This window comes from Xiphias gladius, chromosome 3, assembly GCF_016859285.1.
Source record: "Xiphias gladius isolate SHS-SW01 ecotype Sanya breed wild chromosome 3, ASM1685928v1, whole genome shotgun sequence".
NCBI classification, from domain to species: Eukaryota; Metazoa; Chordata; class Actinopteri; order Istiophoriformes; family Xiphiidae; genus Xiphias; species Xiphias gladius.
The window spans coordinates 13,226,006-13,342,635 of NC_053402.1; the positions used below are offsets into that span (position 1 = coordinate 13,226,006).

General features: G+C 41.6%; 10 protein-coding genes across 16 annotated transcripts; 7 read left to right on the forward strand and 3 right to left on the reverse strand.

Annotated features, from left to right (window-relative positions):
* The first annotated feature begins 570 nt into the window (after nucleotides 1-570).
* On the forward strand, nucleotides 571-14,073 carry LOC120787462 (heparan sulfate glucosamine 3-O-sulfotransferase 6-like). The gene is made up of 2 exons (XM_040123135.1): nucleotides 571-1,124; nucleotides 12,848-14,073. Exons 1-2 carry the CDS (start codon nucleotides 616-618, stop codon nucleotides 13,464-13,466), a joined length of 1,128 nt encoding a protein of 375 aa, XP_039979069.1. The 5' UTR covers nucleotides 571-615; the 3' UTR covers nucleotides 13,467-14,073.
* Nucleotides 14,074-22,501: 8,428 nt separating this feature from the next.
* fahd1 (fumarylacetoacetate hydrolase domain containing 1) lies at nucleotides 22,502-25,052 on the reverse strand. Of its 2 annotated transcripts, none has more exons than XM_040123573.1 (2): nucleotides 24,927-25,052; nucleotides 22,502-24,081 (listed from the first exon to the last, which is right to left on the reverse strand). In XM_040123573.1, the coding sequence occupies exon 2, from the start codon at nucleotides 23,969-23,971 to the stop codon at nucleotides 23,309-23,311; it is 663 nt and encodes a 220-aa protein (XP_039979507.1). In that variant the 5' UTR covers nucleotides 23,972-24,081; nucleotides 24,927-25,052; the 3' UTR covers nucleotides 22,502-23,308. The 2 variants fall into 2 exon arrangements, with proteins under 2 accessions (XP_039979507.1, XP_039979506.1); XM_040123572.1 differs by lacking the exon at nucleotides 24,927-25,052 and adding an exon at nucleotides 24,186-24,338.
* LOC120788069 (hydroxyacylglutathione hydrolase, mitochondrial-like) lies at nucleotides 24,297-28,457 on the forward strand. The gene is made up of 9 exons (XM_040123571.1): nucleotides 24,297-24,465; nucleotides 24,945-25,129; nucleotides 26,102-26,166; nucleotides 26,331-26,448; nucleotides 26,744-26,852; nucleotides 27,033-27,136; nucleotides 27,326-27,427; nucleotides 27,540-27,619; nucleotides 27,731-28,457. The coding sequence occupies exons 1-9, from the start codon at nucleotides 24,399-24,401 to the stop codon at nucleotides 27,828-27,830; spliced, it is 930 nt and encodes a 309-aa protein (XP_039979505.1). The 5' UTR covers nucleotides 24,297-24,398; the 3' UTR covers nucleotides 27,831-28,457.
* Nucleotides 28,458-29,366: 909 nt separating this feature from the next.
* LOC120804981 (hydroxyacylglutathione hydrolase-like protein) lies at nucleotides 29,367-33,699 on the forward strand. 2 transcript variants are annotated; one of them, XM_040154744.1, is made up of 9 exons: nucleotides 29,370-29,730; nucleotides 29,940-30,082; nucleotides 30,371-30,435; nucleotides 30,537-30,654; nucleotides 30,805-30,913; nucleotides 31,149-31,252; nucleotides 31,467-31,568; nucleotides 32,217-32,296; nucleotides 32,862-33,699. In XM_040154744.1, exons 2-9 carry the CDS (start codon nucleotides 29,960-29,962, stop codon nucleotides 33,010-33,012), a joined length of 852 nt encoding a protein of 283 aa, XP_040010678.1. In that variant the 5' UTR covers nucleotides 29,370-29,730; nucleotides 29,940-29,959; the 3' UTR covers nucleotides 33,013-33,699. The 2 variants fall into 2 exon arrangements, with proteins under 2 accessions (XP_040010690.1, XP_040010678.1); XM_040154756.1 differs by having other exon boundaries at nucleotides 29,367-30,082.
* An 85-nt stretch (nucleotides 33,700-33,784) lies between these two features.
* On the reverse strand, nucleotides 33,785-38,089 carry narfl (nuclear prelamin A recognition factor-like). The gene is made up of 11 exons (XM_040155724.1): nucleotides 37,983-38,089; nucleotides 37,199-37,294; nucleotides 36,957-37,100; nucleotides 36,726-36,855; nucleotides 36,449-36,583; nucleotides 35,781-35,899; nucleotides 35,474-35,603; nucleotides 35,320-35,392; nucleotides 35,090-35,227; nucleotides 34,629-34,786; nucleotides 33,785-34,404 (listed from the first exon to the last, which is right to left on the reverse strand). The coding sequence occupies exons 1-11, from the start codon at nucleotides 38,046-38,048 to the stop codon at nucleotides 34,163-34,165; spliced, it is 1,431 nt and encodes a 476-aa protein (XP_040011658.1). The 5' UTR covers nucleotides 38,049-38,089; the 3' UTR covers nucleotides 33,785-34,162.
* Nucleotides 38,090-40,301: 2,212 nt separating this feature from the next.
* e4f1 (E4F transcription factor 1) lies at nucleotides 40,302-47,594 on the forward strand. The gene is made up of 14 exons (XM_040154585.1): nucleotides 40,302-40,463; nucleotides 40,718-40,839; nucleotides 40,929-41,010; nucleotides 42,047-42,228; nucleotides 42,418-42,538; nucleotides 42,638-42,790; nucleotides 43,066-43,253; nucleotides 43,473-43,709; nucleotides 43,898-44,009; nucleotides 44,164-44,381; nucleotides 44,538-44,736; nucleotides 44,858-45,021; nucleotides 45,876-45,938; nucleotides 46,211-47,594. Exons 1-14 carry the CDS (start codon nucleotides 40,367-40,369, stop codon nucleotides 46,583-46,585), a joined length of 2,313 nt encoding a protein of 770 aa, XP_040010519.1. The 5' UTR covers nucleotides 40,302-40,366; the 3' UTR covers nucleotides 46,586-47,594.
* Nucleotides 47,595-50,789: 3,195 nt separating this feature from the next.
* On the forward strand, nucleotides 50,790-77,285 carry grid2ipa (glutamate receptor, ionotropic, delta 2 (Grid2) interacting protein, a). Its single transcript, XM_040156628.1, is given in 25 exon segments — nucleotides 50,790-50,940; nucleotides 52,524-52,777; nucleotides 52,878-53,210; nucleotides 53,376-53,530; nucleotides 62,875-63,150; nucleotides 64,219-64,304; nucleotides 64,544-64,613; nucleotides 65,043-65,339; nucleotides 66,249-66,400; nucleotides 66,622-66,765; nucleotides 67,148-67,254; nucleotides 67,357-67,507; nucleotides 68,440-68,771; nucleotides 69,242-69,547; nucleotides 69,608-70,693; nucleotides 70,955-71,878; nucleotides 72,030-72,117; nucleotides 72,548-72,637; nucleotides 73,153-73,349; nucleotides 73,486-73,641; nucleotides 74,114-74,200; nucleotides 74,343-74,472; nucleotides 74,652-74,770; nucleotides 74,892-75,056; nucleotides 75,690-77,285. Coding segments are annotated over 25 exon segments (5,937 nt in total). The 3' UTR covers nucleotides 75,771-77,285.
* A 3,691-nt stretch (nucleotides 77,286-80,976) lies between these two features.
* Nucleotides 80,977-86,960, forward strand: slc5a11 (solute carrier family 5 member 11). 3 transcript variants are annotated; one of them, XM_040156690.1, is made up of 15 exons: nucleotides 80,977-81,006; nucleotides 81,232-81,336; nucleotides 81,472-81,531; nucleotides 81,648-81,752; nucleotides 81,903-82,008; nucleotides 82,155-82,235; nucleotides 82,323-82,528; nucleotides 83,213-83,348; nucleotides 83,630-83,737; nucleotides 83,832-83,982; nucleotides 84,679-84,847; nucleotides 85,426-85,641; nucleotides 86,304-86,403; nucleotides 86,442-86,478; nucleotides 86,560-86,960. In XM_040156690.1, the coding sequence occupies exons 1-15, from the start codon at nucleotides 80,992-80,994 to the stop codon at nucleotides 86,816-86,818; spliced, it is 1,854 nt and encodes a 617-aa protein (XP_040012624.1). In that variant the 5' UTR covers nucleotides 80,977-80,991; the 3' UTR covers nucleotides 86,819-86,960. The 3 variants fall into 3 exon arrangements, with proteins under 3 accessions (XP_040012624.1, XP_040012615.1, XP_040012605.1); XM_040156681.1 differs by having other exon boundaries at nucleotides 86,304-86,379; nucleotides 86,437-86,478; nucleotides 86,586-86,960; XM_040156671.1 differs by having other exon boundaries at nucleotides 86,304-86,478; nucleotides 86,586-86,960.
* A 131-nt stretch (nucleotides 86,961-87,091) lies between these two features.
* arhgap17b (Rho GTPase activating protein 17b) lies at nucleotides 87,092-110,742 on the reverse strand. 3 transcript variants are annotated; one of them, XM_040156650.1, is made up of 21 exons: nucleotides 110,338-110,742; nucleotides 105,267-105,306; nucleotides 99,471-99,575; nucleotides 98,578-98,654; nucleotides 98,167-98,278; nucleotides 97,742-97,818; nucleotides 97,367-97,469; nucleotides 96,898-96,966; nucleotides 96,724-96,805; nucleotides 95,925-96,052; nucleotides 95,202-95,313; nucleotides 95,037-95,118; nucleotides 94,779-94,859; nucleotides 94,275-94,388; nucleotides 94,067-94,158; nucleotides 93,213-93,351; nucleotides 92,095-92,391; nucleotides 91,342-91,463; nucleotides 90,850-91,263; nucleotides 89,279-89,313; nucleotides 88,509-88,613 (listed from the first exon to the last, which is right to left on the reverse strand). In XM_040156650.1, the coding sequence occupies exons 1-20, from the start codon at nucleotides 110,388-110,390 to the stop codon at nucleotides 89,306-89,308; spliced, it is 2,307 nt and encodes a 768-aa protein (XP_040012584.1). In that variant the 5' UTR covers nucleotides 110,391-110,742; the 3' UTR covers nucleotides 88,509-88,613; nucleotides 89,279-89,305. The 3 variants fall into 3 exon arrangements, with proteins under 3 accessions (XP_040012575.1, XP_040012592.1, XP_040012584.1); XM_040156641.1 differs by lacking the exon at nucleotides 89,279-89,313 and having other exon boundaries at nucleotides 87,092-88,613; XM_040156658.1 differs by lacking the exons at nucleotides 89,279-89,313; nucleotides 92,095-92,391 and having other exon boundaries at nucleotides 87,092-88,613.
* Nucleotides 110,743-113,955: 3,213 nt separating this feature from the next.
* Nucleotides 113,956-115,771, forward strand: aqp8b (aquaporin 8b). The gene is made up of 5 exons (XM_040123588.1): nucleotides 113,956-114,215; nucleotides 114,660-114,786; nucleotides 114,874-115,088; nucleotides 115,453-115,587; nucleotides 115,729-115,771. The coding sequence occupies exons 1-5, from the start codon at nucleotides 113,956-113,958 to the stop codon at nucleotides 115,769-115,771; spliced, it is 780 nt and encodes a 259-aa protein (XP_039979522.1).
* Nucleotides 115,772-116,630: the final 859 nt, after the last annotated feature.

A 116,630-nucleotide genomic window follows, 5' to 3' on the forward strand; every position in this document is an offset into this window, starting at 1 on the left:
TCAGATTAATGTAAATCTCTTTGGACACTTTAAAGTCACAGAAAAACACAAACACAAAGTTTTCAAATTGGGGTTTTAACATGCATCAAGTGGTTTCATACGATAATGCATAAATACGTCAGAAATAAAAAGATGCCAGTGGAAATGAACACATAGTTTACTACCCGAGTCCATGTTTACCCAAGTTTATGCTATAGCTTGAGGAGGGAAGGGTGGAGACTTGTAAAAAAAAAAAAAGGGCGTAGGAGAAGCAGAGGAGAAACCTTGAACGAGAGGTTAGTCTACATCAGGGCGCACAGACACACCAGCAGGCTCGAGGTCTCATCTGCCCGCAAATAAATGAGTCATGTCAAATGACTAAAACTTTCTTGACTGAGAAGGATTCATTCTGGTCAGTCTTTTCTGGGAAAAAAAAAAGGGCAGACAGGGACTATGAAGATTATTTTTGACAAACCCACTGTGCCATTCCGCTGCTGAGAGGAGCTCTCCCTGTGATGCCTCACCTTCCCTCAACAGGTTCTGCGAGATAAATGTAACGAGTCCGACCCATGTAGGCAGAAGAAGAAGCATGCTGTCACCGTTCCGGCCCTTTGGCATCGAGCAGGAGATCAACTCATGGGATGTAGTGGATGCAGAGTCGGGTTCAACTTCGGAAAGGTGCTGTCCAAAGTCTCGGTGTTTTTTACCATGGTCCTGATCTTCACCTACTTCTTCTACTGCCTCACCGCATTTTGCGATTCGGCCCCGAGAACTTTGTACCGCCAGCAAGCCCTGGTCGGGGACTATGACATTTTAGGCGACCTGCGACCACCGCAGCGTCTCCTCCCCGACGCGCCGTCTCAACGGAACCGCACAGCCTCCGGGGACTCAGGGCAAATGGACGCGCCCGGACAGCCTCCGCGGCACATATCGGAGAGCGCAAAGGAGAGCGGCCGGAGCAACGGCATCCCCGTCTCCAACACCTTCGGGACCAAGAGGTTTCCGCAGGCGATTATAATAGGCGTGAAGAAGGGAGGGACCCGCGCACTGCTGGAGTTTCTCCGCATCCACCCGGACGTGAGAGCGGTCGGCGCGGAGCCTCACTTCTTCGACAGGTTTTATGATAAAGGGCTGGAGTGGTACAGGTAGGGAAAACCAACAAAAACGCATGCATGCGGAGAAGACACCTTTTTACACACCTGTGATGAATATAAGAGCCTTTTTAGCGATATTATAGCAACGATGGAGTCTAAATATGAGCACTAATATATTCATTTGAAATACACTAATGAATGGCACAGACATGGAAACTGACTTAGTTTTTAAATCTTTACAAGAAAGCTCTGGATGGCACCTCAGCCAGTGCAGGATGGTGTATGGTGGCAGGCTGAAGGATGCAGAAGTGCTGACGCCTCCTGTCAATAGACAGGACAGCCGTACACCGGCTGGCTGGTGCATTCAGATCGGCTGTAGATCAGAAGGCTGGTGAGGTCCCTGAGGGGTCAGTTCATCATCTTGACAGTCACCTAAACACCATTTATACACTTCAACATTACATCCTGTATTAACATTATCACCATGTTCGGAAGGGTTCTGCAGAAGAAGCCAGACAAACAAAAACCAGGCTGATATGTTTTCCAAATATAAAGGACATAAACCTGATGGATACAATTAACTCATTGCAGATGTTATGGCCTTGGTTGCATGTCAGAATTTTACAGTTCTATACATGGAGGCAGATGAAATGTTCATCGGCTACTGTCGCAGTGACAGCAGCTGATTTGAGGTGGCCAGGCTGACCACAGCTATCCTCTGTGTGTGGTTAAGGCCCTAAAGAAGGATTTAGGTCCGGATGAAGCAGATCCTGATCACCTCCCGATGCTCTAAGAGCTCCCGGAGAAGGTCCCAGCCGAGCACAAACTCATCAACAGTGACAGAATACTATTAGTGGACCTGTGTGTTTAGCATTAAAGGCGCCATAAGGAGAGCGCGTGAGGTTGGAAAGCAAGATAGCAAGACGGATGCTTGAGACACGAAGGTGTATTTTAATCTTCTCTTGACTTTTTTTTCTTAACCCCCGTGGCTTTGTTTTACTGAGAACAGAGGGACACATGGAAACACTCACACCAGTGATAATTTTACCATGCTGCTAAGCTTCCTTTCTCGTTTTCTCTCTGTGCACACACACAAATGCAAACAAACATTCACCCCATGCATGTTAGAACTTTGCTCCCTTATCTAACACCTCTCTTTTTCCTTCCTCTCCTCTGCTGTCCCTCTACACCACATTTATAACCCATACTTCTTCCCACTCCTTCTGTCCCCTTTCATTCAACCACCAAATTTTTCTCACTCCTATTTTTTCTCTCATCTAGTTTCTCTTCTCCTTATTATTCCTTTAGTGTCTTAAAGTGGAAATACCTGTGGCAGACCTGGTGTTCCCAGGGCATGTTTTATGTGTGTTACTGTGTGTTTTAATTAGCCTGACTGGTGCTGTAAAGTTTTTATGCTGCTGTTTTGTTAGTCCTGTAAAACAGCAGCAATACTAACATAGCCTGTGAAATGTAGGTCAATCATTATAAGGGCTGAGAGTCATGATTATTTTCATTCTTGATCAATCTGCTGGATATTTTCTCAGTTAATTAATTAATTAATTTATATGGGTTTTTTTTTCATAAAATGTCCATTCAATTGGAGCCTAAGGTGACATATCCAACTGCTTGTTTTGTTCAATTAAACCCAAAGATATTCAGTTTACCATCATTTATGACATAGAAAAGCAACTAATCCTTAGATCTGACAAGCTGAAACCAGCAAATGTTTGGTATTTTTGCTTAAAAATGACTGAAAGATTGATCAGTTATCAAAATAGTTAAGTAGTTAAAACAAATGCATTATTAGTTAATTTTGTAGAGCAAATTTTCTGTTTTTATAGTCTGATTGATTAATCCATTAATCAAGTAATTGTTTCAGTTCTAATCATATCTACAAAAACAAAACTGAAGAAGAAGAAGGAAGAAAGAATCTATGTGCAACATGAAATTCTGTTGTGGTCCAATTTTTTCTGTAGCTACAGTCAGTGTAAAAGTCATTATGAACAAATGTCTTAGCATCTATAAGGGCTGATTTTTCAGTAACATTTATATGAAGCTGACAAATAACAAATGTCACACAAAGTGGATATGACTGCAGGGCATGTGGTTTAGTTAAATCATCTGTAATGTGTGCGATCCAACAAGCAGACTGGAATTTTGGTGATTTTTAATACTGGAGATTTTTCATAGAAGTGAATTTAGCTGAAAGCTGAGGTGGAGAAGAGTTAGAAGGATTAACACAACAATAGCGACAGTAGCAACGTGATCCTGGGTGAAATAACTGAAAGATGATTCCCCTGTTGTCACTGAATCTCAGAAATTGGGAAAATCTGTTTGCTGTCATCTGCAGCGACCCACAAAAAAGCCACTAGAGGTCATGGAGAGCAGCATTATCTGTGTGTGTGTGTATGTGTGATGTATGTGTCCTGGCGACAGAAAGAACTCATCCATGTGGAAAAAGCAAGTCCTCCCCACCTAACTGTCAGTGAACAGAGGGTTAACTCGCTGTCACATCTGGAAGCAAACGCACTCATCCACCCTTACAGACAAACACACACACACACACACACACACACACACACACACACACATGCACACACACACGCACACACACACGCACACACGCACACACACACACACACACACACACACACACACACACACACACACACACACACACACACACACACACACACAAGACTGTTGTGTAGGACAAGCTCCGCAAAGCATATCTGAGCTTCGACATTTTAGCTTGGCGAAGATCTCTGCTCCATCTATAGTTCTCAGGTCAACAGGATCACTTTTCTACATTGTGTATGGATATATATATATCTTTCATTGAATCATTATTTTAATTTTTTGGGGGATGATCCGCATACTGGAGACACTTCATAAACGTGGCAGTGTAGACGTCTTGTTCCAACAGCATTGTCTTCTGTGAGAAAGTCTTAATCCTCAGTCATGTGTGTTTTCCATTGCATTTATCTGAGTGATCCAGTCAGTCTCCTCTCTCCTTCTTCTCCACCCTGTCTGTCTCCCCATCCTGTCCTCTCGTTTGCATGTGTGCATATGAACCCATTATAGGAAAAGCCACAAATAGCGCATTCAACATGAAGCAAATATTTAATGACTCTCTGTGTTGTTTTATGGCTTGAAGGGGACTTCATGGAATGATGGGTTTCATATGGGACTTGAGAGCCACCACAGGAAACAGAAAAACCTCAGCTTTCCAAGGCACAATGATTCTAATTGTCATGGCTTTGTCACCATGATCTGGCATGGAATGAGTAATCCATAAATTATGTCTTTTTTTTTTTTTTTTTTGTATCTTCGGTTCCTTCATGACGTTAGAATGAACACATTTGAACAAGCAGTAGCTATTTTACAGTAAAAGACATGATCTCTGTGCTTGCAAAAATCGTGGTAGGAACACAGCTTTGGATTCAAGAGCCAAAATAATAAACCAGATGAAACCAAATGACTATTCTCTATAGTGTATATCTGATTTATGAAAAGATCTTTTATTCATTTCTATTTGAGGAAAAATTCCAAGTCTCATCAATATTTTGAAAGCTTGTCAATTGGTTGACCTACTATCTTGACACCAAAGGCCATGCCCAATCGGATAGCTATTAAAATAAAGTACAAATCCTTTAAGGGCAGCAGCACAAGGGCAAGCAGAAATGTCAGCATTGCTGAAAATGACATTGGTCCTTAAAAAGACATTGATTTATGTTAATCAGGCTATGAAGTAATAAAAACAGGTGACTATAAGAGAGAATTTTACTGGTCTGTTTTTAATATATATTCATCAAGTTAGTTGGACCAGTTTTGGTAGATCGGAGAGGGTATGATCTTCCAAAAAAAAGCCACGAAATGTTCTTTATCTTTTTTTTTGTCCTCCTCTTATATTCTCTCTTTTTATATCAAGATCTGACTGATTTTTTTTTCAGTTTCTGTAGGAATCGGTTACAAAACGTGGAGAAAGGACACTTTATTTTATTCATTTTTAAAAAAAAATATCATCACGATTTTTAACATCAGCATTTACAAACATCAAAATACCCTTTGACCCTTTGCATATTTCCGAGTAACTAAAACATTAAAATCAATATCGAAGCATATTTTAAAGGATATGTTTTTTGATGACTGTAATATAGTGTATAAAATTTGTTTACTGTCCTTTACAGTTTATAAAACAGACTAGATTTTTTTTTTTTTTGGCAATTAGATTACTGCAGTCTGTATTTTTTTTTTTTTTTCTATCTATTCAATTGGAAGAAAATTAAAGACATTCAAAGATATTGATCAGGCATGACAGAGTATTGATTGGACAATATTTAATCTGCATGTGTATTGAACAGAAACTATTTGTTGATGGCTTTAATAATTTGCTGTATTGGTGAATATAAATTAATCTTGATTAAATATTTAATATCCTAAAACTCAATTCAGTTCTGTTAAGTAATGATGAAACAAAATAATTTGCTTTACCTCCTAGTGAGCTGTTACGATTTGTTTATATACTACAATCTGTTAGGTGAGACTCATCCTAGTACGGCATGTATGCACATTTTTATTTCAGTATTTTCTAGGAGGCCAGATTCAAATACTTACCATGTCAGTCTGGATTTTTGACAGCTGAAACGGTGAAAGTGGACTCATGCATATGGGACAACGCTTTCCAGAAGGAGGGTGATTTTCCCGACACCTCATTCTGTGTCCAGCCCTGAGGCCATTAGTGATATAGGCTGAACAAGGCTGACTGGTGTAACAGACCAGGAAGTGGTCTCTGTAGTGTTGAGCCGTATGTTTTAATGGTGGTGGGTTTTGGCTGGAGTAGGGTTTAGGTGGTATTATAAGGTTTGAAAGGCCCACACTCACACCCCATATGGTGGGAATTATAATCATTTGAGGTGCATTGTGGTCCATTTTGGGGTGCCTATAAACTCTTGGGGAGGTTTCCAGTCATGTCGTTTTAGCTCTGTGCTGCAGTTGGCTACTGAGGAAAATGCTGTGTGAAGAAATAATGGTTTTTGTTTGAGTTGGCCAAGATGAAATGTTTCAGATGCTTGGTAGCCGTGCTCTGCTGCGCTGCCATTTCCAGAAAAGAATAACATTAAGTGGAAAACAGACGGGAGTATCCAAAGGAAAATACAATGATACTACCCTTGGTAAATTTAAAAAAAAAACAAAAACAAAAAACAATGGTTTTATCACACATAGTCAACAATTGCATGGCTTCAATTGATCGAGAGCTATAAAAGAACAAGTCTGACTCTGACTCTGACCAGAAGAGCCACAACCATAATGTTCTGTTTAGCATCAGGCCAATATCAGTACAACGACTGGGTATCAAACTTCAGTACTTTAAGGGCACAAATTGTGCACCTAGCATCAAGTATCAGAAACTTTCAAATGCTGAAAGTTGGTATTACACAGTATTTTATTTAAGTTCTTACATGACTAAGAGTTTACGTTTGTTCTAGCAGCTCTTTGGCACAGCTATGCTTTGAGCTTCACACTAACGTCAGCCTACTAACGTGCTCACAGTGACAATGCTAACATGCTGAGTTTAGCAGGCGTAATATTTATCATGTTCACTATCTTATCTTAGCGTTTTAGCACACTAACTTGTGCTAACTGAATAAAAAGCCAAGTACAGCTAAGGTTGATGAATGTTATTAGTTTTAGACAAACTGAAATTTTGACCTGGCACCAGAAAAGCATTGTTTTGTCATGGGCTTGCTATAGAAAAAAATTACCATCTCTAATCATCCCTTCCACCCCTGTAAGTGCCACTGCTTTCATACTTTCATGTGCCAAATGTTGAAGCCATTACAGAACTCCCTGGCAAAGCGTCACCGACATCCTGTAAAGACTCCTAATTATGACTGGATGCTCATATGCTAGTCACTAATTAGCCACTGACCAACACACACACACACACACACACACACACCACACACACACACACACACACACACACACACACACACACACACACACACACACACACACACACACACACACACAAACACACACACAAACACACAAACACACACACACATTCATACTCATTGAAATAGTGTAAAGCACCAATTATGTAAATGTATATGTGTAAATGTAAAAACACTGGTAAGTAAGTGTGGCACTTCAACTAACCCCCTCTAACTTCATTACTGCATCATTATTTATAGTAATAATAATCTGATAACAGTGTATTTAAAATTTGTGGGTGGCAACGGACTTTTTGCTGTCATGTGGTTTCCCAGACGGATCTAACATCCACTTCCTCTCTCTGCCTAAGGAGAGAGGTAATAAGTGGCGGCAAAAGCTCTGGAAATTTACCTCCAGGGTAACGCTAGTGTGACACACACTACATCAAGTGTGTTAGTGTGTGTTTGAATATTACTTAAGCTTTGATAGACCGACACACTATTTCCCTAGCTGTTGTGAAATATTGTTTATAACATTGTTCAGTCTGAAGCCCATCCTATGGCTACGTTTGGCATTATTCTTTTTAATTGTTTTTCATTTCATTTTTGGCTTCCGTGACACTTTAAGGCTTCATCGCTTGCTCAGGTGTCTGTTCAGACAAAGACCACATAGACAGCATGACGGCCTTCGCCCTTACTATCCCCCAGACAATGATGACTCCTCTTGTGTGTTCAGGGTCTTGGTTACTAACTCATCGACAGTGTCAGTGACATGTTGACGTGCGCTTATGGTGAACTTTAAGGCTTTGTGTAGTGCACTCAGGCTAAACTGAATACATCAGCTTTACATTTTAGCACATACATTTAGTGGCTTACTTACAGAGAGTTAGATGAGATTGGTACCAATATCATGTCTGTCTATTATATATGAAGCTACTGTCTGCAGCCGTTTAGCTTAGTTAGTTAAGATTGGAAACGGGGGGACACCTAGTCGGATTCTGTCAAAGGTTAAGAAGAGTTAACCAATAAACACTGAGTTTGAGTAATCTACCAAAACCAAAGTGTAAAAATTACACGTTTTGGTTTTGTTGGGGGTTAAGTCTTGCCATCACTGAGAGGGTGCTAGCCAACCGTCTGACACATAACCCCAAATAAAACTGTGACTTGTCACTTTTACACTTTGGTTTTGTATGGATTAAACATACGAAATATAATATGTTAGTTTGTGAGTTTACGAGGTGCTGGTAGGTGGATTTTGGTACTTTTGGACTGAGCCGGGTTATTTTTATCTCTCTGTCTCTAGTCTTTTGCTGAACTAAGCTAAGCGGCTGCTAGCTGTAGCCATATACTTACGGCGCAGCGAGTTGTATCAATCTTCTCATCTAACTCCTGTCCAGAAAACAAATAAGTGTATTTCTCGAAATGTCAAAATATTAATCTTCTCTACTTGCCGCTTGTTGAGCACACAGGTTTTCTTTTGTTGTGCTTTTGTTGTTTTTGGGTCATAGGGGAATAGCAGCATAAATTTTATCTTGGCATGGAGGCATAAATCGAGGTTCCCACACTCATCCTGTCAGCCTGACGGGCCACCCGTGACCCAGAGGCTCCTTCTGTCACACTCTGAGCATAGCAGCGCTGCTGGGAAATGTTTTCCTTCAGTTTGTTGTTCACTTCTCAATTTTTACGGCCTTGATTTCCACTGCCTCTTTAATTGGGTCTCAGCTAAGAAAGTGTTTGGTCTCAAAGATGCCTACCAAAGCAGAAGTCTCCTTCATGAAGTCAGCATTTAGCGCAGATGTTTCATTAAATGACCATAATAATCTATAGAAATTTAGATCTGTTTATGTTTGAGAAAATGACATGATAATTGGATTTTTAGAATCTTTTATTTGTCTACAATCAGTTCTACTTTCTGTGCAGAATACCTTTTGTTGGGGTGCTACAGGGGATGTAGCTGCAGAACTTCAGCAGGAGAACCCATAATCTCAGGGGCAGGAAGTCTCTTGGCCACATCCTTGTTGCCAGCGTTAGTATTTAATCTTCTGATCCAGACTGCCTAGAACATATCAGTGGTTTAATCAGTGCTGCAGCACTTCAGGGAGGAAAAGCACTACATCCTTTTAACAGCAGGGAGTTCCAGTCTAATGTGGCTAGTCAGCAAGGCTTTCCAATACTGAGCTAAATAGAAAACATCCTTGTTCCCTTTGTTAATCTCTTTGCATGTTGAGACGCAACAACAGTAGCCTGAAATGCATTTTTTCTTAAGTTGAAAAAAAAGAGGTGTGTTTGTAAAACATATATAACATAAGAATGGATTAACGTGTGATAAAATTGACAAAAAATGAATCATCCCCAAATCTGTTTACAGTTTCTCCTGACACAACTTACAAGAACAGATTTATGATGGAAAATGGCAATTATTGATTAATAATGAGACGGGTTGTGTTGTGGGAGATAGGGACCCTAGGTGAGTGGGGACAAAAGCCACAAATCATTAACTATTCATGAGTATAGAAAGATAACTTATGGTCAATTAGTGAAGTGACACTTATGTGAGGGGTGAAGGACAAATCCAAGATTTCGGATGAGAGAGGAGAGGGCAGAGAGGGAGATGGGCGCTCAGTTTCTCATCATTACACTAACACGTTTGTGCTCGCATGTGTGTATGTTTATGTGCACAAACACACTCAAGCACACACACACCTTGAACAATCCATCATATAGAGACAGACATATTGATCAGACACTGATAAACAGGGGACAGGCAGGCAGGGATAGGCCATTTGCAGCTCTTGTAATTAGATAATAATCAATTAATGGTCTTTTATTATGGGGATCATTTAATGGGGGTGGATTGAAATGGCTTAACTTTAAGTAAAGGGTCGAAACTCGAAACCTACTCAGGAACAACTCCAGATAACCCTCTTGAGACACTTCACACTTGCATTCATCGACTCTCAAATAGTTTTTTATAATTACTGAACAACAGAAGTTTCTTCATAGTTGCAGCACACATGGTACATCTTTAATTATCAACACCTTAACATACAGTTTTACCTTTTCCCCCTTAAGTGCCTTTAAGTGATTTTTTTAAAATCCTTGTTCCAGCTCTTCTCAGAAACTATTCATGTCCAGACTCCTTGTGTTTTTGTTTTTCTTTTTAACAAAAAATTCAGCTTGACATGTTTGGTGTCTTTATAGGAATAATCTGACCTTTTGGGAAACAGGCTTATTCACTTTCTTGCTGAGATTTACATGAGAAGCTCGATACCACTCTTGCGCTAACTATGAAGCTACTGCGAGCTGGTTAGCTTAGTGCACAGAGTGGAAACAGAGGGCAACAGCTAGCCTGGCACCGTCCAGCACCTTTAAAGCTCACGTAACCCTCCCTAAAACCACAATGTGTTTTCTTCTGACACTTTTTATACAGACTATACAAATTAGATGTAACGTGCTAATTAGTGAGTTTTAGAGGTGCTGGAGGTGGATTTGGACAGAGCCTGGCAAGCTGTTTCCCCTTCCTAAGCTAAGCCAACTGGCTACTGGCAGCAGATTCATATTTACTGTAGCTACAGACATGAGAATGGTATCTCCTCATTTAAGTCTCCTTCAAGATCTCCACTAGCATTAAAAGTAAAGTTCTGTGGCTTTGAAAAATGTTTGGCTGCACAAAAAGAGTTGCTAATGAGTTATTCACTGGTAGGCTACAGTTTGTTAAGGGTTTTTTGTTTTTTTTTAAAGATACTGTGATGCATATGACCACAGAGCAAGAATTCAGTCAATGAAACTGTTCTTTGACTACTGTTGCTTTCAACAACAATCAACCACTGCTTGTGTATCTTAAAAATGTTACGGGGTCATAAGCCCTTTTTTTCAACGGAAATAAGAAAACTAAATGATGCTGGCAGAGTGCACTCAAGATAATTGCCAGTCTTTCTGCATGGCAAAACAGGATGTGTTTATGTTTTTTTAACTGATTGGTTTCATTGTTTAAAATCAGTTTCTTGGTTTTGCTGTATATTTTTCATCTTAAAATCTGCCAGCTATAATTTTTTGTACCAACAATCTCATTCAAATAACTGACATAATGAAAATGAATTTCCTTCAGACGTCCATCATTCATCTGCATGTCAGAATGGCCTCTTGTCATTGACATTCTGACTTAATGCAGACTTCCAATGTGAAACAAATAAGGCACGCAGGCTCCATTACTTGTTTATTTTATGGGAAGCCACATGAAAGATCTCGGGCTCCAGTAACACAGTATAAGATGTGTTGAGTAAATGAACTACAGACAATTCATTTGCTCTTTCAAACATTGCTCATCATCTGTTTGTCATGCAAAACAATTTGTTTCTGAAATCCTAATCCTCCACAACTCCGGCTCACGCAGTCTGTCAGTGTCAAATTTAGACACACAAGCAAATGCCGGGTATGTTGAATATTATAATACCTACAATGCCTGTTTGCCAGATAGTACCGAAATAGAAGTGTAACACACAGGCTGGCTACTCTGAACTTTGAGGAGATTAGTGAGAAAAAAAACTTTCTCAAATATTACAGGACAGCAGGTGCACACGGGTTATAAAGTTAAGAAGACACTTAGAAACAAAGATAAGTGTAAATGTACAATATGAGAAGATAAATCAGTAGATTAGTGATTAATGATTTAGTTGTAGATTCATATAGACCACAGGGGATTATTGTGGAAAATTTACCTCCGCAATACAGTAACACATCATTAAACATATGCCTTTTCAATGGCGTATTCTACACAGCATCTCTCCTCATTGTAGCCATATGTTTAACACACTAGCTGAGCTCAGCAATTTGCCATCCTGGTCGCACTTCCTGCAGACTTTGGTCTGTTTGGTCTGTTTGGGTCCTTGCAGGAACCCATAGGGGAGATGAGGGTAGTGGGGGGGGCGACACTGCTCTTGCAGGAAAAGGGGGTTGGAAATCTGTAGGAAATTGCTGTTAAGTGGTTCTTGAGGCTTTGTGGTTTTGAATCATCAGGCCCATATTGAGTGGATGGTCCTGTTGCGCAGGCCTTCGGTGAGGGGCTGTCTGGGGCCCTCGTACACAAACACATTAAAGTACTTGAAGCTTTAATCACACAGACACTGGGGTGCTTTAATGTTTAATGAATATAATGTGTTTACATTATCGCTTGATCAATTGACAAGTGCGACTAAAGATTGTACTTGGTGTCTCTGCTCCCATATTTAAAAAGTTCTTCTGGTTGAGGATTGAACTTTGAATGTGACATTTTATGCCCTATTGGTGCAATTTTGCAAACTGTGTGATAGGGGATAAAGCAACTGGTACCTTTTTCAAAGCTGCACTAGTCAATTTTTTTATATTAAAAATTGATTAAATGACTGTGTAGTGTGAAAGGGGTCACCCATAGTGATGGACCCAGAGAGAATTATCACCAGCCTCTGCAGTTCCTCTCAGCTTGACAGAGTGTTTTAGTGTCATTTAGCTCCATGTTTTGATTGTTTTGATTTTACAACCCACAACTGTTTTGGTTCACTCTCACCGCTCTCATTAGCGTTGCTTCCAGATGTAGCAGGGAGTTGTACTCTGTGTCTGCTGGGTGTGAATAGGTAACTGTTTGCTAACACATTAGCCCTATGAACATTATATGATCATCGTTATATGTTAGCGTTCGAAAAAAGTAAAATAAAACTAATATGGGGAAGCACAACCAATCACGTTTTCAAACTATGAATTCCACCAGCTGGGTATTTTGGAGTGTGAAATAGTTTCCACTTTTGGCTTTGAGAGATGAATCAGAATTCTGTGTCTGACCAGTTTCTTCTTTTCATTTAGGAACCTGATGCCTCGGACGCTGGACGGCCAAATAACCATGGAGAAGACTCCCAGCTACTTCGTCACAAAGGAGGCTCCTAGCCGTGTCTGCACTATGAACTGCCAAACCAAGCTCATTGTAGTGGTTAGGGATCCTGTGACGCGGGCTGTATCTGACTACACCCAGACACTGTCCAAGAACCCAAGCCTTCCATCTTTCCAGAGCCTGGCCTTGAAAAACTCCTCCACAGGTCTGATTGACACCACGTGGAGCGCAGTGCGCATCGGCCTCTATGCCAAACATCTGGAGAACTGGCTCCAGCACTTCCCCATGTCTCATTTTCTGTTTGTTAGCGGTGAGCGGTTGGTGTCTGATCCAGCTGGGGAGATGGGACGGGTTCAAGACTTCTTGGGTCTGAAAAGGGTTGTTTCAGACAAACACTTCTACTTCAACCAGACCAAAGGTTTTCCCTGCTTGAAGAAGCCTGAGGGGAGCAGCAGACCTCGTTGCCTTGGAAAGTCTAAAGGCAGACCTCACCCCCAGATCCCCTCTGAGGTCCTACAGAGACTTAGAGACTTCTACAGGCCCTTCAACCGCCGTTTCTACCAGATGAGCGGACAAGACTTTGGCTGGGACTAACAAAGGAGGATAAAAGCCCAGATAAAAAGCAGTCACTTACTTTTTGGAGAGAATTACTGTTTAATGCTATACAGGGCTAACATTCTCAGGGACAGGGTAGAGGAATACAAAGTCCACAAACTGGGACTACTTTTGGACCATTCTGCCTCAGTGGAATCAACATGACATGGAGCACTCATGAACTGTCACTGCTTTGTTGTAGAGCAGAAGCCGACATTGGCACAGTTCTGCCAATATACAAGTTACACACATAGTTAATGGCTTAGTTATTAAACCATTAAACCATTCTATTGCTTGTATGTTAATGTACAAAAGTTAGGCGCAAACTAGGGTACCAAAGGGAAAGCAAAAAACATTGCCTTTGAATATTATTTTTGACTTGCTTTATGTTTTGTTAAATAAATAAGATGATATTTATAGTTTCTGTTGATTTGAAATACAACAGTTACATTTTGTAATTAAAGAAATGTATTTATTACATGACAAGGCAAGACATTAAAAGGGATTACATTTTCATTGACAGGACATTGGAAAAAAATGTCATACTCCATGATAAACCACTATTTCTTTTTAATTGTTAGCAGTGTTACTAAAATCAACTGCATATATATTTTATTACATTTACTGTTTCCAATGGCCATTGGAATGCTACATATCTTCATTTGATGGTGCAAAATATTTCTCTGTATATTGCAGTTAATATACCAGTGATACCTCATATGTAAATATTAAATGTGCAACAATGATCAGAGAACACACATACACACATTTGATCTGTAAGTATTTGTAGATACTTTTCCTTTCAAAACTACATCACTTTTTCAATTGTCTTGGACAGCACCAACTGTATCAGCTGTTACTCACTCACAATAAGTTGCTATTTTGATCTGTGACTACTTTGAACCATTTTAATTCCATATGTGAAGTACGCAAAGCACAGTGGTGTGTATATAACCTTCATTCTGACTCTGATTCTCTATTTTGCGAAGTAAAGTTTTATCTCACATGACATTCATACTAATGTTTCATCCTTTCATATTTCATGTGTTACTGTAATGCACTCAAAGGTCTTCATATGCAAACTGCAGAGAAGAAAGATTTAGCCCACAAAAGTGAATCCTAATCCATCAAATGGAATACATGTAGCCGGAACCTATATGCCTATTCTAATCCCTTTATCTGTGGCAGGATCAGCCACCATTCACTAAACCTCTCCACTGAGCAGAAATTTTCCACTCATAGCTTAGCAACCATAACTAGCAAGTGGGGCCTGTCAAGCTTCGGGGTGCTCCGCATGTTAAAGTGGTGCTCATGGGGCTGTAGGAAGAGAGATACTCAGCATTTTAGAGTTTGGATGGTGGTTACCCTTTTTTTAGCCTTTCCAAAACCAAAAAGACAAGAGCAAGAGAGTAAGAAATGGATGAAATGCCCGTTAGCATGTCTGCCAAATAGCTACCAACAGTATTCCAAGTCCAAGTAGCACATCATTAAATAACTAGGGTACAATAGTTTGTGAGGTAACAGGTTACGTTAAAAAAGAGCTTTCTTCTTCACTTATATAAACATTGCTCCACCCTAGCACTAGGGTTAAAAACCCTTAAAGGGTACCTTTAAGGTTACCAAAAATATCAGTTAGTGCTCATCCTAAAAAGTTTTTTCTCTTGTAACATTTAAAGTTAACACATACTCTTTCAAAACATGTTAATATAAATACGATGCTATAATACCAGAACTAGCTCTACACTGCAGTGCAAGAACAATTTATTGTTTCATTATTCGATGTCCTTTACTCATAGTGAGGATGCAAACTTTTTGCTTGGGACATGCAGCGTTAGCTTCAGTCTTTTAGCATGATATCAAGTATTTAGCCATCGTGTGAGACTTTAAGACATCTTTTACAGGGTTCTCTTCTTAAAAAGTCAGCAGGTGACGGCATTTCACCCCAACTCAAGGAGCTAATGTTAGCTTAATTAGCTAGCATTAAGACTTTGGAGAACTAGTTAGTTATTGTAAACTGCTTAGTGGCATTGTAGAATGGAATGTAATCCAGTATCGTTTTGCGGTGCTTCTCGAGCTTGCTAACATTACCAGAAGCTACGTGTTAGAGACACGAACTGAGGCTATAGTTAACTAGTGTTATGCATTCTATACTTGGCGCAGCAGCTGCCACCAAAGTCCGGAGTTCAACTTACGAAACAGACCTTGGCGTCTTGCCTATGGTGTTACAGTCAGGGACGGGCCAGCGGATTCAGCTGAACCTCTTTGAAATAAAAGCAGACAAATGGAAGCTAATTCTGAGCAGAAAAAAGGTGTTTTTACACATATTATGAATTTCTTAGGAAAAATTGTCTCACTTTATCAAAATCATATGCCAATGTAATGTGATTATGTGTAAAGCGCAAAAAAGAAAGAGCTATTTAATGTGTAGCTCCTCTTTAATTTTAGCTCCCTCTAACTTTGTTTTCTCTCCTGCCATATCTAGAGAGAAATCTCACTCTGTCTGTTTCCTTCCCCTCCTCAGTCTTTCTCACACTGCTTTTCTTCTCACTACTTCTTCTACTCACACAGTTAGGCCACATGTACAGTCTGAGGCCTGCGTGCGCTGTGGCCTTTAATTATGAGAGATGTCAGCTCACCCAAAAAAGCCCCCTCCTTCCTCTCTGGGCTCAGAATTAGCAGCAGAGCTCTTCTCTTTCATGGTACACTATCCTGTATGGAAGGGGAAAAAAGCATCTGCTCTGGTGGAACAAACATAAAAAGAACCCACTTAAGAACTGAAATATACACTGAGCTGCAGATGTTCTTATAACAATGCACGGAGATAGAGCTTACCAGTGCTTGCAATGAAAGAAATAAGCCAAACATATACAATCAAAGCAATTAAGACTGAGCTTTGTTTGTGAAAATGTCAGTGGTTTGTGAGTGCAAAAATAGTAGGCTTGCATGAGCACGCTGGTGGCTTTATTCATGCTAGTTTCTATGCACACACACCCAGTGCTTTGGCTCTCTCCATACATCTTGCCTCTTGTAATTCCAGTCAGTATTTCTGTCACATCCCCCCTCTATTTTACATGTCTGACATTAAGTTTTGGTGGGCGTCACTAAAATTTAAACATGCTTGGCTCACTTCATCCGTGCCAAATTTTATTACTCTGTATTACATACTGATAGCTGCCTTTTCGCTGTGCCAGCCCAATAGCAGGCGTTAAAGATAACTGATTACCCCCTCTGCCATCTGGGAAAGATGTTAGTACTACTATATGCAGGACCAGCCTGGTCATTTATTTTCAATAAATCAGCAGGACATTCACCATAATATAAACCTTTCACTAAACACTAGTAATGATATGAGAAATCCAGTTGAGGCGAATGAAAGAACAGGCAAGAAAAATGGAGGAATGATTGATAATAGATGCCCTAAAAGAGGGATGTGAAGATGTATGAAATTCTGCTCCACATTTCCTAAACTATAACTTAATCCAACCCTGGGATATAAGCAAACAAACCTGACAATATTGCCTCTGGTCTGTGTTTGTCTGTTTACTATGAGCTCATGGGCAGACAACCTCCACTTGTGGTTGCCACAGGAACCTATAGACACCAACAGCATTTGGTCATGTTTCTGACTCTTGAATCAATATTTTTGGTGTATGGCAATTCGCAAAAGTCAGGATTTCATTTGATTCAATAGAGTACAGGTGTGTCACAGTTCCAGGAATTCAAAATACAACTAAAAAGACATACACCGGACATCAGAGGAGAAAAATTAAAATTCATAGTAAATGGTCCGGATCTACCCCAGAATTTAATGGTTTCTTCCCTGGCCCATGCCCCATCCCTCCACCATGCTTGGTGCAAATCAGTTCAGTACTTTTTGCGTAATCCTGCTGAAAACGAAACAAACGAAAAAACCCAACTAACAGACAGAAATGGGTGATCACATAACCTCCTTGGCGGAGTTGACGAGTATCAAAGACTGCTTTTACAATATAACAAAAAGTGGAGTGACAGAAAAAGGTGATATTGCATCATGTTAGCTTAAAGTTCCCTTCCACTCAAAAATATGTTTTACTTACTGTTACTTCACTTAGATGTTTGACCTTCACTTTGTAGAACAGTATGTGCAGAGTTTGATGCCATAAGACTGTTTTCACATTTGTCTGTCCTCACCTCAAATCTGATTTTATGACGTATACTGTATGTGCAAGCATGACTTTGTGACATTACACTGTTTGGTAGCCAGTTGTGGTCCAGTATGCAAAATACACTGAGACTGGTCTTTTCAATTAAGTAGGAGACATCTTGTGTCTAGTAGTTGAACTTTCAAAATGAAAAATTTTTCAATGAGGGAGAAAGAGTAGACTTTGTATTTATTAGGCAATTGAACTTTTTTGTGGAAAACCTATATCAAACACAATTTATTATTCAAAGAAGAGTACTTTTAAATGTCTAAAAATGTCTGGAGGAGACCTTTAATAAGCACAGGACTGCATTGTTAATCAGATTTTGCACACATCAAATGAATCCTTGTATCACTGAATGATACAATGCAATATAATAAAATGTGCTGTTAAACTCCTACAATAATTGCAAACTACGCCGGTTATCCAGTGTCAGATTTAACATGTTGTGCTGTTCATAACTCTGAAAAAAAACTGTTGTTGCTAAAGACTGTGGCCATTTCCTTTTCCACTGAGCCAAAGCCTGGATGCAACAGTTTAAACTCAAAAAGAGATGTCAGACTCAATACTCATGCCAAATCCAGATGACTATATATTTTTCTCTAAGTATCCAAGAATATGCTTTGATACAATTGCTCAAAACAACTAAAGGGCAAAGACAATAAATCACAGATCCACAAAACTCCAAATCTTCCCTTCTCATGGGGACAGTGATGTCTTTAGCTCTGGCTGGCATGCAGCTTCCAAGGATTTGAGCCCACAGTTTAACACATGCCATCAATTCCTACCATTGTGGATTTGTTTGCCTGAGTGAAAATCACCCAGTGTGAATTGAGTTACGGGCCACGGTGACTATTTAAGATAAGGCGTGATGAAGGATGTATTTTCCGTGTGGTGACTATTGTTTGGGAATTATGGGCACATGTCGGACTAATCAGAAACACTCTGAGGGCTGCGCTGAAGAAAAGGGGGCTGATTTCTACACAGCAGATAAAGAGTAGGATGAGAGTGTAAAAGTGGTTTCCCTATGAGCAGCTGCAAATGAAGATGGTTCATCCTGAGGACTCCACACATTTTCCACCCGTACCGCAGTCTCCTTCGATTCAAGGAAGAAATGCTCGGGGATTTTCTCTCTTCTCTGTGGTTTAGTCCTCACATATCTTGTTAAATTGTGACTCGAGCTTTAATTGATGAAAGAGTAATTTGGGGTTGTGAGATTTTCAAATGATCATGGTAGCTCAACACAACTTGAGGAACTTTTTAGGGAAATGGGATTTAGAACTTTTACAATAGGATTTTACGACGTTGTTTTTCTGGACATGTTTCAGCACAGACTTCTGTTGCCATTTTAGTCTACAATGCACCAGCTAAGGTCTGCTTATTGGGCCTTGATTGCAAAACTTGAACAATCAAAGTTTATAGTGAGGCTTACACTTGGCTGATGAGGTACCAACTGAGACACTGCTGCCAAATGGATGGAAACCTTTCACACACAAGGACTAAAACTGTATTCATAAAATAAAAATACAACTCCTCTGGAAAGTTGTAACACTTTTGGAAGAGCATTTGTTTTTTTTTTTGGCTTAGAGAAACTCAGATGCATGCTTAAATCAAATGCTGCGTTTAGTTGTTAAGCCTACATTATGCACAATGGTTCCCTACCCACTTTGCTTTCCACCTGCATCTTCAAACAAAATGTTAACACACTACGTGCACTCAGTCTGAATGAAAGAGGCTCGCACCTGGCCTTCATGCATGGTTTCTTTTCATTTGCCAAAGACCCCATTCATTATTCTACGAGAATAAATTACAGCCCCATAGTTTGGCCTATAAAAAAAAAATTACAAATTGGTTCTTAATTTGCTGTGTGGCTTTATTAATCCCCAAACAAACACTAATTCGTTCAGTAGAAAAGACTGAATAATTAAATGCATTGTAACTGTTTGCATTCAGGAGAACAAGTCAAAACTTGCCAATGATTTTGGGACACATGAAAAGAAGACAAGGCATATCCAGTACAGACACGTGGTAGCCCCTCTGCCTTTCCAAAAATGAAATAAGATCAATTTCCTGGCCATGTGAGTGCATGTCTTTTCAATTCAATATATAACATGAATCTTCTCTGACTCAGTCCCTCCAATGGTTGCATGTGTTGGTGTTTTTTTTTTTTTTTTTTCCTATAAGAATGGCCACACCACAGCACCGCCTCGTGACATTAAGTGCAGCACGCAAAGTGAGGCATTACAAATGGTCGTTTTCTGAACAAACCTACACATTGCCAAGCTGTAAAACATTTTCACATGTTGGACCTCTTTGCAATAAATTTCATGTCAGTGGACAGTGCTTTCATCCCCCAAAAAAGTCAGTGCAAAATCTCTCCAAATTTTGGAATGCCTTTCAGTCATCGAAGGACAGAATATGGTTGGTTTAAGGATGGCATTTGTGCATTTTATAACCAGAAAGAGTCTTTGTGTGTGTGTGTGTGTGTTTCTTTAAATTAAATTACATGTTTCTCGAACTTTCTTGGGGAAAAAAAGCTACACAATTAAGCTTCCTTTCAGGATCCATATGAAACATGGATACATGTTCAAGCCTTTATTCACTTTCAGTTACTTCCCTTGGGAACCTGAGGGATTTGACCCAATTACCTCCAGCAAGATAGATTCCTCTGCACTAAACCTACTAATGGACTAATGGCTACTAACAGATATTTTAACATGTCAGTGGTAATATGTCACATATTGGCATGTTATAGTTGGTGTAAAACAAGCCTCATATTCAACCGTTCATGTATCCCATCATGTCATTGTACAATCCCTTTTGATCTATGTTTGAATGTCTGCTTTCACAAATGTGTTTTAATTTTCTTGCATCATGTCAGTCCCCAGATGCTCTAGAGGCTTACAGTAGACACCTATCAAAGAAGTGCTACCAAAGTGTATGAGCAGTTATAAAGTTCACCATGTTAACATGCTTACATTTGTTAGCTGAGAACTAAACACAAAGTACAGCTCAGGCTGATGGGAATGTCTTTTTTTTTTTCAAGTATATCATAAACCAAAGTTTTGGACAATCTGAAAATTTCAACTGAATGTCAAGGCTACATTAAAAGTCAAGGGATCACCAAGGAGACTACAATTCATCCTGGGGGCGACATGTACTAAATTTCATGGCAATCCACCCAACAGTTGTTGAGACATTTTACTCAGAATTAAAAATGTCAGCCTCATGGTGGCACTAGAGGAAAAGCCATGTGATCTCAAACGCCATTTAGATTTTTCATCTGGGAACCGAAGATTTTGTGCCGATCCATCCAATAGCTGTTGAGAGTAACATCCCTGGACCCATGCTGCTGGCATGGCTAAAAATGTACAACTATGACTTTTTTCTCAACATTAGTTAGGATGTGGTAGAAACTCTACTTTATCTACAAAGGATTCCCTCCAGCCTCCACTGTTTGGCTCAGTTACCACCTGGCTTGGTTTCATGTCATGAATGACATCATTTTGAGCCCGTGTTAGATCGGAAGATGGCGGTCCCCACGTAATCTCCTCCGCCTTGAAAGCGTCAAACATACCTTCTCAGGCTCCTGCTCGATGACAACATACCGCTTCATGTGGTGAACGTTAAACCAGAGCTCAGCTCCAGCTTTGAAGCCATTGTTAAAACCTGTGAGGGTGTAATACCTTCAGTCACATGGGGACAATGAATGGTATGATTCATATCTCATAAAAGACGACACCTGTGAGCACATACTATACTGTGTGCTGCTCTAACCCTGTTGGGAAAAACAGGCCACGACTGCATTCCCCAGATCCCAAATCTAATTGAATCTGTCATAACTGTTCTAATGACGGACACATGTAACCTGAGGTCCCCTGAGGGCTGGGGGTTTGGGTCCTGTGAGTCTTGGAGATAACGTGCCCTACAGGTGTGGAAAGACGGTGTACACAGACTCAGGTTACAGCAGACTGGCCTGGGACAGGTTGATGGAGGCTCTGATTGATCCTGAAAAACAGAGAAGCCCGTGGGAGAATTGTAATTGAACCTGGGACAGATGTTAAACAGGCCAGGCAGAATGTGGTTATGGTGAACGTACATAGCCTGAAAGTCAAAGTTACACTGGATGAACAGAATTACCACAAGTCATGTTGTTCTAGTAAATGGCAATGGCAAGGGGAGTCTTTTTTGGCGTATTAGATTGTTAAAGATGAACCACACAACATTGTGTGTGCTGGCGGGCTAAGACGGATGACTGTGTTCCTGTTATTAAAAAAAATGGTTTGTTTGTTGGCATGGTGTTTGAGTGTGACCCCATCAAACTTTCTGAGGAAAACACATTTTGGCTAATCCAACGAGCAGCATCGTGTGTTCCAAACTGAAGAGGAACCACAGGTAGCCAGTGCCAAACCGTCATTCCTCCAACCTCCCTCACTAACATGACCTTTTCCTCAACTTGAGCTCATCTGGGATAAACTCTATTTAACTTTTAAGCTCCTGTAGGATACAGCACATGAATTCAGACCGCGCTGTTTTAAAGTGACTGTAGGAAATATCCCCTAGTGTGAGATGGCTTTTATCAGAAATATACAAGCTGAAAAAATCTACGGTAATGCTTATAGTGTGAAAAGTTCAAATGCCATAGATGTTGGTTCTTTATATCATCATTATTATTATTATTATTATTATTATTATTATTATTATTACTACAACATTATTGTTCTGATCATGATCATTTTTACTCTACCTCTAAATCAATATTATCCTCATACAGTATCTTGGGTATGACCAGTGGACTCATGGTGTTACACTGTGTGATTGTATTGTCACTGAAAAGAATCATTAGTCATTTAGTGTTTCTCAAAAGCTTTTAATGTTAATTTTACTCAACTAAAGTCAGCTCCATATTCAAGTATAAATCCGTTGCTTTTTGCAAAAACATGATGTGCAGTGGCGGAATGTAACGAATTACATTTACTCAAGTACTGTACTTAAATGCAATTTTAAGGCAGTAATTTCGTACTTTTACTGAAGTTAATTTGATGCAGGACTTTCGAACTTGTAACAGAGTATTTCTATACTGTTGTAGTTGTACTTTCACCTAAGTAAAAGATCTCATTACTTCTTCCGCCATTGTATTTAACTTAGCATACACAGCATATGAGGTGGTTAAAATGACAGTGATACGACAATATCACACTGTCAGGGGCCATTCTTTCTCCAATAATAACTTTAACCTCTTTGCAGATAGTATGGTCAAACTTTTACTTAAGTTTGAATGCAGTACCTCTACGTGTACGAATTTTTTTCTTTTTACAACATATTATTGCATCTTTTATTTGAGTAAAAGTTCTAAAAATTCCTTCCACTGGCGATCTAAAACGAAGACAGCTTGTGATGCATGATTTTCATAACCCTGGCTCCAGTCAAAGATACAGTAAAATAGGTCATCGAGATCGATCAACGTGACCCAACTCTGGTCTGTCAACGCAAACGCTGGACTAGGCGGCGTGAGAGCCTTCAGAAATGTGGTCCTGATGGCACCGCACTGCCACCTGCTGATCCACACAGAGACTGGAAAATTATTTAAAAGAATTAAGATTCAAGCTCCCAGTAGAAATCCCTCTCTTCTCATGGGCCTGAGTGTTTCTTTAGTGCTCACTACTGGTCTCGTCTGTCCACTCTGAAGCTCATTGTAACTACGCCCTCGATCCCGGCCTGCAGCTCATCATGCTCCTGCACGGCGGAGACTCCTTTCGGGGTCCCGGTCAGGATGAGATCCCCCTCTTCCAGGGTGATGAAGTCGCTGATGTAGCTGATGAGGTAGGGGATGGAGAAAATCATTTGGGAGGTGCAGCCGCTCTGCCGCAGCCGGTCGTTCACCTTCAGCCACAGCTTGACGTTACCCGGGTCGGGGATGCGCTCCTTGGGGATGAACTCACTGACGGGGCAGGAGGTGTTGAAAGCTTTCGCCAGGGTCCAGGGCAGGCCCTTGGACTTGCACTCGTCCTGGATGTCCCGGGCTGTCATGTCCAAGCACAGAGCGTAGCCTGCAACATGCTCCATAGCGGAGGCCTGGGGGATGGCCGTGCCCCCTTTCCCGATCACCACCCCTAGCTCCACTTCATGGTGCAGGTTGCTGGTGTACAGGGGCACCAGGATCGGGGAGCCCTCTGTGACATATGCAGAGGGGGGCTTCAGGAACAGGACGGGCTCTGTAGGAACCGCGTTTTTCAGCTCTTTGGCGTGATCTGCATAGTTTCTCCCAACGCAAATAATCTTCCTCCCCCATTCCCAAAAGCGAGAGACGTTTCGCGCTGCCATGAGTGGAGAAACGTTGGGGTGTCAACCGCTCTGAAGCAGTCAGCACCAGCTCAACCAAACTTTGACCGGCACTCACGCTCCTCAAACCTGATTGTTGACCTACGGCGAACCTGAAGGGACACACACAGCCGACTCAAAAAATCAAACATTTATGATATCGACATTTTTTAGCAATTTAACGGGGCTAAAAGGTCAAATGAAATCCATAACGTACACCCTAATGCGTCCTTGTAGATTCGTCGTAAAAATAAATTGCGCAAACAACCGATTTATTCACGCGTTTAAGTGATTATTCACGATCTACTCCCCCAGACTTGATTGGCGAAGCCTGGGAGGTTAGAGTTGAAGACGGGGCGGAGGCGGAACTGAACCAGAGCCAAACTTTTCTGGTCAATGCCGAAGCGATAAGGCCGTGCATGCTGTTGTTATGTTATTTAAGTCCCTAGCAGGGAGTGCCTGCACTCTAATAGGAGCTGCAACAGTCTTAAAATTCGGTACGTCCGCGCCGTTTCCCTGCCCTCGGCATGCTAGCCTGCGTATATGAATGCTAAGCAGTTTACGGGTTGCTCATATGTTTATGTTTTGTCGCGTCTTCGGAGGGGAGTTGTGAGGTGGTCCCAGCTGGCTCGTCTGAGCAAACATCTCCTATCCATTGCGTAACCCCCTCCGTTACAGTCACGTCAGATCAGTGCTTTGACTGCTAGGGGACAAAATTTGACGCTAACGCATTTTTTTTTTTACAGGTAGCATTGAAGCTAACGTTGTCAGCATAGTTGATCCAGATCCAATGTTATTTTCTGTGTAAACAAACAGGGGTTTGGGGTTTTTTTGGGGGGGGGGCTTGGCCTAAAACTAAACTGTTTCTAGAAGAATAGAAGGAGTTAAAAAAATAAATAAAAACTAGCTGAGAGTGTCTCCGTGTCATTCTGACTCCGGTATTCTGCCGCACACTGACCGGTGTCCTCTCCTGTAGCACCTGTGGAAGCCCGGGCCCAAGCAGCCGCTCGCCTTCACAGCGCAGTGAGGAAGTCCTCCCTGGTGGATCAGGCAAACATGAGGATTGAACTTCTCCCAGCGCTCAGTGACAACTACATGTACCTCCTGATCGATGTGGACTCCAGGGAAGCAGCTATTGTCGACCCGGTGGAACCAATAAAGGTCCGTGCATCTGTTTATTGTATTGTATTTGCTCAAGTACATGCCATGTACCATTATACTTACTAGTTGATGTACAGATTAATATTCTACATACAAAACATGTGATCAATTTATATGATGCATTAGGGATGGGCAATACTGGCAAAACCCTCTATAATAATGTATGGAATTTGATGTTGAGATATAAATGTATTTTGTGCTGTGGAAAAACTTCAGGAAAATCTATTGATAAACTGCAAGTGGATAAAATGACCTGACAGAAATGTCTTTTTTTTGTGGTTATTACAGCAAATTAAATGCCTGAACAGTCAGTGTTCACCAACATATTGATGCAAAAATCATATAAAACTCCAGTGTTGCCCTGTTTGTTATTTTGCAACATTGCCCTGATACACTTATCATGGTTAAAATAAAAAAGAAAATTGCAATGGACAAACCTCAGCCAGCTACCAAATCAAAATGCTGCAAAAAAAAAAAATACAGCAATGTACTATTTATAATATTATAGCACTGGAAGGGGCCGTTCTATATAATATGTACTTTTACTTTTATTACCTAAAGTGCATTTTACTGATGATATTTCTGCACTTAACTAGTCTTGCATTGAAGTTTTCTGAATTGCTACATACGACCATACCTTAGAAAAGGATCTCAATACTTCTTTCACCACTGCTTCCATTTAGGGCTGCAACTGATTATTATTTTAAGTATACCGTATGTAGTTTTTTCGATTATCGTTTAGTCTGTAAAATCTCAAAAAGTAAAACCAAAAGATATTCAATTTAATGATAAAAAACAGAGAAAAAACACCAACAAATCCTCACATATGAGCAGTCGGAACCAATAAATATTCTGCATTTTTTGCGTGATCAATGACAGTTCAAAATCGATAGTGAATAATTTTCTTTAGATCCATTAACCAACTAAACATTTCAGCACTACTTCAAATAGACGCGTTTTGTCTTTCAACAGGTTGTGGAGGCTGTTAGAAAACACGGTGTAAAACTCACAACAATTCTGACCACTCATCATCACTGGTAGGCTTTATATTATATTACTATATTCATAATAGCATTCAACAAACAATTGACCTAACCGGCCTAAAATGCCAACATGTTAAGAAACCCTTATACCTGCTTGAAACTACCCCTCTGCTGAACCAAAGGGTATTAACAATGCACTCATCATTTTCTCTCCTTAGGGATCATGCTAGTGGAAATGAGAAGATGGTGAAGATAATGCCAGGGCTAAAGGTCTACGGAGGAGATGACAGAGTTGATGCTATTACAAAGAAAGTTTCTCATTCCCACAGTTTCAAAGTAAGCCCACCGAGTCATGTATCCGGGGGCGGCCTTAGCTCAGGAAGTAGAGCGGGTCGTCCACTAACCGGAAGGTTAGTGGTTTGATCCCCGGCTCCCCCAGTCCGCATGTCGAAGTGTCCTTGGGGAAGATACTGAATGTGATACTGAATGTGGCATGCATTCTAAAGCGTTTTGAGTGGTTGATAAGACTTGAAAAGCGCTATATAAGTGCAGTCATTTACCATTTATCCTACAATCCAAATACAAGCCCCACATGACTTCTGTTTTCCTCACTGGTGTCATTCGTTCCCAGCTTGGATCACTCAGTGTCAAATGCCTGTTTACACCATGTCACACAACTGGTCACATCTGCTACTATGTGACAAAAGAAAACAGCACTGAGCCACCAGCTGTTTTCACAGGTATGTCTAATCACATTAACCAAGTAGATCACATGAATTGCACATGTAAATACCGGTTGATATCTGAGGAAGTGTACTCTCTGACAAAACCCTTTAATCTGTCAACCTTGACCAATCGGTATTGATGCATCCTCTGTAACAAGTCAGCCCTCCGACATGTGTGACCTTTTTTTCATGCAGGGGACACGCTCTTTGTGGCTGGATGTGGTAAATTCTTCGAGGGCACAGCAGAGCAGATGTACAAAGCCTTGATAGAAATTCTGGGACGCCTGCCTCCTGAAACGGTAAATATATGGACTCCATCTGTAATGTCAGTGTAAAAGGTATTATTGAAAGTCTAAATGTAACACTGAAGACATGAGTCATTCTTAAAGTAATTGAGTGATTGATTGAATTGGGGTTCTGTGAATGCAATATTCTGATAAAGTATGCTCAAGCTGTACCACAGACTGACTAACCATGGTGTGTTTAAGCGCGTTTATTGCGGTCACGAGTACACTGTCAGCAATCTGAAATTTGCCCATCATGTGGAACCAGACAATGAAGTCATTCGGAAGAAGCTAGCATGGGCAAAGGTATTTGATTTACGTGTCACATCTAATTAATCATTACCTCAGTCACATGATCAACCACTGAAACTGTTCAAAGTAAAAAACTTTGCGTGTGTGTGTATTTGTATTTTTGTAGGAGAAATGCAGCAATGGAGAAGCTACTATTCCATCCACTTTGGCAGATGAATTCACATTTAACCCCTTTATGAGAGTAAAGTATGTAAAACTTGACCAAATGCTAGTTATTCCAGGCGTTTGTAGTTTGTTTAGAGCTAATTACACTTAAAGTGCTGCCTGACTGACCCCCGTTTTTGATGTTTAATTTAGAGAGAAGTCCATCCAAGGTCACGTAAAGCAGACGGACCCGATTGAAACCATGAGAAGTCTCCGGAAAGAAAAAGATGGCTTCCGGGTGCCCAAGGAGTGACGCCCCATGCACTCATTCTGACTGTTTCCGAACAACTGCTTACAACATTGTCAGTAGTATACTAAAGAAAATATGTGCAACTCTTCAAAGATATTTGAAATAGACCTGCTGCATTCACTCTCAGTCAAGGCGCACATTTTTATCTCTAAGTTCAGCCCTAATATGGCTAAAAACGTCTCTCTCATTGTTTTAATTTAATTTAGTTTGTTTGGCTGATGTTGGTGGGACAATTTTTAAGGAATATATGGCCATTAATTGAATGCTTTAAATGGAAATAAGTTTGTTAATCTGTAAATGGGAGTTTTAGAGTGTATTTAGTATAATGTTGTAATATATTGATGTACAAATTCAGCTACTGCTTTGATTGAGTGTTTAAATTCGAAACCTTTAACAAGACAGACAGGCACTTGAGTAGCAAATGTTGGAATATGTATAAAATTTCTTTACAGAGAAATTACTTTCTCAATTTAGAGATTGATATCAATGTTTTATTCTGACCTGGAATGTTTCCTCCTACTTTTTCTTCTCATATTTGCTTGAAAGCTGTTAGTTTGGTTGTTTATTATGTATGATTTGGCAGGAGTGGCTTTTAATTCTTCCTTCATTTAAAAGCATTCTGTGAGCACAGCACTGTCCACTTATTGGTGTGTCGGCATTAAATGTTAGATACCCTGAATGCTGTTTTGCATGTAAAGCACAATCTTAAAAAGAATATTGCATGATGTTCGCTGGAAAAAGCAATAAAATATGTTGTAAGTCAGTAAAACTAAAAGCATTTAAAAGGTGCTCTTAAGTATCAATAGTAAAAGTAGTCATGCTGCAGAACAGTCCCATTGAAAGAGTATATATTATATTGTTAGATGAACATGTCAGTAGCATTTTAATATGGTTGGTTGAAGGGGAGCTAATTTTAAAGGCCCTGCACAACCACACGTGTGCTTTTACTGAGTCAGGCTGATGAGACCTCTGCTCAGGTCGAAAGCTTCATGAATGAAATGAATGAAAAGGAATGATCACATCATGACCTCACCCACCCTAATAGGTCCAGTAGGACATTTAACTGCTTTGTACACTGTTGGGTAGTTAGATCGATATAAATGTATCACATTTTATATGATGATCATATGTTTTATATATTTTTTTAAAAATTGTCTGCAGAGTAACTTATAACTGGAGGTGTCAAAAATGCAGTGGAGTAAAAAAAAGTACTTTTTTTCTGATATAAAGTGAAGTAAAAGTATAGCAGAAAATAGAAATGTTCAAAATTGTATCACAACCTGAGTAAATTACTACTAGTGATAAGTAATGAGTGTTTTATTCCATGAAAGTATTTTACATCCGGATTGAAATCATCTTTATTATTTTCAAATCACAATAATAAAAAAAAAAAGTCTTTATTTTCAACCAAGTTGAACATTTTTCATATCAAATATTGAGCGCAATCTAACAAACAAAACCTTTTTTAACATAGTGATTTACACATGGCGCTTTCATTGAGAAGAGAGAATTCACATTCACTGAGAACATAATCAAATTAAAATAAATGAAGACATTTCCTTTTCAACAATAACTTACTCATTTAAAGTGAATTAACCTCGCTGTATATACAGTATATAAAATGGTTCTCAATAACAATCCACATCGATTATTTTTTACATTTTGATGTTCCATATTTATGTTTTTAGAATGAAGCATAGGAATAACTGACCACATCTTGATAAACCACAGACTGAAATCCCGCATGGTTGGAAGATTCGGGCTCGATTAAAATGTCTTGGTTTTTGACATGTTGGCTCGATGATGTCGCGATAACTTCTCACTCCGAACGCAGACATGTAGGAGAATAATTTTCAGGGCACCGCAGGCACAAACAGACTAATCGGGAACCTGTTAAACTGAGGTAACCGGGTTTTTCCATCTCTTGTGTAGACTGTTTGCTTGACCGCTGATGTTAAAGCCGCAGAAAATGCTCATGACACATCGCCAGAGCCAGGGCTAGCTAACAGCGGCATGCTCTTATGGTCAGTGGCCAGTCCACAGCTGGCGCAGATGTTGGCTGGACGACTGTCGATGCGAGCGATGTTGACTAACTTAAACCTCTCCTCCAAGTGTCGCGCACAGTGGCGCGCATGCGTGTGAGGGGGGCCATGAAGGTAAAGGTGATATCCATCCTGGAGGACAACTACATGTACCTGGTGATAGAGGAGCAGAGTGGACAGGCCATAGCTGTGGACCCTGCTGTACCACACCGGGTGAGAGATCCGATGTTATTGTTCAGGTTCAGTCTTTGTGATGCACACTGGAAACAACAAAACCCAAAAGTAATGGATTAAATAAAAAGGAGGATTATAAAGCCATCTCACAAATAAATACATAAAGTAATGACAAAATTTAGAAGCTGGGCCCAGGGAATGTTTGGCATATTGGTTTTTAAGTTAACTTTAATGATTATTCAATAATCAAAATAATTGTTGATGATTTATTCAAGTGACTATTCCTTTTCAGCTCAGTTTCACGTTTTTGTTTTTGTTTTTCTTCAGCTGCTAGAAATCGTGAAGAGAGAGGGCTTGTCTCTGACGGCTGTCCTCACCACACACCATCACTGGTAAGAAGAGTGTTTGGGGTACAGGAGGGTCCGGACAAGAACACCACAACGCCCAAACGGATTAGAGCAAATGTAACAGCTGACCTGCTCTCACCACGCAGGGACCATGCGCGGGGGAATGAGGCTCTGCTGAAGGAGGTTCCCGGGTTGAGGGTGTACGGGGGAGACGATCGGATCGGGGGTCTGACTGATAAAGTCACCAGCGCTCAGGAACTCAAGGTGCCCACAAAGTAACAGGTGTAAAATGTCCTTACCTGGACAGTGGTCCAGTTATGATGTCAACACATCAGTTCTACGAAAATACAGCTTCTCTTGTCGTCTCTCTGCCACGTTGTCATTTGATATTGTGTTTTTTTTCTCCGTTTGCAGTTTGACTCCATCAATGTGAGGTGCTTATTTACTCCCTGCCATACCTCTGGTCACATGTGCTACTTTGTGTGGGAGGATGAGTGCACTGACGCCCCTGCTGTGTTCACAGGTTTTTGCTTGTAAACATAAAGAGCTGGTGGACCAGTTGAAATCTGACACGTACATTTCTCCATGCAGCTTATACCTGTACATTACACTCACTGTGTTCTTAGGCAAATTTGCTACATAACGTCATTTTGAGCGGCTAGAGACGTGAATCCATGCGCTGTTCTTGTTGTGTGGTATGACATGGACTCACCACTGCCCCCTGTGACATTTCAGCGTTGTCTTTCTTTGGTTGTTAGGGGATACGCTTTTTATCGGTGGATGTGGGAGGTTTCTTGAGGGTACGGCAGAACAGATGTACCACAATCTCACCCAGGTGCTGGGCTCCCTACCTCAAGACACGGTCAGTGGGGGTAAAAGATATTTGTGGTGGTCATGTGCAGCCCTCACAGGATTAACTATGGCTAACGTGACCTCAAATAAGAGCTGAGTCACACTGGTGAATAAACACACACAATGGAAGGATTGAGTTCAGCCTGGCTCAAACTCAAACTCTACTGCTACGTGTGTGAGGAAGCAGTAGGCCTGACTTTAAATCACGCTTTGCTCCTCCGTAGAAGGTGTTCTGCGGACACGAGTACACCATTAAGAACCTGAAGTTTGCCATGCGGGTGGAGCCGGAGAACGAGAAGGTTAAAGAGATGCTGAGCTGGGCCAGGGTGAGCACTACAATGAAAACTGCTTAAAGAATGAAGCTTGCAATATCACCCGTTTTTTTTTTGTCAACAACAGACCAAAACTTTAACAGTGTCTTTCTCGTAATACTTTCCTGTTTCCCCAGCCTTTCTGTGGCTCTCAGCCCCAAGCCCATTGTTTCCTATTAAAGATGTAAATGTTTAAAAACAGGTCACAGTTTATACTCTCATTATTAAAACAAGGGTAAATTATTTCCTTAAAACGGTGGATGCTGTAGTTGTTAGCAAATATTACACAAAAAGTATTAAATACTGCATTTGTACGGGACTACTTTCAGCTGTTGATTAATACACATTTTTAGTTCTAGTGAGTATTTCCGGCAGCAGGATGGTGTACATGGGACTGTCTCAAAATAAACAACAGTGCCCATGTTCAACATATTATATTTTTTAAAGTTATCGGACAAAAATGGTGGCCTATGGCACAGCAACATAAGCTATTTCAGGCTCTGGGTACAGAGTTCTTAGGAAATATTCGTAATTAGTTTTCAGCCTTTTCATGGGATTTGTTGACAAGAAAAGAAAAATATGGAATATTGCCAGTGTTACTGTTGAAGCACAGATAAGAAATATTTATTATGCTATATTGCCTGACAGTCTTTGTGTCTGCAGGCCAGAGATGATGACGACAAACCCACAGTGCCATCTACCCTAATGGAGGAGTTTGAATACAACCCTTTTCTTCGCCTCTCGTGAGTTGAGATATTTACATACATTTATGTATGAAACATAGAAGGTGCCGAGTGAAAAAGAGTCTCCCGTTGCCATCTTGCTAACAACTGGGGACAAACTTAACATTTAAATTAGCCATGGCAGATGAGGAAAAAAAAAAGTTTTTCCAAAATGACTGGTTGTAGCTTTTATTTCAGAGCTGCTATTTCTATATTGATCAGCAGTCAGAATTGTTAACTGATACAAAGGGGCAGCTTTAAGACTGAAAGCTCACTAAAATTTAGGAAAGTCTCCCTGTCACAATTTAGTTCAGACTATCTTGTTTTGTTTTCCATTCAAATAACATAAGTCCCATCCTCTGTATGCTTGTTATGCTGCTTCTTCCAGCATTGCCAGTACAGGAATTATGTGTATACTTGTTTTCTCTGTGCTCTTCTTGATTGGCTAGTAAAACAGGCACGTTTTCTGGTGAGCTCATGTTTCAGGATCTTTCATTTCCGCAACCAGCAAGTTTCCTGCCACAATTTTTTTTTCTTATACTTTCTTTCACTCGTCAAGCTTTCTTATCCTCGTCCTTTACTGTAGGGAGGAAGGAGTGCAAAAGTTCACAGGGCAGACCAACCCCATAGAGGTGCTGCGGGTCCTGCGGAAGGAGAAGGACAAATTTAAGAAGCCCAAGGAGAGACTTCCTCCTCACGCCATGTTGGCTTTGGAGTGGGGGCTGCTCAGACCCTGAGATCCAGTTTCAGAGCTCCGAACACGTCACATACTCAAATGTCAAGTTGCACTAGTTTGAACGACTGAATGGAGCAAGATACAACACCGAAGTGTGTGGAGTTTGTTGCTTTAAGCCCGAATTTAAACACTATATACTGCTGGGTGCCTGGTTGACCCTCAAGGGGCATGTCTATTGTTTTAGTTATTATAAAACCATGTCTGCACAAAAGGGCCCGTGTAAAGCTGCTTTCATTGAATATTCATACAATCTAATAATTTTTGAAGGCTGGTCGCCAAGCCTATTATGCACAAACTATGTATTTATTTGGGCAGGGGGGTGATCTTAATTTCTTTGACTTACTTGTGTTAGAAGGTTTCATTTCCTTGTAAGTACTTTTGCTCTGCCTACATGTTTATTTTCTGTCTGGTAACCTTGCCACAGCTTTCTCATTTAACATTTGCCTGATTTCAGTGTGGACATACTCTGTGTATTTTCAGTCACTCTTTTGCTTACTTTTACACTTGTCTGTCTTTTAGACAGTATTTAGGACAGGTATCTGATATGTTATAACTGCACCACAAGGGCAGAAAAAGATCCAGTCTACATCACTATGAATGTAAATTGCTGCTTTTTATCCCAGAGTTTACATCGTCACTTTGCAAGAGCTCATAACTGTACATCACAGTCAAGATTATTCAATAAAACATCCGTCTGAATCCATATTGTTGAATATATTCTTTACGTTTCAAAAATTACAAAACAAATGGCTACGATTAAATAATGTGTTTATTTTTCAAAATGTATATACAGTATATTTATAATCATTAGGTTAAATACAAGGAATGTTTATATTTTGCTTTGTGTTAATTCAGCTCTCATTTTCAAAGTGTATCAGGCCACAATAATGATTTATTTACTATTTATACATTTCAAAGGACAATCAGTGGTGTATGGGAAAATGACATACACATAATTTGGCTTTGCTTAGGCATTGCACCTATTATCTGTGCCCTGGTCTTCAGTCATGCAAGGCTCACAGTTTTAAAGTGGTTTAAAGGTTGCTGGCATACATCGAACCTGCTCATATTCAACTTTGCCCACATTACCCTTCCTTTCTCTCTCAGCAGAGACAAAAACTGTCATATCTGGACGGTTCTGCAGTCACTCGTCACCACTTCATAGCGAGCCCATTGGTCATCTTCTCCACGGTGTGGTACTGTGTGTGCAGCAGCTCTTTGGCTCTCTCTTCCCCCACACTGCGGAGCCAGGACTGATACAGCTCGGCCACGCGAGTGTCGTCTTCTGGCGACAGGGGACGCTCTGCCTTGTAGAGCTCCTCAACCCTCTGGAGAAGCTCCTTTGGGTTCTGACTAGGTAAGGCCTTCACCTGTCCACCGCCATTTAGACAACCTGCATATTAACAAGAGGTTAGAGGAGAAACACGCTGGGGTTTAATTTCCTTGCAAGCCATTGTCATTACTATGCTCATTGTGCTTTTTAGTGATATGTAACAATGATGTCATGGTAGTACTAAACTGTTTAACTCCAGTGTGGCAAACATATGCTATACCAGCAGGAATTCACACATAAATGTAGGATTTTGGAAATTCTGACTTGAGCATTTTTCTCCTTACCTGATGGACAAGCCATCACTTCCACAAAGTGGTAAGGAGACTTCCCCCTCTTCAGTTTCTGCACCAAGTTCTGGATGTTGCGGAAGCCGTATGTGGAAGCAAAGCACAACAGGACTACTCCATCCTTCTCAAGAGTCACCTCCTGGAAGTCTTTATTCCTGTGGCAGAGGGGTTGAGTTGGGAAAACAGGAACATTCAGCAACGTTTATACACACGTTTTACACAAATGGGGCCAGCACACGTGCAAAGATTCTAAAAACAAGAACGATGAGGTAGGATACTGGTTGGGTGACATAACATTTTGGCATTACTTGTGAAAAACTATTGTGAGTTCATTAAACCTGTTTGAATGTATATAACGATCACTGGGACTGGATTCGTATTGAATTCTAATTTAACTGATCCAGGAAGCATAATTAACCTACACCACTCATTACCATAAGCTGCTGAGACAGACTCACCTGAGGGTCTTGTACGTGAGTTCTTTAACTTCCTCTCCAAACAACTGCTTGGCAGCATAGGTGAAGGCATGATGGAGGTAACCCCCTGAACCACTCCCAGCATGGCTCAGGAACTCATCCCCACAAACACTGCTGAACCTGGGTGAAGAATAAAATGTAATGTAAGAGTCCACTTATTCTTCTGGAAATTCATGCCATGGCTTATTTTAAAAGAGGCGAAGAGAACGTACATTGTATCTAGGGCTGCAGGCTCCAAATCATTAAGGGAAACATTTTCCTCCTCCAGCATTTTCTGAACCTCTCCTGTATGCGATGGTGAAAATTATAAAAAAAAACATTCCACAATCATACTCACAAACAACATCGTAGGAGTAGTTACTGTACCAGAGGTGATGACACAGTCCACTTCTCTAGTCTCAGCTTTGTTCAGGTAGAAGTCTGACCTTGAGGCTTCAAGTTTCTTGTCAAAACAGGGCATTACTGCCACATGGTAGATCTGCTGTGGACTCAGGCCCTAACAACACAGAAAATGAACACCTCAATGGCAACTCATTATTCACTCTCTTTTGATAATGGTACATCTACGTACATTGACAGCAGTCAATCACCAGCACTGGAGACACCAGGGTTTAACCCTCCCCATTTGCTTCGATACTAAAAACTATATTTCTAATTCATATATAAACATTACCTGTTGTTCAGCAAAATAGCCTTTAACCAGCGAACCCATCATCTGCTGCGGGGAGCGAGTGGTACTAATGTACGGAAGAATAAACTCCCCGTGGGTCTTCTCTGCATAGCAGATCCAACCTGAATAAAAACACACACACACACACACACACACACACACACACGCACACACACACACACACAAATGGAGCTTGGTCTTGCTGGTGATCTTTGGACAAACATTGAACACACAATGAATATAAGTTTTATTACACTAAAGCGACTGATGCTCCTTTTTCACCTTTTTATTTAGTATGACAGTGAGTGACATGGTCCACCACCACCAACATGAAAAAGGTTCTTCCCTCAACTTAGCTGCATACAAATTAAGTTAATGAAGATTTTTTCTACTGATGTTATATTAATCCATGGGATTTCACATTGGAGGATTGAAATAAGTGTATACAATTAAAAAAAACAAACAAACACTGAAAGCATGTAATTTCTGAAAAAAAAAAAAACCCAATTAATGAATACACCTGGTGGTCAATGAAATGAACAATGGTTCACTCTTTCTTAATTAGTAGCTGACAGGAAATGAGGGAGAGAAATGAGGATGACATGTAACACAGGTCCCCAGCATGGACACGACACTTCAACATTATACATTCAGGGTTTTTAGTGGAATACCTGGACAGGCAGATGTCAGCATGGGCAGGGCCTTGTTGTTCTGCTCCTTGCTCTGGAACCTCTCCACAAACTCTCTCTGGCTCTCCAGAAGGCTGAAGGTCCGACTAAAGCTAGTGTCAAACACGTGATGAACCCCTGCAATAATTAAGTGTTATGATGATAATAAATATTCAGGGGTGACTCTGTCTGCCTAAATCAACCCATCTTATTGTCATTTCCTGTTTTGCTTTGAGTTGTGTGATTTAAAAAGGACATCAAAAGTAATAATTGCACTCACCCATGCCTTTGAAGAAAGAAGTAAGTCTCCTGCCTGTCTCACTACTGCTGAGGTCATATTTGGCTGCGAGGGAGGCTCTGGACTGCGGTGACACCGACACCACCACAACCTTATGCTCAGTCGCATTGGCCTGACACACAAAATGTTCACTCTCATATTACAAAGGCTGCGAAAGCAATCTTGACCAGGCATATAATACACAAGGATTAAAACACATGTGTCCGCCTCTACCTTGTTGCTGCGCAGCACTTTAAAGAGCTCCTCGTGGCTCTGCTGTGTGATGAGGACACTCTCAGCTGAGGTGATACAGCCACTGCAAGCCAAACAGTCATTCAGTGTGATCTTTGCTTTCTCCAGTTTCTTCTTCCCACCGTCCTACGAACACAAAGCTAATTAATTCAAGGTAAATTACAGTGCAATACTGCAGTTTTTAACTATACACACAGGTTTTTTGTATAAGCCTCGATACCCACCTGGTTGATTTGGACGTAACTGCCATCATCTTCTATTTGAATTTTGGCCACAGATTTGCCTTGTTTCTTCTCTACTTTGACAGGTTTGACACATTCCTGAAGAACAGAGAAAACAGAGACACGCATAAACCAAACTACAAAATACTGGTGTTCAATTTTGTTAATTAACTCTATGAACAAGATAAACACAGCAATTTGTAACAACATCCAAAGGCACCTGACAGAACTGCGTAAGAACGGAGATCAGACAATAGTATAGTAAATAAAAACAAACAAACATTATTAAAAGCATCAGTGGGGGTTTTAGATAGACCAAGATCTCTAGGCAGATTCAGCAGCCGTTTTTTGTTTTTATTCACAAAGATCAAGGACGTCAGAAAATGACTAAATTCTTCATGACAGGTGAGAAAAGCAAATCCAAATGCAAATAAACATCAGTGCCACCTCATTCAGCACATGGTAGGTGATAAATCTAAATTATATTAATTGGCAAAATAACTAGTTTATAGTTACAAAGAACATTCAACCTCACAATTTAAAATAAAGTATAATTTATCTATATCCACTAAAACCCAGTTATTACCAAAAACAGGATATTTCATCCTGCTTACATCATAGCTAACATTAGCAGCAAGCTAACCGCGTACGCATGATATTTTTAACGTTCTCGGGTTTTACACCTCGTCAGTTGTCAGCCTCATCTTAGCGGTAACAATTAAACCAAGTACTTGAAATAGCACGGAACAACTATAATGTTGTAACATGTCACAACAAGTTTCACTACCTGAGAGGGGGTGATAAAATCATCCAGATCTGTCAACTGCAGCACACCGCTGAAGTGCGAAGCCATATTTGCTGCCGTAAAGTGTCTGTTGTTTACTTTTGTGTCGTGAATTGCTATCCTTCGTAAAGCTCTAGATTTTGCTGTGCTTCTCTTCATCTCTCGTCATCTCCTACAGTGTGGATTTAACTGTCTTGTCTTTCTGTATCTTACATGCTTTGCACGAACTATAGGCCTATAAGTCCAAAAGCCTACAATCTTAAAATGCTGATATGAGTCATGTTCACTTAAAATAAAGGAGAAGGGACTGTCAGCCACTGGGAAAAGGAGGAGGTCAAGACAGGTCAGAAATAAACAGTAATTAAAGGTATAACATTTTCACTATAAAATATATATAATAAAACAAACAAACAAAAAAACCCCAAAACAACCCACATTCACAGTGTTATGCATCTACACCCCATCACACAGTCACTGCTCTGGCCAAACTGGTACTACTTAATCTTCTCATGTGTAACATGAGCTTCTCCCTTGAAATTTCATCCCTCTTTTACATGTTTTATCTATTAGTTTTAAGTATTTCATATTTATTTTTAAATTGCTACAAGAAGGAATGCAGAATAAGAATTTCATTGTACAGTTTTCTGTTTCTCTGTGCAAGTGACCTTGCAAGACAAGTCAAACATTTAGGGGACATTTAAGGAGAAAATACACTGCGGGCCCCTAGTTCTCCCTCAAGCCACATCATTGCTGCCAAAATTTTGCTACTTTTGCCCTGTTTACTGATGCTGCCTTTTTATCTGTAAGGGCCTCTGTGTCAACATGGAATTACTATTGTGCAAAAATAACACAATGAAACAATGTAAAGCATTTTCATGAAGCAACATCTAGGAAGCAGGGACAAGGTGTGTTCAATCCCTTTCCTTAATAGGTGCATTAACAAAATAGGAAATCTTGCAGAAGTAGACATCTTAATGAAGATGCATCATTTACAGAAATTGTTTAAGGGGCTGTTATCATGGGTCTCTTAGAGACAGTAGTTTGACCCTAAAACAAAATTTTGTCAGACATGAAGAAACTGTGATAGCTTTGAGGATCTCCACATTATTAATCAGATTGTATCTGGGAATTTGAATATTTTCAGGAGGGGGGGGGGGCTCCTTTGTGTGTCTGGGCCTGATATATTTATCTGCATATAGATTGAATTAGACTGATTTGAATTAGAAAGGTTTTAGCACATTTGTCTTCACATGTGGCTTTCAGGCCCTTGATAATGTGGGGCCCCAAATCTGACACACACTTACTCTGGGGATAACCTAGGTGTGCTAGAATAGGTTGAATGAGAGCTCAGAAATTTCAGCATCATTCTGAGTCATTTCTTAAGAAAAAATGCCAAAACTATCTGGTTCAAGCTTCTGACGTGAATATTCGGTTTCAGTCTTTTTCTTGTTTAGTCTTTCATAATAGCAAACTGAATATCTTCGGGTTTTTGGAAAGTTTGTCGGATGAAAGAAGACATTTGAAGACATCACCTTGGACACTGGAAAAATGTTAGGGGCATTTTTCACTGATTTCTGGCTTTTTATAGACCAAGTGATTAAACGATTAATGGAGAAAAATAATTTACAGATTAATTGATAAAGAAAATCATTGTTTGTTGCAGCCCAACTGTATTATCCATTGTACATGATTACAGCTGCACATGCAGAGAGGTTTGGAGAATATATAAGCTATGTAAGCAAAATAGACGTGCATGATCACTGCCGGAAAACATTGAATACATTCTGAATAATCAGATATTAATCGCATTCAAGGGATGAACAGAAGGCATCTATATCATTTATTAGTAGAGATGCATTTCAGACGGATTATTGTTGTTTTTTTTATTTTAAAAAACGTATATGATTTATGGCTGAAATTACATCAATTAATATTTTTTTGTTTTGTTATTTATTTATTTATTTATCCATTGAACAAATAACGATAACAAAGTTTATTTATGGTTGTGTGTTTTTGCCGACAATAAAATAAAATTAATAATATAGAACTCATTGGCTTTAAAAAAAAAATGAAAAAAAATGAGCAAGACCAAACAGTACATGTTCAAAAGAGAGTGTCTCTGTTATTCACGCTATAATATCTAAGTGGTAATGGTATTATGTTACAAAAGTAAAACAAAACCAATTCCTGCTGGCGTTGAAAACATTTTTTCATTTATAAATATCCAAATGAAAGTTGGTTGTCGATTATTTTCTTGTTTTCAACGCTATGTCAGTGGAAAGACACACGCAGGCGCTCTTTTTGTTGTTATGACTACGGGGTCGTAAATCCGCCATGTTTTCCCTCCGTGTAGCAGCGTTGCGACAGAGACGGAGAATTCGAACGACATGAATGTGGAAAATAATCATACGGCAGACACAGAGAGGGGGCAAACGAAGAACGGCACCGAGACAATCACAATTCAGACTACACTGGGAGACGAAGGTCAGTCTTCTAAAACAACTCCGAAATATTTATCAGTTGCAGCGTTTGGGCCTGGCTAACTTCTTCGGTCGTCAAATGTTGCTAGCAGCTAGCTGCCATTAGCAGCATTAGCTGGTTTGCTTCCTCGCTGCAGCGTGAGAAGTCCACCAAGTCATCGGTATTTACGAGAGTTCACATCAGCTAGCTGGTAGCGTGCAGCACAAATGCTGTACGAAGTTATCTCACGCGGAATGGTTTTGTTTGTGTGCCTTCAGATGAAGACGTGCACAAGTGCGGACGTTGTCAGTCCGAGTTTTCCACACTGGAAGCTTTCATTCAGCACAAGCTACACCACACCTGCAAACGAGAGGCGAGCAGCCTGGGTGTCAACCAAGAGGTAAGAGCGGCGATGTGTTGGTTTATAAGATCCAGTAACCGCTGAAAACAGCCGAGGTAGAACAAATGTTGGTCTCTGCATTTTGCTAGGTTACTGCAGCCAATGGAAGTTCTTCAGAGGTGAAAACAACTGAAGGTGTATCCTCAGATGAACCAGGGAAGACCACTAATGGTGGGTTAACATAAGGACTGCAACTAACAATTTATTATATCCCATCAGTTGTCAGTTTATCAGGTACACTTAGCTAAAACTAACTTAGTGTAATACTGAAACAAATCCTCCCTTCACGAAGGTTATAATGTTAAGTTTTAGTTGAAACTGTGTTAAAGAGGTGTTGATTCAAATGTATGATCCTTTTGGTGAATGTAGTCTCTGGTGCTGTTGAAGTGCATTGTTATGTTGACAGATGTCCCTACTATTTTGTCCACCCCATTGATATCACTGAGGGTAGGTTAAATAACAGACACACATCGCTGTATAACGCAATACGGTTAGACAGCAACACAAACTACATCCTCCAAAATGATCATACAGTTGAATCAACTCCTCTTTAATACAGTTTTGACAATTACTGAACATTATAACCTCCATGAAGGGAGGATTTATTGCAGGACTGTTGTTTTAGACTGCATTAGTTTGAGCTAGGTGCTACTAATAAACTGACAAGTAAGTGTACTTAAAGACCCTCACCGTTCTTTAGCCTTTTAATAGTCATCATGAAGACATGACGATTAATACATTAATCACAAAAATAATCTGCAGATTAATTGCTAATTTAAATAGACGTTAGTTGCAGCCAGCTAGGCCTTTATTTTCTCAATAGATTTCTTTAGTCCATAAAATGTCAGAAAATAGTGAAAAATGCCCATTAAAATTTCCTTCAGCTGACAGGGTGGCTTATGCCAGTTGCTTATTTTATCCAATCATCTGCGCAAAACCCAAAGATGTTCTGGTCACTGCCATTGTGGCAAAGAAAAGCATCAAATCCACACATTTGAGAAGCTGAGATCAGCGAAAGTTCAGTATTTTTACTTTAAAGATGACTGAAGCAATAAATTAAAAAAATAGCTGCAGATTATTTTTTGTTGATCAACTAATCAGTCAAAAGACTGTTCATTTCAGCTCCAGTCAAAATTGTTTCAGTCTTTGAATTAGATTTTAGATCATCAGTGGGATTGAATTGTCGTTTTGTCTGTTTTTCACACAGATGAAAGCAGCGGTCTGTTGGGTCGAGGTCGCAGGAGGAAAATCGCTTCACTCAAAGTCAATGACCAGTCAGATGGGACTGAAGGATCCATATCAGACAACGCTGACAGTGACAAGCCTGTTTACAAAGTCACCCAAGAGGGACGCTACATTTGCCAACTTTGTGAAAAGACATTTAAAACAGTGAGTCACACATTTCATTTGTGTGCATGTCTTTATTTAGAAAATGTTATATTTTTGGGTACATGAAATGAGTAACATGAGATTTCCTAACTGTCAGAAATCCTTTTCATAAGTGATGCCAAGAAGGGTATTTATTATACTTGGTGTTGCTGGTGTCAACTCTCGAATACACTTTATTTCCCACAACAGACCAACATCTTGAGAACTCACATGAAAACTCACAGTGACCAGAAGAACTTCTCATGTGACCTGTGTGGGACCTCCTTTCGTACTAAAGGCTCCCTGATTCGCCACAACCGTCGTCACACCGGTACAGAGAGGAAACTTAGGGACTGGTTTTGTCTTGAGTTGATATCCTCTAATAAATTTGACTTAATGATAAAGCTGCATTCTTCCTGTTGTCTTGCAGATGAGCGGCCGTATCGCTGTACCCTCTGTGGCCAGTCCTTCAGAGAGTCAGGTGCCCTCACCAGACACCTTAAGGCCCTCACACCCTGCACAGAAAAGATCCGCTTCGTTCAGTACAAGGAGATCCTGGTCAGCAAAGATGGAGTGCAAAAAGGTCAGATTTTTGCTGCGGGAGCTGTGATCTGAAGACGGAGGCTTGATGGACTTGCACAGTCTATTCTATCAAAGCAAACAAGCTGTAGCTTTTGATGGAATACTTGAGAATTTTAAAAGTTGACCCTGTTTTATACTCACTAATCAGGCATTACGTGGGTTTAATTTTTTACAGTGATATGTCCTTTATGTTGTACTTTATTTAAACATAGATTCAGCATCCCTAAGGAAGTGACGGTCCATTGAGTCTCTGACAGGTCTGTGTGTATTGTGCAGGTGTCGAAGCTGATCACGCTGCAGGGGCTGGCCAGCAAGAGGTGGTGGTTGTGGAGCAGCAACCGGAGGAACAGGAGATAGTGGAGGCTCAGACTGCTGTCGTCAGTGTGGTAGAGGCTGGTTCCCAAGAGGTCCTCCATCAGGTCCACTTTACAATGGAGGTGGATGGAACAACGCAGGAGCAGCAGGTGAGTGGAAAAAGGGTGCGCATTTAGCTAAAAGTTAAATGAACTGTTACCAATGAAAATACACACAACAGACATACTATTTTCTTCAAGTGATTTTAGGGATATTTTTCCAATGATAAAGAAAATACGTTTTGTTTTTTGTTTTTTTAATATGAGCTGATTTTGCCTGAAACTGTCATCCAACCCGTTCTCTTTATCTATTGCTCTCCCTCTGTCCAGGTGGTGGTCGAGCAGTCTCAGGCAGAAGCCCTGGCTGCAGCTGCAGCAGCGGGCGACAACCTCATCTGTCAGGCCATCATCAACTCTGGCATTGCACTGGGGACAGAGGAAACAGTGGTTGAAGAGACCTCACAGGAAACCGAGGAGATAGATAAAGAGGTTTCCGACTGTCCTGATGTTAATGAGAGTATCACAGAGATCCAGATTAAAGAAGAGTTTGTGGAGATGGAGGCAGAGGTAGGTGTGCCAGGAACTGGGATCGACTAGCACAATTCCAGCAACCAAGGATGATTAATTAATGCACCTTTGTATTTTTTAAAGTTAGTTTTAGTGGAACTCTGCGCTCCCAATCATAATTCACTGTTGCAGATTATTTGTATAACACTGATTTTCAAGCAGCTTTTCCTCTCCTGTTTCTTTTGCAGGAAACAGAGGATGGAGATGAACAGACATCCTCAAAATTGTACACGTGTCCACACTGTAATCGCTCCTTCAAGGGACTGAACTACTTCCGCTTTCATGTCAAGGGCCATTTGGGTAAGTCTAGAACCATTAATGAAGACCCACAGCATTACTGTATGCTTTGACTTTTCCTATCAAACTTTGTAAAAAAACATGTAATCAAAAGAAAGCTGTTGATGAGACACTAAAATTTTGTTGGTCCAAAGATACATTTTATCTCTGTTTGCAGGTTACAAGCCCTTTAAGTGCACACTTTGCCAAAAGGAGTTTCTGACTGGTTACCTGCTGAAGAAACACATGGAAGTTCATGTCAGTGAGAGGAGATATAAGTGTGGTGAGTGTGGCAAGCTGTACAAAACCGTTGGGCATGTACGTGAGCACATGAGGGCCCACTCGGATGAAAGACCCTACCACTGTGCCAGATGCAACAAAGGATACAAGACCAAGGTGATTTGAATGTAATTTACCTGTTCTGCTTGTAGATATTAATGTTTGTGTCTGTGAATTTTCAGCTTTGGTTTCATTGTTACTTTTCCCTCACTATATATCATTGAGAGACATAAAGGTCATATAATCTCTAACGCACCTCTTTTTCTTGCTCAGAATGCCTTGCAGGTCCATCAGCGGACTCATGGAGATGAGAAACCCTATGTGTGTCAGTTCTGCTTGAGAGGTTTCAGGGAGAAAGGCTCTCTGGTGCGACATATCCGCCATCACACCGGAGAGAAGCCTTTTAAATGCCCAAAGTGTGGGCGGGGCTTTGCTGAGCACGGGACCCTAAATCGGCATATGCGTGCTAAAGGTCAGTCTGATTGACAGAAATCAAAACAAAAACCACGGTAAATCGTTCCTTGCATAATCAGTATTTCCAGCAAGTGAAATTAACAGGCTTTATAGGAAAAGCTGGTTTTGATTTCCACCAGGAGGCTGCCATAAGGAAGATTCCAGCGAGCAGCAGGGTGAGGTAACAGAGGAGCAGGCGTCAGTGGACAGCCTTGCTACAGCAGCCATCATCTCAGAGGACCCTCATGCTGTCCTGGTGGAGTTCTCATCTGTGGTGGCGGACACACAGGAGTATATCATCAAGGTAAGAGCCGCAGAGGATTAGAGCAAGGAGAAAGTGTGGTTTCTTCTCTTACATCACAACTATTGGTTGGGGAAAAATAACACTGGGAAAACTGCTGATGGACTGCTCTCTGGGTTCAATCTCCGAAGCACGTTGCACATCTGTCCACACCCCAATCAGTGGTATCGCAGCGGGTATATTCTGTTAGCAATCAATAGCAGAATACACGCTGTTACATCGCTGATTAAAGTGCAAAACAATTTCACTCTTGACATGCGTCCAAAATGATCACATCTGTGGGGATTTGATTGGGTTGTTGATTAGAAGCAATCACTCAGCTCTTTGAAGTTGGTGTAGGCAGTGACTAAATTTGCAGGCATTTCTTGTTCTTGAAAGCATTTAATGTATAGTAAAAACAGAAACAGGAGTAGTATTCATTGAAGGAAACCACAACGCTCTCTTTCCTAAAATAAATAAATAAAAATAAAATAAAAAATACACGTCCGCCTGTGAAGATAAATGGTCAAAAATACATTTATCAGTGTGTAGTTCTCGTCCTTGGCTGCAGGAAACAATGGGTTAGAAGTAATTGATCCCAGAAAAGGCTCAACCAATTACTAACATCAAAGCTTCTCACACTGTATTCTGTCATAGAGTAACCGACTGAAAACAAGACTAGAATTGAGTCCAAATCTGAGTTTCAAAAACACTTTGGAGTTGAGTAACAAAGTGTTTTGCAGAATACAGTATGGCAGTGCCTTATTGTTCTTAGCTATTATTAAGTTTTTGTAAGTTAAATGCATTTTATCAATGTTGGGTACAACATACTGCTAGCTTTTGTTATTCATTTCATCTGCTCTTATCATATTCTCCAGACTCAAACCGAGGAGGAAGTGCAGGAAGAAGAGGTTACACTCATTCAAGACAGCCCAAATGAGGTCAGTATACACAAGTACAAAAACACGAACACAGTAATACACACCAACATAAATGAGTACGTCTGCATGATCTACAGTAGTCTCAGAATGTGAGAATCTCTGCATTTTCTTAGTATCGCTGCCTTTTCTAAAGTTCAGGTTAATTAACATAATAAGTTTCTAACTGTTACAATAAAGGATATAAAAGAGATTACTTCTAACTGTTAGTTGTGTTTGTGTTATCTTATAAGTAACCGTACTACTACCATTTATATCGAACCTCTCCCTGCCAGATGGGAAACCACATCATGAAAGTGGTGCAGCGAATTGTCAGCCAGTCACATGGCGCCGGAGGCACGGGAAGCCACCAGATCATTGTGCGCAACGTGGCAGTGAACGAGGAGGGCCCGTCCATCTCCGACTGCGGTGACACCATCACCATCGCTACACCTGAGAGCCTGACAGAGCAGGTGGCCATGACGCTGGCCTCCGCCATCAGTGACGGTACGCTGCTGGCCACGGCGGGTACTGTGGAGACGGCAGATGGAACAGTTACCATGGTTACAACAGAGGAAGCAGTGGAGGAGGGAATACAGATGGTGCAGCAACAGGAGGAATACGTCATTACCTCCCCAGAGGAGGTGGAGATTCAGACTGTCATTGTATGATCGAAGAGGACACTAACATTGGACTGTAACGGACTGTACCTGTATAGCCGGTTACTGTAGAGTTTGTATGAGCTTAATGTGTGATATTCAGTTACAAAACAAAGGCCAAAGTGTTTATAAGGTTTATAGTTACAGGAATAAGAAAACCTAAATATGAGTGTGCACAAGGACTAGTCCCATCATGTGATTGATTTTTGTTGATTGGTTTACTGAATTGAAGCACTGCATTCAGTATGCTAGCTAATTTTTGAACTTTTAGGGGCATACAACTTAAAAAATAACTAAAGTAATTTTGTGAGTTTTTCATTATGAAGGCTTGAACCTCTTCATATTTCTTTTCGGTGGTACAAACGGAACAAACTGAACACATCTTTGCCTTTGTCTGTTTTATTTGCGGCATTCACAAAGAGAAATTCCATTTTGTTTTACTACCTCAGGGATTAAAGTTCTCTGTTGATACGACAGATTTCCATCAGTTGGGTTCCAGAGAGGCCATGTATGAGATCAGTGTAGATCCAGAGGGAAGAGCAAGGGGGGGGGTGTTTTACGGGACTTCGGAATCAGGTTAGTTGGCATGGACACGGCTCCGATGTACAGTGCATTCAGAAAGTTTTCAGACAACTTCTCTTTTTTTCATATTTTGTAATTTTGGAGCCCTATGCTAAAATTGTCTATTCCCCTCAAAATTCTACACTCAGTACCCTATAATTACAAATCAAAGACAGAATTTTAGAAATTTTTGCAAATTTATCAAAAAGGAAAACCAGAAATACTACCTTGACATAAGTATTCAGACCCTTTACTAGCTTTGCACACATGGATTTGGGAATTTTCTGCCATTCTTCTCTCAGCCATTTTCAGGTCTCTCCAGAGATGTCCCATTGGGTTCAATCTGGGCTATGGCTGGGCTGAGCGACTCAAAGACATTCACAGAGTTGTCCCTAAGACACTCCTGCGTTGTCTTTGCTTTGTGCTTAGGGTCATTGTCCTGTTGGAAGGTGAAGCTTCAGCCCAGTCTGAGGTCCTGAGCACTCTGGACCAGGTTTTCCTTAAGGACATCTCTGTACTTTGCTCTGTCCAGCTTTCCCTCAACCCTGGCCAGTCTGTCTCTGCCACTGAAAAACACCCCCACAGCATTATGCCGCCACCACCATGCTCCACCATTGGGATGGTATTGGGCAGGTGATGAGCGATGCCTGGTTTCCTACAGACTTGATGCTTAAAATTGAGCCTAAACAGTTTTATTTTGGTTTCATCAGACCAGAGAATCTTTTTTTTCCCTCACAGTCTCAGATTCCTTTAGGCGCTTCTTTGCAAACTCCTTTCATGTGTCTGTCACTGGGGAGAGGCTTCCGTCTGGCCACTCTGCCATAAAGCCCAGATCGGGGGAGTGCTGCAGTGATGGTTGTCCTTCTGGATGTTTCTCCCATCTCCACACAGGATCTCTCAAGCTCAGCCAGAGTGACCATCGGGTTCTAGGTCACCTCCCTTACCAAGGCCATTCTCCCCCGATTGCTCAGTTTGGCTGAGCAGCCAGCTTTAGGAAGAGTCTTGGTTGTTTCCAAACTTCTTCCATTGGAGAATTATGGAGGCCACTGTGCTCTTCGGAACCTTCAATGCAGCAGAAAAAGGTGTGTGGCTTTCCAAATTATTTTCAATCAATTAAATTTACTACAGGTAGACTCAAGGTGTAGAAACATCTCAAAGATGACCAAGAAAAATGGGAGGCACCTGAGCTGAATTTCAAATGTCAGTTTTTCCTTAATAATAAATTTACAAAAACTTCTAAAATTCTGTTTTTGGTTTGTCATTCTGGTTTATTGAGTGTAGATTGATGGGGGGAAAAATTATGATTTTTAGCATAAGGCTGTAACATAAAATATGAAAAAAGTGCAGGGATCATACAATACTTTATGAATGCACTGTATGGGAGATGAATAAAACTGTGAAAAATAAACGGCGATGGGCTTGGCTCTGCAAAATTGGGGCCTTTTAGTTTTGGGGTGATTAAAAAAAATCAAACAGCCAGGTGTGTTTTTGCACGGTATGCCACAAGAGAATTCAGTATGGTGTGTAATGGCAAAAAAGTGGCTGCATTACAGAACAGCAGCAATGGTTATGTGTGTTGAAATGCTGAAATCTCATAAGTTCACTTGTTTAGCAGGGGTTGAGGGCTAAGGGTGTATACACATTGTCCGCCTTTTTCTCAGCTGCCTCCACTTTTTTTTTTTTTTTTTTAAACCTGGTAAAGCTATGGGAAGCGACCGCATGGTAGAAAAAAAAGCAGCCACTCTAAAATGGGGGCACAGCACCCACCCTAAATTGGGGGCCTTCTCTGTAACTTACAAATTGTAAATCGGAAATATGACTAAGCCTGAAAAAACATTTTCAACCTGAAGATTTTTTATTTTTTGTTTTGTTTTACTCCCTGCTACCTGAAATGGCATTATTTCAATACAGGTTTCATCTCGCTCTCTGATGTCCGGGTCGGCTACAGTCTCCTGTTTTAAAGTCTACATCTCTAGTTTGAAGTGTGGTGCCCTTTAAGCACCGACCAAACCGAAACTGTGCATGTGTTCCTGCACGTCTGAGGCTGTTCAGGGACACTATAAATTTCCAATGATACAGTGTTGGAGTTCTGATCTCCTCAATCATATAATGCATCTTTAAGCATGACAGATACACCACTAAAAATATGTGAAAATGTTGTCAGTTTAGTCAAGCAGAGTTTGCATCAAATAAATGCTATTTTCCTATACAGTGGATTTGAGATTATCTTTGTTGATACCTTGTTTGTCTAAGTGATGACTGTCTGACCTATCAGTGTGTGATTATTTAGTGCAGTAATTATATTTCATATTTACATACATGATTTTGACAGTGAGAAAAAAGCACAACTTAACATTTCTTGTGGGCAACACCAAAAACGAATGCATGTTTCCATCTAGGAAAAAAATGTCACTTCAACGATGTCGACTCGAGCACAATGATCTTCGATCCTTTAGACAACTGCTCTCAGTCAGCTTTGTACCAGATTGCTCACAAGAATGTTTTCAATGGGAATAATTACTGTACTGTACTGTACTGTAATAATCTCCCTATTACACAAATATTTGTCTGTGGTCTGTTGATATCTGGTTGTGTGAATTCACTTATTCATGGTTGTGTTTCCCAGTCCCCCCAACTTTATTTGAAAAAATGCTAGAATATCAGCCCGTTTCTTTCCTGTGGTGCTATGCTAAGATGATGTTGTATTGTTAGTGATTTTCTGTCATTCTGTGTTGCTGTCTTATTTCATCTTTGTTTTTAGAAGTGTGTGGCTGCAGAGTGAATGTCATCTACCACCTCATCATGGGAAAACCACCTGCTTTGAAAGAACACACACCTGCCAGGTGAAACACAGCATCCACTGCTCCAGCTCCATCTAGGACTCATGTATGCTCCCATTAGGCTCAAACCAAGTCCTGCTGATAATCTTGCATTAGTATTTGAATTCCTGTGCTAAATTCACCATAGCTAATTGGCTTGGCTGAACTTGGCTTGCTGCACTTGGTGCGTGTAACCTTGAGGATATCTGCAGGGTACATCTCTATAACTGCTGCTCCAGTACTGAGGTTAGCACAGACGCTATAATCAGAGATGTGTCCCTGGCTGGTACAACGCAGAGTTTCTGGGTCACTCCTCGGCCCACTGAGAGGGCCCCATCCACATGAGCAATAGAGGGAAACCGAGAGAGAGGGTGAGAGAGAGAGAGAGAGAGAGGGAAAGGTATTTATAGAAAAATGGGGCTTCGCGGTACCTTTTCTTGCAAAGAACCATTTCAGGACCAAGTGAGCGTGTCCCAGTTTTCTGATCATGGCTAAGCCACAGGGTGTGGACTGAGGCTGAGGCTGGACTGCCTCACCCAGGATGGAGAGCCTGACTTTCAGATGCTCTCCCCTCTCCTCCGGCCTCCCTCTCCTCAGCTACAGACTGCTGGTTCTCTGATTGAGAACGAGGGGGGGGGGCATTGGCCTATATAAACGACAGATGTGACCTTTTAGGTACGCTTGATTTGCCTAGCTTGGTAGAAGCTTTTGGAGGCAGTGAGCTCAGGTGGGAAGCAGCACAAGGGTGTCCAAGGGCAGTCTTCGGCTGCGTCGACCCCCAGGCCGGGGGTGAAGAGAGGCTGGCTGGAACGTGCCCTGCCGCAAGCCGGGCAAGGATGAGGCGTTTCCTGAGCAGAAAGGGCCGCTTCTCCCTGCGCCAGAGCAAGTCCGGGACCCGGAGTGCCTCCAAAGATTTCTGTAAGTCTTTTTTCTCTGAACCATAATTATAACATGATGTTCCTGATCTGCTTCATCTGCTGGAGATAAGCTGGAGAGTCACAGAGAGCTAGAAGGAGCAATAGCTAAGATTGTGTATCTGGGTTGAAGGCTGGAGAGAATAGGACAAAAAGAAGTCTTGACAGTCCTCTGAGTGCTGCTTGCGTTCTGGTGGGGATAAAAGATTATGATCCACAGTTCCATGTCAGTGATTTCCCATTCTATTTTAGATCAATAATAGTCTACAGTTTGATGTTTCCTTCCAGCAGGCTGAACCAAATTGTGTGGCTCTCCGAGTCTTTGTATTTGATATGTTTTATTCACTTAGCCACATGTCACCCTGATTATGTAGCCCTGTGCTCCAGTAAGATCTGATTTGTCTTTTTCTGTGTTGAAGCAGATCTGACATTTCTACATTTCTCAGTAAAGTCTTGTACAGACTTTTGTTTTCTCACTTCTCATGCACTTTCTTTTCTTACTTTCTGTCTCTAATTTAGTCTTTCTCCGTCTGTTACTTTTCCTGTCCTTTTCTTTCTCTGCCTCTGATCTATTACAAAAAGAAAAACAGCGGTTTAGTGCTGGTGGTTTGGGTGACTGTGTTCAATTACTTGTGTATCTTCAGTTTTATAATGTTTCTTATATAAGCATGCTTTCTTACATTTGACAATGTCAAGTGTTCCCTCTTTATTCTGCACCTTGGGGTTGTGTCATCATATGATGAGACGTGATTAAGACAATTGCTGATGGGAGTGGCAGTGCAGACAAACATGCTTTATTAAATTACTTATTTCAGGCATTTGCTACACAGAAATTTCACATAATTGCAAGCGGTAGATTCAGTTTAGTTTATAATAATAGCGTATCGTTAAGTGGCTTTGTAATATAAATGTGCAAGGTGTGAAGAGCACAAGTAATGAGATTGGAAAATAAGATTAATTTAAACAAAACTAAGGGAAAGTATAAGTGCTCAAGATGTAGATTTTCAGTTTATGATCTAGAATATGGAGCAAGGTTGCAGTGTTTGGTGAGAGATCTTTAACAGGAAACATAAAAAAGTGGACAGACTGATCTCTATAATATCCTCCATATATCTTAACGTATAACGATGGTTGTAGATGAGTGGAGATAAAGTGAAATAAGCCTGTTGGGACCTTTTGTGCTGCAGTAGAATGAGGCCAGTGACCAGAGGAAGGGCAGCAGTTCAACATATGGGCAACAGTCAAAAATAACCTCCCTCAATCTATTTTTTTCCTTTTACTGTCATTCGATTTACAGAAAAATCTTTTAATCTGAAAATGCTTTTTGACATGACTTCTGTGTCTTCATATTTCTGGTCTCATTAAGTAGACCAGTGTACCTGCTGCGACAGCAAGACAGCTCCATCACTGAGGTGCTCTATTTAAACCAATCGACCATTTGACCTCCATTTTACAGTCACAACCTGCTCGCCTGTATGAGTAGCTTGCTCCAGATTAGCAATTTTCCTACATGCTAATATGATTTATACCCACCTGGCTGCCCTTCGAGACTGAACTTGTGCATGGTTAATGTACTGATGCCTTCCAAAAACATGCTAATTACAGTGTCTATTCATTTAAACCTCTCCAAGTTTTATCTTTCCATCCATCCTCCAGACCTCGGTCTCCCAGCCACCAATCAGAACTGGCCAGAAGCGTTTGGTTTCCGGCTGGGTGGCACTGGGCCCAGCTACATCCTATCCGTAGTGGAGGGCAGTAGTGCCTACCTGGCGGGCCTGCAGCCCGGGGACCAGGTAGTGGACATCGAGGGCCAGGATGTGACCAACCTCAGCACACCGGCGCTAATTGCCCTTGCTCAGACCCTCAAGACTGTCCCACCCAGCATTGGAGTGGTGTCACGGATTGAACAGGTCAGTTGGCAGGCAATAATCTGCATTTTGTGTTTTTAATTGGTGGAAACACACTGAAATGGCAAATAACATTAAATCATGCTTTTTTTCGCTTCTTCAGATTGACATCACCCCTGGCCCTGATGGCCGTTTCGGATTCACCATCGTTGGAGACAGCCCTCTGATGGTGGAGGACTGCATGCCCAACGGTCCGGCCGGTCGCAGTGGCCTGAAGGCTGGGGACTACGTCATGGAGGTAAACGGCATCCCAGTGAAGCATCACGAAACAGCAGCGGCCATGATCAAAGCGGCTCAGGGTCGACCTCTGCGTCTGGGCGTGCTCAGTATGGCACGGCGACCTAAGCGGCTGAGCAGCAGCATGAGGGTGCTGTCACAGAGCGGGGACAGTGTAAGGGAGAGCCGCGCCCACAAGGCCATGGAGTTCAATAAGAAGGTGGGTGTGAAACATACACTGATCAGCCGCAACATTAAAACCGGTAACTGGCTTTAATGTTGTGGCTGATCAGTGTATGTTTGCTTCTCAGAGTATTTAATGCATTTTTCTCTCTATTGTAATAGTGCATATTAATCAAAGTCTTTGTGTTTATTTACTTATCAGGTGGAGGAAGTGCTAGGAGAGGAGCCAGATGTGAAGGAACAGCTGTTTGAGGTGCTGAAGCAGTACGCTGCTGAGAGGGATGTGGAGAGTCTGGCCGAGGCCCTGCCCGACATCCTGATCACAGAGGAGCATCAACAGCTGATTGACAGCGTCAGGTAGCCAATTAGATGCACATAGACATTCAGACACAGACTTACAGGTCAAACACGTCTGTGTGCATGTTGTGTGTTTGTTTAGAGTGTGCATGTGCAGCTTCAGCTTCAGACTGACCAGTCTATTAGTACTACACGTGTGGTCGTTGAAGTGGCCTTGCCAGGTACAAGGGAGTTTCTTAAAAACTGTTTATACCCTCTCTTCCCTACACTCAAACAGATTTTTTTGCAGTCCTCAAAAACCAGGGGAGATCCACTGTGCAACAAAGTTCTGCTACAGTGGTGGCTTCACATCTGGTTTCCAGGACAACGCATTAATGTTTTATTGAGCACTGCTGTTTCCAGTCTAAACTCTGAAAGGGGATACTGTATGTGCTTGCGAATTTAGAGTTGCCTTTAAGTCCTTTCATGAATTGTTAGGGAGTAACTGCGATTCTTAATTGCAGGGACAGTTGCTGTATAATGACCAAACCAAACTCTTCTTTGATTACTCTATTTTGCTTTTACGTTTTTACTTGAGTTATCTCAAGCCTTCTGTAAATGACTGGATTACTGCAGCACTAAAACATTAACAAAAAAAAGAGCAAGCACAGTTTATTAACAGCCTAGTAACACATTCCAACTAATCCATAATGTGTCTCTCAATAATTGATTAACTTTTTTTTAAATACAAGAAAAATTACCAAAAACTGTCCAAATTCTTTTCCATCAAATGGCATACAATCGCTCATCCATTGTTAATCGTATTTAGCTGAATCGGGAAATTAATATTCAACAAGGCTTAACTGAAATCCAACAAGGCCCTGGCTTTGTTGTACATTTTCAGTCCTCTTCTCATAATCGTTGGTTTTGAGATGGCTTGTAAAAGGGCACTAGGGAAGTGTTATAGTCCATTGTATTCGATATACAGTTCAGCTATAGGATTCATTGTACACCACATCCTTACATAACAACAGGACCACAGCGAGGGAGTAAAAACTCCTTAATTGCCCTATGAAATCAATATTTTAGAAACTCCCCCTCTCAGCATTTTACATTCGGGAGGCATAGATCAAGCACTGACTGCTGCCCTCGGGTGTTTAAATGTCACTTTATTCTATTTCTCCCCTCTCAGGTACAGTACACGAGGTTATGGTTTGAAATTCGCCGCCGAAAATATTGCATTTCTGCCTCCTCAGCATTGATCGGAAAATCAAAACCCAAAACACAATACCTCTGCACACATTTGCACTTGTTTTTTGCCAGTCCCCTCCCCCCGTTCTATCTTTTCCTGTCACTCGCTCTCACTTTGACTTTCTCTCTTTTGGTTTCTTTCTTTCCCAATTCTCCCTGTCAGCTGTGATGTGCTCTTTGAGATACGCACCATTTTTTTTTTTTTTGTGGATCACACCACTGGATGCTCCTTATTCCCTCCTCTGCATACAGCTCTTAGCTGCTACAGCCAGTTTGCTGCTGGTGGTTGAGATATGCACACATACAAAAACAGAAAAACATGCAGTTTCTTAGACTGCATGCACACAGCACTGTTTCTCACACACACATGCAAACAGTCCCTGCTTTGAAGTTTCATGCTGGAAGAAATTATGAACTGCTGTCTCAGGTGAGTACTAAAAAAAAAAAAAAAAAGGCAATTGCAGATATTCTAACAGCTATAGCATGTAACCGGTGATCAAGCTTCTTATGTAGCCACCCATGATTGGTTATGAAGTAAGTAGTGTTGCGTTTTTATGTATTCTATGCTAGTAGTATTTTTACAATCAATTAGTGTTCAGTTTTTCCAGTGACTTGTTTTTGTTGAGTAATCCCTTCTCTTTCCAGCTGAAACTCATAGCTGTTGTCCAGCCATCTCAGTTTCCTCCAACACAGCTGTCTGTATCAAAGCTTTGATAGCTCATTTACTTCCTTAGAAAGCTGCCCGTAAAAATGCTTTTTGTAATATTTGTCTTCATTAATGGCACACGAGTGCCATTAATGATGCATTAGCTGTATCCACAGAGGATTGAGAACTGTTGTTAGTTGTTTTCCTAACCTTTAGGCGGTGAGAAAGTAGAGTAACTCTCCCAATGACAGTCTGAATCGGTCTTTAGATGAATCCACTGTATCCTCAGATAGCTGTAGATACCCATAGTTCCCACCTGGTATGGATAGTTCAGGTATGCCGTGACCTTGAAAGGCTTTGTTATTCAAAGTTTTCCCTCTTTCCTTTTTGTCTCTGCCTGCAGTCTTTCTGCTGTAATTTTGTGCAACAATGCGTACCTTCTTGCCGGCTAGACTGTTTCAATCTTGCACGGTATTGTTGGGTTTGTATTCTCTGGGAAGGGGCTAAAAAGTATTATTTATTTTCCACGTCGGGAATAGCCCATAGTGTTTTCAGCAGAACCTGGTGATCAAATTTCTGTGATAAGAGCCTTGGGGAGTTTTGCCTTCAGTTTTACCATGAGCAGTGTCTTGGGGTGGTGTTTGTGTAAATGGCTGCTGTTGACAATGAAATGTCTCGGGCAACTGAGAAAAAAATGTAACGTGGACGTACTTTCTCTTTTTTTGTTTTTAACTGTGCTAGTAGCATGGCTCGAGGGATGGCAGTGTTGGTTTGATGGTCAGTCGGTCCACCACTCTGGTACAGGCTGAAATATCTCAACTGTTGAATGGATTTGCCGTGAAATTTTGCACAGACATCCCCAGAGGATGAAACCCTCCTAATGTGGTGATTCCCTGACTTTTCATTTAGTGCCACCAACAATCAACTTTGAACTTTTCCTGAGAAATATCTCAACAATTACTTGATTAATTGGCACAAATTTTGGTACACACCATCCATTGTGGCCAGATGTTGAATCCTAATGACTCGTTTGATACTGTGACTTTTCCTCTTGTGCCATCGTGAGGTTGTCATTTGTGGTTTTAAGTGAAATGTCTTGACAACTACTGACTGATTTCTGTGAAATTTAGTACGCACATTCATGTTCCACTCAGGATAAGTTGTAATAACTTTGGCTATCCCTTGATATTTCCTTTTGCAACATCGTTAGGTCGGACTTTTTCATTTGTCCAATTCTTTGGTTTATGACCAAATAACTGCATAACTAAAGACATTCCCATCAGCTTCAGCTGTACTTTCTCTTTGGTTTTACTTAGCAAGTGGTCGCGTGCTAACATGCAAAATTAGTCTTGATGAAGTTAACACAGAGCGAGAGATGGTCTGAAACTGCCCATATTGCCTCCTAGTAGGAACACCAACCACTGTCTAAGAGATTAGAAAACCAGACCACAAAATATCATGTGAGAGATAGTTGGTCTGCTTTGTCATGAGCTGGGTGCCGGTGTTGTCCTTTGAGGTGTGGAGAATCACAATGTGTCTGCCACTGGAGCTGGCTCTACCGATCCTGCGGTTCCTCATCTACCTCAATCACTGTCACTTCCTGTGGCAGTCAAACACACTCTCCACCCACCCTACCTAAGTCCAATAATTAGAGGTTGTGTTAGAGGATCCTTTTCTTCTTTACACCTTGTAAAACTTGACCAGCTGGGCCACGCTCTGCTGAGTCTGCCTCTGTCCCCTCGCTTATTTGCCTCGCCCTCCCAAAGGATGTGTTCTATTTTTAAGCAGCCTACTTCTTTTAATAAATTCTCTCTCAGGTTTCTGACGCACTTGGCAGTGTCGATTCTTAAATGGCTCTAAAACCCAGGGATTAGCGAGTGCTTGAACACCTGAAAGTTATGCGAAAGATTACGTATTTGGAGTGTCATTAGAGACAATCTTGGAACACCATTAGCTCTTTTGCACATGTAGTTGTATAGCGTTGTGGTAATTTAATGTAATTACAGTGAACTGTTGGCCTTCAAAACTGTGAATTAATTAAACTAATGCATTCTCAACCCAGGGTTTGGGAGGCAGTGAATATTTTTTCGTTTAATTTTCTTTGGTGTTTGAATGCTAGTGTGTTTCTGAATTTTAAAAATGTTCTATGAACTAGTGAAGTTGTTGGGCTAGAAAGTATTTTCAGAGATTTGGATGGATGCTGTCGTACATGCAGAAATAAGAGTTATGGGTGTTGAGTTGAGCACATGTCATCCTGACATGAGTGTCCAAGCTTCTGGACATTCACTTATGCACATTATTGGTTCTTACACACACACACACACACACACACACACACACACACACACACACACACACACACACACACACACACACACACACACACACACACACACACACACACAGCCATTATGCTGACCTGCCTATGAAATTCCACTGGGACTCTCCCGTCTTCTCTTTCTCTCCTGTCTCCCTCCTCACTTACTCCTCCGTTCATCTCATTCTTTCCTCCTTCCTCCACTGAGGGAAGAGGTGATTTGTCACTCACTATCTCATACTGCCAAATGATGGACGACATTGACGAGGATTATACTGTAGCTGTGATTGAGAAGACCACCCTGTGGTGACCTTGACCCTGGCTTCTTTGGTACCTGAAGAAAAAGGGGATACAAGATGGGAACAAGGGAAGAGTGCTGCCCCAAACATGAAGTTGGAGAACAGCTGATGATGCTGCCTGAGGATGTTTTGGAGGTGTGGAGGGATGTGAACCACAGCCACTCTTACAGTTTGCTCCCTCCCTCTCTCTCATTCTCTCTCTTTCTTCATCTGGCTGCTTTCCAAGCCTGCAGCAACCACTTTTGAGATCCGGGACACCTTCCTATTCTTCATCTTTCTCTTCTTTCCCCTTTGTCCAGGAGAGTTGTTTGTTCAAACTAGATGGGGACTCACCGAGATATAGGGGAGGCATTTGCATTGCTTAACTGAGCTCAGGCACTTCCTCAAAGCCCCGAAGAGCCATGGGAAGGGATAGGAGCCTTTCCAGACACTTTCGGTATGGAACTTTTCCTTTGATCTCAGCAGCAGTGTTCACTGTGCTTTGTATTGTTTGTGCTGACGTGTATCTGAAGTTGCTGAAGTATTGTTGTGCAACTGCTCTCTGTGCGTTTGTTATCAAGGTGTGTATTGATGATTATTTTACACATTTTGTCAGCATGGAAAAAATATGAAAATCTGTGCTGTCTCTAAATTTGCCTAAAGCAATGGGACACATGAGTGTAAATTCTAGGAAAACTCAACTGTACTACTACTGATAATTCTTTCTTTTTAATTCCACTTTGTGATTAAAGCCCACTGTGTCTCAACCAATGATGTGTGTCTGCAAATTCTTACTTGGCCCTGCTGTCAAATTGGCTGATCAGAAGTGGGTCTGATATTAATGGTTCTTGCAATGAGTTTCCCAGCTGATTGCAGTTGTCATTCATTTCTCTGTGCACTGTGTCCTTGATCCACCCCTCCTTCAGATCTAATTATAGACTCCTCTCGCCCTCCTTATAATTGAGGGCATCTCAAGGCCTACATCCAACTTCAATGGAGGAGGCTGTGAAGTTTCTGCTCACTTGTTTTGGCCAGGTTACAAGATTTGACAAGTGAAATATTTTTTCACTTAACTTTTAAAATGACAGCACAGTGAGACCGAGCTGGAGAGTTGTAGGAGGTAATGAAAGGAAGTCAGTAGTTGATAGAATGAAACCAAGCCATAGACTGTTATAAAACGACCTCATTCTGTTTAATTTTCCCTATCTGCCATTTGTCCGAGCAACCGTGGTGATGTATGAGTGTTGTTTGGGAAAGTTCTCTGGCCTACATAGCCTACGTAGTAGAGACTACCCAGCTTCATTCCCAGTAGTTTCATGGCACTGGCCTAGAAAGAGCTCCAGTTCTCCACTTTCTCTCTTTGGCTCTGTCTTATTTGGTGCTTATATCTTGTATCGACTATTTGTGCCATTCTTTCACCAACTTCTATCTCTGTCTCTGTCTCTCTTCCTATCCTTTTTCTACTATTTTATATAGTCATATCATAGTCATAGTCATCAACTAGTCACCCCACTCTTCTTGCTATAGAAAACTGACCCTCAAGATAGCACTACAGAGCAGCCTGGTGTCACAGATGAGCACGGTGTAGCCCTCGGGGGAAGCGTTGACTTTTTGGTGCATGACCACACTGTGCACTTAATCACTGTCAACTACATACTCTACTTCCCTTGGCTTTTATTTTTATGGATGCCTCCATAGCAAGCACATAAAACAGTACCCATAGAGAAGATTAGCCCTTCAAGGACGAGAGCTTGCATCTACAAACTCACAAATATTCTGACAGTCTCTGCAGCTTTGGCAAATGAAGGACTCCTCCTGTAACTTAATCAATAGTTTTAAGAGACAATGAATCAAGATGAGCTATCATTTCTTGGCTTTGACCTTGGCACAAAACATCACGTCTATTTTATCATTTTGCAACAGTAAAAACATCCATTTGTGTATGGTCACAAACATACACATGTTCACTGTGTAAGTGTGTTAATAAGACTAAAGATAGGAACAGGGGAATAGACATATATGATTGTGTATTATCATTATAATTAGGTCAATGCCATGCTTCTGTATGTTGGGGCTGAGTTTAGCATAGTGGTGAAATAAAAGGAGACCTACGTTTGATCCCTGTGCAACCCCAATGATGTCTTGGGGTCTTGGATCTTGAATGAGTGTAACCTGCTGCCAGAGAGGCATACTCCTTCAAATAATGGTGTGATTGACAGTTTTGGCTGCAGGGATGAGATCAAGAATACAGTGTCCAGATCATTGAAAGGTCTATTTTGGGCTTTTTATTTGCTGTGGTGGGGTCTTAGTCCCAGATAAAACTGATCAAAAAGGGAAAATGTCGCATGATTATAGAGTTAATGGTCAAGAATTTTCTCTGCTTACTTATATTTTTTAAGAAGGCAGAGATACGTCTCAAATTAGTTCTTGAGTTACGTCTGGAAGCATTCAGGCTGTGCTTCTTTATACAATTTTACAATATTTTTAATGCAGCAATTGATTGCATCACTTGCGTTTACATAATGCTTACATTACTGACATTACATTCCTTATTTGTTTTGTAGCCTGTTAATGTGAGATTGTAGTGGCTTCCACAAGCAGTGCTTCCACAGATTACAGACGCCCTGTAATCCGACATTGGAAAACTGTTGGGGGAGGAGGATTCTGAAGCTCTCCAGCCATCACAAGCACATCTGATGGGGTGTCGAAGCAAGGGGAGACTGTGGGAGGGAGGAAGTGTACAGTTACTGCTGTGCTATTAACTGAAAACTGTTTATAATTTGACAATTATACTTGCAGTATACTGCCATTAATAAGATGCAAGTGTGTGGTGATATTTTTCATAAAAGTCTTGATTTATCTTAAATACATCTAAAATGACTGAAATGGTGACTGTGCTGAATTCTTTATCTTTATGTATGATTAACACAGGATGTTAATTGTGATTACTTGTGACTGGTTTAACTTGGACAAAACTTTGTATTGGATCAGCCCGAGGTTGTCTGGGATAGCTGTAATCACAGGCATGTTTTGTTTGGTGTGTGTGTGTGTGTGTGTGCATGGTGGCATAAGCCCATGAACTTTAGCGAGTGAAAATCTTGTCTAGTTACCTCTCCAGGTAAATCCCCAAAGGGGAAATATCTGTTAGCTTCCCTCCACTTTAGATTGTAAGATATTGGTATGGAGGCAGCTCAGCTTATGCATCATTTTCAATTCAAATCCTAAACTTGCTGCACGTTTTTATGAAACTACCAAAAAGTGAATCATCTAAACCTTGCCTCCTAACAATGTTCCCAAATGTACCTCCAAAGGGAGTGCGGCAGCTTTGAAAACCAAACTGCATTGCTGAGCCTTAGTCTCAACAGTGGCATTTGAGTAAGGAGTTGTGCTGCATATACGGATGTACACTGAAACTGGTGCACTCTAAAAAAAAACCAAAGCTCTCTTTTCTCCTCTGCACAGCGGAAGTACCCAGGAGATACATGTTGAGGACAGAGAGATAGAGAGAGGCTTGTGTTGAGGATGGAGGCAGCATCATTTTGTGGGTGGGATGGGGAGGCAGATTTGCAAAAGAGAAAAGGGACAAATGAGGTGTGTGCATATGTGTGTGAGATGTAGGTTTGCTTGTGTATGTGTGCAGGTCTGCAGATAAAAGAAAAAGAAACAGGGAGAAGGTGTCCTATATTTAAAGGAAAAACACGCCCTAAAACACTATTAAAACAGTTATTAGCAATTTTTCTTCTATTTCTGGGTCAGTTCTGTTTGGTTTTTTTTGTTTTGTATTTTTCATGTTTTCACAGATAATTGGCCAAAAATAAACTGCATGCATCACGGATACAAGGGAGTTTAATGGGAGTAGACATTTCGAGCAGTCTAAAACATCAGTAGTGAATGTCAGGTTTGAGTGTCAGTTCTGGGAAACAAAAGGCTTCTTTCTTTACGGTTTCGTGCTGACTCTGAAAACCACACAGGGAGAAAATAGGGAGAAAGAGGCAGCAATACCAATTTTGTCACCGAACCTCAGACGCCTCTTGCATCTGAAACACAAACCTTCTTTGATAAGTTTGATGCAGATTTTGAACAAGTATTCATGGCCAAAACTAGTTGTTCTCTCTCCAATCTTCATTTCATTAACTGGACACTTTCTTTTCACTGATATGTATGCACTGATATGCAGCACACAAAAGAGACTGGAGGAAAGTGGGTGCGCCAAGCTTACACATCCTCCCCTGAAGCGCACTAGATACCACAAACTCATATCTAAGAGTGTCCAAGGGTGGGTTTATTTCCTTTAAGAAAGAAAAGGCACTGGTAGTTGATGATGGGAGGGGAAAAGAACACTAGTAGAGGGAGTGGACTGTTTTTCCTAGAGGTGGCTCTGGCACTGTGCTTCCTCCTTTTCGCATATTAGCTGTGAGCTGTCGCTGATACTGAACACTCTTACCTGGAGCTGCTAATGTGACAGGAGCACAAAACAAAGCTCATCCCTTATCTCTCTTATTCTCTCAACAACACGCATCCACTCCCAAAAACACACGCACAAACTAATGCTGGACCAGTCTCTTCCACCTACTCTGCCTTCCCTTGAGACGATATGGGCTTAACTATTTTTGAACCAGTCAATTGGATCCTGCAGCTGGAACAATACCTAATCAGAACATGAATCCCTATGTTGTTGTTTTTTTTGGATGCTTTGGACGATGGAGTCTTTGACAGATTAGAATAAAGAATCTTGGATTCTGTGGATGCTGGCTGAAATTCTGCTTTGATGTGATTTTGTTTTGTTGCTGTGTTCTTATGTAGAAAACTATATATGGTCTTTTCACTGAAAGGACAGAAGAGAAGCTGAAGTGGAAGCTGCTCCACATCTACTTTCCTGTAGAGCTTTTTCTAGTCAGTCTGTGGTTGACTCTGATTGCACAATGTTTGCCAGGATCTTCATTCCCAAGAAGCACCGGGAGCGTTTTGACGAGGTGGTTTCCCAGAGCCTGATGAGCCGGCTCAAGGGGCGAAGCTTCAGTGACCCTAGCCGTAACCGCCTTCGTCGCAGCCGGAGTGAGGATCACCCTGAACGCCTTCTGGTCTCCACCCGCGCCAGCTCAGTACCACGCACCCACGCAGAGGAGGGCGTGCCCCCCCCAACCCGCGGCATGCGCAAGACCACCTCGCTAGTAGCTGGCCACTCCAGCAGCACCACCACCAACTGCAGGTCTGTATTATCTGTCATGTTGCAGCCATACCCAGTGAGAGGTGGCAACACAGATTTTTATTTGACAGCATTTTCTCTGCTCATCCTTTCTGTCTGTTTTAACCTTACATCAGCAGGAGTCACAGCTTTTATTACAGCAACACTGTGCATGTCATTTTTAGTTTTCAAAGAAAACCCTTTTCCTGAAACAATATTTTCTCTCCCCTTGTTTGATCAAATTTATAACCACTCCACACAAGAACTGCTGGGAGGGGTCTTTCTGTGTAACCCTAAAATTTTTGTGAACTAAGACGTATATGAGTAAACTGAAAAATAGACCCATCAGTGGTAAAGCCAATGGAAGCACAAACCGATTTGGACTAGTCATGCCTGACCTCCTGCTCTCTTTATCTGAGGTGACTTTTCTTGCCGTGTCTTTATGAATTGATGTCAGTTTCTTCTCTGCTTAGATCCTGATCACATTTATCAGGAGTTTAAAATATTAAAAACAGGTAAACAACATGATTACAAACATCCTATCACCATCCCTTTTAAATTGTAGGAATAAACTGCCCAAGAATCTGCTAATATTTTCAGTGGCTCTAGCTTATGAAGATGTTATACAACTCCCTGGGGATGTGTTGTCCATATTTAGTATGGTTGTTCAGGCAGGATGTGAATTTAGAGTAGCCTGCTGAATATGGAAATCTGTGGGAGGTCCACAATGTAAGTCCACATGTTTCAGGTTGGACAGAGGAACTTAGCAGTAAAATTCCACCCCTGGTCTCTTTTCAGTTGACCTTTTCAACAGATCAGCGCTGTTAGCTTTAGTAATGAATAAATCGCCCTTACGTAAGCACAATTTGTGTTCACTATGCCATGTTTATGAAGTCTAACAGGCTTTGTATGGTAACCCATGCATCATAGAAAACTACACTCAGTACCTTAATCACGTATTAGCCATCTAAATTGATCAATTACTTGAGACAGAGGTGAGTGTTTTTGAATACCTGCTCTTCTTTTACTTCAGAGGACCTCTGGTTATTCCTCGGTTGAACTATTAATTAAAGCTCAAATTTGTCTCTTCAGGACAGTGAGAGTGTGCAAGGGCAACATGAGTTTTGGCTTCACTCTTAGAGGTCATGCTCCAGTGTGGATTGATTCGGTCATCCCTGGTAGGTTTAAAATGTGTGTGCACTTACATCTGTAAGTGCATCTGTGTCCGTGCAAATGTTGAGTGTGTGAGATGCAGTTGTAGATGGGTACTTTTAGTTATTACAGTGTAATAGTTCTGTTATTACATTTAACAGATTTAACAGAACTTTATAATATCTTTACAAAGCTTGCCTTTTCCCTCCTCTTTCCATTGTCAAATCAGAAATCTCTCTCTCTTACTTAATTTCCTTTTCTGCAGGAAGCCCAGCAGACAAGGCAGGTCTAAAACCAGGAGACCGCATCCTGTTTCTCAATGGACTGGACATGAGGTTGAACTCCCATTCACAATAACTTTTACAAATTTTTTGCACAATTTGCACCCAAACTCTACATAAAACAATGCAGTCTCTAAAGCAAATGTAATTCAATAGGAATGGGTTAAAATTATAAGTAAACATAAATATGGTAAGATGGTTATACATTCGGTTGTTGGGGACATTAGATATATCACTTCAAATGGATAATGCATGATACGGAAGCTCACCAGAGAAAGTAAAAATGTGTTTATACTCATAAGACATTTCTGAATTCATGCAACAGTGAAGTAAAACGAGTAATTGCTACACCAGAGAAATTTAATTTCTACGATGCAGCTTTTTTTTTTTTTTTTTTGACAAAACAACCAATATTGGTACATGTAATTATAAGCTTACCATCCAGTGTATGTCTGCATGTGCATACCATGTATTTGCCCATAGGACCTCTTCCCACGAGAAGGTCGTGTCCATGCTGCAGGGCAGTGGTGCCATGCCTACTCTGGTAGTGGAGGATGGTCCGCTTACGTTCACCGTGGCAGAACAGGACCTCACAGGAGGCGGTGTTCCCACAGAACGGGCCCGCTCCCCTGTGCTCAGCTCCCTACAGTGGGTGGCGGAGATTCTGCCTCCCAGTATCAGGGTTCAGGGCCGCACCTTCGGACAGCAGCTGGAGCACCTGCTGACCATCCAGGAGAGGTACACCATCTGCAAGGCTTTGGAGAACTTCTTCCAGCACAGGTGAGCAAGGGGTCGGGAAAAAGATTGGGACAAGAGAAGGAGGGACTGGGGAGGAGATAAGAGAGAGTGAGAGGATGAATGGGGGGTGATATGCCAACGAGGAGGAACGAAACAGACAAAAATTAATGAGACGAATAACAGAACATTTTTATATTTGGCATGTCAAATTGAATTGCCTTTATATTGAACCATAATTTGCTGGTAAAGTTACACTGTAAATTAACATTCATGTCCACAGTGCAATTGTGGAGATTTAAACATGTTAAAATAAGGTGGTTAGGTAGGTCAGTTTAGCACAGGGATCAGGTAACAAAATTGGCTCTTATGGGAATAAAATTTGACACAAATCAAAGTCTTTATACGCAGTTACAAATTCAGGAGAATTAATTACCTTTATAAATTCATGAGCACAATAAAAGGGGTACTCCAGTGATTAAGTACTGAAGTTTCAGGTACTGATGGGAGACAGATTAAAGAAAGAATTTTCAAAATTTGAAACAACAGGGGCCAAAGTGGTATGGGCCAAAAACATTGGATTTACATCCTACATTTCCCATAATGCAACCATTATCATTATTTCAAATGGCGAAGTCAATAAAATTTTTAAACATAGGCTTTCTCTTTTAAACATTTATTCCCTAAATCCAAGCAGAAATAACCTTGAGGGGATGATTGGGGTTATTTTCTCAGACTTTACACAGAAGACTTGATGTAACAGTTTTCTCTGGCTTGGTAGCACTCGTCACGGTGGGTAAACTCGCCTTCATGTGTAAAATCAGTGGAGTGCCCCTTTAAATTTGTGTTTCGTTGTCTGCATACACGGGTGGCCATACCCGTGATCTTAACTTTGACTTCTGATTGGACAGCCAGGCGATTTCTGTCACCTTGCCTGTGTTTCCATGGCAACAGGAATGTTGACACTCTGATCGTGGATGTGTTCCCGGTGCTGGATACTCCAGCCAAACAGGTGATCTGGCAGTTTGTTTACCAGCTGCTGACGTATGAGGAGCAGGAACACTGCCAGAGCAAGATCTCACGCTTTCTTGGATACAAAGCACCAGGTGTGCGTGCACGTTTGTCTTTTAAAATTTTTGTGTATGTGGCTTTTCAGGTTTTTATGTGTATGAATGAAAAGAAGAGTGTGCCATGGGGATCTTTCAAAAAATTCACTGGTTCAGTAAAGTGCAATCAACTCAGGTGCTCCAGCTCTTCATATACGTCTTGCCTCTTCCTCTGCACTGCCAAATATATGTATGTGTTCCAGTTCCACCACCACCACCACCACCTCCCCCTCCTCCGGAGCCTGAGGTTGCCCCTGAACCCCATCGCCGTAGCAGCTCCATGAGGGTAACAGGGACCACGTACAGGAGCAGTGTGAGGGGACGTAGCTCCGATGACCTGGTCATTGGCACACACTTGGGCATGGGTACAGATCTTCATTGTCTTCCTCACCTTTTTGATCAGTAGCCGCAGCAACACAGCTACCGCCATGACACCTTTGATTCACATCAGTATCATCGCTATTTTAATCATCATCGCTCACATTATCTTCAGCGTGATCATGAACACAGTCCTGTTTAATGCTTTCAACTTCCTTTATATCATCTTTGTGGCTGACATCAGTTCGTACTCTATATTTTCTACAATATTTTATATATTGAATACTATTTTTGTCATAAGCCCATGAAACCAAAATGGCTTGGCGCAACACTAATCCCAGACAGTGGCCCAAAACTGGCTTTGAGTTAATGTAACTGGAGCTGATTCTCAGCCCAAATCAGGTCATTCTAATGAGTGTGCTACCACAGGCCTCCGTGCCGAGCCAGTGCTGGAGACAGGCATGAGGTTGGCTCCAGGGGAGAGACAGTCAGGAGATGGTACCTCCCTTCCTGAGACTCCTAACAATCTCACAAATGTATGTAACAAGGCCTGTCTTGATGGGAAAGATACAATAAATTTCAAATCATTAGGACAAGAGGTCTTACTCTGGTCTCTCTGTACATTTCCACCTTACAAGCTGTCAGCAGTGTATGCTGAACTGGAGAACATGTATTCAGCCAAGAGGTCCAAGTCTCTGAAGAGCCGCCCTCCTCCTGCCCCTGAGAGTTTGCTGGATCTGGAACCTCCTTCGCGCTCAGCCTCCCCTACAATACATGCTAACACAGGTAGCCTAAAGTATAAATTTATACTAAACTCATAGCAGCTCAAGATAAATTTAACTAATATACTGTATAAAATGACTATTGTGTGCATGAGCAAGTGTGTGTATGTTTTAGTGGAATGGTGTAAGAGAAGGATGATAACAAAATGTTTAAAAATGCTCCAGAGCAAGAAAAGATGAATCCCCAGGTAGCCAACCCACTTCTAACTCAACTAAATATCCTTGAATTTTACAATAACATGGATTTTTGTGATTCCATGCTGTACATAAATATACAACAGAGCAGAGTTTGAAACAACCCCCTGATTACTGTCCTTTTTCAGCCTGGCTGTTATTAGTTTTCTTTGTGAGATTAGGAAGTGTTCAGTAAGGGACCGCAGGGTCAGAGCTGGCACCAGACACAGGGAGAGGAATTTTTTCGGGATTTTGTAAGTAAGTTTTGTAAATTGCTATTTTTGACTTGAGTTGGTCTGCCCATGGCTTGACATCCTACAAGACAGACACCCCACCCCTAGACAGGGATGCAGGGTGCACTTGTGAGGGCAGCTCACATGGCCAGGCTCTCAGGTTATAGGCACTGTAGGTACAAGGTTGGCTTTGTTTTACCCTCATAAGGAGGATATGGTGATGGTGGAAGTGGAACTAGAAAACACACCATTAAAGACCCCCTTTAATCAAAATTTGGTTTTCTGGAATGGGTAGTGCCTCTGGGAGACATGTTCTGATTCCTTTTTTTGCCGAACCTTTCTCCAAATGTAAAACTTGTCAGAGAGTGTCAATGATAAAAAGACCATTTATGCATCGGTTCTGTTTGTTCAGAGACCGCTGAAAGTCAGTGAGGAGACATTTCTATCTGTGGAGCATTGCATCTAACATGATGCTTCAGACATTCACACACCTGTCATTAATACAACTGTGTATCTCTCCTCCTTATCTCAGGTAGCCTACAGGCCCCCCCTCCTCCTACTTCCTGGCCTGAGCCTCTCCCCAGCCCCCCTTCAGCCCAGTTCTACCCATCAGGGCTGACAAGCCAGACCAGTGGGGATTCCAATCCCTACATCAGCTTGGACAGTCCCCCACCCTCACCTCCAGAGCCTGCTGACTATCCATCCAGCCCTCCAGCCCACCGCAGCAGCAAGCGTCGTTACACCTTCTCCAAACCACCCCGTTCAGAAGACACAGATCGCTTTCTGGATGCACTGAGCGAGCAGCTGGGACAGAGGGTGGCCATCATTGACGACTTTCTCACTCCTGAAAATGACTATGAGGAGGTAGAGTCACATCAACACTGCACCAAGAAAGAATGTCTCACTTGTATGAAATAGCTCCTAAGTCTCATCCTGAAGATGTATTAAAATTTAATTAACCAATCATTTGTCTACTACTGATGCTCAGTCAGTTACCACGTGTTATGAGTGTAACTATCTGAATCGTCACTTTTTAAAAGGCTTACGTGATGCACCTCTCCAATATTTTTTTACTACTCACTAAAAGGAAACCAAGATGTAAAACAATTAAGTTTCAGACAGTGTGTTATAAACTGTTGTGTAATTTTTGTACAGATATCTTGAGGAAATGTAGGGTCATACAGTATATCAGCTATAATATTTGGAAACATTTTTTCTTTTTTATCAGGGTTCAAATGGTAACCTAACTTCAATTTGTGCAAACATCACTAAAAATAAAAAAGTTCAGTTTTTACATTAATGGGCTAATGAAGTGTAATTGGTGTTAATGCCAGGATGTTGTACAGATGGGCTTTCCAGATGAGGAAGATGAGGAGAATGAAGAGGAGTTGGGGGTAGACGAAGAAGAAAATGGAGGATTTGTGGCCCCAGAGCTGAGCAGCCCAGGGGTAGACGAAGAAGAAAATGGAGGATTTGTGGCCCCAGAGCTGAGCAGCCCGAGTGATGTTCAGAGCAGCAGCGGAGAAGAGAATGCCTCCTCCCTCACCTACTCCTCATCTTCTGACCACATCCCTCCTCCCCCCATGACCCCTCCTCCACCTCCGCCTGTTCAGTTCAATGACGCGCCTCCTCCCCCTCCAGCACCTGCACAGGATCAGCCTCAGCACCAACAGCAGCAACAGCAGCAACAGCAGCAACAGCTTAACTACACCCCTGAACACTCCCCGAGAGCATATGTGCCCATTCGCCGGAAATCTGGACCCCCTCCACCACCTCCACCCCGCAGTAACCCACCACCCAAACGCCACTCTCTCCATAAAGTGCTGCCCACAAGAGAGGACTTACAGGTCCATGCCACCATACAAGAACTAAAAGCCTTTCAAGAACAACAATCCTACCAGGAAAGACAAGCCTATGAGGAGCAACAAGCGTACAAGGAGAGGCACGTGTATGAAGAGCAGAAAGCCTACGAAGAACAGCAACTGTTCCAAGAACAGCAGGCCTACCAGGAACAACAGGTCTATCAGGAGAAAATTTTCAAAGAGAGACAAGCTTATGAAGAGCAGAAAGCATATGAGGAGCAAAAAGCTTTTGAAGAGCAACAAATGTACCAGGAACAACAAGTCTACCAAGAAAGACAGGCATATGAACAGCGTCAAGTCTATCAGGAACAAAAAGTGTATGAACAGCGTCAAGCCTTCAAGGAGCAAAAAGCATTTGAGGAGCTTCAAGCCTACCAGGAACAAAAAGCCTATGAAGAGCGTAAGGCTTATGAGGAGCAAAAAGCCTATGAAGAGCGTAAAGCTTATGAGGAGCAAAAAGCCTATGAAGAGCGTAAAGCTTATGAGGAACAAAAAGCCTATGAAGAGCGTAAAGCTTATGAGGAGCAAAAAGCTTACAAGGAGCGTCAGGCCTACGAGGAGCAACAAGTGTATCAAGAGCAACAGATGCAACAGATATACCAGAGCCACCACTCGATGCCTGCCCAGCCAGCACAACAGAAAGCCCACTCACCACTTCCTCTCCAACAACTGCACCAGTCTTTACCCCCACTCCCCTCTCCAGACTCCACCCATCACCACACCAACCATCCTCTCTATATGATACGCCAAGCACAGCAGCAACAGACCCACCAAAGTCATCACCACCGACGTCAATCTCGTTCAGCCCCTCCTCCACACCAGCCGTCACCCCAACCAACAGCCCACCCCAGCCAACAAGGTCAGTACGCTGAGGGCATCTACCAAAGTCATCAGGGCCTGAGACCCCATCCCCACCATTCGTCAGCAGAGATGCTCCACCAGATGCACCAAGTCCCAGCCCATCACTCCTCTGCCGAGATGCTCCACCAGTTGCAACAATCCCAGGCCCACCACTCATCTGCTGAGATTCTCCAGCAGATTCAGCAGGTCCATACCCACTACTCCTCTTCAGAAATGCTCCACCAAATGCACAAATCCAAGGCCCATTATTCTTCAACAGAGCTTCTGCACCAGGCTCACCAAATGCACCAAATGCAGCAGATGCAGCAGATGCAGCAGATTCAGCCTCACCACTCCTCAACAGAGCTTCTCCATCAAGCTCAACAGATGCTTCGGGGTCAACCGCACCATTCATCCACTGAGCTGCTCCATCAAATGCACAAGCCCCAGGCCCACCACTCCTCCACAGAGCTGCTCCATCAAGCCCATCAGATGCACCAACCCAAGCCCCATCACTCCTCCACAGATCTTCTGCATCAAGCCCAGCAAGATCCTGCCTCCCTCCCAGTTCAGCTAAAACGGGACAGTCACTCACACCAGAGCCGCAAAAGTCTTAAAGGTCATCATCAAGCTCAAGTATCACCCCAAGGGAGACACCAAGAGCAGCAGATCCACCAAAGCCATCACCCCCAACCCACCAAACCCTCTCCCCAGAGACCCCACTCTATTCAGCAGACCCACCACCACTCCAGCACACCTCAGATCCACCACATCCACCACATGACCCCACAGCCTCCTCCGCAGGACTACCAACATCAGATTCATGTCATCCACCCTCCCCAGCAGCCCCACAGGCCCCAGCCTCTTCTCTCTACCTTTCAGCCCCTCCAGCCGCATCAGCCCACCCTCTCCACTTTCCAGCCTCTTCCCCAACACCACCAGTCACAGCACCAAGTCCAGTCCTCCACCCAAACTGCCCGTCCGCAGTCCCAGCCCTCACATCACCTGCTGCAGTCCCAACACCAGCCACAATCCCAGTCATCCCACCATAAACAATCCCATGGCCAGGGTCAGCCCCAGTCCCTTCCCCACTCTCTGTCTGATCCCACAGAGCACATGGAGCCCCCTCCTCCTCCACCCCTGCCCCCACCCTGCTCCCCTCCACCATTGCCGAGGCCCAATCTGTCCAGGATGGACTCCAACCACATGAGTGTGAAGAGGCTGCGCTGGGAGCAGGTGGAAAATTCAGAGGGGACTATTTGGGGACAGGTGAGTTGTGGGGGCTCCAGACATGGGGAGCTAAGGCCTCTTAAAATGCAAAACACTTTATATTTAGAAAACTAAACTAAAAATATAAAACTATAACATCTAGTCATGAAATCGTCATTTACATAGCAGCATTTTTACATATCTTTGGTAGTTGGGAGCAAATTCTGACTATGAGAAACTGCATGACATGGTGAAGTATCTGGATCTGGAGCTGCACTTTGGGACACAGAAGAGCTCCAGTGAGTACAAGTGGCTGTATGCATATCTGCAGTGCTTTAATCAGTGGTTGATTAGACAGAATGACACGTATCGCTATTTATTAGGACATCATCATCCTGGTTCTTGGATCCCTGCATTCCTGTGATGTGATTATTTTGTCAAAGAACCAATCAAAGAACCAATTTCAGCTCTTAATCCTATTCCCTATTAGATTTTTTTTTTTAAAGTAATGTTTTCCTTGCTCTTTTTTATTATTTCTGTAGTATTTTTTATATTTTTTCCCTTGGAGTCAGTGGACTGTAATTTGTGGAATAGAAGCATATTCTCCTACTGCACTACTTGCACTTTCCCCCTTAGAAACTAATATCGATATAGAAAATGTACACTAATGTGTATCTACCATGAACCTCCATAACATTTACCATTTTACCAACACTGATCTCACTTTAGTGTCTGCTCCAGAGCCATCCCCCCAGCCAGAGACCTACAAGAAGAAAGATGTGATAGAAATTCTGTCCCATAAGAAGGCTTACAATGCCTGTAAGTATAAATGGCATATTATTGTGTGTGGCCATAGACAGTATACTCTTTATGTTTTAAAACTTAATTAGTAGTTAATCCACCAGCAGTTCAAAGTTTTCACTTATTTAGTGGGACCAAATTATTTGGGACCAAATTTTGTACACACATTCATGGTTGCCAGACAATGTATCATAATGGCTTTGGTGAACCCCTGACTTTTCCTCTGGCGCCTTCGGTTGCCATTTTTGGTTTTTATTGAAATATTTCGACAACTGTTAGATGGATTTATGTGAATTTTGCCAGAAATATTCATGATACCCAGAGAATTAGCTGTAAAAACTGTGATCCCGGATCTTTTGTGAAGTGCCATTATCAGGTCAAGATTTCTGTTTTTCAACAATATCCTTTGTTTTATGACTTAATAGTGGCAAAAGTGATGACATTCCTACCTGCCTCAGCTGTAAACTTTGTTTAGCATATATTAGCATGCTAAACATACTAAACTAACAGTTTTTTATTTTTTTAACCTCTAGCCATCCTGATAGCCCACCTGAAGCTGTCTCCTGGGGAGCTGCGTCAGGTGCTGATGAACATGGCCACTGATAGGTTGGAGCCAGCCCACATCAAACAGCTGCTGCTGTACGCCCCTGACGCAGAGGAGGTCAAAAAGTACGAAGAGTACAGACAGGACCCCAGCAAACTCAGTGAGCCAGACCAGTTTGTGTTGCAGGTACAGTCCTGGCATGGGAGTGGATACGCGTGTATAAAAGTCATTGTGTGGTTGACCTTAGCCTGTGTCATTGTCCATGTTGCATTTGTGTTTATCATCACTTGCATATTTTCTTGTTGTGTTTGTTCTCCATCAGATGTTATCAGTACCAGAGTACAAGACGCGCCTGCAGAGCCTCCTCTTCAAGTGTTCTTTACAGGAGAAGACAGAGGAGTTGAGGGGAGCGTACGACTGTATCTACAAGGCTTCCATGGAGCTGAAGACCAGCAAGAAGCTAGCTAAAATACTAGAGGTAACCCGTTGTTCAGAAAAGTACATGCAAATAAAAACAATATATATACATGTTGTTCATAGTTTTAAAAAACCCTGCTGTTATGCTGATGGAATAAAAAATGCTGCTTTCACAATTCAGTGTGATTCTGATAAGACGTACAGCAAAAAACCACTTGCACTGTGGGATATGGTGTTTGTTATCAGATATGAAGAACAGTAAAACATGTTCACTAGAACATGTTTTACTGTTCTTCATACCCATGTTCGCTTTTTTTCCTTGAACGGGAAGTAGACATTCAGTATATCTTAATATTTCTGTATTTTTGACTTGGATTTGAGTAAAATGAAACTACAACAACACCAAAAAAAATCCATGCCTACAAATGAGAACCCAGAAAAATGTTGCAAATTTGTAATCAATTTAAGTCGAATTATAAATGGATTGTTTGGCAGAGTTACAGTTCTGCTTGCTGCATTCTGTCTTTCTTCAGTTTGTTCTGGCGATGGGTAACTACTTGAATAACAGCCAGCCTAAAAGCAACAAGACTACAGGCTTCAAGATCAACTTCCTCACAGAGGCACGTCATACACCGATAGATACTTAAAAAAAATTATCAAGTGTTTGCAAAACAAGATTGCTGGTTTTTCCAAAGTAATCTTTCTTTTCTTTATCATCATATCATGCTTGTGAAGTCAATAAATTCAGTGTGTCCTCTACAGTTGAGCACAACTAAAACTGTGGATGGGAAGTCGACATTTCTGCATATTCTGGTCAAGTCGCTATGTCAACACTTTCCCGATGTGTTGGATTTTTCCAAAGATCTAACCATGGTTCCTCTCGCAGCCAAAGGTAGGTAGAACTTTCATCCTCTAACCTTTGCTCCATAGCATGAGAACATTTTAGAACACACTGAGCACTTATTCAAGATTTAATGTCATTGTCATATTTTTTCGTGTCAGCCACTGATTTCAAGTGTACTGTCCTCCTCCTCCTATTTTCCTTTGTTGTACACATACACACGTCTATAGTAAACCAGAGGACGATCACGTCAGATCTGAGCGACCTTCAGACAACCATCCAGGACATTCGCTCAGCCTGTCAGAAGATGCCTGCGACTGCTGAGGACCGTTTTGCTGTTGTGATGAGTGTATCCTTCACAAAATTGCCAAAGGCACGGACAGACTGAATTATTTAGGCCTATGAAGAGAAAAATAATGTACTACAAGAGGTGAAGAAACGTTTGTGTCCCTTGACTGCAGTGTGTGTAGAACTTTTTGGAAAACAGTCACCCAGCAGTCCAGTCTCTGGAGTCCCTGCAACAGAGAGCAATGGAAGAATTCAGCAAAACAGCCTCTTACTTTGGAGAAGACAGCAAAGCCACCAACACTGAGGCCTTCTTTGGGATCTTTGCTGAGTTCATGAGCAAGTTTGAGGTGAAGTTTCAGCCTTTCATTTATTCAGATAATTCCTGTTGTCACCTCTACAGTCAAAGCTATATGTACATTATCTTCTTTAATTTTTTCCCGGTCTTCATCAAACTAAAAAAAAATTACAAAATTTATTTTTTAAACAGCTTGTCACGCACAACTTAAATGGTTGCACTTTTTTTCTCTGCCAGTGATTTGTTTTTAGAAAGGCCCATGCAGTGTGTGCAGTGCAGCCTGCTTTGCATCAAAGATGGAGAGATCAAGCAGTCTGCTAGGCTACGTTACTAATAATGAGCTATAATTAACATTAGTGGAATCAGTATGTTGGCACTCAGTATTCAGCAATGGGCTGTCTGACTATATTTCTCAGGAAGGTGGATCTGAATAAAGAAAGGAAAATTAAACAAAAACAAATAAATTTGTTAAAGTTATTGGACAATAATGTTTTTAATTCAACAGCTGAATGTGAGCACAGCAGTTTTCTTCTGTGCAGCTTTAATGGGCTAAAATTCAAAGGGAACAAATATTGTCTTTGAAATCTGTTGTAGTTATTATCCAAGTTATTTTAATGTCACTGTCATAAGCTTTGATAATTGGAATTCATGTTGTCCTACAAACCCTGTTGGTTCTTTACCACAGAGAGCTCTCAGCGATCATCAGGCTACAGAAAACCCAAAGAGCCCCAGGAGTCCACGAAGGGCCTCCCCACTGGCCTGGTAACACACATACACACACGCAAACACACACACATATGGACATGACTACATATGTACACAGAATTGTTCACAGAAATGCTGAATACACATTCTGTACATGCATGGCACAAATGCATACACGTACACACCACTCAGTGCACATGTTTGAGCAAAAAACCTGTTCTTATGTATTGTGTATGTATTTGTTTTTGGTTACATTAAGGGAGACAGACAGTCTTTTGCATCAAAGACGGATTATTTTTGCATTATACCAGTGGTGTAGTGCATGTGTCCTTTCAAAATAAATGTAAGTTTTGTTGAAATCTAAAGCTGTAACGGCTAGGATTTCTACATAGATCACAACCTTGTTTGGCTCTCAAGATATCCATTCTGTTTAAAAGATAGTTACTCAGTAACATCCTATAGTTTAAGTTCTAAGCCGGAGTTTAGGTCACCTCTGTAAGTGCGGTATAACAATTCTACAGTAAAATCTTTTGTGATATATCCTTGAATAAGATGTAGATTTACAAAAAATACATTTTTTCCTGAAATAGATGCTTCCTTAAAATGTACCCACATGCAGTCTGTGGTTTGGAAGAAACCACAAAACCAGTTTTCCTATTAGTTTACATTCAAAAATACAGTTTACATTCTGTATTTTTGTAAGGCGCCCACCAATCTGAATGTAAACTAAGTTCATAACTGCGTAAGCGTAGCTTATTTTCTCAAGTAAATAATCGCTCACGTCAGCTTTCCTGGGGATGGATTGTCTCATTTATTGCATTATGTTTATTCCTCCATTTCAATCGATTTTTCTTACCACATCAGTTGTAGCTTTAAGAACTTTCTGTTTCCTAAATGGTATTGCTCTTGTATTATACCTCTAATGCTATCAACTTGTACATATGAGACAAGGTCAGTGGGAAGGTGACACTTACTACTTGAGTTTTTCAAAGACAATTTTATCTGTTCCATGGATCATTTTTATTCCGGCTCAGATCAGTAAAACACTAATAACAGATTGCTGAAGTGGGATTATGTGACGCTCGCAGCGGGCAGTGTGCAATACGTGAATGTTTAGCCGTGTTCCACTGTTGGATATGATACTCATTAAACTGTAACAGAGATATCTTGTGTTTATACTGTACAGAACGAGAGTGAATGTAATGAAAAGATATGCTACAATATATGAAGCTCCGTATTACTTTCATGTATTTCTTTTATTGACTGTGTTACACAGACTGAGCAGGAGGTTATACCCCTGAGGGGACGGCGATATCATTAAGTTCAGTGTAAGAGATGCAGCATTTTACATTCTCAACTAATGATACAGCCTACCAGCTTCTCAGTAATACCAGTGCTTTGTAAAACTTTAAGCTTATTCTCCAAGTGACATTTTTAAATGTTAAGGTTAAGGTTAAGCTGTGCAGCTAGTAAAAGCTTTGTTTTCTTTTGGTATAAATTGTTGTTTTTGTTTTTTTTTTTCTTTTGGCTTAAATTACAGAACCTCAAAAGCATTTCTTTCAGTTTAAGGCCCTTAAGGTGTTAAGTCTGTATTTTGTATTGTGTCCTAACAATGCTGACAAATATAAAGAGTCCTATGAAATCTATGTTTGCCTGGCTATCTATGTTCTTCAAATGTCAGAAAAATGATCTGTAATGGTTTCTAATGGGCTCATGAAAATGGGTTGTCCTACGGAGAAGTAATACTGTATGCACTAATATGTTATTGACAGCACAAAAGTAATCACATCAAAGGCCTCATACACTTGTTTCTACGTTTGCTGCAACTCTTACGCTGTAAATAACATAATTTGCCTTTACAACTTGCTTACAACTGCTGTTGACACACCTGCTCTTGCTGCAATATCTGAGATGAACATTTGTTTTTGTGCGATAAGTCTATATCTCTACGTCTCTGCTCTGGACACAGACGCTGGCTTTTCTACTTTTCTTGCTTCATTGAAATCACTGCCAGCTTGTTCTGTGTAATTAGACATTAATTTAAAACTTGCTCAGCAATCATTTAGCTCTTCCCTTGGCAGCAGGAGTGTGTTGTGCAAACACCTCCCCGTGAAGAGTAATAAATCCCTTACATTTTAACTAAACCTTGTAGCGTGTGAGGTGAAGGTGGAGTTTGATCTTTTGGCGAGTGGAGGAAGCTTCACGACGAACACGAGATTCCTGGGATCATCCCCAGGTAATTTGTGACATGCTGTATTGTTTGGGGAAAACAACCCCGCTCCGGACAGCCCAGCTGGAATGATACACAGTGTGACCACTCGCTGAGAGGTGAGTTTTTATTCACCAAACGATACCATCCCAGTGGACAGCCTGAGGATACTGATCTGTAGCTTATCTGAGGCGCTGTAAAATTTCAATAGATGTATCATTTCAAATGTAACCCAGTAAAGGTTATTGTTAATAGAGCAAGTCTCACAAAGTGCTTCACAAGTCACCCAGGTTAAACTGCAGAATCATTATGGCTTCATTACAGCTTATCAACTGTACTGATACAGTTTACAAGCCTAGATTTAAATATTTGGCTGTCTTCAACAGTTAAATGCATATAACAGCAGCACAGCAGGTTTAATAAAGGTGTCTCCAGTAACTCAGAAATGATCATTTTATGTAAATGCATAAAAAAATAATTCAGACTTTGAACTTTTATTATGATACAGTGCATCTCAACAAATGGTCAACTCCACTCTGAAGTTCAGAAAAGTCGTGAATTCAGTATTTTACTTGAGTAAAGAGACATAAGTGTTATCGGCAAAATGTTCTTAAGCATGGGTTCGCTTTTTTTTTTTTTTAAGTCAAGAAGTGTAACTAGTGAGTGTCACTAGTATTTATTTGCTTGCTCTAAACATTCCTCTTCATACTGGTCCTTAAAAGATCCTTTTTCGATCCTTCCAAATTTAAGTGTTGGGGACACAAAATTCACAGTCATTGTTCTGTGCAAAAATACTTTCCAAAGTGGATCTGCAGTTAAAATGAGAAATCAAGGGAGTATCTTCCAAGGTTAAAGTCTCCTAGTACAACATTTCCATTAGCGTTACCTCTCCTCCCCCTCCTCTGAACACTGAAACAAAATCCGGAGAGGCACAAAGAGGGAATTTCACACCGAAAGGAACTTGAAAAATGTGAAACTGTCCTTTAAGTATTACAAAGTAAAAGTTCAGAGTATGCTGGACTCTTATTGTCTAGTATTACACTGTATTTTTTTTTCTACAAATGCATTAACGTACAAGTATCATGTTAATGTCAAGGTGGAGCTGATTTAACCATGTTATATGTGCGTCTCCCTACATTATGTAGTGCTAGTTAGTTTAACTTATAACAAGAAATCACATGTAATAAATCACTATATGTTTTGACAGTTCTGTACATGAAAATTAACTTTGTCAAATAAACGTATACGTAATAAACGTACTGTAGAGAAGGGGTAGAAAGTAGCATATAAAAGAAATACAAGTACCTCTAACTTGTACTTAAGTACTGTCCACAAGAACATTTGCTTAGTTTATACTTTTATATAATTACTTCTAAAACTATTCAGAGACTTAATAGTGCAAATATTTGCTTATGTTATCAAGAGCCAAAAGGTGTTTAATGTCATACTAGGAATTAATTGCATGCAACAATTATTTACAGTTTATCATGCTTCCAAGCCGAAGATAATCCGCTGCTGTACTCATTATCAGAATTTACTAATTACTTGGTTTCCAGATGACTTTTGACCTTGCCGCAGGGCGCCAAGGGACCAGCATGACCCAGTCTCCATCGCCCTCTCCCAGGGCCAGAACTACCCTGGTTCCTGTGGATATAGTGGTGCTGGTGGTCTACTTTCTACTAGTGCTGGCAGTGGGCTTCTGGGTAAGTACAGGAGACAAGAAACAGGTCACTGCTTCAATACTGATACCAGCCATTTTTGTATAGTAAGCCATTTCTTGTTAGACAAACTAAAAACAGCGACATTTTTTTTTTTTTTTTGTTATGAATTGAGGGGTTATGGCTTGTAATCAAAATGTACTGTACAGAATTTCCCACCCAACAGCGCTTCTCTGTCCTCTTGTGTCTTTGCTATCAAAGCAAATGCTACTAATGTCCTTCAACGAGGACAGAACTAATCTGTATCCTTTTAATTTATCACAAGTTGGATTCCCGTTTCCATCTCTCCTCCTCTCTACAACAGCCTCTGCTCACGTTCATGTTTGAGACCCTGGATTTTTCTGGCTGTGATGCCGTTTAATAGCGAGCGATCCTGCTGTAAATCACGAGAAAGCAGTGACACTTTGACTTTGCTTCGTGTCTCATCATTTGCTCACGGGAAAAGGTTTGGTCCCTGATGACAAACACAAGAAATGTCTTTTGTTTAAATGATTTAATATATTCTAAGAGGGATTTTAGAGGCAAAAATTCCTAGTGACATGGCTGATGTGGTCCAGACAGGTAGAATTGGATAATATTACAAGCAAAGGCTTCTGGAAAGGAGCAGCCAGGTCTAGAAGCACCGGGGGTACGAGGGTTTCTGCGCTACATTTCCAGAATATATGTATGCGACTGTATATAACTGGGATGAGACACACTTTCAATGGCAGAAAAGGAAACCGGATGTTCTCAAGTGGCAGCTCATGATGAATATGAGCAAACCTAGCATATGACCGATCCTGGTCATTTACTGTACAAACAGCATCGATAGGTAGCAGATGGGTACCTGTATTCACAGACTATGGGAGGTACCAGGGATTTACCTTCTCTGCTTACTCCACTGAGAGAAAACAATGTGTTGTGGTTGTTAGTGTGTGTGTGTGTGTGTGTGTGTGTGTGTGCGTGTGTGTGTAGGGAAAAGTATGTGAGCTCGTGAGCTAATTGCCCTGGTGTGCAGCAAAAGGGTGCCCCGGTAGCAGGTCCCGCATCCTTCCTCTCATGTGGAGATAGGCGGCACCTTGCTCCTTTAATTCATTCTGATTTTCCTCCCAACAACCTCATCAGCTGTCTGAATTTTGAGCGGCACCACAAATGGCGTACATCACCTAGGAGACAGAGATTATTGTAGCTAGAGATTTAGCCAAGTTGAGGGTGCCCTGTCATTTAGTTAGTTAGGATCCTGTTTCTTCTCAAGTCGTATGAATAGACATTTCTTCTGCACGCGTATCTCTAAGTGGCTTTTCTCATTTTGCTGCCAGTCCATGTGGAGGACAAAGCGCAGCACGGTGGATGGATACTTCCTGGCTGGGAAGAGCATGACTTGGTGGCCGGTGAGTCAAAGACTAAAGAGTCTTCTGAAAACACCACCCACACAGACCGATCGCCCGTTCATAACAGAACGCCTTGTGGCTTGAATTCAAGTATGTTGTATCGCTGGAACCTCCACCTCTCATAGTTCACACTTTAAGAGTCGGATGGAGGCAAAAAAATTCTGTAGCTCAAAGCGATATACAGAGTTGATCCTGATTCGGACTCTCTCTCCTATCTACATTTAGGTGGGTGCCTCCCTGTTTGCCAGCAACATTGGCAGTGGACATTTTATTGGCCTGGCAGGGTCAGGAGCTGCAGCAGGAATCGGGGCAATTGCATATGAATGGAATGTACGACACTGCATATAATCTCTTAAAATACATTAGGCTAATGTAAAACCAATTTTATTCTGACATATCAATCACAGTTTTCATTTTTTTTTAAAGTCCTAGTGTGTTAAAATGTCGATATCTGGTAATCGACAGGGTATGCTGATGGTGCTGCTGCTGGGATGGCTTTTCCTGCCCATTTATATTGCCTCTGGGGTGAGATGTGTACACACACAGTAAAACATCCCCGCACATCCAGTATACATGTGCACGTGTGGGATTTTGTTCAGTTATTTTCCTTATAATCATCGTGGGTCTTTTTTCTTCTCCAGGTAACAACGATGCCTGAATACCTGCAGAGGCGATTCGGTGGCAGAAGAACGCAGTTATTTATAGCTGTCCTGTCCTTGTTTATTTACATTTTCACAAAGATATCGGTACGACACAAATCCGCAGTAATTCAATAGTGCTTCCTACGCTGCCGTGTGCATGTTTTTGAAGCCTTTTACGCTGTTTTTCCCGCTTATCTTAACTTCTCTGTGGTTTGTAAAGTACAGATCCCATCTGGTGTGTGTGTCTCTCTCCAGGTGGACATGTACGCTGGTGCATTGTTTATACAGCTCGCTTTACAATGGAATATCTATCTGGCTGTAGTGCTGCTGCTGTCAGTCACTGCTCTCTACACTGTAGCAGGTGACACTTCTCTCCTTCTCTCGCCATCTTAAAAAAACCTCTTGCTCAGACATTGGAAGAGCTTAGACATGAGAGTACTGTTTACTGCTTCTTCTGCATGTCCCTGGCTGTGAGAAGTACAGCACGTGTCGTATGTTGTGTCCCAGGTGGTCTGGCTGCAGTCATCTACACAGACGCTGCTCAAACTGCTATCATGCTGGCAGGAGCTCTCACCCTCATGGGCTTCAGTAAGTCAAACCTGAGTCCGCACGACACCCGCCAATCGCCAGCACTGTCTGTTCCTGTGTACATGACCCTGTTGTCCCGTTGTTGAGGCTTCGCGGAGGTCGGAGGCTGGAACGCTCTGATGGAGGGATATGCCGCCGCCATCCCTTCTATCCGTGTACCCAACTCGACCTGCGGCGTCCCTCGAGATGACGCCTTCCACATATTCAGAGACCCGGTGAACTCTGACCTGCCTTGGCCTGGGGTCATCATCGGCATGTCTATCCCCTCCATGTGGTACTGGTGTTCCGATCAGGTATTAATAATCGAAATAAACCTTTTTCATGTAGCAGATCTCCAAAATAAGAAAAAAAAATGAAGGAATAGAGAATAAGTACTGGAGGTGTAATACTGTGATTAAAATTGTCCAAGTAGCATACAAAAGAGTCAAATCAGATATCGTAAATCAGGATAAGCAAAAAGCCTTTGCCTATTCCTAGGGATATTAAATCAGATGATATGCTGGCAAGCCTGATTTCTACAGGGAAGGCAGTTGAGAGCACAGGGGACCTGAGTTGCCAACGTGGACATTGCATTTTCATTTAAATTTATTCTATTTGTAAATATCAAGAGGTTTTTCATCTATAAAAGAGGAAAATGTAATTTAGTGCTATTCCATCTTGTTTATTCTCTTCTACAAATTCCTCTGAAGTTAAGTACTGAAATAGTATTCATCTGAAATTTTTCACCTTGAGAATTTGGCATGTTTTGCTCCTCAGACAGGTTGAAAATTAAAAAAAAAAAAGAAGAAAAAAAAAAAAAAAGATCCACTATCAGAGTAATAGTTTGCCAACCAGCCGAACCAGAGACAACAGAAGACACGAGTAGTTCCAATGAGCATACTTGTCTCATCAGTTCAGCAGTTGTATCTATTTTGTGCACATAAAACCTTTACCCCTGATGCATGCGAGGTGGTTCCTGTGGTTGCGATTCTCTGCAGGTGATAGTGCAGCGCTCCCTGGCTGCCAAGACCCTGACCCATGCAAAAGGAGGCTCTCTACTGGCTGCTTATTTAAAGGTTCTGCCTTTTTTTGCCATTATGCTGCCGGGCATGATCAGCAGGATACTTTACACGGGTATGAAATGCATGTACAGTATTTGTCAGTGGTTACTGCAGCTGGGTATACACTTATTGTGCAACTACACATGACTTAATTAACCTTATAAAAGTACTCCATTTACTAACTAGTATTCAACACAGAACACATGGTTGCATTCTGGGAATGCTGATACTTATTTGAAAATGTATGTGAAATTGTGGCTGGTGACACCTTAGAAAAAAAAAATAGATTAAACTGGGTCACACATTGCGCGTATTTAAATTTGAGTTGTTGTGTGTTTTGACGATATTGTGTAGATGATGTGGCGTGTGCAGACCCTGAGCTGTGCAAACAGATTTGTGGAAATCCAGTGGGTTGTTCAGATACCGCCTACGCCAGACTGGTCATGGAGCTGCTGCCTGCAGGTGAGACACTTCTTCCCTAATGACAGCTCTTGTCCTCCCTTTTGCTCTCTTTTACTCCAAGCTGTGATTTTTTTTTTTTTTTTTTCTTGCCCAGGATTGAGGGGTCTGATGATGGCGGTGATGATTGCTGCCCTCATGTCCTCTCTGACATCCATCTTCAACAGCGCCAGCTCCATTTTCACCATGGACATATGGAAGAGTTTCAGATCCCGTGCATCTGAGTGGGAGCTCATGATTGTGGGCAGGTATGTGAGCACATCTGGACAAGAAGACCTAACCCAAATTATGGTCCTGGTTGCAGCACACTGTATATACCCTAAAATGAAGCACTTGTTTAAGCCTGCAATGAATAACAATTTAGGCATTTTTTGAAAAATATGTCATTAAAGTTACGTGTTTTCTAAGGAACAATTTAGAAGGAATCAGGGATCGTTAAATTTTATTTTTGTGAAGAAGCCTCTCTATGGTAGGTCACACTGCTGTCAGCTTTTTCTAATGAGACCTTAAGATGAAGATTAAAGGCTTATACAGTGAAGACTGTTTTATTCCCACTTGGACCATTTACATTTGAAAAAATAACCTTGCATGGCATTATACTGCACGTTCGATGAAGTCATCCACCAAATTGCATATTAAATTTTTACATTTTTCTGTCATGGTCACACAAACCATAACCCCTCTTTCCACATATTTCTAAGTAACGACTTTACCAGATTTTCTCCTCTTGCTTTCACACATACACACACACACACACACACACACACACACACACACACACACACAGCCCTATAACCAAATGTGCGGTGCTGTTCAGATTTATGCATCAAAATCTTCAGCTTTCCGTCCTCCGAAGCTGTCCTGTGATCAAACTATGGCAGAACTGAACTGCTTCATTTTTCGTTCAAAACACAGGTCTCATGTTTTTCATGTGCACACGGCAGGGTGTTTGTGCTCGTGCTGGTGGTGGTGTCTGTGCTGTGGATTCCTGTTGTTCAGGCCAGCCAGGGGGGGCAGCTCTTTATCTACATCCAGTCCATCAGCACCTACCTCCAGCCCCCAATCTCCATCATCTTCCTCATGGGCTGCTTCTGGAAGAGGACTAATGAGAAGGTAAGGATATGTAGCTTCGGAGTCCGTCTGTGACCAATCAAATGGGTCAAATTCATAAAGTAATTTTCATCAAGTGTAGTGCTCTTTGAGGGAGAGGGGGAAAAAAATCCTTCCTGCAAAAGGAGGCAATCTTTAATATTCTTTGAATTTATCATCAGAAATAATAAGTTTATATTTCTGTCTTTGTGGTTGTGTATACACATGTCATTTTGATGGGATGTTTTTTAGATCTGAATGTAAATGACTCATGTCTAGACTTCATCTTCTTTAGTGCTAATTATTTCAATTCGTGTATGCATCTCCCGTCTCTTCATATAATTTGTTCTGTATGCGCACCGTGGCATGACAGCAGCACGACTTTATAGAACTCAGGTCACAATGTGAACCTAAGTTCATAGTTGATAAAGGATAGAATAACAATGTGAGGGAGACACCTCTGTTCTGTGTCCAGACCTGTCCCTTTCTGTGTCCTGACGTGACTGGATGGTAAAAGCTGCACTGAAGCAACTGAACCTAAATGCGTCTCTGTGTCTGTGCTTGTCACTGAATCTCTTCCTCCCTCCCTCCCTCTCTCTCAGGGTGCATTTTGGGGCCTGGCTATCGGCCTGTTGGTGGGCTGCATCCGCATGTTGTTGGACTTCGTTTACCCAGCACCCCTGTGCTATGAGGAGGATGGCAGGCCTGGGGTGTTGAAATACGTCCATTACCTCTACTTCTCCATCTTGCTGTCCGTCATCACCCTGGTTGTAGTGGTTGTAGTCAGCCTGGCGACAGAGGAGCCTGGGCAGGAGCAGGTGAAGCCACTAAGTCAGATCTGTTATGAATCCGTAGGCTTAATCTCCCAGTTGTTGTACTTAATTTGTGCTCATATTTACCATTAGAAGGTACAGAAACACTTCTGCTTGGGTCAAAATTCAAATGTAGGAATTACAGCCGGCTCGTAAAGTTTTTATTGTAGGCAAACCAGTTTGTTTAAAGTCAGTGTTTCTCACCAAAACCCAATGTGTGCACACTTAAATACATACAACACATTTCCTGCCTTAGAAAAGTGTTTTGAAACATGCATTGGTCATATCAGTTTGCAGTCTTCTTCTCTATTACTGGGGCATATCTATGGTCCATTAATGACACTGCACAAGATATAAACAATACAGGAATGTGCAGCAATATAGCACCACTAGGTGTCAATAACACCTCCGGGTACATTTAATGCAAACTGGTATTAGTTTACAGTACACTGATTTGAAACTGTGACCTAAATTATCATTATTTGGGTCCTTAATAAAACAACTTCCACCTATTTTTGCTGTATTTGACACCTGAGTTAACATATGCACAGTTTTGTGGTACAGCCAAATACAAATTAATACCTTCTGAAATATCTACAAGAGAATAAATAAGATTCTCTTAGCTCCTTTTGAATGGTGTGTCGTCTTCTTTTTTTTTTTTAAAACAGATCAGTCGCCTTACCTGGTTCACAAGGTTTGACCCAGTGGAGCCCAAAGAGAATGTACTCACAGTGGAGCAGAGCAGTAAGACCTTAGAGGCAATCACTAGTCAGACGGATGAGATGAGAGTCACAGGAAGAGAGCAGGAGACCAGCAATGGAAAAGCATGTCACCACAGGAAAGGTGCGTCTCTGCCCTGTTGGTCACGACTCTTTCCATTTGACCATTTGTCATTCTTCCTGGTGAACACGCCCGACCAGTAAGCAATTCAAAATGTTCTCTCTCTCCAGACTCTGCGTCCTCCGTGTCCAGCGTCCAAAGCCCGTCCAGGCTGATGTCTGCCCTCTACTGGCTGTGTGGCATGGAAAGACGGAGGGCGGGAGAGAATAATCCTGTGACTCCTCCTGCACCTGAACAGGCTAACTGTTCTCTGGAAGAAAAGCCACGTCTACAACTCATTGTCAACGTCAACCTAATCATTTGCCTCTCTGTAACTGCCTTTATCGTTGGCTATTGGGGTTGACAGGCAGGGTGAGACACATTCTTGATGGACACATGGGTATATGGTTTGGGTATAACTTTGTGTACAGATTTTAGTGTTTTGTTTTCACTGAGCATGAGAAGAATTTTTAATTTCTTCTTGTCAAATCAAAACGGTAAAATGAGATACGTCCATACAGTTTTCACTACTTCATTCAAATACACGGTGGCTTGCCATGTCTTATTTGTAAAATTTGCACAATTAAATGTTGACAGAAGTTGACAACACTGTAAAATGTTGAACAGTCTTTTATTGTTAAGAGTAATAATGCACTGTATGATGCAATATATGCAGAAAAAAAAAAACACCACGAAAATGCAGAGGGGGAAAAATAAAAAAAACATAATCAAAGAGCTGAAAAATACCCCAACAAGGTAAATATTGTCAGCGGTAGTAAAAATTATACAGAAGATTTCAATTATTTGGCTGCATTTGGTTAGAGCTTGCGTGCGCGTGATCACTTATAAGCCATGTAAATGAAAATCAGTTTCTTTTTATTACAGTGCATTTGGTATAATATATATAAAAAAAAAAAAAAATCCCTTTTCACAATAAAAGCTAATCTTTGAGCAATTTTAAACTTGGTAAATCAAGTCAGCTGAAATTTAAAAAAAAAAAAAAAAAAAAAAATCAGATGGAAAACAATATTAAATTCTAACCCACTGGATCATTAGATATAATGAAGTAAAGGAAATGGCCAGAAATGCCAAAGATTGGTGTGTGTCCTGTGGAGAGGACAATACTAGAAGACGACTGCATTTTTATATTGCACTCTTGCCAAAATATTTGGTCATTAACAACCTTAAGACAAAGCAAGCAGCTCTAAATTTGAATTTAATTTCCTTTGGCCCATAGCCATGTCTTTGGTCCTTTGTAGTATGGTGCTGAAGTGTGTGACAATTATTCAAAAGCCCTTCGCAGCTGAACATCACATTTAGTCAGGTGAGAGTGACAAGCGGATAAAGAAATATATCTGAATGTGATTCTGTTTCATGATAAACAGATCATCAGTGGCTGGCTAACACTCAAAGAGCTCCACACAACTGTGCTGCTAAAAAAAAAAAAAAAAAAAAAAATACTAGTCATCGGGTGTATGTGGTCAGACCTGGTGCTAAAACCAGATTCCCAGATCTCTGTCGGCACTGAATCTTTAGTATCATTAGCAAGACTTTAAAAAGAAGCAAGGGGCACATGAAAGCTTTGAACGCTTCACCAGGACTCTCGGAGTTCAGCTTCTATATTGTTGAGGTTATATGTTTAAGTCCCATAAGCCTTGTGTCTAAGCAAGGCTCTGCAGTCCAATCTCAAAATACCCAGCGGTATATGGAGCGTAAAGAGTTCAATGTGAAGTCTAATATGAAAAGAGAAGGACAGGGCTCTGGTGGTTTAAACCAACACTGTAATAAGATGAGGTTTCTGTTTTGAGTCAGTATAACAGAAGAAAGGGCAGCCATTTTTTATTTTTCCAGAAAGCAGTCTGGCATCATGTGAGTGGAGCGTGAAGAGCTGGAGTGAACTGGTGCTTTTTGCGTTACCTGTCTGATATGTGATTCTAGACTTTCAAATCTGGACCAGCTGAGTGAGGGAGGATTTCAATGAGAGCGACCCCCCCCCCCTTTTTTTTCTTTTTTTTTTTTTCACAGAGTGGTGCTCTCTGTCTGGATGCGAGGGTCTAGGGTGGAGGCGGGCTCTTCGCCAGCAGAGCTCTCCCCTTGTTGGTCCACAATCACCTCAGGGATAAGGGCCCGTCCAATCCCCTTTAGGACCAGGCCTCCGTCTGTACAGGACAGTTAAGGGGGCCAGTCAGCAAACAGATCAGTTTAGACATGTCTTAAAACTTGAGTTCAAGCAATAAACTAAACTTAAACATAGCTAGACACAAACAAACACATACACACACACACAGTTTCAAACTGTGGAGGGTACACACGCCACCTTTACACACTCAGTGAGACACCAAGGATTGCTCTCATTATTAAATCTAGTCAATATTGCACATTTAGTACCAGTTAAATAACATTTTTAGAGGTGGAGCCAGTTATTAGAGAGTATCCTTGGTGTGTTAATCTTTAAATGCAGCAACTTTCCTACATAGATCTGCTCAAGAAGAGACTGCACACACAGAATAACAGCACACAGTCGATTTAAGGTCTGTTTAGTGGCATGTTAGAGAAAACTGTTAGCAGGCAAAAGCCATCCAAACTCAGCGTCGGGGATGGTGCGGGGAGTCATAAGCATGTTAGTGTGGCCGGAGAGCAGGGTTAAAGCGCGCGACAACTGCAGACTAATATACATATATTTATGTATATTACAGTATGAGCATTGCAACAATTACACAATGAAAAGAGCCTGCATTCTTCGTTTCCCCTCACAGACGCACAAAACATGCAGTGGAGACAGAAGCAAGCCCAGTGCATCAGCCAGTCAGACCCTTACCATTACCTGCAAAGCTCATCTCAGGCTGGCAGCTCAGACATCTGCAATATTTACACATTTCCTGTCATGCTTCAGATCACCACAGTTACATTTAGTGTGTGAGACATCAAGAGACAATGAAACTGAAAGCCAGAGAGCTAAATACACCAGTGCTCCGAGAGGACGCTGAAATTACTCAGAACTGGATACACTATAAGCAGACGACCAGCAAGTGATTTCAGTTTTTGCGATGCCTACGCAAAGAAACCATGTTTAATAATGTTGAACATTACTAAAGTTGTGTTCATGGTGATATTTTATGCCCTTTTATTATGCCCTGGGGTTCATTAAATCTTTAATTATAAAATCCTTTCATAAAATGCCTGCAAGAGTTGCTCAATACATTCAGAGTAAACTTTATTTTATTTTACTTTATTCTGTTGCTGTCTTCAGGGGTGGAATGTAACAAAGTACATTTACTCAAGTACTGTAGTGAAGAAATTAAAAGTAGCGATGACCACATTAAAGCATCAATAATTATAATCCAGTAACATAATATACATATATACATATACATATACATTATCATCCACCCTGCCAAAAAGGCAAAAGTAATACTTTTACTTTCGGTACTTTAAGTGTATTTTGAAGCTAAAGCAGTTGTACTTTTACTTAGGTAAACTTTAAATTTTGGGACTTTAACTTGTAAGGGAGTATTTCTACACTGTGCTACTTTCAAAGTAAGAGATCTGAGTACTTCTTCCAGCCCTGTCAGGAGACAAATATTATCATTTTTACTCCACTATATTTATTTGACAGCTATAGTTATTTGTTACTTTGCAGACTATGATTTCTTTTTAAAAAGATGATGACAAACTGCTGTTGAGATTAAACGACTCAACAGTATATAAAGCAATTAATTATCTGCCCCTCAACCAGCTACTTAATTAAAATGGCTCTTAAACATTAATGCATTTACAATGTAATGCAATTATGTGATAATAATCCAGAAATAATCCAGTAATGTAATACATAACAATATAACACTTACAGTGGCCTTTTTCTTAATGAGTACTTTCACTTTTAATACTTGAAGTTCCTTTTTGCTGATAATACATTTATGTAAGAAGGATTTTAAATGCATGTCTTTTATTTGTGATGTGTCTTTTAATTGTGGTATTTCTACATTGGGTTCAGTAGAGGATCTGAGTACTTATTCCACCACTGACGATCCTAGATCTAAAGTGACCAGACCAAAAGTCCTGCTCTATTTGGAGCTAGATGAGAGTTTTTCTGCAGGCAAAACTTGATCATACACATGTGGCGCACACAAACACACACATACATACAGAGGGAGTCTTCCTCCGTCAATATTGTTGTTACAGTATAAACACGATGAAAACTTGTTATTCTTTCCTTCATTCCTGCAACTTGATGTGTTGTAATTTTCTTAAATCTGATTGTAAGCTACAATTAGCTTTTTAAAACTATTTAAATATAATGATATTTAGGATGATCCCTGATACTATGCAAACTCCTGCAAACTATAAAACTATTGAAAAACAGGATTTATGAGGCAAGAGGGACAAACTGTTTACCTGTTATGATCTTGGAAGCGGAGCTGCAGAGTCCGTTTCCATTGTCATTCGCTGCAGGTTGCGGGGGTGGTGGCATGCTGGGTCGGGGTCTCGGCCTTGGAGCCGGCCTAGAGGGGCGGGGGAGGGATCCAGAGTGGTAGGACGACAGCGGGTTGGCGTGTTGTCCATCATGAGGTGGAGTGTCAGGAGGGGTGGGAGTGCTGGGGGGAGAAGACTCTGACTCCCCCTGGGCCTGGTGGGGTTGTGGAGGCTGCGGGGGTGGGTGGCTCGGGGCGTGGATTGGGTTTTCCTTGCTGGGGTGGCGTCGGGGTGTGATGGGTGGGTGATGAGGAGAGCCGGGTGTCTGGGTGTTACTGGGCTGGGAAGCGAAGGGGCTGGCCTGTTTTGGGGGGGCTGGGGCCTGCTTCTTGGTGCCTTCAGAGGAAAACATAATTATTACGTGATATTACTAATGATAATGGTGTTAAATGTACATAATGTAAATTTTCTCACCTCTGCGGACCATGTGTGGACTCGGCACCCTAGACCCACCCTGAGAGTGGGGGGTTCCTACTGTAAGATGGACCGAACCATTCCTCTGGGGAGGGGGGGTGGACATGAGTTCACGGGCTGGGCTGCGGAAATACAATAAATCCAAATGTTAATGCATCAACATGTCATCTACACTTCACATTCAATGAGCAAGTGACACACCAGTGTAAGAACCCATGCATAATATGTAGAACAAACTGCACAAATTTCCATTAGAAGGCTAATTACATTAGATGAAGATTAGATTATTGCATGAGGAATAACTTAAAAAAACAAAAAAACAAAAACAATATAAAGACGTGTAGAGAAGAGGATGCAAAATCAGAAAATAAGTTTATTCAAAAGACTCAAGGGTTCGATAATGTGTTGCATGCAAATTCAGACGACGCCAAAAAAGCAGGCAGGAAGGAAGGAAGGCAAGTACGTTTTTAAAAATAGAAGGAGTTTGGTCAATCATCACAACAAGCAGGGGGGGTAAAAGTTATCTGTAGACAAAGCATAATTGGATTTTCATTGCAATACATTCTTAATTTGTTAAAATGAAGCCAAATTAAAAGGACACTGAGAGAGGACATTGTAGACATTGTTATTGGTATCATTTTCTGTTTTCTGACTTCCAGTATGACAAACATAAAGGGTGGGTAGAGCTCCGGATTGGCTGATTGGCTGCGAGCAGGCGGTGGAGTACTGTTGCTACCACAGCTCGCTCCTTACCTGCTCTCCTCTGCGCTGAGCTGGGTTACAACCTGAGGTTGCACTGTAGCTACCTGGACCCCACCTCCCAGACCACTACCACCAACACCACCACCAGCACTACCAGCTCCACTCAAGCGAGGCTGGTCAGCCTCTGCAGCCGGGGATGGAGCCTGGGGCTGGGGCTCGGGCTGGGTAGGACCCCCGGCTTCCAGAGGGGGCAGTGGGGGTTGGAAGGTGGGTGAGGTTAGGTGAGGCTGCTTTCTATTTACAGCGCTGGTTCTACGTGGAGTGGGCTCCGGCTGTTTGTTAACAGTGCTAGGGAGGGGGGAGAGGGGAGAGAGTTCAGGAGGGCAAACCACACGCCATCGGACAGCGTGAAAGAGACCGAGAGAGACAGAAAAACAGCGAGAGCAGAGACAGACAGAGAGAGTTGTTGCGAGAGACAGAAAGAGACGCCACTTCCTGAGTTCAATGAAACTAGTTCGGAAAGAAGAACCCAAAGAGGACACAACCACATGACAGTGAACTTTCAAAAAAGAATAACTTTGAACTGCGACATCACTGCGGGGACAGAGGAGACAGATGCCACACCATACAAACAAAATGCAACAGAGGAAGCCCACACAAAACATAAAACCAGCAACCTACAGTGTGACCTAGGCTTTAATTGGAAATAAAGGAGATAACACAGGAGTACACAAGAGTAACACAAGAGAATTATAACTAGACAAAGTGGTATCCCAACAATATTGAAAATGGTTTGTTTTTCATTAAAATATCTGAAAGAGAACTGCTTTTTCATCATGTTGTGTACCAACTAGGAGGAAAACAACTGATTAGCTTCTGAAATCACCTGAACATAACAGAAATGTGGTGTAAAAATCACAATAAACATCATTCTCATCATTCACCAATCAGCAAGTGGATTACTGGGAGCTACATTGGACTATGACACAGCTTTGAAGTCTGGACTGGGCAGATCTTCAGTGGGTGTTTCAGTGACTGTGATGGACTCGTCGGCCACTACATAGAGGGCCGACACAGCTGGGCCCCGTGACTCCTGCCTGCTCAGTGTCTTGGGACGGGACGGGAGCGTGAGGGGCAGGCTGAGGCTGAGGTTGGGGCGAGACAGGTACCTGTCTTTACGGGGAGTGTGACTGTCCCCGTCCTGCCCAACTAGGCTGCCAGGGCGTTTCCTATCCAGGCCGGGTTCCGGGTCTGGGGTGGCTGGGTGGGTGGGCATGGCAAACATGCCCGAGACGTTGAAGTCCACCTCTGAAAGAGGAAGAAGAAAATAGAGAAGAGAAGATGAGGATTACAGTGATAAAATTACCTTCTAATATTTGTTATAGTCTGTGCGAATTATTTTACTGTTAGTTATTTTTAGACATGCTAGCTATGAAATTTGGTCCAGACATTCACGTCCTTCCAGAATGACCTGTAAATACTGTGGTGTCCCTCTGACTTTTCACCTAGCGCCATCAACAGGTCAGGATTTTCATTTGCCCAATAATTTGGTTCATTATATGTTTGTGTTTAGTGCTAATTTGCAAATGATAGCATGCTAACACAATTTGATGGTGAACATGGTAAACATTATACCTGCTAAACATTAGCATGTTAGCGTGTGGCATTAGCTTTTATGCTATTGTGCTGAAAAGGTCACTTGCAAGAGTGTCAGCATGTTGAGCTTGTACATGTCGTTGGAAAGAACAAAAGCAATAGGAACAGTAAGAGGAATTTTTTTTGGTCCAGATGAGTTTGGAAAGAACTCTCAAGCTTTTACGATGGTTGAGAAACATTTTCTGCCACTAAATTCTGCTGTAGCTGCACTCAATATATTCAGAATAAAAACCACATTGTCCACGTTTGTGCTGCCATCATCAGGAATAAGTACACCACCAAACAACATGCAAGGGACATCGCAGATAGTTGGTAATGGTTAGAAATGATCAAATGTTACTGCAAATACAACAGACAGATGTCTTACCTTCGGGGAAGAACCAATCAGCATGCTGGATAATGGGCTCAATGATGGCGACCACGTGGACAGATGTAGCTGCTGCCATCTCTGCCAGCGTCCTGAATACAACCACAGTCAGACAAAGAAGGGAGATGATGGTCAGTTAGCTTGATCAACATTAGCCTCATTAGCCTCAGAAAAGTAATATGAGGTGAGCAGTGTACAAGGTTTTTACCCTTCTGTCTTTGCCCAGAGCAGGTTGGGTCCCAGGACTATGGCAATGTTGCTGGGAGTCATTTTATTAACCTCACTGTCCTGAGCGAGTTTAGCAAGAAACTTCACCAGATACCTGCAACAGAGACCGTGCCATTGCTTTAAAATCTCCAACAAATTGCAGCCCCCGATTTACCTCGAGACCACTTGTCGGGTCACGACCCCCAAGTTCGGAACCCTTGAACTAAGCAGAACATTAGAGCAGTGCTCTAATGAGACGTCAGATAAAGCATCGAAATGGCCTTTAGCAAAAATAATGAGACTGGTTTCTCTTATTCGGCTAGTCAGAATCTGAGAAAAACGGAACAGAAAGAAACTCATACATCCACTTCTGTTGCTGAATTTAGAAACGCTGCCTCAGACATACACTGTGGCAACAATAGATTGTATTGCATTTTTGGAGGCCTTATACCACATGTATAGAACAGAGTAGAAGAGAATGTAATAGAGAGGAAGATGCTCTTACCTGAGGTTGGCTCTGTGAGTCTTTGGCAAGCGGTCACATGTCACCCACAGGGCCTGAAGCCTCTTGTCAGGGTCTGACACACTGAAACCACACACACATTTTATATTTTCTTGTTACACAACTACCAGAATATCCAGAGCAACCTGTGAGCACACACTGCTTCCGGTGTCTGTTTGCTGCTTTTTAGCGAAGAATGAGTGTTATGTTAAAGATATTATATTATTAAAAGACTTGTGTCTGGGTGTGTTTTCCTCTTACTTGGAGGCCTGTAGCCACTCGTCATACAGGCCAAAAGTCATTAGAGGTTCAGGGAGTTCCCTGAGGTAGGACTTGAGAGCTCCTGTATGTAAAGAGAAAATCTATGAGAAAATTGATCTGGACCGGATGGTGTCACTTTTTGTGGATTTGCAAACAAGGTTGTACCGGCGACGGCGTGGGGATCAGAGTAAAATTCTTCGAGCTGCGAGGTTGAACAATCCAGCGCTGCTTTGAGCTTCTTCAGCTTTGAAGCTCCAGCAGCTATTCTGAAGAGTCCCTGCAAGGACGATGTAGAAAAACAACAACTGAATGGTGCTTTTTTATTTTTTTTTTTTTTGACATTTACAGGTGACTGGTCTCCAGCCTAAAATTAAAGAAGTCTGTCTGGGCTGATATCAGGAAAGGAGAAGTAATGCAAGCAATAGTGTACCATCCATTAAACGACTGAGAAAGTAAATAGAGGAATTGTTTTTTCTACCAAGAGAGATGTGGCTCTTTCAGGATGAGTATCAGACAGACAAACAGCAAGAGTTTTGTTTCCGTTTATAAACGTGTCTTAAATCGTCCTCCTTGGGGAGTCTAGCGATATGGGGATATTTAAAGAGTGTAAGAGCGAGCATGCTAATGGATAACAGATGCCTGAACACACACATGGTGCTTATCCCCGCAGCCCCAAGGCTAACTGACCACAAGTTGGCCCCAGATGTTTCCAGACTACGTGCCGTCACTTCTAGAGAGCAGTCCATGTGACCAACGTCTGCCTCCAGCTCTGACAGAGTGGCGCAATTAAGTTTTATTCGCACAAATCTATGTCCAAATTCTGGTCAGTTAATCCCTCAACTTTGCCCTAGTTTATCAAAGTTTCTCTCTCCCCGATTCCACCCGTACCTCCTCCTTCATGCCAGTTTCCAGCAGCATCATGACACAGGCCTCAATAGGCAGAGCGATCTCACGGTTACTCCTCTTCAGGTGCTCCTCCAGGGCTGTACCAAACGCTGGCTTCTCCATCCAGGAGTCTGGGTGAGAAATTGGTCATCAGTGTCTTTACGCTAATCTGGCTATTTAACAGCATTTTGTGTCTGCTTTGCTGTCACACCGATACGTTCCCTGTCTAAGTGCATGTAGACACACTATGAAAAGACAGCTTAGGGGAGGAAATTATGCAATTAGATGTGATTTTAGTCAATTTGGTTTCTGGAAAACTGAGCAGAACTGAACTCACCATCAATCTGCCAAAAGTCTACCCTTTCAAGCTGTTAGTAATTCACTCAACCAGACCAGAGAAAAAGCAGATGTAGCATTAGATACAGCATGTGTAAGACAATTGAGCTCTCATCCTAAATTAAAAGGAGAGGAAAATGAAGGTCTGTGCTGCTGGCATTCATGATGGAAACAAAAGCTTCACATCATAGACAGATTTAAGAGTTTGAAGCTGAAATATGCAACTTCCTTTGCCGTAGCGAGAAAGGTACAAAACTTGGAAAATGTGCCAACTATTGTCTTGTGATACTATTTGTGATTATGCTGAATTTCGAGCCAGTCTACATTTCTCAACAGCAGGGTACAGGGTTGCGACACAGATAGCAACTATAAATGCCACCTTTAAAACAACTTTTAAAGAGGAACTAAAAGGGGAGATGTAAAGATACATATTAAATAAATGACAGTTTCACGTCTTGCTCTTCACCTTGCTGCATTTGGATTGTTGGTATAGCTGCCTCCAGTGCTGCCAGAGACCTCCTGTGGTAGTCTGCCTGGGCCTCTAATAACTGGTATACATAAACAAACATAAAGAGACCACATATGCATCACATTCCCAACTTAGTTCAGGGTCATTTAAACTAAACTGAGGTGCACTCACCATGACATAATAGCGTGCATACTCTCCCTCTTTGGAAGCAAAGTTGTACATATCTGCAGAGAGCTGGTCCTGTGGATGGAAAAAAAAAAAAATTCCAAGCTCAATACATGGCAAACATGATGGCAACCCTATACTTTCTGCTATAGAATATTTTCATTAAGACACAGATGAACTCCAGATGACAAACCAATGACCTTTAATTACATGCTCCTAACAATGTGCACGTTTGTTCCTGCACCACTCCCACCACAAGGCTTCCTTTGTTCGGCCAGTTCATTAGATATGATCCTAACCTGATGAAGAGGCCTCGGCTGGAATCTACAGCTATTAGTTTAAACATGCCTCCAGTAAATACTGCTTTTACAGCCTACCTAAACCAGCCTGATCGGTATAGCACTGTGCTGTTGTGTGAAACTATTATAAATCCAAAGAACTGTGCACTGCAGGAAAGATCTAAAACAAAATCTACCTTGCATATCTCTACTTTGTTCAGAGCCTCGTCCATCTCGTCTTTGAGAGAATCGGCCTTAGCTGCCATGGCCTGGTTGTTGGATTTTGCTGCCTGGTACCACCTGCAGGCCAAGAAATTATTTAGACACTTAGGCACGTTTACAGTACGCGTGAGCATATCGGATTTGAAAGGTTTCCTTTCTCACTATGCAAACTTTTGTGTATATTCACATCACAGAGCGTAAGAACTGTCAGACTAATTTTCCAGACACGCAAAAAAAAAAAAAAAAACAACAGGACTGCTATTAACTTTAACATTTAACACAATTCAACACAATTAACACTAAATAAAGACTGTTACCGACCACTGATTGCAGACTATAAGCAAGTGTACCTTGTCTTGGCAGAGTCATAGTCCAGAACCAGCTTGGCAAGTTGCTTCCTCTGTTTCAGTATATTGGGAATCTCCACCTGTGAGGGAAACAGTGAGGATCCCAGCACGAGCACATACCGACATGCACTTCACAGTCAACAATGGAAATAACAGTGGCGTGAGAACATTTTGTCGGTATGAATCACGCAGAATGGTAGTTTAACACAGAAAGATGCCAAAGGGCATGTTGAATTTGGCGCAATGATGAGATTAAACACGAAGTATTGTGAAGAGTCTACACAGGCTTACAGAATATTCCAGTCAATAGCAATTTGTCTTCAAATATAAAGTGGGTTATAGAGTGATTTTAAAAAGAACTGGTGTCCTAAGAGACAAATGTATTTATCACTAAAGGATGACAAGGGTGAAATCGTCTGTGTCTTTACCTCTGCCAGCTGGTTAAGGGGATCCAGGATGTCCCTCTCGATCTGCACTTCATGCTGCATCAGTTCAGTGGCTAACCTGCTCTCTGCCTCCCCGCACACATCCATCATCTTGCTGTTCACACAGACATCAATGTACACAAATATGACTGTTATTACTATTTTTCTTACATTGAGAAATACGTTAATTTGAAAAAAGGAAACACAAAGACATACGAGAGACTCACGGTTGGTCCTTTTACATGTGTTTCACTCCACTTATCACTTTTTAATTTTGTATTTTGGTAAATTAGGCTCAGTGGTCTTGTCCAATTACTGAATATGCCTGCGCAAGTGTAATGCCGCGTGCTGTTGATTGCTGCTGAAACAGGTCTCGCATGGAGTAAAATCCTACAGTTAACTTTCCCGTCTCACCCGATCAGACTTTCGTCTCCCAGCTGACCGCCACCCTCCTGCATGGCCTGGGACAGCGCCGTCAGGGGCAGCTTTTTCTGCAAGTAGACCAGCAAATGAAAGTTTCGCTTACTTAAAAATGTGCAGAAAAAAATTACTGAGAAAGAAGAGAAGGCACTTTTTGTCTCATATTTACTTGTGTGCTTGTTTTGCGATGTTTGCTCTTCTGATTTGGTTTTGGCTAGCTACCGTGAACAAATCGCCCACAGTTAACCCAATGATCCACATCTGGGATTTGGGCAGTTAGATAATGTTTATTTTTCAACCACAACTTTCGTGTGCTGCCGGGGAATTTGCTTATTGTGCCACACAATACGTGCAGGTGTGTCAAGCCATTCACCATTTAGATGATTTAAGTGAAACAGTAATGAAAAGTATGACAAATTAACATATAGCAGTTATTCCTTCAGAGTTTGGTCAGTATTATTGTGTGTGTGTGTGTGTATATGTGGGGCTGTGGTAGGCCTGCTACACAATTACAGTGAAGCTGGCAGGAGGCCAGTGCTGAATATCTTTCTCCTGAGTCCTGCCCATATCCACGTGTTACGTAAGAAGGCATGCGATGCGCTCATGGCACAAACAGCAGGTCATTGCTAATACTGACAATGGCGTCACAGTGATTCATCCTTATCTAATTTCTGTACGAGCTCCATGGTACACTAGCATCTCTCTGATGGGCTCTCAAACGAAATGGAAAAGCTTTACATAGAGATCCTGAGTTTGTAGCCAGCTGCTGACACGCTGAGATAATAAGAGAAGTCTATGACAGGCCAGCTCAAAGTAGTGAGTGTCTATAAAGAGATGAAACTAGAGTACAAGCGAAAAGCAGTACAGAGAAATTGAGTTCTCCTCACATGTCTCTTTTCAGTGTCTGTGCCAAGTTGACCCTGCAGACATGACACCAGCCTCTTGTGTGCGTTGTGCGACACCAGACGCACCAGCTCCATCCGCCTCTCGATCTGTGCGCGCAAAAATAAGGAAGCAAAATACAGTGTCATCATATCAGAACAAACAAAACAGGCCTACTGTGAGAAGAGTTCAGTTAACTGATTTAAAGCCGGGTGAAGGGTGCAATGATGTATCATCTTCTCAGGACACGTGCAGATTTTCCTTTCGAACAGAAACAAACCAGGCGAGGGCCACAAATCAAAACACAGATACTGCAACAGATCACATCCATCTCCACACTTTCCATCCTGCTCGTGTTATTGAAAGATGATGGAGGATGTCGGTGCTGTTTGTCTAGCTCTGTTCTGCAGCGTGCAGTGTTACCACAGGCAGAACTGACAGCCAGATGGAACGAGTCATGGCAGATAAATAATACAGACTGATGGATTGTGGCATTTGAAGGGGGAAAGCTGTCGTTTCGAAACATAAAGATATGAGATACTATCAAGGAAAACAGATGAATCATGCTGGCCCCAAGCCTGGTGGTGGCCTGATCTACCAGTTATACTTCATGGGCAGGTATTTTAAGCTTATTTTGCATGTTTTAAGCCCTCAGCTACAAGCCCTGTACACGTATATTATCACAGCCCTTTTTCCAGAGCATAACAAACACTTTCAGGTAGATTTTCTACCTTTCTACCTTTAAATTAACTTCACTACTGGAGGATAATCCAGTTGTAGAGGCTTGGAACAAAGGCTGCTCCAATTCTACTTAACACTAATTCTACTATTTAACGGGCAACTACCACGGTATAAATAGTACAGTAAAATCTCTGAAGGTCTCACAGTATGTATCATCATATGACTCAACCCTACAATCCACCGCTTTTTCGCATTACAAAGTTGCCATTGGGCATCCTACTCAGTGATTTCAGATGTCAGAGTGTCCTTGAATGCACCGCCAGTGAGAGTTTTCACATCAGTCCCTGCTCCCCGTTGCGTGATCGTGTGACATGACGTAACTGACAGAATATAAGTCTCTGCCAGATGATTTCCATTCATTACTGAAGAGAACTGAAGCCACTGACCGAAGAATGTTTAAGAGGTCTAAAGACGAAAGGAATACCTTGAAGAATGATCAACAGTAATTTAAAGTATACATGATTTTTAGTTCAAACTCTTGTTGTGGCTGTATTGCTAGTCACATGTTGATTCTGCACCCAACCAACTGTCTCTCGTCTTAGTGTTTACTTCCTCTTCCTGTTTCATTGTAAACATCCAGTGGTGTCACTCCATCTGAAAGCCCCTCATCTGCTGTCTGATCCCCATCTTGCTCTCACTCTTCTTCCTATACTTTTATCCTTGCTAATTCGCGGTTCCCTTTACGGCGTGTCGAGCTCTCGCCCTCTCACTCTCACTCATACTTTTGCTCCTCCCTCTCCCTTTCTTCTCTCGTCCCTCTTTCCTGCAACTGGTGCTCCATACCAGACCACAGCTGGACTTGGCTTCCTCCCCTGGATCCAGTTGATTCGCTCACCATTCAGCTGATCCCCAGCCCTGATTAATGCATGGAAGCCTAGCTCTATCTGGTGACGGCTCGATTGGATCCAGACTTCCAACGCTCGGTGCCAAGAAGGAAAGAAAGAACTGAGTGACTGCAGTGGGTGTGGTGTGGCCGACTGGATACCCTTGGTGATCGCATTGTCTGTGCCTTTTGAAAGAGTTTTCTTTGAGTGTACACCAAAAAACCCTCGGGACACTCACTGAATGTAGAAAATATCAAGTCTCTTGCAGTGAACTCTGGTCTGTTTCATACAATTTACATTTGAAATATCTCAAAGTTTTAATATCCTTCTCTGTGTAACTTGTCTGCTGCTTTTTGCCTATATCATAGACATCGTCATGATGTAGTGGCATAGATTTAATAGCAGAAAAATACCCGTATAACCTCCTTTTAACACAGAAACCCATGAAAAAGAAATCAGATGATCTTCAATTAGCCAGTGTCATGTCTAAAACTTTAGGATCTACTATGCTCACAAGAGATCTGGCCTCGTAGAGAAACTCAATCAAGGAGGCAAACTCTTGTACAGAAACGCCCTGACAAACTGAAGTCAGATAGCTGAAGAGAGAGAGAGAGAGAGAAAGAAAAAAAAAAAAAAAGCAGGAAACCTCCCTGATCATAGGCACAGACAAGCACACACATTTGATGATTAACTGAAGAGAGACAATCCCTTCCTCCCACCTCTCCAGTTATGGAGCCGTCCAAAGGTTTACAGGCAAGTTATTGCCACCTTTTTTTTTTTTTCCAGACAGCATTGAAAGCAGTGAACAGAGCGTGCTGACGACCTCTGACCTGCCACAGCAGAAAATGTGGAACGTTTAGTGAGTCATGGATGGATACGGTTTTTGTTTTCTGGCTTTGAGCTGCTTTTGCTGACTGGATAGCTAGTTAACTAAAGGGCTGGCTGGCTGACAGATTACTAGCTGGCTGACCTTGTTGGCAGGATGGCTAAATGTCTGGCTGATGATGGAGCAGAAACGGGATTCAAATCTACAGTCTGAAAAGTCATGGTTTCTTCAAGGAATAGTTTGAAATTTTGGGAAATATGCTTATTCGCTTCCTTGCTGAGAATTAGATGAGAAGACCGATACCACCCTCATGGCTGTATGCTAAATATGAGGCTACGGCCAGCAACCGGTAGCTTAGCTTGGCCCAGTTGCCTTTGGCTCTGTCCAAAGGCAACATAATCCACCGACCAACGCCTCTGAAGCTCACTAGTTAGCACGATATATTCCACTTGCTTAAACTGTACAAAAACCTTTGTGTGAAAACGGCACGTTGTGGTTTTAGGAGGAGTTACACGCTATCCTATTTATAGTGTACTAAGCTAGCAGTTTCAAGAAAGCGAAAAAAAAGTCCCAAAATAGACCCAAATCTTCCTTTAATAGAGACCAAGCCAGTGCTCACACTGACAACAAAAACTAACTCTGGTGTTTTCTCTGTGGCTCACCGGCTGGTTAGCCGACAAATATCTGTTTAACGTACAGTATCAGATATGAGTATAGTCCAGTATCCAATCAATAACGGTCCTTTGTGTATCCCAAGTTGTAATCAAATACTGAGACATGGCAGCATTTTCGCCCTGACTCTCTCCAGTACCAGACCAGGCAAGCCGTGATTCAATCCATTCTGACGGCCTCCTCAATTCTCCCACTGAGGCAGGACGTGTCCAAACAAGATAAATGCCTCAGCCAATGCAAAGGACTATGGAAAAATGGAAAAGAACAGACTACTACGACACCATGGAAATCATAGTGTCAAATTTCATGTTGGACGGTTTCAGAGAAGGGGGTGTGGGAGTGTGTGGGGAAGGGGAAAGGAAAAACTATTCTTTCTCTGCTCATGTTTGGAAAGAGGGAAAAACTTTTCCAGCTAGTGTGATTAAATTAAAATGCTGATACTGATTCACTGGTCTATGAATCAGTGAACTGTGAGCCACACATTTCATAGAGATGACTGAAATCAGGCAGCTTATCTGTAAACTGACTGACTGCAGCATGTGTGTCCTGATCGATTGTATGATGTCTCTTTGTAATTTCTGAAAAGCACAGATTCTGACCGGCAACTTGGAGCTCAAGCGGTTATGCCAAAGGACCACTTCCACTGTGCTGATCGCCTGACGATCACATTCCTCACTGAGAGCTGGTGCTACAGGAATGTCTAACGCAGCACAAAGCTCCTGTCGTTCCGGACAAGGACCAAAGATGAGAGAAAACATTCTCTGGAAGGGTTGGGTCAGATAGTGATCCGTGCCTTTAGGACAATGATATATTAGGCCAAAATGTAACTATTTCCACTGTTAGAGCAAAAAACGTGCCTTGACTGTTTGTCTTGGTTACAGCGAAACAACTGTCTACGCGCATTTGTTCGTATTTAATAAGAAATACTCGTTTTGCTCATCAAGTGTTGTGTGCTACTCTGTGTGAGTCACACTGGGTTCATAGCTCACGACTGCTTGTCATAAAACTTTGACTTCCATGACTGAACGAGGGTTGTTGAGAGCGTTTTGCTTCACCTTTTCTTTCCTCCCACAAAAGCTTCTTTCTCCTGTAAACATGCACTGCCTCGCTCACTTTCTCTTGTATTTATTCACACTCTTTTCCTAGCAGTGATCTCAGTTTCACTAGCCAGAAAACTCCCATCCCCCAACACACACACACACACACACACACACACACACACACACACACACACACACACACACACACACACACACACACACACACACAGCATATGTCCAGTATGATTACGAGATAACAGAACATTACCAGGGTTTGCCTTGAGTGGAAAAGCATGAGGCACTTTTCCAAGTGCCAAACCTCTGGGCTGGCGAGGCATTACTGAATGAAAGCCTCCCCAGTAATATTTTAATGCCAGCAGTTGTACTCCAGGACTCCAGAGTGACCTGGCATCAACAAGCTGCTGAGCCACAGTCGCTTTAACGGAGCCTTTGAGGAGAACCTGTAAGTCCTATGATTACTCCCGAATTTTCCTCTTCCAAAAAGAGTTTTTTTTTAATTTTATTTATTTATTTTTTTTTGCACTGAGATACAGAAGTTTAGGTTAGACAGTCAACAGGACACAACACAACAATCAGAGTCACATTAACCTGTAAACATTCTGTGGCAGCTACAACTGTAGCGGCTACGGGTGCAACAATGCAGTGAGCTCACTGTTCAATATGATACGTGATACAGGTTTCATGGTTTGAAGCAATGACACTGAATGACAATGAACTTTTACAAAGTCTGAAAACGAGTGTTTTCAAGTTACACCGTTCTTGGTTTTCATAATAATTTTTCTTATTTCAAATTACAGAATCTTTTATACGGATATAATACATCTGCTTAACAAGCAGATCCTTGTCAAAAGAAAAGTTAAATGAAAAAAAAAAAAAAAATGTTGAGCATCAACTAATGATTATTTTAATAAAATTATATGCCAATTAGTTTCTAGATTAATATTTTTTTTATACAGTATGACGTATCAGAAAATAGTTAAAGGTCCCTGGGGAAATTTCCCACAACTCAAGATGATGTATCCAAATTCCTTCTTTTTGATCAATTTAACAATAAAAAACCCAAATATATTCATCTTAGTGTCATATATAACAAAGACAAATATCAAATCTTCATATCTGAGAAGCTGGAACAAGCATATGTTTAACATTTTGCTTGAAAAAAAAAAAAGATTATCAAAAATAGCTGCCCGCTGATATACTGTTGATCTACTTATCAACTGATTTTTGCAGTTCATGTCCTCATTTCCAGAAAAAGCAACTGTCTGAACTTGTCGAAAGTTGTTATAGCAAGCTGCTCAGTTGCATTTTTACAGACATTTACAGATGGCATGAATACAAAGAAAATTAGTGTAAGAAGTCCAAATCCAAAAATGAGAGAGAAAAACCCCGACAATCCGACTTTAAAAAGTCGGTTCACACATTTGCACTCCCACTCCACATTGCTTTGACTTGGTTTGGGTGTCGGTTTATAAAATTAACTGAGATTCACTTTTTCGCTCAACGATGCATCATATTGTCTCATTTTTTAGCGTATGATTCGTAGCTTTACAGCCCAGGTGGCGGCTGACCATTCAATCCCAGAATAGTTCCAACACCATGACGGCAGACGCAGGTTGTGTCTGAAGCACCCGGATAACTGACGTGCATGACCGGTAATAAAGGATATGTTATATTTACCTGTAGGAGGTCGTCACTCAGCACCTCGGTTTTCTCAGCCCTGTTGAGACAAAGACAAAAATGATGCCAAAGGTCAAATACGGACTAAAAATTAAGTAGTAAAAATACAGACGACGAAAAACACACCTTCAACATAGAAAGATAAGGCCCAATGTCATAGACACCTCAACAATATCATGCAATCCAAGGATATGAAATGAGGGACACACCTGTCCTATAGTAGGTAAATGAACAGCTTGCATTTGAATTTAAATTGTATATGGGATTGTCTCAGTCTGCAGCACGGTGACATATTGTGATGTGTTCTGTTTCAACCAAACCTGACCTAACTTGTTGTAGAAAAACAGCTGACGAGCAAAACAGCAAAGGAGAACATCAAACTAGAGTCTATCCAGCCCAGCCTGTCTGCAGTTTGCACTGTGTGTGCCTGCAGCAAAAATACACAGAGCACAACATGCTTAAATCCAATTTAAAATGTTGCCACATTTAGATACTTGCTAAGAATGTGAAATGTGTCAAGAAGTGTATCACTCATTATGAATTACTGGGTAGCATTTGTACGCGCGTTGTCCAGGTGTACGCACAAGAGTACAAGGCCATCACCACTTGTGCCTGTGGCTGTTTTCCATGATGGACCTGTTGGATTCCTCCACCCTGCCCGAACACACACACTTCCTGTTGTGTCATCTGCACCTGGTTTGTTATGGCAACAGGGGGAAGGTGTGTGTGTGTGTGTGTGTTTGTGGAAGAGGGGTGGGAGTTGCCAGGTGGCTTGTTGATGTCTGAAACACACCGAACACACTGCACATTGTAGCAGAGTCTGCAGACCACAGGATACTGTGACATCCTTCCAAAACTGCCGGGAAATGTGTACAAGATGCCAACACCCCCTCCGTAACATCTGAAACAAGATACACCTTCGCTTCTTTATACGCGACCTCAAACTCCCATTGCAGATTTTTTTTCACCATGTCGGAGTCAGAGATGAATCTTTGTTCTGTATTTTCTTGGCTTGAATGGTGATGAGCTAGTGAGCCCAGCAAGAGAGCTCATCACTCACTGTGCACAAGAATTACATCTCCACACACAAATCCCCGAGGACCTCTTCCCCCCTCTCTGCCAGTGCCGGCCCACACTATAGATTTAAATCTCGCAGGGATCAATTAACCCTCTCCCACACAAGAGTTATTACTCAGTACTGCTGTAAGACTCAGAAATGAGATCCTCACAAGTTACCCCCTGCAGATACAGGCTTACCTCACTAATGCCAGAAATATCAACACTGTCAATGGAAGACGCCTTTGGCTGCACTCTGCTGTCTCAAGCGCGTAGCACGAGTAGAGATTTCAATTAAAATGGTCAAAAATTTAGGGTGAAGGCAAATGTCTTTCAATCTCTGGCAAAGCTGGAAATCGATGATAAGCCGTGAGATTCTTGTTTTGTTTTTTTTCTACAGACAGTTTTTTTTGATATACGTGATCAATGATTTGCTGTTTAGCAATCGGTATAAGGGCTAGGTATCAAACCTCAAAACGTTTTTGGTTTTGATCAAAAATTCGACGTCGATTCTCAGAAAATTAATCAGCAACTATTTTCTTGATTGATTAATCGTTTAAGTATGTTTTTAGGCAGAAAATTTACTGGTTTACGCTTCTTCTGTGTTCTGGTTTTTCTTAGTCTTCTATGATAGTAAACTGAATATCTTTGGGTTTTAGACTGTTGGTCAGACAAACCAAGACATTTTTAAGACGTCAAAGCGAGATCTTGAGATCTTCTGATGGCCATTTTTTGCTATTTTCTGACATAATTTGGACCAAACAGTTAAACAGGAAAACAACCAACAGATTAATCGATAACAAAATTAAGTTAGTTGCAGCCCTAACTCGCTTTAAATGTCTCGTCAAATTCCGAATCTTGTTCTCTTGTTCTTAGCAAATAGTTCCAGATTTAAATCCATATTTTGGTGACCTCAGACAATCTTATTACTTATTATTTATTGAGGCAAAGTTCAACTGTTATTAGACAACAATTAATAACTGTGAGCTTTGGCTACTTTTTGTTTTGAAGAAAAACATGTTTTGTTTCTCAAAGAAAGATACTGACAAAAGCAACGTTTAGATATTGGCACTGAGGCTCAGGTATTGCTTCAACACTATTACCACAGCTTTTCAAATGATACCCACTCTCGCATAGAATAAACTGTGGCTTCTTGAACTTTCTGTCATGATCAGCTGTTTCGTTTAAAATAAACTAACTGCTTTTCTTGCTTTTTTCTTAAACATACACAGCAACATGTCCTGAGCAACAGAGGACATTTCCATGCAAAGAGGAAACTTCTAACTGATGTTTAAAGCAGAAAAGTATAAAAGTGGGTACAAATAAAACACTTACATATAGTACTAACACAGAAAGAGATGGCAAATAAAGTATTTGTTTATATGAAAAAGCCACACCCTGTTACTTTAACAGTTCAACAGAGGTTAAGATGCACCGTCTGTAGCGGCATTAGGTACGATCAGCAGAGCCAGAATACCAACACACTCCTCCACACGATTGCATTACACATTGGGCTACACAGGCTGGCCTCTGAAGAAAAAGGTCATGTGAGCAATCTTGACACTCCTATCAATATTGAATTTGCATTGATTACAGCTTGGCGCTGGCCGGCAGCTACTTGTTCTAAGAATAGACTTTCACGGTGCTGGAGCCCAGGACCTGAAAGAAAGCCCACACAGAAAGCTGGAGCAGAACCGTAACTGTGCAAAGTAAATGTGCAATCTGTGTAAGGTATATGGACTTGTGCCTGTAAAACATTAATTGACAATAGAGAAGCTAAAAACCTGTAGATATATTCATATATTCTTGTGATATAAAAGTTTTCATTGCCTATGTTTTCTTCCCAAATCAAAGTTTTGTTAACCTTTGTTAAATGTAAGTGTCTCTCTCCAAAGTGACCAGAGGTGTGCAAGGATCCATAAACCCTGCTACCCTGCCCTCTTGTACCACATGGCGACTACATGTAAGTCCAGCTGCTTCCTCCCCGTTAATCACATGTAAATCAAACGGCTTCCTCTTTTTCAAAAACAATCCTCTGTGGCTGTGTGACGTCCCTAGCCCTCCAACTGGGTCCCCGTCAACAACCACGGAAATGCTTACTCCACACAAAAAAAAGAAAAAACCCTCCGCGTCTGGCCCTTCCTGTGCCAAACAGAAAACCACATCATCACAAACTGTCATGGGAGAGGCAAACTCACTGCTTTGTGAACTGAACTGTATTAAAAGTCATCCTAGCTCATTACTAGCAATCAACTGACATTTCATGTTCATCTGCTGCAGGACGGTTATATGACTTTCACAGAAACAGACTTTTAAAAAACATCATCCTAAGCCAGGGATGTGGTGGAGAATAGGCCCCTCTGGACCCAATTTAGGCAAAAGAACCAATGTAAAAAAATAAAAAAATAAATAAATTAAAAATGAACTCACCTATACTTTTATGATGCAAATTTATACTGTACTTTTCATTTTGTGTCGTTAAACTGATATTTAGTTTAAATGAGGACTGTGGAAAAATATTCAACTTCTCACGATCACTGACTGCGTAATTTCACTCTACCCCGCTTTTATTGAACACGATACTGTTAGTCTCAACCGTTTATTCTCCAGATTCTGAGCACTGAGCACTTTCTGTCAGTCACGCAGGGCTACAAAAACGGCACCGGAGGATTTCTGGCATGTTAACAGCCATCTAGCAGTAATCCACGGTGGGTGTGTGCCTGCAAACATTTGTACTTCTCTGTAAGCAATCCGTCATTCTGTTCAGTTGAGTTTTACTGCTCTTGCGCAACACATGGAGGAACGTATGTGAGGAATCCAAGGTCGGTGCCTTCAGGGTACTGGTCGGAAACACTGCAAGGACATCATCTGCAGACGCCATTAATGCAGTAATAACTGGAGACATCATCTCAGTGGTGGCTGCTGATAGAGAGCGGGGCTGGAAACCCCTGTGGGGACGGAGATGAAGGGAGAGGAGAGGGAGATGGTATAGATATTGTGTGTGTGTGTGTGTGTGTGTGTGTGTGTGCGTTTGTTTGTTTGTGTGTATAAACTTCCAGTAAACACCACACATCAGGAAGTATGTGTTTGTGTGCACATCCTAGGCTACAACTGCAGATATACCAGCAATCCTAAAATATAACCGACAGACTTGGGGGGGGCAGAGCGCTTTTGGGTTTCAGCCCCATGGTCAGGAAAAAACAAGACATCTGTAGATGACATCTTGAGCATTTTTCGACTTTTTTGTTGACATTTCCTTAATAGCTGCAACAATAAAGTCATTTAGTAAATCCACAGAAACTATCCTAATAATCAACTGATCATTTTGTTTGTTTTTCAAGCAAAATTTCCAAAACATTTGCAGCTTCCAGCTTCTCAGAAGTTAGCTTTCCTTTGTCTTATCTGGGAGTACACTGAATATCCAACAGCTTTTTCTGCTGTCGGTTGAAAAGTCAGCATTTTGAAGAGGGGCCAACTTGGGCGACGGGGAGTTACTGTGGGTATTTTTCACAATTTTCTGACATTTTATGGCCAAAATGATCGACTGATCGATCAAGAAAATAACTGACAGGTTAATCGATGATCAAAATAAACCCTGGCTGCAATCCTAAAGCTAATAAAGTCACTAACTTACTGCTACCACAGACTCACCATGCCCATACACTGATGTTGGAGAAAGACCGAAAGCCTGACACTATTAGCTTGTTTACACTGAAAGTTGCGAGTCGGGGTCCACACAACATGTGCGCGGGTCTGGCTTCCGCTCGGCATCCCTAAAATTCCACATTTGTCCCTCGACTTTCCTAAAACTTAAACTTAAAAGCTCTCCAGGTTGCACGGAACGTGACCCAGCCCTTCCGACACCGCCCACAGCGAGAAGGCAGATGACAATGGGAGAGGGCAGCGCGCACCGCTCAGGCGAATCCACATCGCGTCGACCTGCTCGGAACAAAAACAAAAAAATGTGCGGAGCCAACTCGCAGCGGCGCGTGTCCTTTCGCGATAAAACACCCACCTTCCGACAGTCTGGTTGGCAAGTTGCCTCATGCGGTTAAACTGCTTCTTCATGTCGTTAGATCCCCTCTGCGTGTCCCACAAGTCCTGTAAAAGTTAGCGGCGCCTCCGAGCGCTGTCGATCACCCACCGCGGATCCAAAAGTTGCGCTACGTCGCTGCCATTGCGGCAGAAAAGGGGGAGAGAGGGAGGGGGGGGGCTACGCTACGGCTGAGTGGTGTCCCCGACGGAACCCGGCGACATTGGCCGTCGCTGTTGAGCCCCAGGAAAGAGCCGCGGAGAAGTCGGGAGTCACACGAGACGGCCTCTGACGAGCCTCGGGGTCCCCATCGCCACGAACGCGAGACGTCCCGGCAGACTGGCTGGCTTTCGGCGCAGCCACTGTGGGTAGGAAGGAGGAAGTGCCTTTACTTCCCCTACTGTGTGCTGCATGGCTCGATGGTGACATGTGATACCTTAGCAAGAAGAAGAAGAGAGAGAGAGAAAAAAAAAAAAAGCTACTGGTCTGTCATGGTCAGGGCAAAGTCATAGACATTTACGTCTTAAAATGTGGAGAAAAAACAAACTTTAAAAATCACATTAAAGTTTGTTATTGGGCTGAATGTGGAAAATAAACAGCCGAGCTAATGGATGAACTTGTTGCAACATGACAAAAACTGAATTCGGTTCAATTCAATTCAAATTTTATTTATTTTTTTTTAATTTTCAGACTCACAACAGGGACCATAGCAATTAAGAGAAACAAGACATACAGGATAAAAACCACTTCAATTCATCTTTTGATATATAAAAACAAAAAGAAAAACCAAACCAAACCAAACAGCTCATATGTATGTATATATCTCTCTTTCCATTGTTTTCTGCGGCTGGGTGAGTTCCGAGTGCGGCTCTTCCCAGGGCTGGTTTAAAACCTCCGTGATGCGGCTCTCTGACTCATCCGAGGGACACATGCGATGGTACATCGGATGTCTCCGCATGCAGAGGGGGTGGGCCCTGGACAACACAGACGGGGGACGGGCACTATGTCATCTGGGGACCTGAAGCTCCCAGCAGCCGCGGACAACGAAAGGGAGCCCTCAAATTGCTCCGAACTCTACAGCCACTGCTCTAGGGTCAGTCTGAGTCACTCCAGAGTCGGCCAAGTGCCTCGGGACAGCGTACCTCCAGGACTGATTGCAGATCAGTCCAGGATTTAAACGCTGACCCCCGCCACTCCCCTGCTGTTTTCAGAGAGATCTGCTGCCACCTTGCGGCTGCTGCGCCGTCACGACATGGGCCGTTGTCTCTTATTTGAACAGAACGACACCATCATGAATTTTAATAACAGGATAAAACACACAACAGCATCTCCACACTCACCCCTACTTCACCGTGCAGGTAGTTTTGGTTTTAGCTGCTGAGTTTCTGAGATAGCCACCTCTGAGATTTGCTGCCACCAAAATAAAATGGAACTCTTCTTTCTTTTTAGTTTTTTTTTCTTTTCTTTTTTTTTCTAAGTCTTCCTGGGTTACAGTAAAACATTCAAGCTCATAATAGCTAAAAAAGAAGCCACCATGCCTTTCCAGACAAAGGGCACTCGTCTGCATTACCTGGCCTATATTACAAGGGGTCAATAATGTATAAATTCCAAAGGTATTCTCATCTTTGAAGCTCTCATGTGTTCAGACCTGTGAACCCGGTTTGTTGTGAGACCGCTGGTGACTATGTGATCCCAATAAAAGGAGGAGAAGGTGTGTGTGTGTGTGTGTCTCTGTTCATTCCTGTGTGCATAGAGCGGGAAACTTCAGAAACTTCACCCAAGATACTTTAACCCCGGTGGGTTGATGTTAAAGAACAACCAGTGGCATAGTGTCACATCTGCGATTTGCAAGCAGCTGTGCAGTCAAGTGAAAACACAGAAACAGCTTTGTGAGAGAATATGTGCGCTTGCATCTGCGGTAGTAAAACTGGCCTTCGTCTGTCTGTTTATTCTCTGGGTATCCGCTCCTCAATTATTGATCAATACTTCTGTGTAAGAAGGCAGTGGCGTGGGACGTCTTTGTAGAGCCGTCTAAAGGAAGGGGGAGAACGAGTGTCTGCTTAGGACCCCAGAGGAGCCCCAAGAGCAAATTACACGTTTTATTTATAAAGTAGTTTTATTTCTTTTCTTTTTTTTAATTTTCCATATGACGTAAACTGTGCTTCCTTGGACGTCTAGACATACCGTCTAAAATTCAGCCTTTATACCTTCAAATATAAAAGCACATACAGTCAGCGGCTCCAGTCGGTACGAGTAGTTGCAGTATTGTACATAAACAAACACTTGGCACCCTTGTCTGAGTATAATCAAAAGCTCTGATAGTTTAAAATGACTACCTGACGCTGCTCGTGTTAAGCATTGTTTGCGTCGCTTTTGCAGGTTGTGATGTTGTTTGGGACCCTAAAATCACCTTCCCAATTGTATCGGTAACAGTGTATATGCTGGCCGATGAGTAAGAATGCAGCAACAACGTCACCACCACAATACATAGTTTGTTCACCAGAGAACACGGACAAGTTGATTTTTCAACTGTACAATGTCCCACTAACAATGTAACTCGGTCACAATTAAAAAAAAAAAAAATCGGATCAGTACTTTCCTTTTGGCTGAGATGAGATGTCGTTATCGGATTTTTTTACAGTTTGAATAACTTCTGTTTCCGAGAGATCTAAATATAACATATACTACATAACATAAATAACACACAACACATAATACACAGTTATGTGAGTATATCATATAATCAGAAGTCAGGGTACCCATGTGAGCTGGTGGACCAAACACATGGTTTGGATGCAGACGCCGCTCCAGCTCTTCCTTGACATGAGGGTTTTGTTTTTTTTTTGTAATGTGTCCTCATCTTGTGGGAAATCATTAATTAGTAAGTGAAATCTGCTGTATCATGAAATTATGCAACATAACTCAAGTAATCTTTCTCCCCAATTCTGTCTTTAGTAAACATTTAGCAAGGGCTCTGGCTTGCAACCTTATCTAGGCTAATGTCTTTTCAGCAGCTGTGTCATCATTAGGATCGGAGAAATTTGACTTCAACAGGATTGAAGTCCTACTGTGTTTGCATCAAAATACGACTTATTGACCAAGAGATATCAGACAATCCAAGTTATAGCTTTTCACTCCCAATTTAAAGGTTTTACAGCATGAGGTCTCTTTATTTGGTGCCATAGAACATCGTTGGCCAGCTTCGTCCTCCTTTGACCCTTTTCGTGGAAAAGCAGCATACAAAAACATGTTTACTTCGCGTTAACTTCACAGTAAATTATTAGGTTCCAGTCACTGACAAAGACTGGCTGATTTTTAAACTAGTTAAGGAAGAGTTCACGAACTTGTCAGCAAATGCATGAAATATTGACCTTAGCCAGTGCACTCTTGTAATGAAAGGACAGGTGAGGGACAAGCTTTTTCGGATTAATAAGAAAAAGAGTCCATGTCAGGTCACTTGGGTAACATTGCCAGACTCTAACCTTACACACCTCACTGTTCATGTGACTCACAGGCATCGACATATTTGTATGCACACATCGGGTCAGCAGAGTCAGTGTTACAGCCTCAGCTCGCGCGACCAGACCTCACGGAAGACTCATGGCCGACAAGAAGGTGGAGATGGGGGAGGTTGTGACGTCTCTCATGACTTCAGAGTCTAAACCAACTCCAGCCAGACCTCCTAACAAATTTGAGAGGTTATTTCAGCCCTGTCTGGGCGAGCTGGTGGGGACTACGTTCTTTGTGTTTATCGGATGTGTGTCAGTCATAGAGAATGTGGAGTCTGCGGGGAGGCTTCAGCCAGCTCTGGTGCATGGTCTGGCCGTAGCCGTCATGGTGGCTTGCATGGCTGAGATCAGGTGAGGGTCATCTTCAATGTTCTTTCAGAAACAAATATTGTATACACATTGTGCAGTTCATTGTGCCATGAATGAATTTTGTCTTAGTTATCCTAGAATTCTGGATGATCAATGATCAGTTACATATAAAACCTTTTTTTTTCTCTTGTCAAACCAGATTTCTTCCATCTCTGGTGGCTTTGAGTGCATATGTATCTCGAAAGTTAATGGTTTAAATATATGAAAAAATGGAGCACAGTAAGCCCAACATTTCCAGGTGGCATTACTCGTCTGTGCTGCTGAAAATTCATTATTCTTTCACATGTTTCTGTACATCACATGTTTAATAATTCGAGAGATATATTTCAAAGCCATGAGCTTTGCATCAAGTGCATTGTTTGAAGACAACATTGTCTATAACTCAGAAGTTGAACTGAGCTTTTCTCTCTATCTTTGCCTCTGCAGCGGTTCCCATTTCAACCCTCCATTCACCCTGGCCATCTACCTGTGTGGGGGGATGGAGATGAATATGGTGGGACCATACCTTGCATGCCAGCTGGTCGGAGGGGTGCTTGGAGCCGCTATGGCAAAGGTGAAGCCGTCACATTTGCGTATCATTAAAATGTCCATCTTAGACTCTCTTGTATCTTGATGACTGAATCATGACTGATGCCAACAGGCAATGACCTCCGGAGAGAACTACGCCAGGGCCCACGGGGCTGCGTTTGCTCTTCTGCAGTCTCACGGTCAACTGGGAGGGGCTCTGTTTGGAGAGATCGCCATGACCTGCCTGGTCACCATGGTGGTGCTGCTGGGGGCTGTGAACGCCAAGACCAGAAGCCCCCTGGTGCCTTTCATGGTGGGCTGCACTGTAATCATCAATGTCTTGGCTGGGTGAGAAAACATTTCTGAGAGGAACAACTAACAACTAAGTGCATATGTTTTGGAAGAGTATGAAGGACATTTTGCAGTAAAATTCTTTATATGCACAACTTAATTTCCTGTAGATGCATTCATTGTAATTTAGAGGTTCGTCCAAGTGTAAGATTTTAAAATCTTTCATTGCATTTGCAGTTTTATAGCTACATATATCACATAGGATGATTGGATGTCATGTTTTTTGCTGTAGCAGTGACACACATTGATGCAAACAGAAATATAAAATGAGGGAGTATTCCAGTTCCGCTAAATACTACGTGTTCTACACAAACAGTGAGAAACTCCTCTGAATATCTAATTTAATTGTTTGTTTCATCAGTGGAGATGTATCTGGGACATGTCTGAACCCAGCCAGAGCCTTTGGTCCGGCCATAGTGAGCAACTACTGGACTTATCACTGGGTCTACTGGGTGGGACCCATCGCAGGAGGTCTAATAGCAGCTGCTCTGGTCCGGTAGGTGTAACACAACATATACACTTTATACTAACATGCTGACCCTAATGTTACCATATTTTGATTGATTGCATATATATTAAAGATTCATTGCTGACTGAGCAAATTACAAACAACGCAACTGCTTTCCTGTTTTTGCAGACTCCTTCTCGGAGACCAGAAGATTCGACTCATTCTGAAATGAGATTATGTGTACATGAACTTCAGTTAGATAGATCATGAGACAGCTCTATCCTCTGCAGTTACAATATAACCTCCTTCTTTTGTTCCACTGAGATGTTCTTACATGATTATACTTTTATCGCTACACAATAAAATTAGACTTTTTTAACATAGCGAAAGGTACTTGTATGTTTGTTTTTCGCCGCCTGGTTGTCTGAGAACAAGTGTTGGAGTGTGATACTTATGAAACTAAGCCTGTGTGCTTTTATAGAATGTAATGTTATACTTAGCTTACGGGATAATTTAATATAAAACTGGCCCTGCCACACTACGATAGGTAAAGTTAAACAGGGTTGTAGATGATTAATAAACTGAGTAAACTTCTCTCTCCTTCAAAATTAGGAAATAAATAGAAAAGGAAGAAAAGGTATTTTTCTAGATATTGGACACAGTTTTTTGTGTTAAGCTGTATTTGCAAGTATCATCTCGTAAATAAAGTCATGATTCATTTTTTAAATACTTGCTCCTTTTCGGAACTCCTACACATTACATGATGCGAGAAACAACATTTCTCCCAGCTAGTGCAGAGATGTAAAGACTGGTTGTGTCATTGTCATTGCCAGACTCTGTGTTTCATTCAAGATCACAAGGACGTTATAAAACCCTATTTTTCAGCCAGGTGCATGACAGGTGCTTGACTGACCACAATTATATCTAAAACTTTGAAGGAGAAAATTGTGTAACTCATTACCTTTTGAATCGAGAAGAACGTTTGTCAAAAAAAAAGCTTGAGACAAAATTCAATTACTTCCCATTTTCAACCACAAATGCTGCTCACCGTTAAAAGGAGACCAAATGGCAACCTTTTCAAAGCCAAGAGA

Excerpts from the sequence above, each read along its gene's own strand:
- LOC120804981 (XM_040154756.1), top strand. The coding sequence starts at position 29,960 with ATGCGTGTGAGGGGGGCCATGAAGGTAAAGGTGATATCCATCCTGGAG. Across the intron at positions 30,083-30,370 it reads ACCCTGCTGTACCACACCGG|CTGCTAGAAATCGTGAAGAG; the intron begins GTGAGAGATCCG and ends GTTTTTCTTCAG. Across the intron at positions 32,297-32,861 it reads AACCCTTTTCTTCGCCTCTC|GGAGGAAGGAGTGCAAAAGT; the intron begins GTGAGTTGAGAT and ends CCTTTACTGTAG.
- fahd1 (XM_040123573.1), bottom strand. The coding sequence starts at position 23,971 with ATGGCAGCGCGAAACGTCTCTCGCTTTTGGGAATGGGGGAGGAAGATT.
- slc5a11 (XM_040156671.1), top strand. Across the intron at positions 82,236-82,322 it reads TCTCACCCTCATGGGCTTCA|GCTTCGCGGAGGTCGGAGGC; the intron begins GTAAGTCAAACC and ends CCCGTTGTTGAG. Across the intron at positions 83,349-83,629 it reads CAGCAGGATACTTTACACGG|ATGATGTGGCGTGTGCAGAC; the intron begins GTATGAAATGCA and ends GATATTGTGTAG.
- LOC120787462 (XM_040123135.1), top strand. The coding sequence starts at position 616 with ATGGGATGTAGTGGATGCAGAGTCGGGTTCAACTTCGGAAAGGTGCTG. Across the intron at positions 1,125-12,847 it reads AAAGGGCTGGAGTGGTACAG|GAACCTGATGCCTCGGACGC; the intron begins GTAGGGAAAACC and ends CTTTTCATTTAG.
- LOC120788069 (XM_040123571.1), top strand. The coding sequence starts at position 24,399 with ATGTTATTTAAGTCCCTAGCAGGGAGTGCCTGCACTCTAATAGGAGCT. Across the intron at positions 26,853-27,032 it reads GCCACCAGCTGTTTTCACAG|GGGACACGCTCTTTGTGGCT; the intron begins GTATGTCTAATC and ends TTTTTCATGCAG. Across the intron at positions 27,428-27,539 it reads AGAAGCTAGCATGGGCAAAG|GAGAAATGCAGCAATGGAGA; the intron begins GTATTTGATTTA and ends GTATTTTTGTAG.
- aqp8b (XM_040123588.1), top strand. The coding sequence starts at position 113,956 with ATGGCCGACAAGAAGGTGGAGATGGGGGAGGTTGTGACGTCTCTCATG. Across the intron at positions 114,216-114,659 it reads GCTTGCATGGCTGAGATCAG|CGGTTCCCATTTCAACCCTC; the intron begins GTGAGGGTCATC and ends TTGCCTCTGCAG. Across the intron at positions 114,787-114,873 it reads TTGGAGCCGCTATGGCAAAG|GCAATGACCTCCGGAGAGAA; the intron begins GTGAAGCCGTCA and ends TGATGCCAACAG.
- e4f1 (XM_040154585.1), top strand. The coding sequence starts at position 40,367 with ATGAATGTGGAAAATAATCATACGGCAGACACAGAGAGGGGGCAAACG. Across the intron at positions 41,011-42,046 it reads ACCAGGGAAGACCACTAATG|ATGAAAGCAGCGGTCTGTTG; the intron begins GTGGGTTAACAT and ends TTTTTCACACAG. Across the intron at positions 43,254-43,472 it reads GAACAACGCAGGAGCAGCAG|GTGGTGGTCGAGCAGTCTCA; the intron begins GTGAGTGGAAAA and ends CCCTCTGTCCAG.
- arhgap17b (XM_040156641.1), bottom strand. The coding sequence starts at position 110,390 with ATGAAGAAGCAGTTTAACCGCATGAGGCAACTTGCCAACCAGACTGTC. Across the intron at positions 98,655-99,470 it reads CAGACACTGAAAAGAGACAT|AAAAAGCTGCCCCTGACGGC; the intron begins GTGAGGAGAACT and ends GTCTACTTGCAG. Across the intron at positions 98,279-98,577 it reads GGAGACGAAAGTCTGATCGG|CAAGATGATGGATGTGTGCG; the intron begins GTGAGACGGGAA and ends CTGTGTGAACAG.
- narfl (XM_040155724.1), bottom strand. The coding sequence starts at position 38,048 with ATGGCTTCGCACTTCAGCGGTGTGCTGCAGTTGACAGATCTGGATGAT. Across the intron at positions 37,101-37,198 it reads GTTACGTCCAAATCAACCAG|GACGGTGGGAAGAAGAAACT; the intron begins GTGGGTATCGAG and ends TTGTGTTCGTAG. Across the intron at positions 36,856-36,956 it reads AAGTGCTGCGCAGCAACAAG|GCCAATGCGACTGAGCATAA; the intron begins GTAGAGGCGGAC and ends TTTGTGTGTCAG.